The 144,179-nt window shown below is 40.4% G+C and overlaps 1 protein-coding gene across 1 annotated transcript; it reads right to left on the reverse strand.

Moving 5' to 3' along the window:
* Positions 1–1,051: 1,051 nt before the first annotated feature.
* RHOJ (ras homolog family member J) lies at positions 1,052–103,090 on the reverse strand. Its single transcript, XM_050795831.1, has 5 exons — positions 102,174–103,090; positions 25,046–25,104; positions 12,769–12,933; positions 10,720–10,815; positions 1,052–2,284 (listed from the first exon to the last, which is right to left on the reverse strand). The coding sequence occupies exons 1-5, from the start codon at positions 102,349–102,351 to the stop codon at positions 2,138–2,140; spliced, it is 645 nt and encodes a 214-aa protein (XP_050651788.1). The 5' UTR covers positions 102,352–103,090; the 3' UTR covers positions 1,052–2,137.
* Positions 103,091–144,179: the final 41,089 nt, after the last annotated feature.

The raw sequence follows: 144,179 nt of genomic DNA on the forward strand, positions 1-144,179 counted from the left end.
GATGAGTTCATCACCTCTGCAGAGTTATAGTTCATACACAGTTGATTTCCATTTATAAAGGCAGAAAGTCCTTGTTTTCTCTAAATGTCAAGCTTTGACTTAAAACTCCCGTTTTCTAGTCAGTGGAGTGTATGCATATGAAAGAAAATGTTTAGCAATTAGATGGGAGAGAAGGGAAATAGTACTTGAAATGTAGGGTTTTTTTTTTTTTTTTGAGACAGGTTCTTGCTCTGTCACCTAGGCTGGAGTGTAGTGGCATAGTCACAGCTCACTGCAGTCTTACCTTCTGGGCTCAAGTGATCCTTCTGCCTCAGCCTCCTGAGTAGCTAGGACTACAGGTGTGTGTCACTACAACTGGCTAATTTTTAATTTTTTATAGAGACACAGGGTCTCACTACATTACCCAGGCTGGTCTCGAACTCGTGAGTTCAAGTGGTCCACCCACCTCAGCCTCCCTAAGTGCTGGGATCACAGGCGTGAGCCACTGTGCCTGGCTATCACGCAATTCTTAAGGGCTTACTCCAGTAGCAGAAGAGATTAGAAAGGCTGTTTTTTTCCAACAGTGGGAGCTTGAATCTGGAAAGTCTTAAACTAAAATTGTTGTAATTTCATACTACTAAGAAGCACTTTGCTCATGCAATTGAAAAAAATTAAGCTCCTACCTGGATGATTCCAGGGCACTTATAAGCAAGTAAGACTAATTAGAAGCCCTGATAGGCGCTAATGAAAAGGCAGGAAGTAATTTGCTCTGTGATACAAACATTCCTGGAGGTTTGGAATTGTTGTACATGGTTTGGCACAGGATTCCTTACTGCGAGCTTTTGCTTTCCCAGGACCAAAGTCCGTGTTCTATGTCACACATCGTGGAGGGCAGGGGACAAATGGATACAGAGCTTGGTATCCACTGATATGGCTCCCACAAAGACATCTGGGAGGATGAGTAAGGAAAGAGAGATGCAATATCAGTACCAGTTGTAACTGGAAAATGTCATTTACATGGAATGAGAACTTACATGGGGCGAGCTTAGAAGCCTTTCAGTTGAAGTAAATAGAAAAATTAAGACACTTTCCTTTACCTTTAGGTATTTTTAAACATGTATTTTTATGCTCAGATCTTTCTTTTATAACTGGGTTATAACTGGGGAGAAAAAAGGATCTGGGCATGAGAGAAAGTGAAATCAAGGGAGGAAGAGGCATGCAATGGGGAAAGGGAAGAGCAGGAACGTCCACTTTACTGAATACACAATACTGTAAAAGATGGATCCTGCCATATTCTTCCCCCAATCAACTTGGATGAAAAACAGAAATACTATATTCTTAAACACAGTTCATTTTTAGTTTGTCATGGCAATATAATATGGAAAAAAATCAGGCCACTACTAAGCATTTGTAGAGTGCATCTTTGGCAAAAATGTGGACCTGCAACAATTCAGATGGTTTTCTTTCAATCAGGTTCAAAAATCATGGCTCTGTAAATTTCCAAAACTTTTAAGTCTTCTCATGTCTTCTTATAATCAGGCATTCAGAGGTACGTGTTGATTCTAATAGCTTTGGTAGAAACATGCTGAAAATAGAAATGAATATAAAATGCCTTGTCTTTAGGCTAATTTGGTATGGATTTGTAAGGCCTGAGTAAACTGGAAATTAGTACATTTCTTGAAATAATACAAATGAATGCGAGACACATGGGTAGAACAGCAGATTCAGAAAAAAAGGTTAGTATTGTAGTCCCAAGTTTTGTAAAACATCAAGTAAGGCCACCAAGAGAGGAACCAACTTTCTTTTTCGGGTTCCCTGGGGTGATTTCCTATCAGCTTCGCGTTCATGAGCTGGGGATTTGTAAAATGTAAGATGGCCTTTGACTTTGTTTTTGATCTGATCAGCAGCGGCACTGTCTGCAATCCAGGCCCAGCATTCTCAGAGAGTGTGCAGTACGGACGCTTCTGGCTGGCAGGGAGGTTGTGGCAGTGGGCTGACTAGTGTGCTGTGTTGGGAGGGCTCACAGGGTGGAGGGGCAAGCCTCCGTGCAAAGGGAATTCCTTTCTGGTCGTGCCCTCCTTTTTGGCTGGAGCTTGGCCGCAGACATTGGCTGCCATTCTCATGCCCTGGGTGGGGTGGAGGCAGGTCCCGGACAACCTCAGATAATTGAGCAGCAGCTGTGACCTTCAGAACAGCGTTTCTTCTTTTTCTTGGGGTGGAAAATGGTGAGGATTGCTTCATCAAAAACCGCTTTGAGACCTTTCTGAGTCAGAGCAGAGCATTCCAAGTAGCACTGCGCTCCGATCTTAAACGCAAAAGAGAGAAAGGCATGAGAGAGAAAAAAGAGAACAGCACAGTGGTATCAGCTCACTGCCCAGACAAACACTCACTTCTGCCTGTCCTACAAACAGCTTGTGGGGTGGTTTGGATTACGTTTGCCTTTTTTTTTTTGTTTTTTTTCATTTCAATTTGTATATGTTATCCTATTTTTTTGTATTTTTGTATTTCTTACATTCCTTTATTAGCAATAAATGGTTGTGGATCACTTCTGGAAAGCAGTACGTCCTGAAATTGATCCATAGCCATTTATTCCTAAGAATATAAAAAATATAAAGATCTAAAAAACTAGGAGACAATTCAAAACCAATGATATAATTTAAATACGTTTTGTGAAGAACAGGGGTGCATGATCTTGTTCTTCATATCCTCTCATTTGTAGGCAGAATGTGTAAATCATGTATAAGTGAAATGTATCTCCTTTGGTATGATAAAAGGCAAAGTGTCAGCTTGGTTGATAAAGCAGAGAGAAAGGGAGTGAGTGATACGGTTTTATAGGTCATTCTTGATTAAAATGTACCTCTTTTAAGGTACACCTCAACAAGGTAATATCCAACTGGCATTATTATTTAGTTTTAACATTTTATTTGTGTATTTGTTTATTTATTTATTTATTTTTGAGATGGAGTTTCGCTCTTGTTGCCCAGGCTGGAGTGCAGTGGCACTATCTTGGCTTGCCGCAACCTCCGCCTCCTGGGTTCAAGTGATTCTCCTGCCTCAGCTTCTTGAGTAGCTGGGACTACAGGCACGGGCCACCAAGCTGGGTTAGTTTTTGTATTTTTAGTAGAGATGGGGTTTTCCCATGTTGACCAGTCTGGTCTCTAACTCCTGACCTCATGTGATCTGTCCACCTCAGCCTCCCAAAATGCTGGGATTACAGGTGTGAGCCACTGCACCCAGCCTTAACATACTTTAAAAGGCATATTAAAAAAAAAAAAAAGGTTAAAAAACCCCCCACTAAAACATGTAACAATAATAATAAAACATGTAACAATAATCATAAAAGACATTTAATGCCAGAGACCTCCTCCTTGTCAGTGTACAGTCTGTATAAATGATAAGGTATTTCTGCATAGGGCTTCATTTTAAATATTCTGATGATTTCATACTACGGTGTGTTTGATAATCACAAACCCCTCATGAGAAATATAGAAATTCAGGCCAGAACTATAGATTCTCATTTAAAAATCACAGACCAGTGTAGACTGTATGTAGCGTCAGCTTCTTGTGAAGACCTGCGGTTTTAATTGTTCATAAGCTCAGGAAGAGTCAGTGATGTGATGCTGGCCTTTTACTATTAAGGACATCTAGAGAAATGGCTTTAGTTTTTGATTCACATTTTAAGAATCACTTTGTAAAATTAAAGCAGATTCAGAAGAGGTTGGCTAAATGGTGAGTTCCTGGAAACCACAGCAGACAAGTGGCTAAAACAAGGTAGCAAAATCATAGGCCTATTATGCCCAATAGCTTATGTAAATGATAAAGTGGGGCTGGCGCAAGACAGTAGGGAGAGGTGGGGACTATGCTGGGCGGTAAAGCACACGGCCCTCTAGAGTGGGCCGTTTTATCAGCTTCCAAGTGGTGATGTTGGTTTACTGGTGCCCATTTTTGTATTTTTCAAGAGGAGTTGGAAATTTGGAGTTTTTAATTTAATATTTACCAATTTATGAAATATTTACCATGGGCCAAGCAAGACACTGATGTGGGATATATGTGGCAGCAGCCAGCCACTTTGCAATATGTGGACTAAATGAACTTGTGGTTTAGCTTAGAAGAGAGCGGGAATAACCCCAGAGAGGTAAAATGAATGGCTTATGCGCACTCAACTAGCAAGTGAAAGAAATAGACCTAGAATCTGCGTCTCTTGATACATGTTCTTTTCCTTGCTCTGTGACAGTAACTGTGACCCCTATCACTCAGCTCTGTAAGAAGCTGGTCAAGTTGACAGTTAATGAAATGAGATTGCCCACTTATTTCAAAGTCCACAAATATGAAAACTAAGCATCAAATCAAGTGGTTTTAGTTGGGCCAGAGACTGTTTCCTAACTTCTCCGACAGAGGTGATGCACTTTACATTTTTTTCCTGACAAGAATGGTTACTGTATGAGCCAAAGGAAAATACCAAAAGAAAAAGATGTTGAATGTTGAAAATCTGTTTTATGGCTTTCATTTTAACCATGGTTTGGTTTTAATAACTTTTTAAAATAATTAAAAACAGTTAGATACAAGAGAGGAATAAAGGGCAGAGAAAATTTTCCTAATAACATGATGAAATGCCTTCTGTTGCATTTTGGGATTGTGTTCAAAGCTTGATTCAAACACATGTGAAAAGAACATTAATCTAACGGCAACGGTGTTGCCAACTGAACGACTGAATGACTTGACTGTAATGTGGTGGCACTTGTCTGGAAAAACACCTAGAAACTGCTGTGGCACCTTTCTATCTGGAACGCCTCTCCACTAAGGATCCCAAGCCTAGGATCGATTCTGCCTGGAATTCCAGGACAGCTGGGCTGAGCTCACTCACACCTGGAGTCCTGCAGGAGGGGCAGGGCACTCCAGCCTCCTCCTGCCCCCAGAGTGCGGCTGACAGCGTGTCAGGCTTTGCCTTTCGATGCAGTGGGAGGAGCCCAAACTTGTCTCTTCCAATTCAGACATTTCTGAAGATAATGAAATAGCAGATAAAGGCATTATTGTGTAACCGGGTTAATATAACATTATGTTGTACTGATAGAAAAAGTAGTCATCAGATGATGGGTGTGATTTGGCAAACACGTGTGAGAAACAGAACCCAGTTTTGAGGTAGGTATTGTTACCATGTGTCAAGTGCTCTCAGGGTTGGAGAATAATTCATTCTGGTTCAAGGAAAAAGCACAACCAGACTGCTAAAAAAATTATCTGTGTCCTCAAAGATGTGAAATGAAAAATTGTCTCAAGGAAATGTGGCCCTTCTTACGGCAGCGACTTCATCTGCTCCTTGGAGCAAAATGACCTACACAGTCAAGTATTTAGAAGCCGTCTGGGAGGGTTCAGGATTCGAGGCTCCTTGTTTAGATACACGTGCAAGCAATCTGGAGTGTGTTCTACCCAAATGACTTATTTTCAAGAAAAAAGTAGAGATTGAGGGTGTAAACTGAAAAAACACTTTTCTAATTGTTTTATAATAGCTAAAACCTATTATCTTAAAAGCAGGGACATTTATCAACGATGTACAGAAGATACAAGAGTCTGACAAGAAATAAAAAAGAAAACATAATGACTAATCAAGTAAAACAAAACCTAGTACTTCTTCCATGCTGTTGTAGTTGGGGCAGGACAAGTTATAGAATAAGATAGAAAGTAACTGGAAGGGATAAAGGCAAAGAGATCTTCCCAGCTGTAGACATATCTGAGAGGGCTCATGGATTTAACAACAGCTATAATTTGCTGAGCTGGACCTTGTGGTACATGAGCTAATTTCATTGTCACAAGAACTTTACAAGGAAAAGTCTGTCACCATCCTCATTTCACAGCTCAGGAAACTGATGCCCAGAGAGGCTAAGTAACCTCCCTTATGGCCACACAACTAAGAAAATGGCAGAGATTCGAATTTGTCTGCCTCCTGAGCCAAAGTCTTAACTACTCTTTTGGGCTGTCTCTAGCAAATGTAAAGAAATTGTAGCTGAAAGGGCAAAATTAATGAATAAATGGGCAAAGCTGTAATGGATACAGTAAGGGTGATGAGAGAAGAGAGGAAAAAGGAAGGCATTTGCTGTAAACGGAGAGAAAAGAAGAGAAGATGTTAGTGGAATAAAGAGGGTAAGCCCCTGTCTAAATAAATGGCTAGTAGCAGAGTAGTTCTTTATTCCTCATTTGAGAATTAGCAAAGGCACACAGAGAAGGCAAATAGAGAGCCAAGAAAAGCAAAAAGAACCAAACAGGTTGTAAGAGAAACGCCACCATCTCAACACGTTAGCATTATGATCTAATTGGTGAAAGAGGAAAAACATTTCTAGGCTGGATGGATTTGCTGCTGATCTTTGAAGACTCTAATGCAGAGATGCCAATTCAAGGGTGGATAATGTAAAGTGTGTTACTTGAGTATAGGATAATATGGAAGTGGTGGGGATTGTGGCAGACTGAAGGGTACATGTTTAATCTGAAAGAATGTTTAACAGTTTCCGTTGAACTGTTAGGAAATGCTGGCCTAGAGTTGCTCGAACTTCTGAATTTCTTTTAGAAGCTAGAAATGTGTTTCCAAACTGTTAAATGTTGGCCACTAAATTGCATTAAAAATATCTGTTTGGACTGATCAAAACATTTGTGGGTGAACTTTGCTCCCTATGTTTTAAAGGATGCCTTTGCGTGTCCTGGTCTCCCTGTCTGGAATTTTGTGCCCTCCCCAGACCCCTCTGCCCACCTGAAAAACTTTTCCTCATCCTTCAAACCTGGGTGAGATGTTAACTGGTTAAAGAAATCTCTGAAAGCTCCTTCCATGAATGTATTAGTCTCTCTCTCTTCTGTGCTACCTGGTACATTGCCCAGCTGTTTGTTACTGTGTTTATCCAGGTGGCATGCTTTTGTTTGCCTGTCTCCTTCCTCTTCTGGCCTTTGTAACCCAGACACCAGCAGTGAAATGACTTTCTTTTTATTTATTTATTTATTTTTTTTGAGACAGAGTCTTGCTATGTTGCCAGGCTGGAGTGCAGTGGCACCATCTCGGCTCACTGCAACCTCCACCTGCCGTGTTCAAGTGATTCTCTCCCCTCAGCCTCCCGAGTAGCTGCGACTACAGGCAAGCGCCACCACACCCAGCTAATTTTTGTATTTTTAGTAGAGATGGGGTTTCACCATGTTGGGTAGGATGGTCTCGATCTCCTGACCTCGTGATCCACCCGCCTTAGCCTCCCAAAGTGCTGGGATTACAGGCGTGAGCCACTGTGCCCAACTGGTGAAGTGACTTTCAATGCCCAGGGGAGAAAGGGAAAATGGCCAGCACAAGGCAGGTGGCAGTGACTCTTCCAGTCAGGAAGAGGGCATTAAAGACTCCAGTTGATTAACGTGACTGAACATTGATGACAGGATGTTTGCAGCAATTTTGCTGCTTTAAATCCCACCTGTGCATGTTAAAAGCCCGGTGGGAAACTTAGCAGGTACTAAATTAAAGAGTGACAACAACAAAAGGCACAGGGTGAAGAAGGTGGCAAGAGAGGGCAAAGAGAATGCAGAGATTAAAAAAGAAAAAATAGCAAATTCCTGTATCAAAAAATACCTTAGGAAGTCTGAACTTAGAAGATCACATTTAGACTGTATTAGATGGAACTGGGAAAGAGAACGCACAAAGAGCTCTCATCTTAGAGCTAAAAAGTGTAGCATCCAGCATAGCACCTGGCACATATCAGGTGCGCTTAATCAATTTAATAATTCTAGGCCGGGCGCGGTGGCTCAAGCCTGTAATCCCAGCACTTTGGGAGGCCGAGGCGGGTGGATCACGAGGTCAGGAGATCGAGACTATCCTGGCTAACATGGTGAAACCCCGTCTCTACTAAAAATACAAAAAACTAGCCGGGCGTGGTGGCGGGCGCCTGTAGTCTCAGCTACTTGGGAGGCTGAGGCAGGAGAATGGCGTGAACCCGGGAGGCGGAGCTTGCAGTGAGCCGAGATCACGCCACTGCACTCCAGCCTGGGAGACACAGCGAGACTCCGTCTCAATAAAAAAAAAAAAAAAAAAAAAAAAAATAATAATTCTAGCAGCAATAGGGACAGTTACAAATTTGTAAAAGACTGGGAAAAGTAGGCTGAGGATTAAAAACTACAGTAATAAGAAGAGGGAGGATAAAAGAAGTCAAAGAATAATGAATATTTCTGATAAATTAGTGCAAAATATGTAAATGTGGTTGACTTTGGAGTACAAAGAATTGAAAATATGTATGATATAAAAAATGTCCTTTAAAAATAAAACACCCTTTGAGACCAAAAAGAGATGTTAGATGGAAAATGCTTTGGAAATTGAAAAGTATTGAACAGAAAGAATCAGATATGAAAAATCTGAACTTGCAAAGCCTTTAAGTTGTGGGGGAGCTTTGCACATGAAAATAAGGGACTCCAGCATATAAAAAAGAGGCCCCAAACCTAAAGGTTTCTTTTCAGATTATATAGGAGGGAGGCAGAAGAGCGGGTGGTTAAAGCACAGTTTTCTATCCTCACTCTGCCACTTGCTAGCTGGGCGATCTTAACCTCTCTGAGCCTCAGTTTCCTGCAGGAAAGTGGAGATAATAATACACACACCTCAGGGGTTTGCTGTGAGGATTAATTAAGACAAAGGCTGTAAGGCGCCTGGCACCAAGCCTAGCACATTATAAACACTCCATACATGCTAGCTGTGATTAGAAACTACTTGACAGAAAAGTCAGAGAGTAGAGAAACTTAAAGCATCCCTGTAATTACATGAATTGTGATAAGACAAGTTAAAATCTTGCTAGGTTTTCTTCTAAATTGGATTTTGTAAGCTAAACGTGATTCCCTCTGTATCGGAGAGCAGTTGCTAGGAGAAACTAGCAAAAGGCAATATAAATGGTGAACTCAGCCATTGTTCCGAAAATAAGGATGAAATGAGATGGGAGGCTTTGGAACGACTTCTTTTCAGAGGGTGAAAAAAACACCTTCCCCAACCAGAAGTGAGGCTGGGAAAGCTGACGGCATGAGGGAACACAGAAAGTGAGTTCCTGCAGAAGCTGGTGCCGGCCAGTGGGGACCTCCTGACTGCGAAAAATGTGTAGAAAGGAACCACATACAATTATTTATTTATGGAGCTACCTATTTAGGTATTTTTTTTTTTTTTTTTGAGACGGAGTCTCTCTCTGTCGCCCAGGCTGGAGTGCAGTGGCACGATCTCAGCTCACTGCAAGCTCCGCCTCCCGGGTTCTGGCCATTCTCCTGCCTCAGCCTCCCAGCTATTTAAGTATCTTAATGAGAGCATTTGAGGTTGAATGTTTGAGGAGAAGGTAGAAGAACCCACAGGCATAAACCCATTTCACCCGAGGAAAGATACACAGTTGGAGGTTATTCACACAATGGTCAGGTACACGGGTGGTGATGTCCACAGAGCTGGATTGGAAGTTTTTTGACTTCGTTATTAGCTACGTGCTTGTCTTCTAAGACTGTTTCCTCATCTGTAAGCTGAGACCAACGCTATCTGCTTAAAAGGGTCATCATGAGGCTGAAGTGAGAGAGACTATAAAGTACTTAGGATCCTAAGAACTCCGTGAATGGCTGGCGCTAGTTAGTACTGACATTACTGTGCATAGAAGTAGGAAGGGTTCAGTATCTCGATCAGGTGTTCGCGAGATGTTCTCATGTAGTGTACTTGTAAAAACATGATTGTATTTAATTCATTTCTAGTTGAGTGTATCATGCTTAGTTTTAGGGCCTACAAGCAAGTTTTAATAAGATAAATGCATAGTTTTGTAAGTGAAGAATTTGTGGTTAATATTCTTGACTGGCTTGTAGAGGGTGACTTCTGACTCTGCCTGGGGTATGCATTTTACTAGGATAGTCACTTAGAAAGTAAGATTGAAAATTTTCAAACCTCTGACCTGGGTCAATAGATTTATGACTTGATGAGGAATCCGATTTAAGTTCTGGAGGTGTGATTTATCGCCCTCCTCTTGCATAAAGCACTTCCATCCTCTCGTATGTTTTTCAGTGGCTGCTTTGCTTACATCTCGGGATAATGGGGGAGGCAAAGACTTGGTGTCTGGCAAATACTTTCTAAAGCATTTTCCTAACTCTTCGTGTTAAGCTCTCAAGAAGGAAGAAAGGTCCCTGAAAACAGTTCCAGCTCTGAGCAAGTTGCTATTATCTGCCAAACAGCCACTTAGATCCCCAACTAGTCACTTTTTGGTATATGTTATCCTTCCAGATGCTGTTTGTGACACAATCCAGGCTCTCTAAGTGGCTATTCATTATATGGTGAGAAATACTGGACAAATATAACCCTGCCAGATGCTAACCCAAGTCTCTCCCAAGAAAATCACAAAATGCCTCTTATGGGGTTATTTAAATGAGTTACATCCATAATAAGCAGTGAGATTTACAAATATATATCTAACGACTCCCTTTATTCATACTAAATATGGCAAGTAGATGTTCTAGAGGTTGCTAAATCAAATGATAAGTGCTTCAGCTGTTTAAATTCACCAAATTGCTTTCTGAATGAAAAACAGACAATGCTGGCTGACAAGAAGGCTAACCAAATGGCTCCTTCCAGCCTGACTAGAACAGAGGGGGAGAATAGAAAGCTTAGAGAAGATTCTAAACACATTGCACTTTAAAGCAAAACCCAATGTTGCACACCCATTCCAAAGCATACAACACACTCTTCTCTCAGCATACATTTAAAATGAAATTCAAATCTGACTGTACCGCTTTTGCAAGCTTCACACCATGCTCATAAGTGAGAGGTTTCTCTTTCATATACAGCAAACGGGCCAAGGTTTTTGGGTCATCACGGAGATCAATCTGGCAAGAAAACACACATGATAAACTTATTTATTTTCTCAGGCCTTGCCAGATATTTTAAACTGTAACATCATAGAGTCTTTTTCCCTGTTAACATCTTTGAAGTTGCTAAATTTTCTTTAAGGAAGCAGATTCACATGCCCATGTTATGTCTAAAAAAGTAAAGCAATTTCTTTGTAAATGTACACAACAGACTTTCCTTATGTTTTCCCCTTCAAACAGTTACCCTGCGAGCTGAAGACTTACTCGGATGATTCTGTTGCTATCTTAGATGTTTTTTCAAAATTTTCTATTTATTTCTAGATTCTGCTTACAGGGCATGCAAGATAACCAGTCTCATGACCTTACAGTGAGGCCTTATTTGATCCCAAAGTATATTACTCATTATTTACTAGTTTGTTTCCTGGCTTTGAACACATTTTTTTTTTTTTTTTTTTTGCTTTTCCAAATAAAATCTTCATCCTCAAAGGAGGTATGAAGATTTGCTACTTGTGAGGATATTGTAACAAATGTTCTGCAAGCTCTGGAAGGCAAGTCCCTAAGAGAAATTTTCAAAGGATTTGCTCAAGATAAGCATTAATCTTTTCAAAGGTAGAACTTTGAAGACAGCATTTATATATCTGGATTAGATTTGATAATTTAATTAAATATTTTGGTTGCTTTAAAGCCTCACTGTGTATGTGAACCCATGTGTTCATGAATGGGTGTGAATATGGGAACACAAGGGCTTGTGTCTTAAAGACCAGTATATTAGGGTCCCTTTTATAAGCACATTACTCAGCTCTACTAACTGTGTGTGTGTATGTGTGTGTGTGAGAGAGAGAGAGAGAATTGCTCAATTTTGTGCCTATCTCTAATAAAATCAGCTTGAATCACAGAAAGGTGATTGAATATTCTGTCACATATTTGGCAGCAGGGATTCAGGTTCCATCAATATGGACAAACATTATTATCTAGAATTCAAGGCAAAAGACTTCATTTAAACAAACAGTTATCTTTCGGAGCAGAAGCGTTAACTATGATTACTCTGACTTACGAAGATGTGTATTCCTCTACTTTCTCTAAGTAAATACATATACTGTGTACCTGTCCATATCTTCTTTAGGAAATTTTTCTTTTCTTTATGTTAAAAAAATTCTCTTGTTCAAAATGAACATAAATGAATAATAGAAAGAAATAGCATATGAAATAGACAACAGTGAAGCCCTTCAGTATTAGTACATTCCTATGTCTTTGGGATAGTAATTTGGATTTTAAAATGCCAAAGAACAAAATCCATTTAAAACTATAAACGGTAACAATCTTTAATACATTTAATGTGATTGGCATACTACTGGAAACTCAAACCGGAAATGTATTAGCTTTCAGAACACTGTAAAGGCTTTCACAATCTTAGGTTTGTTTATCTGGTATATGTGTTTTAACTTCTTCTCTAAGATCTGGAAGACCAAGAGGTTTAAAAGGAATGGACAGTGGTGAATTTTTATCTTCCTTCTCCAGAAGTATAATTAAAGAATTCCTGTCATAGAATGCCTATTCTGATTGCTGTGGTCACCTTGACACTTCCACCTATTTTGTGGTTTTAAAACAACTGTGGATTTCAGATATAAAAAATACTAGATAATGTGTTCAATTGACACCCTCACCTCATTGCTCTGATTCAAGCCTGGCAAAGGGTGTCTGTTTTTAACATTACTTTGTTATTAAAAAAAAAATCAGAGAGATTAATTTTTGAAGGCCATATCAAAACTTTCTGCTCCATATTAAAGAGCTCTATTATCTTTTCCACTATGGGCTAAATCATCATGCACACCTTAAGAGCTTCTGTTCATAGGATTGACATGTCTGAGACACTCTTCCATAGCGTTTGGCAGAATAGGATGTTCACGAGGTACCGAAAGGGCCTTCCCATTTTTGCAGCTCCCCCCACCCTGCCATCGCCCGCATTTTAACCTGGGTCCCTATGAGGACATAAGGCACGTGAGGCATGCAGTCCTTGAGCTCGGGGACCCATTCCTCCTGGACGTTGTGGTAAGAGGCAGGGTTTACGACAGAGAAGCAGATCAAAAACACATCCGTGTTGGGGTAGGAGAGTGGCCTCAGCTGGTTGTAGTCCTCCTGTGGGAAGAGCAGACAAGGGTTTGTACAGCCCGTGTAAGGTGTGTCCCACGTGGTTCCAAGGTCAGATTGCAGGTAAGAGTCCACTACAGCGCACTGGGATCCCGTTTCTTCCTCAACCCTAGAATCGGTAGTTCTTTCTCTACTAGAACTAAAGGAGCCATCAATCAGAAAAATACCTTTTTGTTACGTACAGAGATTATGCATTGCCCCTCTTAAGATGAACTTAAAAAATATTTTTAGCATTTTTATTGAGATATATACCATAAGTTCACCCATTTATTTATTATTTGTTTTTAAATTGTATACATTTAAGGTGTACAACATGGTGTTTGATATACATATATATGCTATAGTGAAACAAATTAACATATTCATCTCCTTACAGCTTACCTTTAAAAAGATATTTTATGGCAAGAGGACCAGAAACCTACTCTTCTAGCATATTTCCAGTATGCAATATAGTATCATTAGCTATCGTTATCATGCTGTTCATTATAGCTGTAGACTTACTCACCCTAGCTAACTGCAGCTTTGTACCCTCGATCAAAACCTCCCCGTTTCCTGTCCTTACTTGCCTCTGGTAACAATAGTTCTACTCTCTGTTTCTATGTATTCAAAAGTTCACCTGACCAGGCAAGGTGCCTCATGCTTGTAATCCCAGCACTTTGGAGGCCAAGGCAGGAGGATCACTTGATTCCTTGAGCTTGAGACCAGCCTGGGTAATATAGTGAGACCCTATCTCTACAAAAAAATACTAAAATTAGCTGGGCATGGTGGCACATGCCTGTAGTCCCAGCTACTCAGGAGGCTGAAATGGGAGGATGGCTTGAGCCTGGGAGTTTGAAGCTGCAGTGAGCTGTGATCATACCACTGTACTCCAGCCTGGGCAACGCAGCAAGATCCTGTCTCAAAAAACAAACAAAATAAAAACAAAAAACCAAAGTTCACCCATTTAAAGTGTAACATTCAGTAAAGATTATTGTAATTCTTCCATCATGTTGGAATTGTGTTGTAATGAATATACTATATTTAAATTAGTGAGCTATTTGCCAGGGCAACAGGAATCCTCTCCTCACACAATTAAAAAAAATTGTATCCAAATTTAATTTAGAATAAATGAACTAACATGCAAAACAAGAGTTATTGCCAAATTTGACACCACAATATTTGAAGAAATATGTTGAGTGAGGGTTTAGAGCTAAGGATTTTGGATTTGTTTCAAAGATTACCTAAAGGCCAAATAAAAAAAATGCTAGCTTAATTATTTTCTTTCTAAAGATTTTTCAGATCAGAATACGCTCTGTGGAAGAGTTTCTGGTTACATAAGATATTTATGTATTTGCTATTTTAGTGGGAGTTGATAAATACAAAGTAAAACTTTGCATCATTTCAACTTTGGGAAAATGTTAGCAAGAACCTTTTACTGTATGTGACATGTTTGAGGAAGTTCCAAGGCAAAACCTGATATTTCAATAGCAAGTTTTTTATATTTTTATAGAATTTAGTAACACATAAGCCAACAGTAACTTTGTGTGTGAATGTGCATACACTTACCATATTTATATATACATCACATATCACAACATGACATTTGTCCATACATACCATAATTTGTATGTGTATACACACTATATATGATGTGTATACACTATATATGTGTGTATACTATATATGCAACTAAACTTATATGTTCATACCTATCATATATATGTATTCATAGAGAGGAGTTAATAAATAATTAACTCATTTATTAGGGCCATGACTACTCTTCATGAAACATTTCAGAAACTCATGAAACATGTATATGCTCATTGCAAAAATGCAAACATTATAGAAGTACATAGAGTAGAAGTGAAAGCTTGTTTTCATCCCTGGTATGATCTCTAATAGTTTTTCCTCTCCCCAGAGAGGGCTACTGCTTAAACATTGTCCTTCCAAACATTTTATTTTACTTTATTTTATTTTTTGAGACAGGATCTCAATCTATTGCCCAGGCTGGAGTGCAGTGGCGTGATCATGGCTCACTGCAGCTTCAGACTCCCGGGCTTAAGCAATCCTCCCACTTCAGCCTCCCAAGCAGCTTGGACTACAGGCACATGCCACCACACCCAGCCAATTTTTAATTTTTTTGTAGAGATGGGGTCTCACTATGTTGCCCAGGCTGGTCTTGAACTCCTGGGCTCAAGCAATCCTCCCACCTTGGCCCCCCCAAAGTGCTAGGATGATAGGCGTGAGTCACCACACCTGGCCCATTTTATGTTTATGTATGTATACAACATACACATGTTTAGTTTAAAAACAAATTGATTTAATAGTTCATATTGTTGTGCCACTTGTGTTTTTTAAAATGTAATATATCTTGGATATATTTTTAATATCAACCTTTCCATTGACTCTAATAATATATTTATTAATTAGATAACGGGTTGATGGGTGCAGCAAACCACCATGGCACGTGTATACCTATGTAACAAACCTGCACGTTCTGTACATGTATCCCAGAACTTAAAGTATAATAAAAAAAATTAAAAAAGACCAGAAAAGAAAGTACACACATGTGCACACGTACATACACATGAGATTGAAAGGAAGTACCTTAGAATATTAAGTATGGTCCACTCTGGTTGGTGGGCATGCATTGATCTATTGTTTAGCTACTCAGAGTATGCAGAACACGGGATTCAGTATATGTGGCCACTACTGCTACTACTATTAAAACTTAAGCAAAGGTTTTAGGTACCTAATGCAAAATGCAAAGCAAGATGGCAAGGATGCTGAAAAGTAAAATCCTAAAAAATAAACCCAAAACCAACAAAACCCCACTATTGTGGCTAATTTACCACATTTCTAGTCAAGCAAATAATTGGGAGTTTGGTGCACAGCTGAATAAACACTGGTCATACTGGGAAGTCAGGCCAGGTTGCGTCTCAGCCAAGTTGTGCCTATGTCGTGTGTGTGTGTGTGTGTGTGTGTGTGTGTGTGTGTAGCTGGGGACGCAGTGGAGAAAGGGATAGCTAATTTCTTGGCACTACCCTTCCTCTTTACACAACTAGCTCTGAAAAACAAATCTCCTCTCCCGTCGTCTCCCCACTTCTCTCTTTTCTCTCTGGAATGTTCCCTTAAAGAGCAGCTGTATGGCCCATGAGCCAAGAAGTCTCCTTCCCAGGCTATAATCTACAGCTGTTCACCACACCACCTGCCCTCTGCCACTGCATGCTCCCATCTGGATTGTCATAAATGGAGTAGGGACCGTGTTGATTTTTTTTCTCATCCCTACATGTACTCTTTTCACAGCAAATATTCAATAAATCTTATTGACGGACTGGACGAAATGACCTCTACAGTGACCTGCAGATGAACACATGGCATTTCTGCGGGCCATTTACTGCAGTGACTTTCATTACAATCACCTGGGGAGCCTTTAAACCATCCTGATGCTCTGCTAATCAACTCCCTGCCCCACCCCCTTTTCTACTCAGGAACCAGCTAAATTAGAATCTCTGGAGAGTGGGCCTGCGTATCTGGGAGTTCTGACTTAATTGGTTTGGGGTGGGCCTGGAGTAGAGAACATGGCTGTACTTCACTATCATCTCCACCATTAACGGAGGATGCGCCCGAGGGCTTATTACTAAAGGTCAGACATTGTTTCAAACTCTTACGTACGTTCTCATTGCATCCTCCTGATGGAACTGGAAGGATGGTACCATCAACATTCACATTTCATAGAAGAGGAAGTTAAGGTTTAGAGAAGTTCCATGATGGGCCAATGTTACAGAGTTCATAAATACCAGGATGGGGTATTTAGCCCCAATCCAGCTCTGGCTCTCAATTGTAACCACACTGTTTTCTGCCGCTCAGAATTTTAAGTGACAGATTAAGCATTTTCTTAACTCACTTGTCTAGGAATGTTGACTCATATGTTACCCAGCAATCAAAACGTTTGACCACAGGTTGTATCATCTATTTGATGGCCTGCATCTGCTTCAGATTACCACTGGATGGCAGCAACACTGTATATTTAAAACCTCAAAGCCAAAAACCAAAGCAAAACGCCATGAGGAGAAATGTCACAACTAGATCAGGTAGGAACAAATAACTGTTGTGCATAGTCGGAAAGGAGTATGTTTGTCTGCTTTTTTAACCCAGTGGCTATCAGGATTTCTATTCACATTATGGAAAAGCTGGAAGACCACGGGTTGCTGGGTTGACTGTAGGTGGGGCAGGTGAGAGAAGTCTGTTTCTGATCATTTACCCTCTGGCCCTCCAGCTGAGTCGTTTCTGATAGTGTCAGTCACTGGGCTCACTGTGCTCTGTACTCTGGATCTCTTCTGTGGAAACCTTAGTCCTGCTGTATCATGCCATTTAAAAAATTTCGTGCCTACTGAATGCATAGCACTGTTAAGGATGCTGTATGAACTATGTACGGGGGGAGTAAGAATTGGCAATTCAATTGGGGAAAGAAAATGAAAATACATGAAATAAGTCGACTTATGTGGAAATAAGACAAGTTAAGGTTCTCTTACTCTACTGGCTAATCTTAAAATGGAATGATGTAGAATATTTATCTGAGTGAATTGGGAAAATACCATTCCAAAAGGCCTTAAAGATTAGCTAATGCAGTGGTTTCCAAACTATGCTGTTCAGTCCAGCAACATTGGCGTCACCTGGGAGCTTGTTAGAACTACACATTCCCAGGTGCCACGCAGCCTGCCGCGGCTGGGGCGCTGGGGGAGAGGCTGCACCGTCAGTGCTAGAACAAACCCTCCAGGTGATTCTGATGCAGCTCAAGTTTCAGAACCACAGGTTCCTGTTCTTCCCTCTCCCCTGAGCCAGTATTATGGTTTAAGAAACAAGGTCTAGACAGATGGAGTAATTTAACCAGGACAACCGGGCAAAAATAGTTTTAAAGAAGGCTCGGCCGGGCCTGTAATCCCAGCACTTTGGGAGGCTGAGACGGGCGGATCACGAGGTCAGGAGATCGACACCATTCTGGCTAACAAGGTGAAACCCCGATGTCTACTAAAAATACAAAAAACTAGCCGGGAGTGGCGGCGGGCACCTGTAGTCCCAGCTACTCGGAAGGCTGAGGCAGGAGAATGGCGTGAACCCGGGAGGTGGAGCTTGCAGTGAGCCGAGATCGGGCCCCTGCACTCCAGCCTGGGCCACAGAGCGAGACTCTGTCTCAAAAAAAAAAAAAAAAAAAAAAAAAAAGGCTCACACCTGGGCTATTGGGGGCTAACCCTGGGCTGCAGCTATAAAATATGGCAGGAGGGGTCAGGATTAATAAAAGAAAGCGTCCCCTGGGGGCTGGGGGAGTTGAATTTGTGCCAGCTGGTAACTTAATGTTTTTTCACAAGGGAGCATGCTTTGGCCCTGGGTTCGATGGTAACATGTGGAGATGATGTTAGGGGCTATGAGAAGTGGATAAGTGGTTTGGTTGGTATTTGAGGCCCTTTCTAATGTTGAAATTCAGAATGGAAGACAGGTGCTTGTTTGCTTCGTGAGGAGACACGGTTTTAATCTAAAAGAGAGGCTCAAATGGAGCTTTGGGGGTAAAGTAGACAAACAGGCTAGGATTGGGGAGTGCAGGGAAGTATTTGGGGCAAAGTAGGCCTTTGAGTGCTTTTAGCCCAACTTCACCCTGATGGCAAGAACATGTTCAGTTTGAAGGCAGATCCGGTGCTCTGGGGTGACTATGGGTGATTATTAAACATGAACAGTTCAGAGAAAGTGTTAGCATCAGATGTGCCAAACACCTGGGTCCTAAATATTATAGGCTGCATCATGATGCAGGTAAGTGAAATCATTTTGTAGACCGCACTTCTTAGAATCCACATACATTTGCATCACCTGTGGACCTTGTTAAAATGTAATTTTGTGTTTTTTTTTTCTTTTTTGTTTTTGAGATTGGGTCTCGCTTTCTGCCCACACTGTAGTGCACTGATCATAAGTTCACTGGAGTCTTGAACTCCTGGGCTCAAGTGATCCTCTCTCCTCAGCCTCCCAAGTAGCTGGGACTACAGGTATGCACACCACGCCTGGGTAATTAAAAAATTTGTAGAGATAGGGTCTCGCTATGTTGCCCAGGCTAAAGTGCAAATTCTTATTCAGTAGCAGGACTGGAATGGAGCCCAAGAATGTGCATTTCTAACAAGTTTCCAGGTGATGCTAGTGCTACTGGGTCCAGGGGCCACACTTTGAGCAGCAAAGAGAGTTGCACTGAGCTCCTCCCACCCCCCATACCCACATTAAATTGGAAATAGAATTCTGCTTCCAAGTCTTGGGTTTAGTGACGTTTATCCCAGATTTTTTGGTACAAGTCTCATTTTCATATTCGCCCATAAATCAGGCTGAATTTGAAAGACATGGGCATCGTGTATAGGGTGGGTACATAGCATGGTGCTTAAGAGCATCGGTGGTGGGTAGAAATTCTCCGGCTTTGTGACTATGGTGTGATCTTGGGTAAGTTCTCCATGCCTCGCTTTCCTTATCTGCAGAATGAGGCTAATAGTGCTGGCCTTATGAGTTGTTATGAGAATAAAATACGTTAATATTTGTAGGCCACTTAGAACATTGTCTTGAACATAGTACGTACTTTAACGATCCAGTAAAAGAGTCCATCCTCCATCCCATATCAACAACAGCTGCTGGTCCTGGAAGCATTTCCCTACCCTTATTGGATGCCAGGGCTGATTCAGAAATTAACTTTTTCTGAACTGAGTAGTAGTAAGACCCAAATGTTTGAAAACTCCAACTGCAACTCTCAACGTTCCTGCAGCTCTCTTTTTCATAATCTGGGGAGAAGTAAGATTGTGTCCTAAGGTTACTTTTACTAAGCACCTGTTATGTGGGCAAACTTCTCCCTAATCTCCCAAATTGCCTACTCCTGAAAGTCCCACATGAAGATACACGTGAGCAAGAAAGTTGGAGTTGCTCATTGAGGGAAAACATTTGTTCTGAGGTTTTAGGCAAACTTTCCATAGAGGGTTGCTGCCAGATCCGGTGCTCCAGATGGCCCCCTTGGATCAGCCAATAGCAAAGGGGAAGGCTCCCCTCCTTCCAAGTGGAGCCCGGTTTGCCATTCGTAAACCCTAGCTGTGCTTGCTTCCTTGCCTGGTTGTGTGCTTCCTCAGCCCTTGGGGGAAAGCGGGACTTCAGAAATCAGGGTCTGGGGAAGATGTGCGACACATAGACCTGGGTGAGTGAGGGGCTCGGTTGATGGCCTTCCTTGCTTCTCTACTTCTGTGGTCACTGGTGACGGCTGAGCTACTGCGGGCTGTGGTTTCTCAGTGACAGACACCATTCTGTGCTTGCCCACATGCAGATGGTTCCTGGTTCTGTGGGGAACCTGGTGGTTCACCCTTCCACAGAACCAGGCGCCTGGCCAGGCTGCACGTGGCTGCTGACACCAGGAGATGGCCATGCCTCCCCGGCAGCGCTGCTCACTGCCATTTTCACAGGTGTTGTCTCTGAGATATGCCCATCCTGGAGTCTCGCCCGAGAGGCCACAATCCGAGTAGGACTTTCCCATATCATCCTTCTAGGTGAGGCCACATTAAGAGAAGGAGGCGAGCCCTTGTCTTAGTACTATGGCTGGTTCTACTGTAATGACCTGCAGTGAGGTGGGAGGCCATCTGGCTGCAAGCCGTAGCCTGGGAAACAGCCCTTTCCCAGTCTGAAGTTCCTCAGCTGGTGAATGCCCAGGGCTGGCTGCGGCATCCGCAACCCAACCAACAGCCTGCTGTCCAGTTGGTCTCTCCTGATGCATTGTAAACAAACTGGCCTGCAAGGACATCATGGGAAAGTCGGCTCGGGGACTCTTTCATAGCTGAGCCAAAGATCTGAGCTCCAGATATCCCTTTAGCATTCAGTAACACACTACTAGGGACATGTCTCGTACAGGATGAGTTGACACAACCTAAATAGATTTGGCTTACGGGGCTGGTTGGCCTTATTTCCTCCCTAGTGTGATCTGAGGAGTTACATGCACTCACCCTGAGAAAAATTCCTCAATTCATCGCCTCATCTAATGTTTGGAATTCTACCTAACAGAGAATTAAACAGTTGTGACGAATCTATCTTCAAAGGGCTCCACTCCAAGTCCAAATGTTAGTTTGTTTCAGGGTTTGGGGGAGGGAGCTAATGTTTAATAGCAGCCACCATGTGTTGACAGTGTATGCAAATGACTTCATCATAAACTCTCTTTTTTTTTTTTTTTTTGAGATGGGGTTTTGCTTTTGTTGCCGAGGCTGGAGTGCAATGCTGCGGTCTCGGCTCACTGCAACCTCTGCCTCCTGGGTTCAAGGGATTCTTCTGCCTCAGCCTCCCAAGTAGCTGGGATTACAGGCGCCCACCACCATGCCTGGCTAATTTTGTATTTTTTGTAGAGACGGTGTTTCACCATGTTGGCCAGGCTGGTCTTGAACTCCTGACACTGTGATCTATCTGCCTCGGCCTCCCGAAGTGCTGGGATTACAGGCGTGAGCCACTGCACCCAGCCCATTATAAACTATCTTTAGCACATGCTTGCCTGAATTGTGGAGGGGTAGGAGTGTCTCAGGCCATGGCTCATGGGGCTGTAGCCAGGTCTGAGGCAGAGAAGGTGCCTCAAAGTTAAGGGAAAGCAGGTCACATGATTTTGTTTAGCACTGACATTGAGGGTTAAGACAATGAGTTCCTATCACTTTACCTCTCAGAACATATTTGCTTCAGTTAGTTCAAGACAAAAATGTGGAGGATTGCTCCTTGGTTTATTCATGCACAAAAATCTAATTATTCAAGCGAGATGGACTCTATAGCTGGATTCAGAGACATTTCCTTTTTGTGGTTCAGGGATTAATCAGTTGGTTTTGAAATCATCTCTCTTCCATTGTAAGTAATTGGCCAAATGAGTATTTTTGAATTATACACATCCTTTAGCTATCCAGCACATTTACTAGAATAGAACTGAGAAGAGGCAGATTATTCTACCTAGGACTGGGAATGGAATTTTTGGGACACTTTCCAAATTAAATTTGTTACAAAGTCTTAATAGCTGAATTGTAGAACTATGGGAATACATTTCAGTAATGGTTATTTTTCATTGCATCCTCCTAACTTTCAGAACAATGCCTCAACCACCAGAAATGTTTAGAGTAGTGCTTCTTAAAATTTAATGTGCATTCTAATGATTTGGAGATCTTCTTAAAATGGATTTGCAAATTCAGTAGGCTGGGGATAGGCCTTAAGATTCTGCAGTTCTAACATGCTTCCTGGTGATGTTGATGCCACAGGTTGGTGGGCCACGCTTTGAGTGGCTCTCAAAGTATGCTGTAGGGACCAGCAGGAGCATTGCCAGAAAACCTGTTAGAAATGCAAACTCTTGGGCCAGATGCAGTAGTTCACATCTGTAATCCCAGCACTTTGGGAGGCTGAGATGGGCGGATCACCTGAGGTCGCGAGTTTGAGACCAGCCAGGGCAACATGGTGAAACCCCCATCTCTAGAAAAAAACACAAAAATATAGTTGGGTATGATGGCAGGTGCCTGTAATCCCAGTTACTTGGGAGGCTGAGGCAGGATAATTGCTTGAACTCGGGAGGCGGAGGTTGCAGTGAGCCAAGATTGCACCACAGCACTCCAGCCTGGGTGACGGCAACGAAACCCTGTCTCAAATAAATAAATAAATAAAAATATAAAAATAAAAAAAAAGAAATGCAAACTCTTGGGTCCCACCCTAGACCTGGAGAAGCAGAAATTCTTGGAGTGGGGCCCAGTAGCTGAGTTTTGACAAGCCCTACAGGTGATTGTGACACATACTCCTGTTTGAGAATCCCTGTTCTAGAAAATGAATGACAGGTTATCCTGTGGTGTACCACATTCCCATTATTCAGCAATCTTCTGCAGCTGAAAGGTCTCCCATGGGTCAAGCCTCAAGTCCTTCTGGCTAGTTACTCCAGTTCTATCAGGGTTTCTTGAGATTACATGTGAAAAGTCCTCATCATAGAATTTTTGGCCTAGAAGGAACCTTATGATACATTCTGATTCCTTTTCCCCATGCTTTATGGTTCATTTTGAGTCTTGCCTACCTCTGAATATAAAGCATTCAAGTGAGAGTTAGTTGAAAAAATATCTTATAATCTATTTGTTATATTTTATCAGTCTTCATCACTTTTGTGTCAGATGTTGAGACCATTCTGTTTGCTTTGATGTGGTGTTTAAAGATATTTTTACAACGTCTTACAGCTTCAACTCTTATATTAGTGTTATTTAAATTTTTTCTTAAAAGAACAGAACAGTGGGAAAAAATAATTAAACTCCACAAGAGCTTTTAAAGAGTTTTATTGGATTTAAAATTAAACAGAAGCCTGTGGAGGTTGTTCTTGGAGCAGTTAACGCACAGGAGGCAATACTTGTTGGATTGCTGCAGAGGGGGGAGAACTGACTGGGCAGCAGGGGACAGAGAGACTTTTTCCGAAGCCAGAGGGACCAGAGAGAGGTTTCAGAGTCATGAAATAATCATTGCCGTATTGAACTTTTCAAACCGGATTGTATTAGTACAATCTGACTATGGGGGAGGAGGGTATAAACTCCTCTCTCTTTCAGGCTATGAGTTCCTGATGAATGGGGACACCCCAATGATTGTGTGATTGAAATAGAGCAGGCAACTTCAGCCTCCAAAGTGGTGTACCCTTGTGGCTGGAATGCTTTCTGTTGGGGGCATGAGCTATCCTGAGGCCCTTGTATCTTAGATCAGAGAAGCAAACTGATTTTTTCATTTGAGCATGTAGGGGGCTTCCTTTCTTAGTCATATGGCTTGCTATTGACATGAGTGATCACTTCTCTCCCAGTTCCTGGCGGTAGCTTACCAAAACAGGCATCTGCCAATGAGGGGACCCTGGATGCTCTTAGAACCTTTGAGTCTGGTGTTAGATTTTCCAGGCTCCGCACCCTAGCCTGGCCAATACCAACCTTTGATGTTCCACATACATTTATACAGTGGTCCTTACAAATTTTCACAGAAATCCCCAAAGAGAATTCCATTTATTTATATTATTGTGAAGAGCTTTCAAGTTGAGCAAAATGATGTATATCCAAAACAATTGTGAAAAAAAAAGGCCTAGATGAATGCATCACTACAAACAACAATTCCCAGGAAACTCACACTGAGAAATAGCAGGGTAAAATCTTCACTCCAAAGGACTTAAGGTGTAAGAATGTGGACAGACTGAACAACCCGCTGATTTTGACCTAAATAAATGACCCAAGACATATGATAACAAAAGCTCTATCCAAGAAATTGGACTACAGCCATCAGTTCCTTAACCACTTCCCCTCCACCAATCCACGAACTGGATTAGAACATTAGAACCTGAGAAACTTCGTAGCGATGTGTGGGATGCTGGGAAAGACAGATTAAGTGCCATTTTCACCCAAAGAGAGCATGTGCCAACTGATTAAATGTTGAGGGTTTTAGCCCATTGTCTTACGTTATTGGTGGGCCAGTTTCTCCAACTTGAAGAAACAGTCCTGACAAAGTGAGAAGATTTCAAGAATCTGAGGGAATTTGGAGTCAACCCCCAGTTATTCAGGGTTGACTCTCACTTTTGGAAAACATCTAGGATCCTGACTTTTCTTCCTTCCAACACATAATCCATCTTCTCCCTCTCTCTTCCTCTCACCCCAGCCAATCTCTTTTTGGGCCTTTTCGCAGTTCATTAGGCAATTCAAATAAAGGGTGGGCAAAGAAAATAACCTGAAAAAAATGGGTGCAACTAAAATTTATGAAATTGATCTATGAATCTTGGATCTGGAATAGGTTTCCACAGAAAGAAATTGAAACTCTTGGTCACAAATCTGTTATTCTGGTTTTTGATGGTTATCAGTCAATGAATGAATCATTATTTACCTATCAATGCCTTGAATAATGTAACAATTTAGATTTTTGTAGTTATAAGTATTTTTAAAATATCGAGAATGTGCTTTTGGTTGTCATTTAGGCAGACAATAAATTAGCCCCAAATGATCAGAATGGGTAATATTTGTGCTATGAGTCCCATCTGCCTAAGCAAACGGATCTTTTTCTCCCCTATACCACCCCCCTCCAATGAATCGAGATAATAAAAATGTACCTGTCCCGCGGTGTCATACAGTCCGAGCAAGTGTTGCTTCCCTCCCACGGTCACAGTCACTAGGGGAGAAGAGAAGAGGAGAGTCCATAAACACAAGCTTCAATCAGGCACCTTCACATTTTTTCCATGCCAGCATCTCCTTGGGCAGCAAGGAGAAGCATATGCCTCACCCATGTACATTCTAAACCAAGTTGACAGCATAATTTCCAAATGAAAGGTAACCTTGGGCTGCAGTGATGGCAGATGGTCTTAGCCAAGTCCAGATTTCTCAACAGAGATGAATATTATTGGTGCCCCCAGGACACTCTGTGGGCTACCCACCCATCCTTATTCGTCTCTGGAACACCAAGCTTCTGATGAGAAAGAATGCTTGGCTCCTTTTTCATTAGTTATTGCCTTCTTTTCTTTGGTTTGGGACACCTTTCAGGGCGCAGAATTGTGTAAGTAGCTTGTCTATTAGAAATCTCTCTGCTTTGAAATATTTATAAAACCCTAAAAACAGAGAATATTATCATACCTATTAATACATATTTTTATAGTCTATAAAGCAAGCAAATAGTTAAATGAGAAGGGCTTAGCGTTCATTTTGAAAAGTTTTTTAAAATTAGATATTCCTGTGCTTTAGCACAATTGATTCATTATGATTTTGAACTTTAGTTGCAGAAGACATTGTATGGGTTCAGTCTTCCATACGTAAAGGGTGTTTAGAGGGTGACAAGTAGTGAGTTTGACTTAGTCAGTAGCTTACTGCTTTGCCAAGGAATTGTGCCCTGAAAATGAGAAGCAAAACAGGGACAGCAACCACTCTGTACATGTCTGGAAATGAAAGTCTCAACTTGAAACTAAACTGAGATTGAACAGATTGAATGCAGGAGTAATAGAATTCTTTTCGTGAATGGAAAGAGCAAATTTAAATTTCCAAAAAAAAAAAAAAAAAAAAAAACTGAATCGCTTTTTGGAAAAAGGAAATAAAATATGAAGAAAAGTATGAGTTTTTTCTCTTGTTAAAATGTGCAAATTCAATGTGAAGATGATTTTTGAGTCTTTCTATCATTAGCTGTGCAGGAAATGAAAGATAAACTGAAGAGCAATCTTTTATAACCGTATCTCTAACAGCCAAATTCTCTAGCCTGCTGCTTAGAGTTGCTGATTCGGTGTTGATTTTACTTTTATTTCTTTTCAGGTTCATGGGCTACATGTATACAAGGAACTTCTTAATGGCTCATTCTTTGAAAAGCAAAGCACTTGTTTAAAAGCACTATGTCCCCAGACACTGGGAACTATTTTTCTAATCTACTCAGATCGACATGTGTTCAGCTTGATAACATGGCTGCAACCACTCAGATGAGCTGTTAAATGTGTATTTTAAAATGGTGAACCCAGGTCCATCCCACCCCTGGTTACCATGCTGACGGAAGAAGGGCGTTTAAACGTTTTCACTTCCTTTCACAAGTCAGGCTAGCCACAGAAATGGAGGTGAGGCTGTGTGGCCCAGAGCTCTCATCCTGTTTAATTTTTCCTCTTCATGCCCGATGGCAGAAGAGAGCCCAGTCAGATGTTTCTGAAATCTGCCTAAATGGTTTCTTCAGTGACCAGTTCACTAACTTGTCATGGATTAGGCATGAAGGGAGACATCCAGCTATTACAGCATGGAACCTCGAGTGAGCCCAGTACGTGCAGGTCAGGGGCAGCTGGCTGTTCCAGAGACCCCTTAGACTGTCTCATGACATACAGGCCCGGGGCCATCTGTGGAGTGATTCCTAGAAGTCGAGTCATCCTCACTGCCCCACTGGGCACTGCAAATATTCCTAAGCAATGGCTCTGACTTATGTTACTGGAGCCCTGGAGCGCCTGCTCAGATATTCCTTGCTTTCTCAGTCATTCTCTTCAGTCTGTTTTTCCTCGGGCCTCACCCTTTTCTCCTGTGGCAGCTTTGATCCCTGGGAATTTCTCCAGGCCTGAAGTGAGCACAGGAAGCTGAGGTAGTGGGTGGAGGATCTGGGCAAAGCATTCTCTTTCCTCTGTTCTTTCCTTCTTCAAGAGTCTACTGGGTTCCTGGACTGAACTCAGTGGTGGGAGTAGAAAGACCAGATACAATTTTTCCTGCCATGCAGCATGGAGACAAGTGGTTTCCTGGCAAAGCATGGGCACTGTGCAGTGTGGCATGAGCTGTGTCAGGGCAGTGTGAGGGGTGTGGGGGCCTGCGGCAGGGGTGCTGCTGGCTGTGCACATGTCTGCACACACACACTGCTGGAGCTGGATCAGAAAAGGCTTTCTGAGACAGATACGAAAAGAGGAAGTCAAACTATCCTTCTTTGCTGACAATATGATTCTATACCTAGAAAACCATAAAGACTCTGCCAAAAGGCTCACAGAACTGATAAATGACTTCAGTAGAGGTTCAGGATACAAAAAATCAATGTACAAAAATCAGTAGTATTTCTATACACCAATAACATTCAGGCTGAGAGACAAATCAAGAACACAATCCCGTTTACAATAGCCACACAAAAATAAAATACCTACATCTCTACAAGGAGAACTATAAAACACTTCTGAAAGAAATTATAGATGACACAAACAAATGGAAAAACATTCCATGCTCATGGATTGGAAGAATCAATATTGTTAGAATGGCCATAGTGCCCAAAGCAATACAGATTCAACCGCCTTCCTGTCAAACTACTGTAAACCAAAAATAAAATTCTAAGCCCCCCAATTGACTGACTGGAACCCTCCTCTTGGTTAAGGGCATTCCAAAGTAAACCTGAAAAACTAGGTCAGGCCATGGTGGGAAGGGGGGCTGGGTGGAACATGCCTCATCATACTCTCCTCCCTTTGGAATTTAGGCACAGCTGACCAGCATTAACATGAAAACAGAGGTCTTGTGACTGACAAAACAGACTCTGTAGTAATAAGATACCAAATTGCAACCTGACTCTTGTATAGCATCACATGACAGAGAACAAGCCTTGAAAGAAACCAAAGTATTTTCCCCTAAAATATCTTTGAGATATTTTGAAATGGCCCTGAAAAATTGTCTCTTGTCTACAATCCATAGAAAATTCCTTTCCCTTTTCATGTCTTTTCCTGATCCAGGAGAGATTTAACTAAGAGTCTGGCACCTTTTAGGGTCTGATAAGAGACACTTACCATTTGTTGTCTCTGAAGCCCGCTACCCAGAGACTTCATCTAGATAACTATCTATCTATATATTATATAGATAGGTTGCAGAACCTTGGTTTCTGCAACTCTCCTTATCTTAACTACAAACATTTATTTCTGTTGACTTCAACTTTTCAGACAGAGCTTAACCCTTTCAACCAATTGCCGATCAGGAAATCTTTAAATCCACCTATGACTTGGAAGCCCTTGGGCTTTGAGACGTCATGCCTTTCCAGGCCTAATCAACATATACCTTATATGTACTGATTTATGTCTCTGTAACTTCTGTCCCCCCTAAAATGCATAAAATCAAGTTGTAACCAACCATCTTGGAGACATGTTCTCAGGACCTCCTGGGGCTGTGTCATGGGTCATGGTTTTTACATTTGGCTCAGAATAAATCTCTTCAAATATTCTACAAAGTTTGACTTTTTATCATTGACACTACCATTGTCATTTTTTACAGAATTAGAAAATACTATTCAAAATTTCATGTGGAATCAAAAAAGAACCTGAATAGTTAAAGCAATTCTAAGCAAAAAGAACAAAGCCAGAGGTATTACATTACGCTACTTCAAACTATACTATATGGCTACAGTAAACAAAACAGTGTGGTACTGGTGCAAAAACAGACACATAGACCAGTGGAACAAAACAGAGAATCCTGAAATAAAACTGCACACCCACAGCCATCTGATGTTTGATGAAGTTTACAAAAATAAGAAATGGAGAAAGGACACCCTACTCAATAAATGGTGCTGGGATAGCTGGCTAGCCATATGCAGAAGAATGAAACTGGACCCCTACCTTTCACCATATGCAAAAATTAACTCAAGATGAATTAAAGATTTAAATATAAGACCTCAAAATATCAGAATTCTAGAAGAAAACCCAGGAAACACCATTTTGAACATTGGCCTTGAGAAAGAAATTATGACTAGGTCCTCAAAAGCAATTGTAACCAAGACAAAAACGGACAAGTGGAACCTAATTAAACTCAAGATCTTCTGCACAGCAAAACAAAAACAAAACAAAATAAACTATCAACAGAGTAATCAGACAACCTATAGAATGGGAACAAATACTCATAAACCACACATCCGACAGAGGTATAATATTCAGAATCTATAAGTAACTTAAGCAAAAACAAAAAAGCTTTCTAATAACGACATGAACAGATACTTCTCAAAAGAAGACATACAGTGGCCAACAAACATGTTTATGAAAAAATGTTCCACATCACTAATCTTCAGAGAAATGCAAATCAAAACTATAGTATAATACCATCTCACACCAGTCAGAATGGCTACTACTAAAAAGTCAAAAAACAACTGATGCTGGTCAGACTGTGGAGAAAAGGGAAACTTTATACACTGTTGGTGGAAATGTAAATTAGTTCAGCCATTGTGGAAAGCAGTTTGGATATTTCTCAAAGCACTTGAAACTACCATTTGACCTAGCAATCCCATTGCTGGGTAGATATCCAAAAAAAAAAAAAAAAAAAAACCAAAACCAAAAAACAAAAAACTGTTCTCCCAGAAAGACATATGCACTTATATGTCCATTGTAGCACTATTCACAATAGCAAATACATGAAATCGATCTAGGTGTCCATCCAGGATGGACTGGAAAGAAAGCCTGGTGCATATACCTCATGGAATACTATGTAGCCATAGAAAGAATAAAATCATGTTCTTTGTAGCAACGTGGATGCAGCTGGAGGCCATTATCATAAGCTAATTAATGCAGAAACAGAAAACCAAGTACTGCATGTTCTCATAAGTGGGAGCTGAACATTGGGTACTCATGAACACAAAGATGGCAATGATAGACAGTGGGGACTACTAGAGCGGGGAGGGAAAAAGGGAGGGATGGATTGCAAAACTAACTATTGGGTACTATGCTTACTACCTGGGTATGTAGTAAACATAGTACCCAGGTGATGGGTGCTATCATACCCCTAACCTCAGCATCATGCATGATACCCATGGAACAAACCTCAGATGTACTCCCTGAATCTAAAATAAAAGTTGAAATTAAAAAAAGAAAAGGCTCTCTGGAGGAGAAGGTGTCTGAGCTGAGTTCCTGAGGATGTCCAAGAGCTACCCAGGGTGCACTGGGGCAGGAATAGCTGTGGTCCTGAGCTGCCCAGGGTGTACTGGGGAAGATGATACCAAGAAGGTGGGCACACAGGGCAGGGCTGCCCTAGCTCACTAACTGAGGCTTCATTCTGATGGCTTTGTTAAGCTCTGAAATCCTGAATTATTCTTTTCCTCAAAACAAGTAAAAGAGAAGGACTTAAAATAATTTCCTTGAGTTAAGGCAAAATGGTGGGGGAAGGGAGGATGCCATTTTGGGTGTGGAAGCCATGTTGGATGTTCAGCTTTGCTATGTAGTGGCTGTCTAGTCTGTCTGTGTGTGGGGTCACTCCTGCTGGAGGAATCCTAAAAGAGGTGGCAGAGCTTGTGCCCTTAACATTTCATTTCCTCTTTTCTGCCCTTTTATTCTCTCATTCTATCAGAAGGAAGATAAGTAGATCACAGAGTTTATGCCAGAGGATGTCAAGGGACAGCCAGAGATAGATCAAGTGTCAATCAAACATTGCGGGTTATACGGGTCATGGCTTTGTGAGTCCTTATCTTGGACTGGCAGTGGATGCCTTATTGCTTGCCAACCTGTGTCCTATGAGGCTTCTCCATTTGGAAATGAGTCAGTCACACCTGCGCAGAAGGAAGGTATTGTCATAAAATGCTAATGGTAAATGTAGTGAGGTCCAAAGAGCAGGATCTTTCAAGTCAGATAGTTCTGTATTTGAATCCTATAGCTGCTATTCATCACTGTAATGACCTTGAGAAAGTCACCTACGGTCTCTGAGCCCCTCTTTCCTTATCTATTAAAAATGGAGGATAACATCACCTACCAAAGAAAGTACTTGTGAGGAGGAAATTAAATGAGAAAATGCCCGGCACATAGTCTGACCTATGGTGGGTGCTCAACAACTGTTATTTTTCCTCTTTCAGCAAATGCTTATTGAACCCATTCTCAGGACAAGGACTAGCCTGTCTTGCTCTCCACTCAGTGCACATTAACTGGCACATGGTGTGATCTTAATGTTTGTGAATTACTAGTCATTTTCTACCCTATAATAGGTATTTAGATCTGTCTGATATTCCCCACTGGATAGGAAGATCCTTGAGGGCAGAGTCTGCATGCCCAGTATACCCCACAGTACACAGCCAGTTCCTGGCACACATAATAGATGCTGAATACACAGTACGGATATAGAGCACTGGGGGCAGAAGAAAGTTCTTCAAAATGTGCAGAGGGGCAGCTTGACGCTCCTGGCAAGATTGGAACTGCTGGGAAGGGCCTATAGCCAGCAAATCTGCCTGGCAGACAGTGGTCAGACTAAAATCTCAGATCACCTTCTATCCCTGGAGCTATTAGTGTTGTTTTCTGAGCTTAGAGAGGTTTTAAAGAGAGTAGGTCAAATGACCTGCTAATGGCTCAGATGGTTCTCTCAATAAAGGGTGAAAAGTTGTCAGTGACCTGGTAAGTATGTAAAATGAAGGTCCTTTTCCCCAAATCCATTAAACTCTTTGCTCTCTTGTCTGTCTTCTTTGAGTGAATTGGAGTGGTTAATTTTGTGACTTGGTGTGAGATGCTAATGAAGTCTAAGTCCTGGTCTTGCTGTCTTGAGTTTCACCCAGAGAGAAAATAGCTCAGGTAGAACTTAACATCTACTTCCCTCAGCATTTCAGTTATCTCACAAAACAATGTGTGTTCTTCAAATCTGGATGAGGAAGTGTCTGTCATGCCCAGTAAGCCATCAAAGCCCCTTCCTCATTGGGTTGGCTGTCTCAGCTGCCAAGAGCGGTCTTTTGAAGTCAATATTATGAATATAGGATGGCTTTCAAGAGAAATGTTGGAAATGTCAGGTCAGTTACAGGGATGCCTCCAAGTGCCGTTCAGTTGCTAGCACATAACCAGCTGTCTGCATTCTTATGTCTCGTGTACTGTATTTGCCAGGTAGAATGAGGCACACCTGACTATGTGGTGTATGTAGTACCACAAAGCTGCTATGTTGGAGGAAGAAACACTGGATTCTGGATATAGCAAGAAATATAATTTTAGGAAAGTTAAAAACACAGCTTTCATTTAAATATAGGATGAGCACATATCAAAGATTTATTAACTCGTTTGTGAGTGAACCTGCAAGATGGTAAATCTTGCTCAAAGAGCATTTTGAAGAACTAGGCATTTATAATATTTAAAAAGCAATGTTAGGCCAGGTGCAGTGGCTCATGCCTGTAACCTCAGCACTTTGGGAGGCTGAGGCAGGAGGATTGCTTAAGCTCAAGAGTTTGAGACCAGCCTGGGAAACAAAGTGAGACCCCATCTTTACAAAACATAAAAAAAAAATTAGCTGGCCGTGGTGATGTGCATCAGTAGCCCCAGCTACTTGGGTGGCTGAGGCGGGAGGATGCTTAATCCCAGGAGATCAAGGCTGCAGTGAGCCATGTTTTTGGCACTTCACTCCAGAGCTTGGGTAACAGAGTAAGCCACTGTCTGGAAAAAAAAAAAAAAAAAAAAAAAAAAAAAAAAAAAAAAAAAAAAAAAAAAACAAACAAACCAGGAAAAAAAGAAAAAAGGCAATGTTAGCATAGGTGGTTAGTTTCAATAGAAAACTGGCTATTGTCCTATAGAAAAGATAACTTGATGCCGTTTCCACTAAATTGGAATTGTTTGCATCTCTGCTCATCAAAATGTATAAGTTAACATGTAACTTCATAAAGTCTAAGCTTGTAGTTAATAGCAGAGAGAAACAAAAGTATTTGCCTTAGATAATTAATAATTAATTGATCCTTGAGGGTGAGGGTGCACAGCATGACACTGAAAGGACATGTTACATGCTTTTGGCCTTATATCCCAGTTTCAAAGCCTTTTTATAATGCCTGAATTTTAAAAAATGTAACTTTATTTTAGGTGCAGGGGTTCATGTACATGTTTGTGACATAGGTGTATTGCGTACTGATGGGGATTGGGCTTCTAGAGTGTACCCATTGCCCGAATTGTGAACACTGTGCTCATTAGGTAGTTTTTCAACCCTTGCCCTCTCCCAATGCCTGAATTTGAGTCCATGTTGCTACTCATTTTGTGAAATGATGGGAAGTAGTCACTGGGCCTCTGTCTTACCCGGAAAGTGAACAAACTGTGTGTACCCTAATGGGGCAGAAGAAACTATACGAAGTCAGGGGTAATCATCACAACTGGGCATCTATGCATAGAGGGCTGCACGAAATGGAGAATTTAGATGAGCATTTGTAATTCTGACCCTCATCAGGCTGACCGAGTATCTTCAGCAGCTTCCACTGCCCCTTTCTCATCTAACTGATCCTTATCTCCTGCTCCTCTTCCTTTTCTGTGGCCTGGACGATCCTGTCCGGGACAGTGACTCACTTAGTTCCAGCGTTTGCTCCTGCAGGCTGCTTGTGTGCTTTTTTGACCTGTTTTAAGGCTTACAGACATTCATGTACCTTTGATAAGGAACAAACTCATAAGCATCAGGGTTGAAATTCTCTTCAAATCAAAATAAGTTAGCAGTTAATATGAAACTAGAAACAAACAATGCATTTACATAAATATGAGTGGTGGTGAGTTCTTTCCTGGTAGAGCTTCATTCTTCTTAATGCTGCTGGAAATTCTTCTCCCCCGTGGACACCAGCTTGCCTCAGCCAGCTTCCTTGTTTCCCTTCTTTGCAAAGAGTGCCTCTTGTCACCTGAGCTGCAGGCTGTGTGTACATGTGAAATGAAAGTTGTTCAGGGAAGTCCCTTATTTGTTGTGCTGGCATGAGGTCCTGTTTTTGTAGAACAAAGATGGAACAGAAAACCAAAGAGGTTTCCTGAGAATATGTTAGGATTTTGAGCTGAGGGCCTTCTTTCCTTAGGTCCTGTATATTCATCCTGCAATAATGAGAGTCCCATTTGAATAGGGTAACATACAAGTGCCATGCACTTCCAGCCTTGGTCTTGTTTCTTTTCTCCTTTAGGTATGCCTATTGTGACTTGTGATTTGATTTAGAGTTGTGCCAGTTTGTTGTTGTTGTTGTTGTTGAGGCAGAGTCTTGCATTCCAGGCTGGAATGCAGTGGCATGATCTCAACTCACTGCAACCTCCGTGTCCCGGGTTTAAGCGATTCTCCTGCCTCAGCCTCCCAAATAGCTGGGACTATAGGCACAAACCACCACGCTCAGCTATTTTTTTTTTTTTTTTTTTTTTTGTAGAGATAGGGTTTTGCCACATTGGCTAGACTGGTCTCAAACTCCTGGCCTCAAGTGATCTGCCTGACGCAGCCTCCCAAAGTGCTGGGATTACAGGCATGAGCCACCACGCCTGTCCAGTTGTACCAATTTGTAACCTCCCTGGATTTTAAAGCAGGAGAACTGGTTGGAGACCCACTGAACAAACTCTTGAAACTTGAGCAAGCTGCAACTTCCCTAAGCCTTTATTTTCTTATTGGCAAAATGAGGTTCATTTCAGGGCAAAGGAGATTATAAATAAGAAAGTTTTTGTATGTCAAAACTTACACAAATGTAAGGTGGTATCACTGGGCAAATGGCTTCTGAATTAACAATACCTCTGGGAACAGCTTCCTGGAATAAAGTTGCCCTGGTTCTGGGGTGAGGTGGATATTTAGGGAAAGGTCTGCCCTTTTCAGCACCTGTTTGATGTTGGAGGAGGAGGAGGAGAAGGAGGAAGAGAAGGGAGAGGAATTTGCCTAGTTCCAGGACTCTGGGATGAAGCCAAACCAAAGACAGAGCCACAATTCCAAGACATCCACATCCTGGAATTTCAGTCTTGCTTGACCTCACTCTTCCTTCCTCAGCATTTATTTGATCTCCACATCCTGCCAATTCCACCTGCTATTTATCTTTAGAGTCCGACTCTTCCTTACCATCCTCTTAGCTGTCGCCATTAGCCCCCCGCCCAGCCCCATCTTGTCAATTGCAAAAGTTTTCTAGTCGGCATCCCATTTTCCAGGCTCATCTTCTGTCCTTCCTTTCCTCACTGCAATCAGAGTAACACAGCTGCAGCTCCCAATCGTCTCCGAGATAACATTCAAATACCATCTAAGAGCTTACAAAGTCTTTGCAATCTGGTCCCTGGCTTACCTTTCCAGCTCTCTTTTATGTTTTACCCTCCTACAACCCAAACTTCTTGCAATGTGTTGTATTCGTGATGCCTTTGCTTAAACTGTTCCCTCTGGAATTCTGGAAAAGAAATTCTGGAATGCTTTCTCCATACTTGTTAGCTTGGAACACTCCCACAACCTGGAAAACTCACTTCCATCATGCTTCTCTGATGCCCCCCGAATATCTTAAGGCTGTTTTGTGTTTACTCATCCATGTCATAAGAAGCAGTGTATTATTTATTCTCATGTCCCAGGGTCTAACACAGGCTGGGCATGTAGCTCCATAAATATTGGCTGAGTGAATGAAAGTACATTATACTCCAACCAAATTGAAGGTTTTCATGGAGGCATCTATTTTCTCTCCATGAGTCCTTGGCCTTTCCCAAAGGGTCATCCATTAGCTTTTCTGGACACTTAATGGCAGAATGGGTCACCAGCAACGACATTAGAACGGGCTCACCTGCTGTGAGGGGATGCCATGGACACGTGGCTCTGCTAGGTGGAATCTGTGTTTGGAACTCTCCTCCACTTCCTGGTCAATTTTCACCAGCTACAAAGCTACCTGACTCAAGGCCACTGGGGCAGGACCCCTGGCAAGATGTCTGAGGTTCCAACTGAAGCCAGGCCAGCCTGACATTAGCCACAGAGGACAGGGGAGTTGTTATTTAAAAGTAAGACTTTGGGAAGAAGTGACCGAGTTATAAGTTCTGATAAAAGTGGAATAGTACGTTCCTGTCAATAGTTTTCGAAAATTATTAGGCTTCTAAAAATTATATTAGATGCCAGCTATACCTAGTTGGAAAATGTGATGGAAAATATCTTTTTCACAATAACAATAAAAACTATAAAGTGTCCAGGAATGTGCAACACCTTCATGAAAAAAAAAAAGCACACCACTTTGCTGAGATACCCAAAAGAAAACAAATAGAAAAACAGCTTATGTTCTTGGGTGGAAAGCTTTATAGTATAAAAATGTCAGATGTTCCCAATTTAATAAGTTTCAAGTCATTTCAATAGGACTTTTTTCAGCTGGAAACATGACAAAGTGATTTTTTTTTTTTTTTTTTTTTTTTTTTTTGAGACGGAGTCTCGCTCTGTCGCCCAGGCTGGAGTGCAGTGGCCGGATCTCAGCTCACTGCAAGCTCCGCCTCCCGGGTTCACGCCATTCTCCTGCCTCAGCCTCCGCAGTAGCTGGGACTACAGGCACCCGCCACCTCGCCCGGCTAGTTTTTTTGTATTTTTTTAGTAGAGACGGGGTTTCACCGTGTTAGCCAGGATGGTCTCGATCTCCTGACCTCGTGATCCGCCCGTCTCGGCCTCCCAAAGTGCTGGGATTACAGGCTTGAGCCACTGCACCCGGCCGACAAAGTGATTATAGTGGCCTTATGAAAAATTAAACTGGTGAGAATAGCTAATAATGAAAAAGAATGGCAGGATGTATATGTTAACATATATGGCATACTGTATTGTTAATGTGTATTATAGTTTTACTAATTAAAGCAGTTTAGCTCCAGCACAATAATGATGGAAATAAACAGGATTTTCTGTCTGTCACAGTGCTATGTGACATATGTAAGGTTTTGGTGTATGATAAATAACATTTCAAATCAGCAGGAAAAGAAGAAGTAGTCAATATATCGTATTTATCCAATTGATTACTATTTGGAAATAAAGAAGACTTTGAAAATACAAAAGCAAATGATGAAAACTATAAAGAAAAATATGGATATATTTGAATTTAAAAAAAGAAAGGTAAAATAGGTCATTGGATGGGGTAAAAAAAAAGACAGGTAAATATACTGGGAAAATGGTTATAATATATCTTCATATATTATCAAAGAAGATTATATCTTTGATACATAAACAGGTTTTCTAATTAATAAGGATTAACCCAAAAGAAAATAAGAAAGAATACAGACAATTCACAAAGAAATAAATATAAAGGGCAAATTAACATTGGAGTGAAAACAATTTAAATTAAAGAGAGATACAACCTTGGGTCATTCAAACTGGCAATGCCGAAGAGAAGAAATACCCAGTGCGGGTGAGTGCATAAAGATATGGACACTTCACACTGCTGGAGAAAGTGCAAATTTATGGCTTACTTCTTTTGGAAAGCCATTTGGCAATATAGATCAAAAGCCTAAACAGGAAACATCTTTTTCACATTTGACTCGGCAATCTTATTCTGCAGTGTATCCCCCATGACAGAATAAAAGCTAATGTAGTATTGATATAAATAGAGGGCATTTGGTAATTATGGTAAAAAACATCTGTACATGTGTACAACAATGTGTATATGTAAGTCTATTCGTCATCAAAGTGTTTATAGTAGCTAACAGTTGGAAACCATTTACACACTCAACAATCAGGGACTGGTCCTCAGCAGTTACAGAGCAGCCTTAAGACCGAACCTTTTAAAAAATAATGGGGAATGTGGTAAAATATTCAGGATATAATGTGCTGATAGCAGGAGATAAAGTTCTACGTGTATATGTAAAATAACCACAGAAAACACTTTATTTTTTCCATTCTTTGCTATCATGAACCTGTACAACAGTTAGAAAAATTCGTATTTGGGTGTGGTTATTGTGCTGTTGTTAATGTATATACAGATTGGATTAAATGTCATTTAACTTACCTCCCATCACTTAAATTCTATCATTTCTCCTATATTGACTCTCAGAAGCTTTCATCTTAGGCTTATCCAGATTTATTTTAGGCTGTAAGACCAAGCTTATAATTTTACGAGTAGAATGTGTGATAAATAGGTCTGCTGCAGTGGAGGTTTATAAACTATGTATTGCAGAGCAACTCATCTTTTTCAGAAAACTATGATGAACCACTAATGCTCTACCTATACTTGCTTTCCAGAGGTACCAAGAAAACATTGTGCATTTGAGAATGTGGGAATCTGCCAAAATGTATTAGTTGTAAACTGAAAGAAATATATGAGCTGTACAGACAACAATAGTAAATTGGTTCTAAATATAGCCCTTTATTGACAATGTCTAGGCATAGTGAGATAAACTAGCCAAGTGAATATTTAGTGTGTGTTTCTGCTCTCAATAACTTCTTCTCCAGATGATTACAATATAATTTGGAGAACATTAAGCCATTTTTCTCTGTTTCCTACTTTGGTGCATGGTTGTCATCCTAAGAGTATATTTACTTGCCTGTCTCTTTGTTATTCAGTCCTAGAATTTTATGTATTGGTGTTTTTTCCCTTTATTTATTTCATTTATCTTTTTCTAATATCCCCAGCCAGAATATGGGTTCTTTTTAGGTAACAAACATAGGTTCTTTTCAAATAAAAATAAGGTAACCTTATTTTTTTATTTCTTAATATAGGTCAAGAAATATTCATATCTGCTGATTCACATTTGATGGTTAATTATGATTGGGGGAGGATTATATATATGATAATCTGAGATAAAACAGTGGTTGGATCCTTTCTGTAATACATATATGCAAGACCATCTTTCACTGTTACCTTTATTATTAAGTATGTTCTCAGAGTTTGTGTAAGGTAAGAAGTCTATCACTTCTCTGTCCTTGTTCACATATTTTTCCTAATTGTTTTCATTCAAAGCACCTACAAATAAAAATATAATTTTTGGGATGCTTATCAGCAACATAAAGTGCATGGCTAGCTAGTCCTCTTAAGGAAAGTTTCAAAGTTGGTGAAAGGATGCGCTTAACGTTGACTCCCTTCAGCACCTATGTTATGCGTTGTCACTGAAAGATAGAAAGATGCCTTGTGCAATATCTGGCTCCTGGGGTCAACAGGCTCACTAGATTAGCAGTTTGAGGATTCGAATTGTTATTCTTGGCTTTGCTGATGCTTTTCTGCCTGGTTTTAGGTACGGTACAATTGATTCACTAGAGTTTCTGTGCATTTAAAGGCATTTAAGGCCGAGGCAGGCGGATCACGAGGTCAGGAATTTGAGACCAGCCTGGCCAACATGGCAAAACCCAGTCTCTACTAAAAATACAAAAATTAGCCAGGCATGGTGGCGCATACCTGTAATCCCCAGCCACTCAGGAGGCTGAGGCAGGAGAATTGCTTGAATCCGGGAGGCGAAGGTTGCAGTGAGCAGAGATCATGCCACTGCACTCCAGCCTGGGGGACAGAGTGAGACTCCATCTCAACAAAACAAAGCATTTAAAAAATGCAACTCAAATATAAATGGGAACCATGTGGTACATTCTCATGGTGGCTTCACATACAAGGAAACACTCAGTACCTGCAGCCAAAAATACTTGTAAACCATTCTGATCTCATCTGAAAGATAAAGACACCAGAGGGGATTCAAATCCTGAAGCGTAGCACTGCTTCTTAAAACCACCTTCTTCTCAGTACTTTTCATGGCCTGCCATAGCCTTGAAGCTTTGCTTCTACACTCTTTAGCAGCATGCCTTTGTAAAGAGTTTAGTTTCCTTTCTGGCAACTCAGGAAAGCCCAGGGCATGACTGGTACCCTCATACTCTCCTTTGGGCTGTTGGGGAGAGGGAAGCTGGGTGGCCAAGGGTGCTTTCTCTCTTCAGCCAAAGAAGGGGAAAGCAGAAGGAGGGGAATGATGATAAACTTTTATAATTTAATACTTTTTCTTGTAATCCCAACATAGAACATTTATAATACTAAACATACACACAAACACACACACACACACACACATATATATAAACATATATATATATATATATATACAGGTCAAGGGGTTATTTGCTGAACTCTCTTATTATACTAACCTCATATCTTTCTCTTGGAACCTGTACTCAGCTGTGTAAAGTATGACACTGTCAAGGCTAGCATGGGTGGCTGAAACTGCAATTTCTATTAGACCAGAAGGTTAAAGGCTCCAGGGTAGGAAAGGGAATTAGAAATAAGATGATAGCCCTCTTTGTTTGTTTTTTTTTTGAGATGGAGTTTCGCTCTTGTTGCCCAGGCTGGAGTGCAATGGCGTAATCTTGGCTCACTGCAACCTCCACCTCCTGGGTTCAAGCAATTCTCCTGTCTCAGACTCCTGAGTAGCTGGGATTACAGGTGCCCGCCACTACGCCCAGCTTATTTTTGGTATTTTTAGTAGAGACTGGGTTTCACCATGTTGGCCAGGCTGGTCTCAAACTCCTGACCTCAGGTGATCTGCCCGCCTCTCAAAGTGCTGGGATTACAGGTGTGAGCCAGATGACAGCCCTCTTGGAGTCAGTCACTAATGGGTTACAGGCAAAATGAGGTTGTGCCAGGGAGCCCTGTGGATGCGGGGTTGGGACTTCCCCTGGATGGGGGGATGTGAAATCACCTGCCCTCCTCTGTCCTCGTGGAGTAAGGTATTCAGGACCTGGTGTGGGAGTAAGGCTGGGGAGGGGTGGTATTCAGTGGCTTTGCCAGTAACTACAGAGAAATGATAGCCTTGTAAAAAAAAATCAGAGGAGGGGAAAAAAGTCATATTTGCTGGGGAGAAGGATGGGGTAGGTGGGGAAGGAATATGGTGAGAAAGGAAGGAGGATGTAGGGAGCCATGGGCTACTGTAACCTGAATCCATCTTTGAAAGCACCTTCTAAGAAGAAGGGGCTGGTTCAGTGTGGTTTGCTAGGCTGTTCGGGCCTGGCTCAGAGCTTCCATGGTACCTTCATTGTTGCCCTAATCTGACCTGGTCACTCAGATAGCTCTCTGACCTGTGGCCTCTCTCTGTTTCCATCAGTCTTGACCTATGACCCTTCATCTGGAAAAACCCAAATGAATGCTGGAGGATTGTTAAACTTCTTGTCTGAGCTGGCTCTGCCTGGAAAGGCAACTCAGCTTGAGCTGGGCTTGGTTCTTGAGTGGACAGGGGTCAGGGATGCTGGCGACTGGGTCAGGGCGGGCTGATAAAGAGACTCTTTTTTTTTTTTGGAGACAATCTCACTGTGTCTCCCAGGCTGGAGTACAGTGGTGTGATCTCGGCTCACTACAACCTCCAGCTCCTGGGTTTAAACAATTCTCCTGCCTCAGCCTCCTTAGTAGCTGGGACTACAGGCATGTGCCACCATGCCTGGCTAATTTTCTTTTCTTTCTTTTTTTTTTTTTAAAGACAGAGTCTCGCTCCATCGCCCAGGCTGGAGTGCCGTGGTACAATGTTGGCTCACTGCAACTCCCACCTCCCGGGTTCAAGCGATTCTCCTGCCTCAGACTCCTGAGTAGCTGGGACTACAGGTGCGTGCCACCATGCCTGGCTAATTTTTGTATTTTTAGTAGAGACGAGTTTCATCATATTGGTCAGGCTGGCCTCAAACTTCTGACCTCATGATCCATCCGTCTTGGCCTCCCGAAGTGCTGGGACTACAGGTGTGAGCTACGGCACCTGGCCATTTTTTGATATTTTTAGTAGAGACGGGGTTTCACCATGTTGGCCAGGCTGGTCTTAAACTCCTGACCTCGTGATCCACCTGCTTCGGCCTCCCAAAGTGCTGCTATTACAGGCGTGAGCCACTGCACCCGGCCAAGAGACTCTTGTCACTTTGGTCCAGCCTGTTCTTTCCTGGGGGGACTGATACATTACTGAGCCCTGCCCTCCAGGAAGGGACTGGCCAAGAGACAAAGGATGTTACAGAAGAGCCACGTGTGGGTATGATTGGGGTGGGCTGCAGTAGCATACTGATTACCTTTGCTGTCGCTCTGGCATCCCTATCTTGTGAAGCTTGCACTTCTCCCTCCCCTCCAATCACAAATTTCTAATGAGGGCTATACAGTGGGACTGTGCACTCTGATCCACAAGCTCTTGCTTAAAGGACAAATGTCTAGCAGAATATTTGGCCCACTATAGGGATTCAACAGATGGACAATAAATAAAATAATATTTTTAGTCACGGAGATGCCAGTCCCCAGTTGGCATATAGTGCAGGGAGTAAGTGACACAGGGATGAGCTGTGGAAGCATGTGGTTGAGGAATAAAGGATAAACACGTGGCCAGGCACGATAGCTCACACCTGAAATCCTAGTGCTTCGGAAGGCCAAAGCAGGAGGATCGCTTCTTGAGCCCAGGAATTCAAGAAGAGCCTGGGCAACATAGCAAGACCTTGTCTCTACTAGAAAAAAAAAAAAAAAAAAAAAAAAAAAAAAAAGTTAGCCAGGTGGCATGCATCTGTACTCTTAGCGACTTGGGAGGCTAAGGCAGGAGTATTGCTTAAGCCCAGGAGTTGGAGGCTGCAGTGAGCTACGACTGGGTCACTGCACTCCATACACTCCATCCTGGGCAACAGAGCGAGACCCTGTCTCTTAAAAAAGGTAAAAAAAAAAAAAAAAAAAAGGATAAAGGTGCCATAATGATTTGCAAATGCCCCAGTGACACAGAATATCCTTCTGTTCACGGTAGAGTTGGCATTCTTGGTGAAGTCAAGGCAAGAGCCTCTTCCTAAGGCTGCAAGAAATGTGTGGCTCCAAAACAGATAGGAAAGCTCACACCTGGATTGGTGGCCCTTCAGTGGAGTGTGAGACAGGGCAGAAGGCAGGGCTGGAGATGTTTTCTCCTCCTGCTGCCATCACAAGTGCATTTGAATCAGGAGCTTGGAGTAGGGGAGGGTAAGGCTGCGGGGAGGTGGAGCTGGGTGGTGGTGGTGGTTCTTGTTAATGTGAAGGTTCTAACTCGGATGGTCTGGTGGGCCCTGAGAATCTATTTTTCTGATAAGCTTCTAGGTAGTGCCCTTGCTACTGGTCTGCAGACCCCACTTCAAGTGACAAGGCTCTCATCCTTCCCTTAAATGTAGCTTCTCTGAGCCCCTAAGGTGTTGACAGATACGTATAAAGGAAGCGGTGTATTCCACAAAGGAAATGCAGAAAGGAAACTGGGTCAGGACAGCAGCTGGAGTGCTCATCCTTGCCCCATCACTGGTCGCCAGACCTTAAGAGGGTGGGGACATGGTCCCAGATGAATTCCTGTAGAGAACTGCAGGGAACTGCTGTGGGAAGAACCTCCCGAGAGGGCTGATGGTCACCTCGGGGGATTTGAAGCATGGAAGGGACTATGGCCAAAAAGAGATGAAAGAGATGAAATTGTAACAAAGTAACCTTAGGTCTTGGAAAAATTTCTCTTGCTCCCCTGGGTCATTATTAAGGGGATGATGGCCTCAACATTTGAGAGTATGAGTTAAGGGAGGAAAGTGAGCAATGGGGGCCAAGAAGGCTGCGAAAAGGGCTGCTTTTCTGTTGTTTAGTGCAATATTTCAGTAGATTGTAGCCAGCATCTTGGATCGCTATAAAAACCCAATGTGCTTTCTTCTATATGGAGACTTCAAGAGTCCTTTTGAAGTTCTGTGACATAATTTTAAAGATGTGCTTCTGGACCTGTGGAAGGTACCCACTGTTGTTCTCTGCCCATCTGTCCATCTGTCTACCATGGCAGCCTGTGTGGGCATGGCTTTAGGAGCAGCTGGGGAAGTCACACAAGTTTATCTTCTTTGGGTGAGCTCCGCTCTCCCCGCTTTCTCCTCCCTGGCCTTAGAAACTGGTATCCTGCTTTTCTCTTCTCCTTGACTAAAATCTATCCAATTTTCTTTTTTTCCCGCACACTGAGCTACTGCAAATGCTTAATAACTGACTGGACTGTGAACTCCTTACAGACAAAGAGAATCCTCTAGGGCCCAGCACAGTGCCTTGCAAGTGATGAGTATTCAGTTAATGAGGTCTGCTGAATGAATGGATGGCTTAAATGCCCCCCGCCCCCAGGAGCGCATACATTTCACAGGGGAGCACATCAAATGGATAAAGCTCTGCTAGGGGTCTCAGGAGCATCTGGTGGACTAGAGGGGAGTTGTGGAGTCTTGTAGCTTTCCCAGCACCCAGAAAATCATAGCAGAAGGCCATGGTGATACTTTCTGGTATGCATGCCAGGAGACGCAGTTGTTGAATTGAAACTGATCAATTCTAGAAAACAAGGAAGCCTACTGAGCCCCTGGCTTGGGCTCACTCCAGGATAGACAGTGATGGACTGTTTGGCCAGTTCCCAGCACTGACAGCCGAGACAAGGGCTGATCCAGTCCTGCGTGACATAAGGCAGCCATTGCAGTTGTCAATTTCAGGACCTGGGGGATCGGCTCAAGACCTTGACCCCCAGTTCTGCAAGGGGCTGGCTCTACCACCACTCCAACCACTGTGCTGCCTGGGGGCACTATGGGGGACAGTTCTAGAGCTGAAGCGACTCTGCTTCCAAATCTGACTCCCAACCAAGAGACAGAGAGAAAAACAACACACCTGCTAGTTACATTCCAGACTTAGGAATTAGTGAAAATAGGCCGGGTGCGGTGGCTCAAGCCTGTAATCCCAGCACTTTGGGAGGCCGAGAGGGGTGGATCACGAGGTCAGGAGATCGAGACCATCCTGGCTAACCCGGTGAAACCCCGTGTCTACTAAAAAATACAAAAAACTAGCCGGGCGAGGTGGTGGGCGCCTGTAGTTCCAGCTACTTGGGAGGCTGAGGCAGGAGAATGGCGTGAACCCGGGAGGCGGAGTTTGCAGTGAGCAGAGATGGTGCCACTGCACTCCAGCCTGGGCGACAGAGCAAGACTCCGTCTCAAAAAAAAAAAAAAAAAAATAAAATAAAATAAAAGAATTAGTGAAAATAAACGGATATTAACTATACCTCCTGAGACAAACTCCAGCAGTGCGTGTGTGTTTTTAACTATCACATTGGTTGACCCTCTACCAGTCAGCAAAAAAACGTTCTCTTTTAGACTGTGCTGCAAGGCAAGGATCTTCTGCTCATTGACCGTGGGGTATGGCATTTGTAACTAGTTGTTTTTGTCATACCATCTTAGAAACAATAGGAAGGGAGTAGCCTTACAAATCAGTAAGTGCTGACCTACCTAAAGATAGAAATGGCTGGAAGAAAGCAGAGATAGGCAAGGAGGGGGAAGTGACCTAGATGAATACAGGAAAATAACTAAGCAAATGATTTCAAATTTTATCTAGGGGCCAGGCACAGTATCTCATGCCTGCAATCCCAGCACTTTGGGAGGCCAAGGTGGGAGGATCACTTGAGGCCAAGAGTTTGAGACAGTCTGGGCAATGTAGTGAGACCTCATCTCTAAGAAAAAACTAGCTACTTGGGAAGTTGAGGCAGGAGAATTATTGAACCCAGGAGTTTGAACTTACAGCGAGCTATGATTGCACCATTGCACTGCAGCCTGGGTGACAGAGTAAGACCCTGCCTCTAAAAAAATTATTTAAAACCTATGTGCTTTCAAAGCATTCAGGGAAGTGTACTTTTAGCAGATGGAGGAATTAGGAGTTGGCATGTCTAAATGACAGCCTTAGGCTCAGGACGGATAACAGACAAATTGAATGACCCCTTGCATGATCTTGAGAATGATAGAGGCCTTCATATTTGAGAGTTTATAAGAAAAGAAAGAATAGGCAAGTGATACAAACAATTTCTATACAGATCCAGAGCTAGAAGGAGAGCTAGAAAAATTGTCTAAAAATCCAGCCAAATCCCAACCTAAATAGTTACAGAGAATTTTGTAATTTGTCTGTTAGAAATTATCTCATATTCACGTTTCTATTCTTAAGAAGTGCTTCTATCAGGTGTGGTGGCTCATGCCTGTAGTCCCAGTTACTGGGAAGGCTGAGGTGGGAGGATTGCTTGAGGCCAGGAATTTGAGAACAGACTGGGCAACGTAATGATACCCTATCTCTTATTTCATTTTCATGTCCCTTTCCTGATGCTGTTTCCTTTTTGGGAAGGCATGGAGGAGCGAAGGGAGAAGATTAGGAGATGGCTAGGAGTGAGAGTCGGGGGCATGGGGGATTGGGGGACAAGAAAGACAGTAGTAAATTCTAAGCAGGAGGAATAACAAGAGCTTCTTTCATCACAGCTGCACACTAGAGGACTATTGATTAGGAAGGATGTTTTTCTCAGGGTTAAAACAAAGTTTTGAAAATATCCCTGGGCTACTTTTTCAGGATGAAAAGTATTTTATATCATGTCTTTGGGCTGAACTGTTTGAATTCATGAACTGGTCTGAATGGATGATACTGGATACTGAAGATAGTAGATAGTTCTTGGATATGGTTTTAATCAAATCCTAAATATATACCTTGGCCTATCCACAGACCTCTAATTATTTGACATAACCGTTGTAGGTGGAATAATGGTCCCCCAAAGATGCCCACATCCTAATTCCCGGAACCTGTTAGAGAAGATGATGTCAGAACAGAAGCAGGGGTGGAGGTGCTGTGGAAGGGCTCATGAGCCATGGAATGTAGGCAGCCTCTAGACACTGGGAAAGGCAAGGAATGAATTCTGCCCTGGAGCCTGTAGGAATGCAGCTCTGCTGGCTCCTTGATTTGAGTCTAGTGAAACACATTTTGGACTTTTTTTTTTTTTTTTTTTTGAGACAGATTCTTCCTCTGTTGCCCAGGCTGGAGTACAGTGGCGTGATCTCAGCTCACTGCAAACTCTGCCTCCCGGGTTTGGGTGATTCTCGTGCACCACCATGCCCAGCGAAGTTTTGCATTTTTAGTAGAGGTAGGGTTTCACCATGATGACCAGGCTGGTTTTGAACTCTAGGCCTCAAGTGATCAGCCCGCTTTGGCCTCCCAAAGTGCTGGGATTACAGGCGTGAGCCACTGTGACATTTTGGACTTTTGACCTCCAAAATTATAAGATAATAAGTTGTGGTAATTTGTTACAGAAGCGATAGAAAATGAAGAGAGACTTTATCTTATAAAATACTTACTAAATAAATGTTATTAAGTCAATGATGTTTGGCAGAGAGGACCTCCTTCCCCTTGACGTAATGTTTCCATGTGAAGGAAATCACTTAGGGTCAACACACTTGGCCTGAATGCCCCAGTGGAGTGAGAGAATCATCTGATTGGTAAATCTGGGAGCAGTAACTGGGTGTGCCTTGCTCAGCACCTTCCCCTTTCTCTTTGGGTTTGTCTACAGAGAGCTTGTTGAAGCTTAGGTTGGTGTTCCTCTTTCAGGAAAAACACACTGTTCCTAGAATTGAGACTGTGAATAATTCTTTTCTATGGGTTTTTGTAAAGAGAAGACTTACAATAATGTAGTGAACAAGGTCCTAAATGTGATTTTGAGTAATTATGGCTATATACTTCAGAAGCTATTTCTTACAATGTCCTTCAGTTTAAGGAAATGGTACAATAAAATGTACTTCTTTTCTTTACACTTAATAATTATTTATTGAGAATCTACTATGGACCAGGGGCAAAGCTGGGTGCGAGGGCTTGCATGGGTGAGGAAAACAGAATTATCCTTGCCAAGCTTGTAGTTTGGAAGGGGAGCCAGATACTGTACAAATAACCCCTTGCTAGGAAAATATCAAACAGGACTCTAAGGGAATGTAAAACAGGAGGCTCACTTGATTTTTTTAACTTTAATTTTTAAAATTAATTAATTAATTATTTATTTTTGAGATGGAGTTTCACTTTTTGCCCAGGCTGGAGTGCAATGGCAAAATCTTGGCTCGCTGCAGCCTCTCCCTCTCAGCTTTAAGTGATTTTTCTGCCTCAGCCTCCTGAGTAGCTGGGATTACAGGCACCTGCCACCACGCCCAGCTGATTTTTTGTAGTTTTAGTAGAGATGAGGTTTCTCCATGTTGGCCAGGCTGATCTTGAACTCCTGACCTCAAGTGATCCGCCTACCCCAGCCTCCCAAAGTGCTGGGATTACAGGCGTGAGCCACCACACCCGGCCTCTAGAGGCTCAGTTTAGACTAGGGGTCGGGGCAACCCCTTTGAAGACCTGACATTGAAACTGAGCCCTGAGCAATAAGTTGAGTGTGCAAGGCACAGTGTTTGTGTGCACAGTGGAAAAAAGTCCTTGTGTATTTGTGTGTGTGTGTGTGTGTGTGTGTGACATTCTAGGCAGAGGAAAAAACACAGACAGAGGTCCTGAGATGGGAGAGGTATGAGTCCAGGCGCGGTGGCTCACACTTACAATATTCTAGCACTTTGGGAGGCCGAGGTGGGCAGATTGCTTGAGCCCCAGAGTTTGAGACCAGCTTGGGCAACATGACAAAAGCCTATCTCTACAAAAATTACAAAGATTAGCAGGGCGTGGTGGCGTGTGCCTGTAGTCCCACCTGCTCGGGAGGTGGGAGGATCACTTGAGCCTGGGTGGTTAAGGCTGCAGTGATCCACGCTCGGGCCACTGTACTCCAGCCTGGATGATAGAGTGAGGCCCTGTCTCAAAGAAAAAAGAAAGGTCAATATGGCTGGAGTGCAGTGAATGAGGGGAGTAAGCAGACAATGGCCTGGAGAGCTTGTATATTTTATAGCTTGGGAGCATATTACAGTGGCCGGGGGAGAAGATGATGGTGGCTTAGACCAGGTGGTAGCAGTAGAGATGTGGGCGGTGTCTAGCTGCGGCAAAAGCTTCACGGATGGGTGGCCTGCCGTTCATGTGGAGAACATTTCCCCCTATTTCTGAATTTGATTTAATCCTGGGTCAACTTTAACTATTTCCTAACTGATCGGCTACAGCATTTAAATTGGTTGCTTATGCAAATTTGACACATTATCACATGTCTTCCTAGGAGACATTATCTTTGTCTCTAACATGGTTCTACTGAGAGCAGTGGTTCTTAACATTGGTTGCACCCTGGACCAATTACAACAGAATCTATCGATATCCAGGTATTGAATGATATTTTGGGGTTGAGACCTAGGTATTGATATTTCTTAAAGCTCCCGAAGTGGCCAAGGATGAGAACCACTGACTTAGAGCATTAGATTGATGAGGTATAACATGTGAGCTTAGAAATAAATCCAGTATTTAAGGTGGAAAACAAGATTGAGAAGGAATATTTCTACTCACATGAGGTTCAAATGGAGCTATTTTCAGTTTTCTCTAACTAGGTCCACTTGTTAATCAAAATTAAACTATGATTAAATGAGAAAACTAATATCCTTGCAAACACTTGAAGTTTTAGCAGCTCTTGTCAAATTTATCTGAGATCCTGAACTTTATAAATAAAGGTGAATTCTTAGGCACTGCATGAGTCAAGGTGTAGACTAATTGGACACGAAAAGTTTCACCTCTAAATCGCTGCCAGAGGCCAGCAGTGTTGAGCATATGCTGGCTGCTTGGTGGTAGTTTTTAACAGGACACTCGGCTTGCATCCTGTTGCTATGGGAAGATTCCCAAGACTATGCACTTGTTAGCCCTCATCTATCAGAAATGATTCATGTGTGTGCAGGGTTGGTGAGTTCCCATTATTCTGCCAACTCTTTAGAAGCTTTTAGCTCTGTAAGGACAGGGACTTTAGGGACGTGTCTTGTTTCTTCCAGCATCAATTTCATGCCTTCTTGTCTTTCCTAAAAGTGCCCTGAGCTTCTCAGTCATATGCAGTGGGCTCTGACTGTTTGCAAGAATGGGCTCTGATGAGCTTAAACCTGTTGTATATCCCACGTTGTTTATCACATTGATTGCTTAGGCACTGGTACATGACCCGAGCCAGACCAAATGGGACCAACAGGACTCAACTCTAGGTCCTTTCTTTGAGTGAGGATGGAGATGGGGCGAAGTGGGGAATGGTTCCTCTTTCTGACCAGTAGTGCATAAGTAAGGAGGTAGCTCCAGGAGCTGCTGGGAGCCATCTGGGAACTGTGAAAAGAAATTTATCTGAGAGCGGAAGCAACCCTGAGAAGGCAGGGCTGAAAGATGTGTGAGTAATGTTTAAAGCTTCATCTGAAGCTAGGACTACCCCTATAACTTGTAGTGATAAAGGGACTGTGTCTGCCTTGTTCATTCTGTGGCTCCACCATGCCAATAAATGTCTGTTAAATAAGTGAACGGTAAACAGAGGAAAGAGAGCAATGTTAGGAAATATAAATCAGCATTGAGTTTATATAATTGCAGAAGAAAAGACCATTCTATTAAGGGCCAAACTCCCATCATTTTTCCTGTCTCTGAAATCTACTCGAAATAGTAAAATATGGAATTCCCTTCTGGATACCTTAGAATGAGAAAGGGAGCTAAAAGGGAAAAGAGCTGCAATAAATAATAAATCTGGCACTGGAATGGATGGGAGGGAGCAAATTCTTTTTCCATAATACTAGTATCTAGGGAAGTCTGACTCAGATTTACGGCATGTAAGTCAAGGAGTTCCAAAACTTGAATATTTTATTATTTCCTTAGCTCTACAAATGTTCCACTTCTTTTAATTGCATTTACCTTGACATAAATTTTCAAAAACTTGCCCACATTTGAATTTATAGAATTACTGCATTATAAAAGAAAATATGTATATGTTTTGATACACTACTCAAGACTAACACACTTAGTCAAAGATCCATATCATAATTTATTAATATGATACTTGATATGGTTTGGCTGTGTCCCCACCAAATCTCATCTTGAATTGTAGCTCCCATAATTCCCATAATTCCCACATGAGAGGGACCTGGTGGGTGATAATTGATTTATGGGGGCAGTTTCCCCCATACTGTTTTCATGGTAGTGGATAAGTCTCATGAGATCTGATGGTTTTATGAGGCGTTTCCCTTTTCACTTGGCTCTTATTCTCTGTCTTGCCTGCTGCCTTGTAAAACGTGCCTTTCGCCTTCTGCCATGATTGTGAGGCCTCCCCAGTTAGTGGAACTGTGAGTCCATTAAATCTCTTTTTCTTTTTAAATTACCCAGTCTTGGGTATGTCTTTATTAGCAGCACGAGAACAGACTAATACAATACTTTATTAGGGGCTATACCTTATATGAGGAATTTATCTTATTTCACACATAACCAATAGGTGAGAAGGAGGCAAATAGATCCTACCAAAAGCCATGATGACGCCCCTATCATTATTCTACCCAAGGGCACATTCAGGTATGAGAAGGAGACAATTTACTTTCATAAGTGGGAATAAGGATAGTTTCATTTGCTAATAGAAACTTAGTAGTCTCTTACAAGAGAATTTACAATGAAAATGTCCATCATTTCTTCTAAGATTATAGTGTCTTTATTTTTTTTCTGTATATATTTTTTTCACCTACTCGCTAGAACACACTAGTTATAGGGCTACAGGAAAGAGAAAAGTAGAAACGGAAGAATGATGAAAAGAGGGTAGCCTGAAAAAAAGAAAGGTTTTAATTTCAAATTCCATGCTTTGAAAGCTCAGATACATTTGGTGAGCAGGGAAACACCACTGGAGATGTTGTTCTAGAAGGCTGTTCTTCCAAGTTCATTCCTTAAGGGACTTGTTGAGGGTCAAAAGAGCCCACATACTACTTACTGTTTGCATTGAGAAAACTTGTGTATTATTTCAACACACTTCTACCACCTTTTGCTTAGTCTTTGCTCTGGCTACTCCATTCTTCATTCTTCACCCAAGATCAAGGCCAAGATTCCTTTCACTCCTAGAAGCCTCCCAGCCTAGATCCATGTCTTTCTGATTCCAGACTTGTTCTGAATTCCCTTCCAATTCTGTCTCAAAATCTGTAAAATGGAGCTGGGTAAGAATGTAGGGAACAGTTAAAATGGATTAATGAATTAATGAATTAAAGCCCCATTTCCACTAAGGGCTGACTCTAAAGCCCTCTCTCATAAACCTGTAAACAGCTTGTGATCTAGTTTGTCCAGCTGAATTTGAAACCTGGAATATATTTATCTGCCCACCCTCCATTCCTTGCCACTTCTACGTTTAGATTCCTAGGCTAGCTCACAATAGTGCACAGTAAAGCTGACTTCTTATAAATATATAACAAAACAGAAGGTTTTCTTACTCCACATACTGTTACATTGAAAAAATTGTGAAAATTTTATTTTCGATCCTAGTGGTCAAAGAAAAACAAGGTGCAAGAGATAGGAGGAGAGAGAGCATCATATGAATAATAGCTAACACTCATGGCATGCTTACTGTGTAGGCACCGTACCAAGTGCTTTATGTGAATTAGCTCATTAATTTCTTACTTTAATAATACAAGAAAAAAAGAGTCTCAGGTTTTGTAACTTTTCCAAGAACACAGTAGTAGTAAGAGTTGGAGCTGGGAATAGAACACCAGTTTGTCTGGTTTCAAAGTCCAGGCTTTACCTACCATGTGGTTTTTGTAGAGATTCCAAAGAAAACCTCTGGATGCTTACAAGGCTCTTGATTGTCACTGGCTTATTATTAAGCCCAATTTCCCTGACACTCTAGACTTTTAATTTTTATCTTTGTTGTTGTTGTAGGTTGTGCTGTTTACTTACACATGAAATGGGAGGGAAAAGAAATGGCCTGAGATTAAAAGAGAAATATTTCCAATACTACAGTGAAAGGTAGTGGGTTAGAGATGAGTGGTGAGTAGAGAGGACGTGAGATAGAGGAGGGAGAAAGTGAGTAGTTAAGAAGGTGATGGGAACCAGACATGGGGTTGTGCCCTTCTCTGGAGCTTGGCCCAGCAACCTGGGTTGTTGCCAGGAGAGAGCTGGAGTGGAGGAGGGGAATCAGGAGACTCCTAAGCTGGGTCTTTGAAATACCAGGAATCGTTGCACTATGGAGTCTCCTTTGAGTTTATGAAAAGATCATAAATCATCTAATAATAACATTCATTACTTGGTTAATAGGTGACAGAGCCAGGATTAGAATTCAGGTCTGTGTGAATTCAAAGTTTGGGCTCTAATCACCCACTTCTTCTGATGAGTCTGATGGTCTGGGCCACTGTGCCTGTGAATGTCTTCTATTGAGTAGCGTCCATGGGTAGTTAAGGATTTTAGGAGTGTCCCAGATCCTTCAGTTTGTAAGCATTTACCAACAACGAGATCATAGTTCCAGATTTATACATTGGTCTAAGATCAGATTTGTACAGTTATAACCCTTTTTTTCTTTTTTGAGACAGGGTCTTGCTCTGTCATCCTGGAGTGCAGTGGCACAATCATAGCTCACTGTAGTCTCAAACTCCTGGGCTTAAATGATCCTCCTCAGCCCCATGCCAGGTAGCTAGGACTACAGTCATGTATCACTATGCCTGGCTAATTTTTAAATTTTTAATAGATATGGGGTCTTGCTATGTTGCATGGTGCCCAGAATGGTCTCAAACTCCTGGCCTCAAGTCATTCTCCTGCCTCATCAGCCTCCTAAAGTATAGGATTACAGGTGTGAGCCACTGCACCCAGCCAAGAAAAAGTTTTAAATAGTATACCGTGTGTATTGATGTAGCCAGTTGTGTTTTCTGCCTTTTCTTTTTAATGAAGCAAGACAATCTTGAACTTCTTTTCTATTATGAATTTGTATGTGATAACTAAAATGTAGTAATGCTCAGACACAACAGCACCAAAAGAGTTGAAGTTGCTTCAGTACCTGGATGCTTACAGAGTTTTTTAGAACAAGATGGAAGCACTTTGGGTTTAATATTTCCAAATATATGATGGAGGAGATGAGGGAATGTTTGGATTTTAGTTATTCAGCAGCTTCTACAGTTAAAGACTGATATGCAGTGAGGGTCATATAGCCAGTAAACCCTGGATACTGTGTGTAAATTCATGTTTGTTGAACTCCAAAGCTCATACAGTTTTCAATATGCTGTGCTGCTTTTGGAGTGTGTGAACACACGTGTATACACACAAATACCCATGCGTGAGTGGACATAATCAGAGACAAGAATAATGATATCAAAGCTAAGCCTTTGTTTACCTGATAACTCCTTTATTTATTTGTTGAAAATTAATTTTTAAGTGGATCTATGACCCTGGGCAAATTATTTAATGTATTTCAGTCTCAGTTTTCTTGTTTTTGAAATTGGTATCTTAATACTTCTGTGCTATTCTTCTAAGGATTAGAGATAATGTGTCTAAATATCACTAGTGTAATGCTTGAGATTTGATGGGTGTTCAGAAGTGGTAGCCATTATTAATTTCCAAAGATGATAATTTTCAACAGAACATTCCCTTTGTTGTTGTTTTGTTTTAGACAGAGCTTTGCTCTTGTTGCCCAGGCTAGAGTGCAATGGCGCAATCTTGGCTCACCATAACCTTTGCCTCCCGGGTTCAAGGGATTCTCCTGCCTCAGCCTTCCCAAGTAGCTGGGATTACAGGTATGCGCCACCACGCCTGGCTAATTTTTTTTTTTTTGTAGTTTTTGTATTTTTAGTAGAGATGGTGTTTTTCCATGTTGGTCAGGCTGGTCTCAAACTCCCGACCTCAGGTGATCCACCTGCCTCAGCCTCCCAAAGTGCTGGGATTACAGGCATTAGCCACTGCGGCCCAGCCAGAACATTACATTTTTTTTGATAATGTTCTCAATAGCTTCACAAACAACAATAATAGCAACAATAGCAGCTAAAATGTATTGCCTTCTTGCAATATGCCAACTCCCAAGAACTTTTTCTGAGTGTGTTGTATCTTACATCTTCCTCCCAACAAATCTATGAAGTCAGAGCTCTATCATCCCCATGCTGGAACTAATGAGACTGAAGATGAGAAGTAAATAGAATCATCGGTTTCAGAAATGAATGTTGTACATGTTCTGAGTAGGAATATGTACTGTTTAATCAACTGATGTTAGTCAGTTATAGAAGGCCATCTATAAAGTATGCTTTTCATGATGTCAATCTTTTGGCATCACATCAGAAAGAGTGCCTTTTGCACAATTATGCAAATGACTGCTGCTTGCCTTGGAAGAGAGTGTATGATCTCTCATAGCCCAATTAAAAAAAAAAGATCACCATTCCAGAGTAGTCACTGCTATTGTTGTGTTACTCATAACATGTTTAAAGGAGTCATGAGTTAAGCCTTCCTCACTCTCTGAGGAGTTGTTTCATGGCGATGCTTTTTAGGATGTCCTTACAATTTAGACTTAAAATATGGTGTTGGTCATGGGGTTAACTCCTCTTTGGTGCATTAGAAATGTCAAGTTTTGGCCAGGCGTGGTGGCTCATGCCTGTAATCCTAGCACTTCGGGAAGCTGAGGTAGGTGGATCACCTGAGGTCAGGAGTTTGAGACCAGCCTGGCCAACATGGGGAAACCCTGTCTCTAATAAAAGTACAAAAATTAGCCGGGCTTGGTGGTGGACGCCTGTAATCCCAGCTACTCAGGAGGCTGAGGCAGGAGAATCGCTTGAGCCCAGGAGGTGGAGGTTGCAGTGAACTGAGATCATGCCACTGTACTCCAGCCTGGGCAACAGAGCAAGAGTCTGTCTCAACAACAACAACAAAACAGAAATGTCAAGTTTTATATCCTTATGCCTTTCCAGAGAGCATGGGAATAGGAGCAGCTAGTTTTGGTTCTTCACTCCAGTTGAAACACCAGTTAATAATGACGCCAGCTGGGTCAGATGAGGAAAAATACTTGTTTTCCCTTTGGCTTTTAAAAGGGCTTGTTCAGATTGGGAATAGAGAGAGCCTGAAGGTATATTTTATCACTTTTTTCCCTTTGAAATTTTCTTCAATTTGTTTTTGATTTCAATTAAAAAAGTTACGAGATGGTGCAAGTACCACTTGGCCACTTTTCTATGCCTACAATATGCGTTGTCATGCCCCTTGGAATCCAGTGGGTTCCTTGTATTTGGGGATGTGGATGACACAATATATTGATTTGAACTGTAAAATTCAGTAGGAAATGGAACCTTCAATTTTTAATCATTTGCCAGAGTTTTTCATTTGTATAAAAATACTGCACGTAGCAAAACTTGTGGCCATTTTATTTGACATCTTTGAACTGCCATCCTTAAAATAACTGATTGTATAGGCCTGTTGACAGTGGCGTTTGGTTTGGATGAGAGCTTATGAGTTTTTTCTCACAGAATTGGAGTGGGGAATGGCTTAAAAAGAATCATGGCAAAGAAACCTATGGTGATTGTCAATGTGTGCCTTCCCATCCGAGCCAGGCTTCTCCAAGTGGGTTTGAGCAGTGAGGCACAGACAAGGAATGTGTCTTCCTGCACATCAACTCCCAACAAAACCCCCTGCCCCCTTTTTTCTTTTTTGAGACAGGGTCTTGCTCTGTCATCCTGGAGTGCAGTGGCACAATCATAGCTCACTGCAGTCTCAGACTCCTGGGCTTAAGGGATCCTCCCTCCTCAGTCCCTGCAAGTAGCTAGGACTACAGTCATGTACCACCACGCCTGGCTAATTTGTAAAATTTTTAAATAGAGATGCGGTCTTGCTATGTTGCATGGTGCCCAGGGTGGTCTCAAACTCCTGGTCTCGAGTCATTCTCCTGCCTCCTCAAGTGTGGGATTATCTTTGAACTATAAAACTGAATAGGAAATGGAACATTTAATTTTTAATCACTTGCCGGAGTTGTTCATTTATACAATAACACTGCATGTAGCAAAAAAATTGTGGCCATTTCATTTTACATCTTTGAGCTATCATTCTTTTCTTTCTTTTAGACACAACTACACTTAGGCTATTCCAGAAAGAAAGTATATGCACTTCACTTTCACTTTAAACAGGGTGATATTATGAGGTAGAATGCCAAATTCACAAGGATATTAAAACATGGACTTTCAAAGACATTTTGTGCTTTCTATTTTTGGCGACACTCCCATGCCATCTCCAAGTTTCTCAACTTCCTTTGGACTTACCACCAAAGCATTTACTTTGTAGTCATTTTCTGCCAAAGCACTACATTTGGTGAAAATTTTTGAGAGGCATTGATGATTTCACCAATGAACTTTTAATTCACTTGAGGGTAATGTAGCCATGAAAAATAGTGTCCTTATACTACTTACTCATTTTTCTTTAGTCCATAGAACCTCCTGGCCTGAATATAAATTAGTTTGACATTTTGCTACTGGATCAACCAGTGCCGACGGGGCTTTGCGCCTTCAGATACCCTGCAGGCCTTAGGCTGACTTCCCAGTTGGCTCTGGTGCCAGCCTGCACTTTTTTTTCTCGTAACCTCTTAACAACATAACTAACTGCTCTGCAAAGTTAACTGGATATTGATGTTCCTGTCATCTGCAAAGCTGCAGAAGGCACATAAAGGTAGTTAATGCGAGTGTCTTTTGCTTGTACTTACTTTCCTTTGTATTAATAAATCTTAAACCTTCCCTTGAAACCACCAGAAACTATTGGCAAGTCATGCTCCTGAATGTGTGCCCAGAGACAGGGGTAACAAGTATTCATTTAAAATATAAAAATAAAACCGGCCAGTTGTTGATGGGATTAGTAATCTCTTCCTCTCTCCCTGTCTCTGTGCCTCTGGAGTATTTATGGCTCTGTGGAAGACTTGGGAGGATGCAAATGATTTTTGGTCCTGCTTTCCCAGAAAACTTAGAGGACAGATGGTCAATACATTTAGGATGACACTGAATTTTTGACTCCCTGCTTAAAATCCACATTACAAAAATGTAAACTTCGATGACCATGGAATGAATGCGCATATGGTGTGGCCTCCACTGCACTGGACTTTTCCCTGAGCAGCATTTTGCAAGCCACTCTAGAACTGATGGTAACCTCAAAGGGAACTTTCTGGATGTCTTTGTTATCTGGTATTTATATATTATGTTAGTCACTGTTTCTCCTGAGCTCTCTGGGGAGAAAGCAAGTGAAATATTCAGAGAGGACTTGCCATGGGTTGGATTTGAAACCAAAAGCTTTAGCTACTTAGTCCACTGTTGAACACATTCTTAGTGAATTATAGTTGCTGTTTCATGGAACCATTGTCAAAAATGGGAAAAGCAATATAGTGGAATCCTATTATAAATGTCTTAGTTACATTAAATGAATTGAATAATTTTCCTTGAAAAACCTAATTTCGTGGGGGGAAATCCTGACATAACTTGATTTCATTATGTTTTGTTACTTGTTCTGTAAGGATAATAGGTATTTATGAAATATCTATCATGTGACTTAATAACAAGTTTATAAAACAAGTGACCCTATAGTTTGTGGGCTTGCTTTTTTTTGCATTTTGACAGCTTCTGCTGGGTATCAATCATCCACTCCTTCCCTTATTACTTTTACCACATATCCAATGTAAATATTCCACTCTCTCTCATTTATTCACATTTCTCTTCTCATGCCTGGAGCCCTACACATCTTCAGCTGTATCTTTTTTCTTTTCCCTTCTCTGAGATCAATCAACCAGCAAGCATTTGTTATACTGTGCTACAGCAGCCTCTGCAGGAATGAGTCTATAATTCCTAAAGAAATGTGGGATTTCGGTCCAAATTGCTCTGCATAGCAACTAATATAGTAGTATCCCATGCCAAAAAACACTTAATGGTTTTGATGACAATAATAAATGTGCATCTTTGAAAAGGATGAGATTTTTTACTTTCTTTCTTGTAGATACAACTACACTTAGGCTATTACAGAAAGAAAGTGTATTTACATACTCTTATTATTAAAACTTTTAATATTTTTGTTTCATCACGAATTACCTCTCAGCCTTTGCTTCTTCCTATTAAACAAATCCAGCCTTTTAAGGGTTTTCTCAAAGGCTCTATTTTCAATGTTTTAAATTATTCATTTTCTCATTCTACCATATTTACAGAGTATTTACCATTCTTTGGCACTTTATAAAGGAAATGCAAGTCAGGGCCATTACTCCTGGGGATTAGAAATAGTGGGATTCAAACATCCACACAAGTTTTTATTTCGGTTCTTCAGAATTTCATCTCTAGTCTTTTAACCTGGCCCTGACTTACTTCACAAGCTTCCCTTTTCTCTGCCCTTAATTCCAGAAAATATCACACGTCGATTGGTAAAGAACCTTCTCTTTCTCTTTCTCTAACCATCTTAAGAGAAGTCTGCTTCCTTGTATGTCTGTCCTGCAAGTGGATAGCAGTGGCCATCACAACAATGGCAGCCAAGGCACCCTGATATGATTGTCTTAGCCCCTGAAGCAGAGAAGCAGCCCAGGTCGGGTGCAGTAGGTCAGTCAAGTCAGGTTCTGATAACTAAGTTAGTGGTTATCTAAGTTACTAAGCAACTTTCAGAAACAATTTGAAGCCACTGTAATTTCTCAAAGGAGTCCATGTATGTGGATTCTTGTCTTCAAGTGTTCTTAGAATGACAGGGGAATCACAGAAAATCTATGGGCTCCCCAGAGTTTCTCTGTAACATGGGCCAAATTTGTTGCCTGAACACTCATTTCAATTCCTACTTTAAAATGAGTTGTTGGGGCCTGGTGCAGTGGCTCACGCCTGTAATTCCAGCACTTTGGGAGGCTGAGGCGGGTGGATCACTTGAGGTCAGGAGTTCCAGACCACCCTGGCCAATATGGCGAAACCCTGTCTCTATTAAAAATACAAAAATTAGCCAGGCGTGGTGGTGGGCATCTGTAGTTCCAGCTACTTGGGAGGCTGAGGCAGGAGAATCGCTTGAACCTGGGAGATGGAGGTTGCAGTGAGTTGAGATCGTGCCACTGCACTCCAGCCTGGGCGACAGAGTAGACTCCCTTTCAAATAAATAAATAAATAAATAAATAAATAAATAAATAAATAAAACATGAGTTGTTATTCACTCAAATAGGTCCCAGCAGTGTCTAATGACCTGGAGAGACTGCATGCTAAGTTGGGCCTCCACTTTCCAGCCTAGGGTGTGATATAGCAGAGTGGTTTAAGGTTATGAGCATGGGATGTGGTTCCAACTCTGCTGTCCACTCAAGCATGACGTGACCATGGGCATGTTTCTTAATTAGCCTGCATCATCCTCATTTCCAGCATTGCACAAATCACAGTTACCTCCCAGGATCCCTAGGAATATGTGCGGATATATATGAAAATCCCCTTCGTAGTTCCTGAGGCACGAACAGGACTCCATAAGCTCCATGCTGACTGTGTTTACCATCCTGTGCACTACCGAAAGTACATAGGCCAGGTGCGGTGGCTCATGCCTATAATCCCAGCACTTTGGGAGGCCAAGGTGGGCAGGTGGCTTGAGCTCAGGAGTTCGAGACCAGCCTGGACAACAAAGTGAGACCCTATCTCTAAAAAGAATACAAAAATTATCTGGGCATGGTGGTGTATGCCTATAGTCCCAGCTACTCGGGAGGTTGAACTGAGGTGGAAGGATGGCTTGAGCCTGGGAGGCAGAAGTTGCAGTGAGCTGAGATGGCACCACTGCACTCTAGCTTGGGCGATGGAACCAGACCCTGTCTAAAAAAAAAAAAATAATAATGAAATGCATAGCTCAAGACTTCTGACCCTGATTTTTGAAAAGCTAGTTTTATACCATGCTGATGATGACTGTTGCTTCAATAGTTTACATGGCTTCCTAAAAGTGGTCTGGTCTGAACTACATTTTTCACTTTGGCCCAGGAAAGGAAGCAAGCAAACAAATAAACAAGCTAACAAAACACAGTAGCTACCTCTATGAGTACTTCTAAAATGAATCTGATTTCAGCTTTCTAAATATACCTGAACTGTACAATTTTTTGTTCTCATCTCTCACAAATTATCAAGAAAGATTTTTTCCCTACATGAAAGATTTGCCATGTTAAGCCATGATCTACTGCTGGTGGAAATCAAGGCCAAGAGACGAACTCATTAGAGTGACTCTAGAGTGTGGTGAATATGGTCTGAAGCTTGCCAATGCTTGGCAGCTGAAGAACCAGCAGGACAGAGCAGGGTGGGAGAACAGCCAGGCTTAAGTGGCAAGAAAAATTTCTTTCACACCTAAGTTGTACTTGCTAAAGAATGAGAAGCGTGTGAAAAATCCCTTTGTCTGGCTGTGCTGTGATAACAAGACCAGGTGTGATGGAGATAGTCTGACGATCGACACCAAAGTCTGACGATCGACACCAATTAATTCAGTCAAACCTTCAAATCCAGTAGAAATTAATAAAAAATCAAACTTTAAACAAATGTGTAGCTAAATTTTCATCAAAATTTCTCAGCTATTTCTGTTGTTTCTGCCATATTTGGATACTATTTGGAAAACCAGAAGAGGAAATTGCCCTTCGAAACCATGAAATTTTAAGTTAAACTGAAACTTAACAAGTGTGTGTTAGAGTTTTTGAATCACGGCTAACAGGATGCATGCCACATACTAGTCTCCTGCTTTGGCCTAAGAGGGAAGCTAGGAGGATTTTAGAAATGATAAAGACTTTCAAGAACAGACACTTCTTAATGTTTAAAATTAAAAATTTTCTGGGGACTGCAATTGATCTGACATTTATACTGTTTCAAGTGTTGTGCAGAGTACTTTGGAAACTAAAGAAAATTATTCTTGTTAAGTTTTAAAGTTTTTTTTTTCTCATGAAATAAACTGAACTGGTTAATATTTTGTCAGATCATGCTTTCTAGGTTATGTCATCTTATTTCATACGGGTCCAAGCTCCTTCTTAAAAAATAAGAAATTGTTTTTTATTCTCTTGCTCATATTTTCTCTTATTTCTATAGGCAAGCTGTGTATCATGAAACATCTTCTTTTGTCTATTCAAATTCCTTTGAAATAAAGTTCTGCACAGTAGAAAGTCAGCCCTCCAGATCTTTCGGTTCTGCATCCATGGATTCAACCAACCAAGGATCAAAAATATTCAGGAAAAACAGGGACGATTGCCGCTGTACTGAACATATTTTTTTCTTGTCATTATTCCCTAAACAATACAGTATAACAACTATTTGCAAAGAATTTATACTGTATGAAGTATTATAAGTAATCTACAGATGATTTAAAGTATACAGGAGGATGTGTGTAGGTTATATGCAAATATTACACCATGAGCATCCATGGAGTTTGGTATCTATGGAGGGTCCTGGAACCAATCCTCTTACAAAGATTGAGAGACAACTCTGTGTGTGTGTGCGTGTGTGTGTGTGTTTCAAGCCTCTTCCCATGAAGAGAGAATTCTGGACACTTGACTACTTGTCAGTAACTAGAAAGCATTTCATGCCACATACAGACTGGTATGGTTTAACTGTGTCCCCACCTAAATCTCATTTTGAATTTCCACGTGTTGTGGGAGGGACCCAGTGGGAGGTGGTTGAATCACGGGGGCAGGTTTTTCCCGTGCTGTTCTTGTGGTGTTTAATGAGTCTCACGAGAGCTGATGGTTTTGAAAAGGGGACTTTTCCCTGCACAAGCTCGCTCTTTCTCTCTTTGCCTAACACCATCCACGTAGGATGTGACTTGCTCCTCCTCAGCTTTGGCCGTGATTGTGAGGCCTCCCCAGCCATGTGGATCTCTGAGTCCATTAAGGCTCTTTTGTAAATTGCCTGGTCTCGAGTATGTCTTTATCAGCAGCGTGAAAATGTACTAATACACAGACACTGAAAAAAATATTCCAGAAGGCATTCAGCTGGGTAATCTAGCACCATAGCTGTCTTACACAGCAGGCTTCACTGAAGAGACCTTATTCCAAGAAAAGGTACTTTGTCAGGTGACGCATGAAACAGAGCCTGTAGCCTCTCTTGGAACTTGTTGGCCATAAAAGAGAATTCTGTAGTGTCAGAGCAAGAGGAGAGGATGTAGAAAGGAAGGTTTGTTATATGTGGAAAAATATAAAACAATAAAACCTGTTCATGATTGCTTTTAAAACATTGAAATAATTAGGAAATGTATTTAAGGAAGGAGAATTTCTTCCACGTGTTTCCACACGCACATTTTTCTCCTGGGGAACACGTGCTCAAGCAAAAAAGCATTTATTACAGAAAGTCATAAACTTACATTTTGAGATTTCTTCTCTAGGAGAAAATAATTATAACCTCAAGTCTTTTGATAAGTTCTATAGTAGGATTAGCGAATTCGATTTTGTGATATAAACACAGTTCTGGAGTTAATAATGAATGACCAATAGATTTATCTCTAATACTAAATGGCATTATCAATTTGAAATAGTGTGTGTTACACTATTTCAATAATAAGGGACAGCTATTATTTAAAAAAAATTTTCTTCAAAGAGGATTTTATTCCAGTTTTTTGTTTTGAAAATTTTGAAACATACTGAAAAGTTGAAAGAATTATAGGAACACCTTATGACCCCCATCTACATCCAATGATGTTGACAATTTACCACAAATACTTTCTCTTTGCATATATATGCACATATCTTGCCCCCTGAACCATTTGAAAGTAAATTGTAGACATGGTGACATTTTACCCATAAATACTTTAGCAGCATCTCCTAAGAATAAGAGCACTCTCTTATATAACCACAGCAGCATGATCATAACCAAGAAAATTCACATTCATTTCTTAATGTAATCTAAATCACGGCATATTAAAATGTCCTTAATTGCCTACAAAATGACTTTAATAGCTTTTTTCTTTTTAAAATCAGAATCCAATCAGCTTAAAACACAGCATTTAATCTATAGCTGTTTCTTCACCTGTTTTTCCTCCCTGTGATAGTGTCTTTTTTTTTTTTTTTTGAGTCCAGGAGAGTTTTCTTGTGGAATGTATCACATTCTGGAGCCAGTAATAGTTCTGATATGCCTTTTGATAATTTAGAGTCCCGAACGAAGAACCCCGAGAACTTAGTCTGGCATATTAGTAAAGAGATAGTCACCAAAATGCTTTCGTCTTAGCATAGAAACCCGAGGAGATTTAGATTAGACAGAAGAAACTTGGCAGGAAACATAATAGTATTTTGGGATCACAATGTTTCTGAGTTTACTGGTTCATAGATATTTTAAAATTAAAAGGAAGGGAACTAATTTCTTTAACAGGGCACCATGCCTCAGTGGATATGTTTAGCAAACGATTGGAATGTTTGTTCAGGGCTTACCAAAGAAATTGTGGTTAAAGAAAACAGTTATCTGCATAATAGTGTGGATGGAGCTCTATGGGGACAGAGAATTTCACCTTTCTTTTCTTAAGTACAAATTCATATATATTTTTTTGGAAAAAAATATATGTGAAAAGTCAAAAGTGAGAAAAATTATGTTAATGGTTTATTTTATCTGTTTTAAATCCTTTCATGTTCAAATATGAAAAACTATATGATTACATTTGTCTATATGCATATATGTGTGTGTACATGTGTGGGTTACATATCCAAAGGCTTTAGATCTGAACAACCACAAAATGGCATTACTATTACTAATACCAATAAAACATATCTCTTTTATATCAGGTCTTTTATATTAAAGTGAAAGGATGATTTGTAGGTAATGTTGAGCATATTCAAATAATCTCTTTAGTGCCTTTTTTTCACTTATCCAAGGCATTGTTATGTACCTATAATATATCAGGCAGTATATTAGGAGCAGGGATGCAAAGATGAACAATAGAACATGATATCTGTCCTTGAGGGATCATAGTTTAGTGGGAGGAGCAGAGATGTACAAAGTTCTATCAGTGTGAACCCTGCTGTAATAAAGGCACAGACAAGGTACTATATGCTTGACCTACAAAAGCCACTCGATAAATATTTGTAGAACACATGGATGAATTAAGGAATCATAGACTAGGAATCACCCAGTAGAACATCTGGGGAAATAACGAAGCTTGCAAGAAGGAGGTAAAGTTTGAGCTGTGTATTAAAGCTTTTCAGGGACAGTGACGGTTGTACACACCAGGTGGCTTGCACAAATATGGAAATGAGAGTGTGGGACTGACACGCAGTGCAGTGTGGTCCAGTCCCAGGGTTCACCTGGGTGTGGGTGGGGATATGGTTGAAAAGAGGAGTCAGAACACAGAAAATGGAGGCATTTTAAGCCTGTTTAGAGATTCCTAACTCTATTCTGGGAAGGGTTGGGAGCTGCTGAATGCTATTGATCAGAGGATTGATGTGCTTGGATTTGTTGTTATGTTGTTTGGAAGACCTCTCCAGTGGTAACATGGAGAATGAGTCCCAAGGGAGAAGCCAGGCTGGTTAAAGGGCTGTTACTCTATAATGGTCCAGGGAAGAGAGGAGGACTAAATCAGTGACAGTAGGAATGGAGATGACAGATTCAAGAGTTATTTGTCCTGGTAGCCAGGTGTTATTGTAGCTATTAAATAAAATCTAGTTTGTGATTTCAGGAACTAAGGACTTTGATGAATTTATCTAAGAATTTGAAATAAAATTTTCTCTCCCATTATTTCAGTTGTTAGCTACTATCTAGTTTGAGGTTAACTTTCGTAAGCAAAGGCATCATATTACTATCTTTACTTTTCCCTCTTTCAGTTATTTTTTTCAGCATTTTCATTGGGATATAATTTGCATACCACACAATTCATCCATTTAAAGTGCAATTCAATAGTTTTTTGGGTAGAATCCCAGAGTTGTGCAACCGCCACCATAATACATTTCAGCATATTCTAATCACTCTAAAAAGAAACCTTGTACCCATGAGCAGTTACTCCCCGTTCAGCCCCTTCACAGTCCCTGAAAACCACTAATATACTATTTGTCTCTCAGGATTTGGCAGGAAGTTACTTATTTCATGAGCTCAAAGGCCATGCTCTTGAGCACTGTTTGAGAATACAAAGCCCTCTCTTTTTTTTCCTTCCCAACTAACTTTTCCATTTTTTTTACATACCACTTCCCATGATCCTCACATTCTCCTCAATTTATATTGCCTCACCTATCCTTTGGCTACTCACCTCAACTTTGAAGAATTAAGAATACTCATGAAAATATGTCTTTATTGAATGATGGAGGCTGGGTATGGTGGCTCATGCCTGTAATGTCAGCACTCTGGGAGGCCGAGACAGGTGGATTGCTTGAATCCAGGAGTTTGATACCAGCCTGGGCAACATGGTGAAACCCCGTCTCTGCAAAAACACAAAAATTAGCCCAGCATGGTGGTGCATGCCTCTGGTCCCAGCTACTCGGGAGGCTGAGTTGGGAGGACAGCTTGAGCCTGGGAGATGGAGGTTGCAGTGAGCTGAGATTGCACCATTGCACCCTAGCGTGGGTGACAGAGTGAGACCCTGTCCCAAAAAAGAAAAAAAAAAAAAAAAAAAGAAAGAAAGACAAAAAAAGACTTTAATGGATGAATTGTATGGTATAATTATTATGATTGCATAAATCATATTTATTATTGCCTCTCAATCTTATATGGGAAACATGATAATGTGACTTAATTTTAAACCAACTATGGCTTATTGAGTTTTGATATAGACTGTGTGGTCAAGAGCTGCCTGCAAGGGACCCGTGTGCGTTGGCTTTAGATTCTGGCAAACTTCCTAAACAGCTATTCAGGGAAGTGGCTCTGAGACACAGACTGTGCTTGTTTTCCTTGTTGCCCATTTCCCAGGTACCCTAGCATACCTTTCTCCCTTCTGCTACCATCTGAATCCTCTTTTGGATTATCTTCGATCAGCAAAATGTAGTTTTTAGACAGCTTTCTTATTCTAAATTTAAAGTTAAGGACTTGTGAAAAAGTAATCTTTTCACGTATCAGAAAGGAAGAAAGTAGGCCTGAATTCCCAAGAATGTAAGACTTCACTTGAGGATGGCAGGCGTGATTCTCTAGTTGAAAATGATTTGATGAAACTCATAGTGTATGGAGCTTTTACCAAGAAAAATAAAATGTAGGTCTGGAAGAGACCCCAGGAAGTCATGTTGCATCATCCCCTGTCTCAGGCATGCCAGTGTCCTAAGCACTCAACTCTCATGACTGTCTGTTCTTCTTATGAAGAGACCATCACACATGTGTGCCCCATCACTTCCAACCTCATTTCAGTGTTTTAGGAGCCAAACCAACCGATATTAATCCACACTGGTTTTGTTTATGGGCATTTTGTATTATTTACTCTTCCCTGAATATAGGAAACTGAGCATAGCCAAAGAAAATATAGTCTATGAGATGAGATATTACAAAAGGACAATGAAGTTGTATCAAGTATCTTTCCCACATGAACAAAAATAACAATAGCAGAAGCCACTGATGTTTGTTCAACACTGCTACATATACTGATACATTGGCTTATGTAATCCTCATAAGTTTTAGGTGAAATAAGTCCTATTATTATCCTCATTTCATACATGAAGAAACAATAGCTTAGAGAGTTTAAGTGACTTGTCTAAAATCAAGTCACCACTGTAATACTGAGCTGAGTATTTAATTTGTGCATATTTGATTTAAAATCACATCTTTTGACCACTGTACATGTGTGTGCATCCATTCCTAGCATGGCTATAAAACGTTATTGTAATGTGAAGTTTTGCAAAAGCATGACTAGTTCTTTGCCCATGGAACCAGGAAAAACAATGGTTGAAGCAGAGCATGTTATAAAGAAAGTGATTTCACTTTATTTGAGTAGTTGTTAATATCACCGAGCAAGGTAGTTGTGTTCACTAGTGAATTATGGAACTGGTAAAAGTTTCTGTGCTTATTCATAAGTACTCTCTTATGTCCACTATAAAGGGCTTATAAAATCTGAGGAAAAAGGTAGGGATGGATACAAATCATTGTTGGAATTGAGGAAGAACTAACATATAAAAATAATTAAAAGTGAAAGTCTTGGCCAGGCGTGGTGGCTCACACCTGTAATCCCAGCACTTTGGGAGGCCGAGGCAGGCAGATCACCTGAGGTCAGGAGTTTGAGACCAGCCTGGCCAACATGGTGAAACCTCATCTCTATTAAAAGTACAAAAATTAGCCAGGCATGGTGGAGGGCACCTGTAGTCCCAGCTACCTGAGAGGCTGAGGCGAGAGAATTGCTTGAACTTGGGCGGTGGAGGTTGCAGTGAGCTGCACTCCAGCCTGGGTGACAGAGTGAGACTCCATCTCAAAAAACAAACAAACAAACAAACAAACAAAAGTGAAAGCCTTGTACCCTTGTAAACTTCCATTCATTCACTCAAAAAATATTTATTGAGTGCAGGAATTCTTCTAAATGCTAGAGATATGGCCCCCTTTTCTTAATAGACAGATAATAAAGAAGTGTGTGTGTGTGTGTGTTTGTGTTTGTGTGTATGTACATATGTGTGTGCAATGTATTAGATAGTGATAAATTCTACTGAAAAATAAGGCAAGATGAGTGGAGAGTAGCTCCTTTTTACCCAACTTGATTAGGGAAGACCTTGCTGCTAACGTGACATTTGAGCAGGGTTCTGAAGAAGGTGTGAAGGACAGTCATGTGAGTACTGGGGGCATAAATGCTGGGCAGTGGGAACTACTGCTAGTTCTGATGGTACTGTTATATAGAAGAACAATGTCAAATCAAAGGGAAATAGAGAATAGACAGTGGGAACTACTGCTAGTTCTGATGGTACTGTTACATAGAAGAACAATGTCAAATCAAAGGGAAATAGAGAATAGACATGTCAAATAATGCCAGATAATAAGAAAGGAAGGAAAGCATTTAAACATAGTTATAGGGAGAAAAACTAGAAAACACCAAAGTCAGTGGACTTGATGGCAACTTCAAAGGCTTTATGTGAGGGACAACATTTCTGTTTTCAGTAGGACTCCACTTGGGTCTGGGGAATTTCCTTCTAAATCTTGGTCAGTCTTAGATACCTATAGAAATTGTACTTATCAGGTTTTTTTTTTTTTAATAAAAACGTTTTTTGTTGTTCAGTTTCCTGTGACTATTTTTAGGATTGTCCATGCACATACCTTTGCTTCCATCACCACCACCACCCCACTTTGCCCTCCCACACACTGTTTTTCTGTCATGGTGGTTGAGGCAATCTTTAGACACACCAGCTGGTGTTCTCAGGTCATTAAATCCCAGAAATTGAAAGGAGAGAGAAATATGTGGAGAAGGGAGAAAATTCTTTGCTGCCTAAATTTGGGTAACTATTCCTTAGGGATAATTAGTGTTGACATGTTAAGAGTCAACATGGTATGGTGGAAATGGTTCTAAAATAACCCCAGTGATCCTTGACCCCTGGTATTACTCCCATGTTTATGTTACTGTTACCTGGCAAAGGAGATTTTGCAGATGCAATGAAATTACCAATCAGCTGCCCTTAAGATAAGGAGATTATCTGGATGAACCTGACCTAGTCACATGTTCCCTTTAAAAGCAGAGAGTTTTCTCTAGCTGGTAGCATAAGGGAAAATTAGCGATTTAAAACAGGAGAATCTGTTGTGAAGGCAGTGCTTCATTGATAGCTTTGCAGATGGAGGGGGCCATGTGTCAAAGACTGTGAGTGACCTCTAGAAACTGAGAACAGTGCTTGGCTGATGGCCAGCAAGGAAATAGGAACCTCAGCTCTACAATCCCAAGGATACAAATTCTGCAAAAAGAATAAGCTTAGAAGCAGATTCTTCTCCAGAGACTCCTGATAAGACCAGCCTGGCCACAATTTGATTTTGACCTTACTATATCCTAAGCAGAGAATCTATTCATGCCTGCTGGACTTCTGACCTACAGAACTGGGAGCTAATAAATGAGCATTGTTTCAAGTCACTAAGATTGTGGTAGTTTGCCATACAGCAATAGAAAATCAATACATAATACTAACATGCTTAAATTCAAACTAACGTTCCTCCTTCTCTTTTTTGCTTTAAAGCAGTTATTTGGACCCAAATAATTTGGACTCACTTCGTAGATATACTGTCTAAGCAAATAGTGTTGAGCATTTTACTTCTAAAAGGAAATAACTTATTTCCTATTGACTTTTTCTTGACAAGCATTTTGTACACCTTGTATGAAGCAGGTACCGTGCCAGATGCTTAGAGATTTGGTTCCTCTTATGAAACTTGTATTTTAGTGAAAGAGACACCTCAGTAAATAGGCCATCACAATACAGTGTGATAGGTGCTATGACAGGTCAGAAGAAAGAGCTGTGAGAGCATGTAGGGAAAGCAGGCAATCCTCACGGCGGGCTCTGGAAGGCTTCTGGAAGAAACTCGGAAGGTAATGCTGCCATGAGTTCCTTAAAAAATTACTTAATTGTGAATGCATAATAACATTCATGAGTTAAAACATAAAAAATATATAAATGCATGCAGTGAATAGTCCAATTCCCACTCATGTTTCTCATTTATCCAGTTTACAACCTCCAATAGATGACTGGTGTGTTAGTGTTTTGTTTATTCTTCAGATTTTTAAAGTGTGTGTGCATTGCAATTGTGTTTCTATTCTGTTTTAGTCTTTTTTACACACATGGAAGCACACTATACACATTTTTCTGTAGTTTGACTTTTTTCACATAAAACTTTATCATGAGATATTTATTGATCAATTCTTTAAGTGCTTCCTTTTTATTTTTAACAATTGCATGGTTTTCCATCTTATGAGTGTGTCATCCTTTACTGAATCAGTCCCCTGTTCTTAGATAGCTGGATTATTTCCAATTGTTTGCTATTACAAGCAATGCTGCCAAGAACAAGTCTGTAAGTCACTCTGCACATGTATGAGAACAGCTGTAGGACAAAATTTCAGAAGGAAGGATTGTTGGGTCAAAAGAATATGTGTTTGAAATTCTGATAAATTTGCTCTCCAGTTTACATTCCCACCATCAATCAATGGATGAGTTTTCTTTAAGAAAGATAATCCAACAACAGAAATACAAAGTTAGTGTAAAAGTATACACATATTTTATTTAGAATGAGAAACATATCAAGCCTTTTATCACCTCTGCAACTTATCCTTCCAGTGCTGGGTGCCTGGACATGCTCATAGGACAATGGAATCTATGGCCCTTAACCTCTGTCCTACAGCACGAGGGGAGTTGGTAGGCAGGCCACAGGAATATTCTTGGAAGCCATTCTTATCCTAGGGAGGCTAGCAATAACTTAACTGGGCATAAAAGCAGCAAAACCCTATACCGATGTGACTAAATTCAAATTAATTAATCCATGACCATGTGAGCACCTTTTTACAGCCATTCCAGAACCTTGGAAAGTGCCCCTGCAAATGAGGGGCTCTGAATTGTAATCTTCATTAGCTTCTTGTAAATCCGTCTTTGGTGTTTATTTTTCTACATCTTTGCCAGTCAAGTGTGTTATTAAGCTAGAATCATTGTCAAATCCAGCAGTCTCAAAGTATTTGTTGAATAATTTGCTTTTCTTCTGCCAAAGTCCCCTTTGTATTTTCTGTGTTTTCGGCTTTCTATACAGTACTGTTTTGGACTGTTGGTACATTTATTTGTCAGTCCCACACTGCTGTAATTAGAGATTTTATTATCTGTTTTAATGACTTGTAGGGTATTGCTTCTTTTTGTGTCCTTTAGATTTTTCTTCATTCAATTTCTCTGCATTCTTTTGGTTAAGACGCTTATAGGACCAGCTCAGATTCAAGAGTTGAGGAATAAACTCCTTTTATTGCTATATAGAGGAGGGAGATGTATAGATGCCTTGATGTATAGAGGGAGGGACATGTTATATATAGAGGGAGGGAAGGAACTGACAGTGGTCAACATTGAGGCTATCATACCATCATTTCCCTATTTTGTTGTTTAAATTAAATTTTAGTAATTCATTTTTCTAATGCCTTAAATATCTTCCATGAAGATGATCATATCATCTTTCTCCTCAGGCCTACTAAAATGATACATTTTATTAACAGATTTTCTGATGTTGCACCATCCTTAAAACACTTTGGATAACTCCTGCACCTGGCTGCTGAATTCTGTTTGGCAGTATTTTATATATGACTTTTGTATTGATATTTCTACTGCTTAATAATTTTTTTCTTTTTTTTATCAGCCATATGGTAGTCATGTATTGATATTTCTAAAATGAGATTATTCTATAGATTTCTTTAGTTAAATCTTTGTTGGGCTTTGGTATTAGTGTTATACTTATTTCACAAAAGTAATTTGTAACTTTTCCTTCTTTTTTGATGCTCTCGAATAGTTCTAATATCACGTAAATGGTTTGGTAGGATTTTCCTACAAAATCATCTGGTTCTGGTACTTTCATTTGTAGGTTGTCCTACAGAACCCTTGGAGATTGGTAATTTTTTTTTGCCGGGGGGCGGTGGTTAGCCCTTTAACAACTTTCTCTATTTCTTCTCTGGAAATATTTCTTTTGAGATTTTTTGTCTACATCCACTTGATCTACCATAGACTGAGAGAAGTGAACTAAAGATTACTTTTACCAATGTGTTCCTATTTCTCTTCTATATTTTCTAGATTTTACTTTCAGACTATTGATACTATGTTATATCATGCATTGATAGTTATACGTTATATTCTCACTTTGTTTTGAGCTCTTTAGCATTATAAACTGCCCTCTTCTCTTTTGGTACATTTTGATCTGAATTTTACTGTGTTTGATAATACAGTCAAGACCTTGCTTCCTTTTATGCATTTATCTTATGAACTTTTGACTATCTTTTAACAAATATTTTTCTGAATCATTTAGTTTTGGGTATGTCTTCTGTATACAGCATAAAACCGGGTTTTGCTTTGCAATTCATTCAGAAATACTCTTTTTTAAAAAAGGTTAATTTTGGCCATTTACAGTTATTGATATGACAGTTATGATTGGTCTTAATTCTTTCATATTACATATTCTATATTTAGAATAAATATTCTGGTATGTATAGCACTGATATTTAAGAATGCTCACATTTTTGTACTAGGTATTAATTCATCATTGTTAATTTCATATAATGGCCTTTTTCTTCCATTTTTTAGAGTATTTATTATTTCCTTACTATGAACAACGATAAATACATATTTTCTTTCTCTCCTCTTCACTCCCTTTTTGCCATTATCCAATTTCAGTGAATAGTATTATCTTTCTTAGGATTTATCACATGTATACGTCTATTATTAAACTTGTTAGCTTTAAGTGTTCTTTTGATTTCCAAGTTTCTACAGAAGAAGCAATTGGTGTATGTGCCCATTGTTCCCCACCCCCTTTCTTATTTCCGTTCCCAATTGTTGTTGATGGTATTATTATTATTGTTTGAGATAGGGTCTCACTTTGTTGCCCAGGCTGGAGTGCAATGGTGCGATCTCGGCTCACTGCAACCTCTGCCTCCTGGGTTCAAGCAATTCTCCTGCTTCAGCCTCCCGAGTACCTGGGACTACAGGCACCTGCCACTGTGCTTGGCTAATGTTTTTTGTATTTTTAGTAGAGATGAGGTTTTGCCATGTTGGCCAGGCTGGTCTTGAACTCTTGACCTCAAGTGATCCACCCGCCTAGGCCTTTCAAAGTGCTGGGATTACATGCATGAGCCACCGTGCCCAGCCATATTATTTTTATACTGGAAAGGCTTCTTATACTTACATTTTGTTCTGTCAGTTTAATACCTACATTTGTTGTGTCTTAGTTCTACTGCTAAATACATTTACTGTTAACTCCTAGTGCTATTACTATAGGTTCCTCAATCTTTGCTGCTTGAAATTTGTCTTATATTAGTTTATTTCTCCAAGAAAGCCTCATGAGACCAGTATTCCTAGAGTCCTTGCATATTCAAAACAGTTTGTTTGTAGCCATTACTTGAAGTATTATTTGCTGAATGTAAGAATACTTAGCTCAGCTGGGCGTGGAGGCTCACGCCTGTAATCCCAGCACTTTGGGAGGCCGAGGCAGGTGGATCACCTGAGGCCAGGAGTTCGAGACCAGCCTGGCCAACATGGTGAAACCCCGTCTCTACTAAAAATACAAAAATCAGCTGGGTGTGGTGGCAGGCGCCTGTAATCCCAGCTACTCGGCAGGCTGAGGTGGGAGAATTGATGGAACCCAGGAGGTTGCAGCGAGCCAAGATCGCACCACTGCACTCCAACCTGGGCAACAAGAATGAAACTCTGTATATTAAAAAAATAAAATAAAATAAAATAAAAAAGAATAGTTAGCTCACACTTCGTTTCTTTGGATTATCATTAGGTATTGCCCCATCATCTTCTAGTATTAGGAATAGGTCTTACTACCATCTAATACACTCCCTTCATCTCATTAAGTGATGTGATCTTTTTTGCCTGTCTCTTTAAAGCTAGCATTCTTTAACTTTTCTAGGAGTTGTATTTGCATTGATTGTGCCAAGTTAATTATCCTAGCAAAAATTTTTCAAGGTGTAGATTCATGTCTTTCACTCCAGGATATTTTTTTTCTTGAGCATTATTCAAATCTGGTCTATGATGTTACTATGCTTTTATTCTTTTATCCTTTGGGAACTCCAGTTATACATATGCTGAGTTTCCCTTGTTTATTCTTTTATATGTAATTTTATATATTATATTCATATTTTATTATTCTATTTGTATATTGTTTTATACATAGTTTTCTCTCTAATTCTTTTAAGCTATTTATGTTACATCTGGCTTACTTTTCATATCTCTATTCTCATACCCCTTGATGTGTTTTCTACAGGGTCTGTTTCCAATTTTATCTGCATTTCTCTGATGGCTTTATTTTTCCTTCTAGTGCTTTCCTGAGTTTTGCTAGCCCACATTCCACTTTCTCCACATGTCTTGCCATCTCTCCTTGATTTCTTGCATTTTTGCCTTGTGTTCTTTCTTAATAGAGGTAATTGTTTCATTATGTTTTTCTCAGTTATAGCAAAATATTTGTTCACAATATTTACCTATCATATGGCATTATTTTTCCTGAGGGCGAGTCTCATCTGCTAATAAATTTTGCTGATTTTTTTCCTCCTTTATTTCTTCTGGCACCTTTAAGTGCAATACTAGTTTCTTTCAAAAATTGATTATTATATGAAGAGGTGAATTTTTCTGTATAAGCTATTGTGAATGGTCATGAGAAGGGGTCAAAGGGGTATTCCCGATTGGGCAGGTTTTTTTACATGAAAAGGCTGATACTTTCAATTGTTACAGAGACTATGTCTTCAGATAAATATGGCTCGATCTACATTATTCTTCCTGAAGCCCTTAGCTTCTGTGATGTGAACCGGGTCTATTGAAGGCTTCTGATACCTGCAAGATTCATCTCTTTTCTGAACCTCTTTTATATACATGGGTTGTAGTCCTTTTCCCCTCCAGGCATGTCCCTCGCCTTCAAAAAAAGTATATTTTTATGGGACATTTCTGAGACCTGACACCACTGGTCCTTCTTTCTACTTCCCACTGTTGTCTCTTCTGTGAATTCTGTTGTTTTTTTGGCATCCTTTTCAAAATACTTTAGAGTCTGTGTCCTCGTTTTACTGAAAATACAATTTGTGTTTTTGTTTCTCATTTTTCTTTTGGATAGTTTTCAGGAATAGAAGAAAACTGGATTTATACAATCATGGTCATATCAGAAGTCTCAATGAGATATTGTTATTTTTACAGAAGTAAAGATGAAAACATCAAATAGGTTTTCAGAAACTCTCAGTATGCATTTTAGAGTTGAAATTGCTTGAGAAATGAAAGATTTTCAATGTTTATGGGAATAGGGATGAGATTGTTTATAAATGGCTTTCTTTTCTTTTTTCTTTGATAGCAAATATAACCCTCTGCTGGAAAGCTGGAGGCAATTTATGTTGCTCCAAGGGAAAATTTTTCTCCTGCATCAACTTCCAACCTTTATTGTTTAAAAATGTATAAATGAGGCCAGGTGTGGTGGCTCACGCCTGTAATCCCAGCACTTTGGGAGGCCGAGGCAGACGGATCACGAGGTCAGGAAATGGAAACCATCCTGGCTAACACCGAGAAACCCCGTCTCTACTGAAAATACAAAAAATGAGACGGGTGTGGTGGCGGGCGCCTGTAGACCCAGCTACTCAGGAGGCTGAGGCAGGAGAATGGCGTAAACCCGGGAGGCGGAGCTTGCAGTGAACCGAGATCCAGCCACTGCACTCCAGCCTGGGCGACAGAGCAAGACTCCGTCTCAAAAAAAAAAAAAAAAAAAAAAAAAAAAAGTATAAATGATAGTTTATTTAAGTGATAGTTGGATACATCTGAGGACACTGGCTTTCCTTGAAGATTGACCTCAAACACTTCCAAAATTGAGATGGGGTCGAGGGGCTGGGCTCAGGGCTCCCAAACTGGGAGTGTGGGGTAAGAGTGAGCATTAACTTCCAAAGTCAGAATGCTAGGGGAATCAGGAAAGAAACAAACAAAATCTTCCAAATAACTAAATTCTAGATCTATCCTAGTAGGGACTCATTGTGCTTATTAACTATTCTGTTTAAAGCAGGCCTGGATTTTTCACTAGATAATACATTGTTTTAGGTATAGTATCAACAGTAAACAGTACAATTACAATGATGTCTTTTAGAATAGAGTGTTTTAATATCCAAACGTTCTTATTGGGAGTCTTTCTAAGGTCATACAAATGGATTTACATGCTTGATTAGAAACGATTCTTCTGGTACTGTGGCTGAGGGATGTGGACTGTGCAGATCCCCCCTCCCCCAACTGCTGCTGAGATAATGCAAACAGCTCGGAGGCATTTCTACCCATAAAAGGAACAAGACCGTGCGCATGAGTTACAGTACATGAAGCAGAGACCTCCAGTTCTGAGCCCTATTTCTGGCACTCATGTATTCATATTGCTTATGTATGTGTGAAGGAACAAATAAAGATTAACTACATTCTTAGAGATGCAGTGTTGGGGAAAGAGGATGTCTTTGGTTTTAGGATTTTGCTGTGCCTTGTGGCTAATTACACCTTATGTCATTCTACACTCCTGGCACACTTAATACATTAAGTGATTTTTTATTAATAAGAAACAATAACATTTTATAGTGCTTTCCAGCACACAAACGCTTTCATGTGCATTATATAATGTGTGATTTCTTGGGAGTATTTGGCTAGCAAAGATTAGTTGCCTGGGGACTCCTGGAGCACTGTGCTATCAAGAAGACAGGATATTTCCTAAGTACCTGGTTTCAATGTAAAATGACATAGTAGAGAGAGATTGTGAGCTGTGGCAATAAATTTGCTCAACAAGCTATTTTTAGAGGCTCTCAGGATTGAGTGAAATTGGACTATGAAATGAGACTATAAAAACCTTTAAAGAACTTTCATGGATAATACTATCATTTCTTTAAAAAAATTAAAACATGTTGACATCATCTTTTTAGGATGAGGTTGAACCCTAATCTGAAAAAGCAGAGTTTGTGTAGGGGTATTGGAGAACAATACTCGAGGAATATATTAGTATATCTCCCTCCTTCTTGTACCACCAAGAGAGAGGAAGTCTTTGTGTCTCTGTCTCTGCCTTTCTCTGTCTTTTCTTCCAGTGGTGCCCTTGAAATTCAAGGTTGGGATATTCATATTTAAAACATCCTTCCCAGCACTGAACTAATGCGATAGGTATGAAAGTTAGCCTCTATGAATATTTCATAACTTTTCCATGAAACTCTGCAGATAATAATTACCTCCCAGTAAGAGGAGCACTGATATAGGGGAATGAGAGAATGGGGTTTTGGGCAATACTCAACTTGTAGATCCTGAGATGATGGGAGAGTAGGGTAATTGTTAAACATGTCAGATGTAAATGTAAACTTGGATGAAGAGGAGAGAAAAGTGATCTGCAACACTAAGGGAGAGTCATCTGTCAAGGGTGGGGGCTCAACACAGAGAAGCCGGGTGGGGCCTTGGAGGCAGAGGAAAATAGGACCTCTTTCCTAGACCAATAGGTCCACCAGAACCAATAGTCCAGATGGCTGACCATCATTTCCTGCTTCTCAACTATACCCAGCAGAGTGCATAAAACTTGGAGAAAGTGCCTCCAGGACGGAACATCTTCACACATGACTTGCATCTCTAAATTCTGTGAAAAACAAACTCAAGGTCCACTGATTTGCTCATGAGCCCAAACTCTGCTCTGACTCCTTCTTGTCCTTTGTCATTCAACAATGATAGGTGAGATGAGAGCAGGAGGAGCTATGTCCTTCCTTCCCTAGCTCCTTTGTGTTATCCAGAAACACAGAGGTGAGGAGGGCAATAAATAAGATGCTTTTTAAAAAGTTGCATTCCCCAGCATTTTGGGAGGCCGAGGCGGGCAGATCACAAGGTCAAGAGATCGAGACCACGGTGAAACCCCGTCTCTACTAAAAATACAAAAAATTAGCCGGGCGCGGTGGCGGGCGCCTGTAGTCCCAGCTACTCAGGAGGCTGAGGCAGGAGAATGGCGTGAACCTGGGAGGCGGAGTTTGCAGTGAGCCGATTGTGCCACTGCACTCCAGCCTGGAGGACAGAGCGAGACTCCATCTCAGAAAAAAAAAAAAAAAAAAAAAAAAAAAAAGAAAAAAAAAGTTGCATTCTTCTGCCTTTGTTCTCTTGACATTCAGTTCCACCATAACACCAGGCTGTGCCCATTATGTAGTGAATCCACTCACACCGAAGTTTCTCAGAGCCTCTGCAGGGGGATGCCACGACCACTTTGGAAATTGCATGGCAACGTCATATTCAAACCTGTCTAGTTTAAATTTCTCATTTTGCAGTTTAAAATGAACTCCTTGGGCTTATCCATGAGAGATGCATAACACAGTTCTCATCACTGGGAAATGTGTTTCTGACACTGGAAAAAGTGCTGTATCCTTTCATATATAATGCTGATTTTATTTCTAATGTCAGAGAATGCTATCACCATTCTCCAGTGCTAGCAATACAATCAGCATTTATTACCAAGTACCTACTATAAGCCCATGTGTGACAGGAAGAAAGAGGCTTACCTTGTGAGAAGGAAGAGCCTGGCAGAGGGATTAGGAGTATATATATATATATATATTTTTTTTTTTTTTTTTGAGACAGAATCTCACTCTTTTGCCCAAGCTCAGATCAGTGGCTCGATCATGGCTCATTGCAGCCTTGATCTGGGCTCAAGTGATCCTCCCACCTCAGCCTCCTAAGTAGCTAGGACCACAACCATGCACCACCACGTCCGGCTCATTTTAAATTTTTTTTGTAGAGATGGGGTCTCCTCATGTTGCCCAGGCTGGTCTCGAACTCCTGGACTCACACAATCTCCCTGTCTTGGACTCCCAAAGTGCTGGGATTACAGGTGTGAGCTACTGTGCCCAGCCTGAGCAGCTGTTTTAGAGAGGGTCTCATGTAGCTGAGAGACAACAGAGGAGAAGTAGGAAAGTTTGTGGGGTCTTACTGCCTCAAGAGACCAAGCACAACATAGATATTTAGAAATAGAACAGAGTGTCAGATTCTTTAGTAAAAAATTCCATTCTGCTTTTTGAATTTCTGTATCATTAGCCATTGAAGGATAGTGTGTATGAGGGAGGAAGGAGTTTGGGAAGTCAAGTTAAAATGCAGTCTTTTGTATTCCAGGGAACACTTTGATCTTTTCTGAGAATATCCAGCTCCCTTAAGTTAGGTGCCTACTCTGATGTAACGGAACAGGATTCCAGGCAGATCCTTCTCTCGAAAGCACATCTCCTGGCCAATGAGATGGAGCTGCCCAGCCAGGATTTCTGGCACTGGGTAGTTCCTCAGCTTGTCTTCCTCTCTAGATTACATGGATTACATGGAATCTTCTTGTTTCTGAGACCTGAATTTTGTTTGGTTGGTTGGTTTTTGTTTTTGTTTTTTCTATTTAATGTAACCAACCAGATTTTTTTTTCTTTTAACTTTTAAGTTCAGAGGTACATGTGCAGGTTCGTTACATAGGTAAATTTGTGTCATGGGGTTTATTGTACAGATTTTTTTTTAATCACCCAGGTATTAAGAGACTTGATATTATAATGAGAAAAGAGCAGAAGTTTGGGGAGTAATAGAGGAGGATCACTGTCTGCACCAAAGAGGATACTAACGAATCCTAGCGGAACAAAGAATGGGGATTAAAAAAACCTTGTCCTTGAAGAATCACAGAGAAAAATGTTATTTAATTTTATCTTTCTATAGATTTGATAGACATTGCTTGGGGATAGACTTGCATTATTTCTTCAGAATCTCTGATTAATTCACCAAAGAAGAAATATGCTAGTCCTTGCATCGCAGCATAATTTCCATAACTGAATTTCTATGATTCTCATATATACCATTAAAATATTTTAAGTCATTTTATTTCTTAATAAAGGATGAAATTTAAATAGTACTATCATGAAATTTGGCTCGTCAGAAGCTGCTCATCAAGTTAATGTACTGCTGCTTTTCTCTTAGAGAGATGTGCATTCTCCTTCATGTAGAAATTCACCAGGCAGAGCTACTGCAGAGGGGGAGGAAAAGAGAACTTTTTTTTTTTTTTTCGAGATGCAGTCTCGCACTATCATCAGGACTGGAGTGCAGTGGTGTGATCTTGGCTCACTGCAACCTCCGCTTCCTGGGTTCAAGTGATTCTTGTGCCTCAGCCTCCCAAGTAGCTGGGACTACAGGCATACACCAGCACACACAGCTAATTTTTGTATTTTTAGTAGAGACAGGGTTTCACCATGTTGACCAGGATGGTCTTGATCTCCTGACCTTGTGATCCTCCCGCCTCGGCCTCCCAAAGTGCTGGGATTACAGGTGTGAGCCACCATGCCCAGCCAGAAAAGAGAACTCTTAATGCACATACCAAAGAAAGTTTAGAAACCTTTAAAAAAGAAGTAGAAGAAGGCAAAAAGACTAAATAAGAAAAAACAATATTTCTTGATATAGTAGATTCTTGATTTCAACAACCATGAAATGAAAAAAAAAAGTGCATTAAATCCTCTGAAGTCACCATTATCAGATACTTTCTTTAAAGGTTGCCGGTCCCCGTTTTCAAAGAAGTGGAAAAATGCTAACATTTTTTACTGAACAAATGGATCCTTCTGTGGGCTGACCCTTTTCACCCTCAAAATGCTCTGCGTGGTGCTCTTTTCTGGGCTCTGAGTTAATTGCAGGGTTTATGGGAATAACTAGATACTGGCTGTAAAAGTGGAGCTAAGTGTCTGCCAATAAAATATAATTCTTTTCCTCATTTCACAGGGAACAGTCTTCTAAATTGCTCAGGAGATGGTGAAAGATGGGAAAGCTGAGTCGGTAGGGATATCACAAAGGAAAACTATGGTAAGTTTACTAGCTGCTTGTGACACTGAAGCTATATATCTATCTATATCCTAACCCTCTTCTACTCTTCATCTCCTACCATAAGTACAGCGCTTGGACATCAGTTAGAGTTTCGGAAATTACTTGAGGAACCACATATAGAAACTTTTATGATGACACAAAGCCATTTCTTCTGCCGTGTATATGACTACACTTAAGGTTAGTTGATGAAGTAGTAGGCTCCAAGATAACTTGTGGTCAATTGTAGTTGTCTCAGGGATTGTTTATAGCTTAGAGCCTAAGATTTTTTCCTGTATCCAGAAAAATCTGCTGAGTTCTAGATTACCGTGGTATAGAGTATCTTTTCCAGTGAAACTGGAATTGGATCTGTAGCAGTTGGTGACATTGCTAAATAGGATGTTTGGCTGACGTGCACTACCCTTAAGAAACTTTTAATGTGTTAACTGGTAGGAAATGAATGAAGCAAAAGAGTAACTCAAGATGAGGTGTAATGTACTGCATACTAAATCTTAGTAAAACTAGACTATCTATTAAAATGATACCATATTCCTTACTCTAAAACACAGTGATCTATGGTAGTCACAGGGACAAAAATGCCTCCTAAACTACCAAAAACTGTTGAGCCAAGGTTAAGCATGCTCTTCAAGTGCCATGACATACCTATATTTGCCAGACTTGCCTGGTCATAAGAAAAGTTTACTTGTTAAAAACGCAGATTTTTGTGTCCATATAAGGGCTTCGAAACCAGACCCATTTAGAGACAGAACTGTGAATATGAATTTCAATAAGCTTCATAGGCATTTCTAATTAGGTGCCATGTGGTCTCTTGAACTTATATGAAGATTCCACAATGGTATTAATTCTTAGATCTAAAGAAATCCTGTCTTTTGAAAGCTTTAACATGATATTATAATGTAGATAAACCTGGGATAATTGAATGGAGATTTATTAAAATGCCAGAAGAGAAATGTAGTACTCTCATGTTGGTGACTTCAGTTGTCTACATTTAATTAGGTTGACCTATATTAACTTGCATACCCAGGGGAAAAAAGAAAAAGAGGTAATCTAAAAGACCGTTTAGAGTTTACCTCCTGCAGGACTGCACCTAGCCATGTTGACAAGATACCTATTCCTACCAAAAAGTGCAAGAGTGACTGTGTGCTTGCTGTAGATTTGAAATACAAGTCATTTGTGATTGACTTGTAGTGAATTCACGAAAAGTTGTCCATTAAAAGGGGGAAAGAATAGGTCAAATAGCTATAGGGGAGTGAGAAGGATCTGGGTGTATCATCTGAGGATGACAGAGATGAGAATTTTCTAGGTCTTGAAATACATGAAGAGTAATTATTCTGAGGATAATAATGAGGCATTCTTCATCTTGGCTAGACTTGAGGGAAAGAAAATGGCTCTGACCAGCCTGACAGATTTAGTTTATCCAAAAGAAAGAACATGGTATGGAGACTTATTAAGAGGATAAATGAATGAAATGAATAGAGTAGAATCTCTACAGCAAAGTTGATGCCTAATATTGACACTTAAGATTTAGCATCAACTCTTTGTCTCTTTTGAAAAGTTTGGTTAAAAGTGTGTGTACTATGGAAAACTCTTAAGGCTCTTATTTACCACCTTGAACTATTGTAAATGTCATAAGAAATTCATTTTAGTTGAGATAAAAAAGCATTTAGCGCTTCCAGTGCAAGCTAATTCAATATGAGCAGAGAGGAGGACTCCTGAGGAGAGAGAGCATAGCCTTTTTTTCCTCCTAATAATTCTTACTTTGACAAGTATAAAGTGCCCCATTATTAATGAATGTGAACATAGTCATTGAATCTCTTGCAAGCATACCAGTTGAAAATTGGTGTATTTTCTAAGAGATGAACTGTTACATTTTATGAACATTCTTCATAATTCTTAGGAGGTTTGTATCTGGCATATATTAAGGAGATTACTTGCTTATTATTTTTCCTCTTAATTAATCTCATTATTTGAAAAAATGTATGCGGCACATACTTTAAGTAATTAAGTTTTTCCCTTTGCCTCTCAGATATAGCATCAGAATATAATAGAAGTAGAACAGAAATCCTGAGTATAATTAGGAAAACAACTTTGTGCCTAGCTAAATCATTCAGAACTCATAAGCTTAAAATTTGACTGGAAGCAAAACCTTTTGGTGTTTTCTTTTCCAGAGAAAACAATTTTTTTTACAAGTTTTAAATAAGGTCAATATAATCTATTTTAAAGTATGCTCATGGTGCTTACATTATATCCTTTCAGCATGTGGGAGGATAAAATAATTTCAACATAGAAAATTATCCTGAGTGTCCACACAGGATGCTAACTTCAGTGTAGTGCACTGGTTAAGACTGAGACTCTTGGATGTCATTCATCATTCAATCATTCAATAAACAGTTCTGGGTGGCTACTATGTTGTAGGCTCATTCTCAGGTATGGAGGACATAAAAGTAAACAAGACAGAAAGAGCCTTGCCTTCAGGAGTTGTATATTGTAGGGGGAGACAAGCCATGGAAAATTAAGTAAATGAAGAAAATAATAATGATAGAGGAGATAAACAGGTTTTGAAAGGGGGCCCAACTTAATCAGAGTGGGCCCCCTTTGCGGAGCTGATAGATTTGAATCCCAATTCTGCCATTTCTTTGTTGAGTGATGTTGGACATGTCACTTCTCTGAGCTTTGGTTTTCTTGTCTGTGGAATGAGGATACTTACTACCTAGAGATAATGTGAGGCTCAAGCAAGATAGCAAAGGCAACACAGGGCTGGACACCCAGTAAATACTCAGCTACTTAATGTTAGCTAATTAAGTAACTTGCTGCAAAAAGATCAGGAATCATTTTGTTCATTGTGGTGCATTCTGCTCAGGCCATGCAGAGTGTTGTTTCTCTCTTGTTGGTAATCTGTAGTCAGTTGATTTACCAGTTTGTATTAAAACAGCTGGAGAGACTAAAGGAAGGCTTGGTCCTTGTCAGCAACAGTGATTGTAAACTGGCTGTCCAGATAAGGGTGGCTGAGTTCCGGTTACAAAATATCTGCCTTTCCCCAAATTTATGCATTTCTCTTTCAGGAAGACCTAAGTAGAGGTCTTTTTGGACTCAGAGAACTTGTACTGTAAGAAGTTTTCTGTTTTTGTTTTCTTTCCTTTTCCCCAAATGTTAGGTCAAAGCATGAAGAAGAACAGAAGGATTTGCAGAGGGGAAACAGATGTTTACTGTTCATTTCATAATCACAAGGCTGGATGGATATGGAACAACAAATCACAGCTTCAAAACACAACTACATTAAAACCATCCCAAAGATCCCAGGCTCTTTCCTGTTTTTTTTTTTTTTTTTTTTAAGATTCCTTTGTTTATTCCCATGAGGGCAGGTGCTCTCTAATTTTCCTCAGTGAACCCTCTGAAGGTCTTATGGTCATGTTGATTATTTATTTCATAGGCAGAGTGATTCACATGTATGTAGCTTTGCAGATTATGCCCAAGCTCAAGGCTTTTCCCCAGCAGCTGGTACTTGGCTACCCATGGCTGCCCTTGAGTAGGTAAGGTTAGTCTCCTTACTGCTACACATCACAATTCCCACTTGCCTCTAGTCTGACTCCCTGAGGCTTCTCCTCCTACCCTGCACCAGCCCTCTCCCAATACTTTCTGTTCTCAGCCTTCTGTATTCTCCTTCTTCCAGGGGCTCTCTATGTCCCCACCATGGGTACAGATCTTTTTAGAGAGCACCCTGGTTCCTTACTTAGGAATTTGATAGCTGTTTCCAAGAGGCTATAAAGGCCTTTTCTGTTTGATGCAATCTGCTGGAAACTCCCAAGTCAAGAAATTTTACATGCATAAGTGTTTTTAAGTTGCTTTTTACTGATAGATGGTTGACTATAGAATTGATCCTTTTGGCTTGATTCATAGGCACCTTTACAGCATAAAGAAGGGTTTTCTGAACCTACTAAGTCACATTAGCTTAAACTATATACATTTGTGATATCTAAATGGGTTTGAACTCTAAAACGGCAGTGTCACAAGTTCTACCTAATTAGAAATGCCTATGAAACTTATTGAAACTCATATTCAGAGGTTCCAAGATGGCCAAATAGGAACAGCTCCAGTCTACAGCTCCCAGTGTGAGCGATGCAGAAGATGGGTGATTTCTGCATTTCCAACTGAGGTACCAGGTTCATCTCACTGGGGCTTGTCATACGGTGGGTGCCGGACAGCGGGTGCAGCCCACCGAGCGAGAGCCGAAGCAGGGCGAGGCATTGCCTCACCCAGGTAGTGCAAGGGGTCAGGGAATTCCCTTTCCTAGCCAAGGGAAGCTGTGACAGATGGCACCTGGAAAATCAGGTCACTCCTACCCTAATACTACACTTTTCCAATGGTCTTAGCAAACAGCACACCAGGAGATTATATCACGCACCTGGCTTGGTGGGTCCCATGCCCACGGAGCCTCACTCATTGCTAGCACAGCAGTCTGAGATTGAACTGCAAGGAGGCAGTGAGGCTTGGGGAGGGGCGCCCGCCATTGCTGACACTTGAATAGGTAAACAAAGCGGCCAGGAAGCTCAAGCTAGGTGGAATCCACCCCACTTTGGTGAATCTGACAATTATGTGCCTTGGAGTTGCTTTTCTCGAGGAGTATCTCTGTGGCGTTCTCTGTATTTCCTGAATTTGAATGTTGGCCTGCCTTGCTAGGTTGGGGAAGTTCCCCTGGATGATATCCTGAAGAGTGTTTTCCAACTTGGTCCCATTCTCCCTGTCACTTTGGAGCTCCCGTCACTAGGAGCTATAGCTGAACAAAAGGCAGCAGAAACTTCTGCAGACTTAAATGTCCCTGTCTGACAGCTTTGAAGAGAGTAGTGGTTCTCCCGGCATGGAGTTTGAGATCTGAGAACGGGCAGACTGCCTCTTCAAGTGGGTCCCTGACCCCTAAGTAGCCTAACTGGGAGGCACCTCCCAGTAGGGGCTGACTGACACCTCACACGGCCAGGTGCCTCTCTGAGACAAAGCTTCCAGAGGAAGGATCAGGCAGCAACATCTGCCGTTCTGCAATATTTGCTGTTCTGCAGCCTCCACTGGTGATACCCAGGCAAACAGGGTCTGGAGTGGACCTCCGGCAAACTCCAACAGACCTGCAACTGAGGGTCCTGACTGTTAGAAGGAAAACTAACAAACAGAAAGGACATCCACACCAAAACCCCATCTGAATGTCACTGTCATCAAAGACCAAAGGTAGATAAAACCACAAAGATGGGGAGAAACCAGAGAAGGAAAGCTGAAAATTCTAAAAATCAGAGCACATCTTCTCCTCCAAAGGAATGCAGCTCCTCGCCAGCAACAGAACAAAGCTGGGTGGAGAATGACTGTGACAAGTTGAGAGAAGACTTCAGGTGATCAAACTTCTCCAAGCTAAAGGAGGATGTTTGAACCCATTGCAAAGAAGCTAAAAACCTTGAAACAAGATTACACTAATGGCTAACTAGAATAACCAGTGTAGAGAAGTCCTTAAATGACCTGATGGAGCTGAAAACTATGGCACAAGGACTATGTGACATATGCACAAGCTTCAGTAGCCTATTCGATCAACTGGAAGAAAAGGTGTCAGTGATTGGAGATCAAATGAATGAAATGAAGCGAGAAGAGAAGTTTAGAGAAAAAAGAGTAAAAAGAAATGAACAAAGCCTCCAAGAAATATGTGACTATGTGAAAAGACCAAATCTACGTCTGATTGGTGTGCCTGAAAGTGATGGGGAGAATGGGACCAAGTTGGAAAACACTCTGCAGGATATTATGCAGGAGAACTTTCCCAAAATAGCAAGGCAGGCCAACATTCAAATTCAGGAAATACAGAGAATGCCACAAAGATACTCCTTGAGAAAAGCAACTCCAAGACACATAATTGTCAGATTCACCAAAGTTGAAATGAAGGAAAAATTGTTAAGGACAGCCAGAGAGAAAGGTCTGGTTACCCACAAAGGGAAGCCCATCAGACTAACAGCAGATCTCTTGGCAGAAACTCTCCAAGCCAGAAGAGAGTGGGGGCCAATATTCAACATTCTTAAAGAAAAGAATTTTCAACCCAGAATTTCATATCCAGCCAAACTAAGCTTCATAAGTGAAGGAGAAATAAAATCCTTTACAGCCAAGCAAATGCTGAGAGATTTTGTCACCACCAGGCCTGCCTTACAAGAGCTCCTGAAGGAAGCACTAAACATGGAACAACCAGTACCAGTCACTGCAAAAACATGCCAAATTGTAAAGATCATCGATGCTAGGAAGAAACTGCATCAACTAATGAGCAAAATAACCAGCTAATATCATAATGACAGGATCAAGTTCACACATAACAATATTAACCTTAAATGTAAATGGGCTAAATGCTCCAATTAAAAGACACAGACTGGCAAATTGGATAAAGAATCAAGACCCATCGGTTTGCTGTATTCAGGAGACCCATCTCACATGCAGAGACACACATAGGCTCAAAATAAAGGGATGGAGGAAGATCTACCAAGCAAATGGAAAATAAAAAAAAGCAGGGGTTGCAATCCTAGTCTCTGATAAAACAGACTTTAAAACAACAAAGATCAGAAGAGACAAAGAAGGCCATTACATAATGGTAAAGGGATCAATTCAACAAGAAGAGCTAATTATCGTAAATATATATGCACCCAATACAGGAGCACCCAGATTCATAAAGAAAGTCCATAGACACTTAAAAAAGACTTAGACTCCCACACAATAATAATGGGAGACTTTAACACCCCACTGTCAACATTAGACAGATCAACGAGAGAGAAAGTTAACAAGGATATCCAGGAATTGAACTCAGCTCTGCACCAAACATACCTAATAGACATCTACAGAACTTTCCACCCAAAATCAACAGAATATACATTCTTTTCAGCACCACATCACACTTATTCCAAAATTGACCACATAATTGGAAGTCAATTACTTCTCAGCAAATGTAAAAGAAGAGAAATTATAACAAACTGTCTCTCAGACCACAGTGCAATCAAACTAGAACTCAGGATTAAGAAACTCACTCAAAACCGCTCAACTACATGGAAACTGAACAATCTGCTCCTGAATGACTACTGCATACATAACGAAATGAAGGCAGAAATAAAGATGTTCTTTGAAACCAATGAGAACAAAGACACAACATACCAGACTCTGAAATACTTTTAAAGCAGTGTGTAGAGGGAAATTTATAGCACTAAATACCCACCAGAGAAAGCAGGAAAGATCTAAAATTGATACCCTAACATCACAATTAAAATAACTAGAAAAGTAAGAGCAAACACATTCAAAAGCTAGCAGAAGGCAAGAAATAACTAAGATCAGAGCAGAACTGAAGGAGATAGGGACAGAAAAAACCCTTCAAAAAAATCAATGAATCCAGGAGCTGGTTTTTTGAAAAGATCAACAAAATTGATAGACTGCTAGCAAGACTAATAAAGAAGAAAAGAGAGAAGAATCAAATAGACGCAATAAAAAATGATAAAGGGGTTATCACCACCGATCCCACAGAAATACAAACTACCATCAGAGAATACTATAAACACCTCTATGCAAATAAACTAGAAAATCTAGAAGAAATGGATAAATTCCTGGACACATACACCCTCCCAAGACTAAACTAGGAAGAAGTTGAATCACTGAATAGATGAATAACAGGCTCTGAAATTGAGGCAATAATTAATAGCCTACCAACCAAAAAAAGTCCAGAACCAGACGGATTCACAGCCAAATTCTACCAGAGGTAAAGGAGGAGCTGGTACCGTTCCTTCTGAAACCATTCCAATTGATAGAATTAGAGGGAATCCTCCCTAACTCATGAGGCCAGCATCATTCTGATACCAAAGCCTGGCAGAGACAAAACAAAAAAAGAATTTTAGACCAATATCCCTGATGAACATCGATGCAAAAATCCTCAAAAAAATACTGGCAAACCGAACCCGGCAGCACATCAAAAAGCTTATCCACCATGGTCAAGTGGGCTTCATCCCTGGGATGCAAGGCTGGTTCAATATATGCAAATCAATAAACGTAATCCATTATATAAATGGAACCAAAGACAAAAACCACATGATTATTTCAATAGATGCAGAAAAGGCCTTCGAAAAAATTCCACAGCCCTTCACGCTAAAACTCTCAATAAATTAGATATTGATGGGATGTATCTCAAAATAATAAGAGCTATTTATGACAGACCCATGGCCAATATCATACTGAATGGGCAAAAACTGGAAGCATTCCCTTTGAAAACTGGCACAAGACAGGGATGCACTCTCTCACCACTCCTATTTAACATAGTGTTGGAAGTTCTGGCCAGGGCAATCAGTCAGGAGAAAGAAATAAAGGGTATTCAAATAGGAAGAGAGGAAGTCAAATTGTCCCTGTTTGCAGATGACATGATTGTATATTTAGAAAACCCCATAGTCTCAGCCCAAAATCTCCTTAAGCTGATAAGCAGCTTCAGCGAAGTCTCAGGATACAAAATCAATGTGCAAAAATCATAAGCATTCTTATACACCAATAACAGACAGAGAGCCAAATCATGAGTGAACTCCCATTCACAATTGCTTCAAACAGAATAAAATACCTAGGAATACAACTTACAAGGGATATGAAGGACCTCTTCAAGGAGAACTACAAACCACTGCTCAACGAAATAAAAGAAGACACAAATGGAAGAACAAATGTTCTTCCACAAATGGAAGAACATTCCATGCTCATGGATAGGAAGAATCAATATCATGAAAATGGCCATACTGCCCAAGGTAATTTATAGATTCAATGCCATCCCCATCGAGCTACCAATGACTTTCTTCACAGAATTGGAAAAAACTACTTTAAAGTTCATATGGAACCAAAAAAGAGCCCACATTGCTAAGACAATCCTAAGCCAAAAGAACAAAGCTGGAGGCATCACGCTACCTGACTTCAAACTATATAAGGCTACAGTAACCAAAACAGCATGATACTGGTACCAAAACAGAGATATAGACCAATGGAACAGAACAGAGGCCTCAGAAATAATAACATACATCTACAGCCATCTGATCTTTGACAAACCTGACAAAAACAAGAAATGGGGAAAGGATTCCCTATTTAATAAGTGGTGCTGGGAAAACTGGCTAGCCATATGTAGAAAGCTGAAACTGGATCCCTTCCTTACACCTTATACAAAAATTAATTCAAGATGGATTAAAGACTTAAATGTTAGACCTAAAACTGTAAAAATCCTAGAAGAAAACCTAGGCAATACCATTTAGGACATAGGCATGGGCAAGGACTTCATGACTAAAACACCAAAAGCAATTTCAGCAAAAGCCAAAATTGACAAATGGGATCTAATTAAACTAAAGAGCTTCTGCACGGCAAAAGAAACTACCACCAGAGTGAACAGGCAACCTACAAAATGGGAGAAAATTTTTGCAATCTACCCATCTGACAAAGGGCTAATATCCAGAATCTACAAAGAACTTAAACAAATTTACAAGAAAAACTCAACCCCATCAAAAAGTGGGCGAAGGATATGAACAGACACTTCTCAAAAGAAGACATTTATGCAGCCAACAGACACATGAAAAAATGCTCATCATCACTGGCCATCAGAGAAATGCAAATCAAAACCACAATGAGATACCAGCTCACACCAGTTAGAATGGCGATCATTAAAAAGTCAGGAAACAACAGGTGCTGGAGAGGATGTGGAGAAATAGGAACACTTTTACACTGTTGGTGGGACTGTAAACTAGTTCAGCCATTGTGGAAAACAGTGTGGCGGTTCTTCAAGGATCTAGAACTAGAAATACCATTTGACCCAGCCATCCCATTACTGGGTATATACCCAAAGGATTATAAGTCATGCTGCTATAAAGACACATGCACACATATGTTTATTGCAGCATTATTCACAATAGCAAAGACTTGGAACCAACCCAAATGCCCATCAATGATAGACTGGATTAAGAAAATGTGGCACATATACACTATGGAATACTATGCAGCCATAAAAAATGATGAGTTCATGTGCTTTGTAGGGACATGGATGAAGCTGGAAACCATCATTCTCAGCAAACTATCGCAAGGACAGAAAACCAAACACTGCATGTTCTCACTCATAGGTGGGAATTGAACAATGAGAACACTTGGACACAGGAAGGGGAACATCACACACCAGGGCCTGTAGTGGGGTTGGGGGAGGGGGGAGGGATAGCATTAGGAGATATACCTAATGTAAATGATGAGTTAATGGGTGCAGCACACCAACATGGCACATGCATACATATGTAACAAACCTGCATGCACGTTGTGCACATGTACCCTAGAACTTAAAGTATAATAATAAAAAATAAATAAATAAATAAAAAGAAATTCATATTCACAGCTGTCTCTAAATGGGTCTGGTGTAGAAGCCCTTATATGGACCCAAGAATCTGCATTTTTAACAAGTAAGCTTTTCTTATGACCAGGCAAGTTTGGGAAATATAGGTGTGTCATATGTAGTACAATAAATAGGAAGTTAAATATGGTGCTAAGGCAGTTGATATGTTTATTTGTACCTATTGTATTTGGTATAAGCAATTTCAACTTAATGACTGTGGTGAAGATGACTAAGTGTCTATTACAGTCTGTTTGTCCCTTCTTTGGGCACATAGCTCACCTTCCTTGTGATTATGTGTGGCCTACAGTTTAAGTTCTCTCTATTGAAATGTGAACAGAAGTGATACATGCCACCTGTGAGTCTGGCCCATACCACCACTCCCTAGTCTTACTCCTCCATAGTCTGTCATCTTCCAGTGTTTAGATACAGAGCACCACAACGCCCTAGATGATGGCAGAGTAACAAGATGGAAAAAAGGAGATCCCTGAATGACCACATGGAACAGAACTATCTCACCAACCTGAAGACCTGCCAAGGTCTCTTATATGACCAAAAGCAGGATTCTACCCAGCAATCCTATTATTGGGCATATATCCAAAAGAAAATAAATCATTATGCCAAAAAGACACATGAACTTACATGTTCATTTCAGCATTATTCACAATGGCAAAGACATGGAATCAACATAGGTGCCCATCAGTGGTGGATTGGATAAAGAAAATGTGGTACATATACAACCAGAATCCTACGTAGCCATAAAAAAGAATGAAATCATGTCTTTTGCAGCAACATGGATGTAGCTGGAGGCCATTATCCTAAGCAAAGCAACATAGAAACAGAAAACCAAATACTACATGTTCTCACTTGTAAGTGGGATGTAAACACTAGGTACACATGGACAGGAAGACGGCAACAATAGATACTGGGTACCACTGGTGGGGGAGGGAAGGAAGAGGGCAAGGGTCGAAAAACTAACTATTGGGTATTGTGCTCACCACCTGGGTGATGAGATCATTCATATCATAAACGTCAGCATCATGCAATATACCCAGCCAGCAAATCTGCACATGTACCCTCTAAATCTAACATACATGTTGCAATTATGTAAGAAAATAGGATTGTAATAGTTTGAACCCTTATATATTTTGGCCTATTTGTTACAGCATCTTAGCTTACCTAGTAGTGTGGTGCCATCATTACAAAAACCTAAAAATACATGTACTGTTGGCTTGGCTGTTAGGTGGCAGATGGTGACAAAACAGAGCAGGTTGGAAAGATGATCTATGTTATACTGTAGCAAAACATTTTGTAAAACTATTGTCTGTGAAACCTGGAAGGTAAAGCTACTCCCTACTGAGTCCACAGCACTCTATGAAGAGACAGGAAAATGACAGAATGTTAGTATGTATTAATTGTTACTTTACGTATTTAGCAAGGTGTTATAAGAAAGGGAAGAGATGAATTGGTTGTTTTTAAAGCTGAGATTGATAGAATACAGATCTTCATGGTTTCACAGAGTTAGAAAACGATTGTTTCTGGATTCCATTAATAGATGATACTATCAGGATTGTCATCAGAATTCTATTATTACAACGTGTCTCCCATTCTTCCCTTTCTGAAAGGGAGTTTGAGTGTTTTGATTATCCCACTCCTGTTCTACCATTGCACGGGGGCAAATGGTGCATATGGGTAGATAATTTGTCTTTTATTGGATCACAAGGAGTCATATTTAGATCAAATGAAAAGAATCATGCATCACTTAACAGTTGCTGGTCTTTGACACAGTTGCAGTGCCAGAACGCAACTCTAGGTGGTCCCTCCAGGGAAAAGGGTGAGTTTGTTTTACATGTGGGAAAAAATGTGCAAGGATATTTGGTGGCCACAGAGTGTGATGCAGGCAGAGATTGCTAGTTTCCATTAAAATCCATTCTTCCCTCTTTTGGGCACATAGGCAGGTTTTCCCCCCAACCGCCTTTACAGTGAGGTGTGGCCTTGTGACTAAATAAACTCCTATGCAGTGTGATTGAAAATGATGTTTGTCACTTCCAGGCCTGGCCCATAAAACTTTCCATTCAAGTTTCTCCATGCTCTTTCTCATTAGGCTGGGTGGACGCAGATAACTGAAATCCTAGAGGATGTCACAGTTACCAGATGTGAGAAGCCTGGGACCTTAAATGACCATATGGAAGAAAGCAGCCCTACTGACTTGAATACCTGCTTAGGAGCATCACATGAGCAAGGAATACTTTGCCATTGAGTTAATCCCTTACATGTTTGGGTTTACTTGTTAATGGCAGGTCCTAACTCGCAGTGGCTCTTTTATTGTTATTACCTATACACTGCTTATATTGTTTACTATTCCATGGCCTCCACTTAACCCCATTACAAGCAATTTAACCTTGAGGGAAATAGAGTAATATCTTTGTGCTGGGAGTTGTTCATCAGCAAAGTTGAGAAAATAATAGCATCTTATGATAAAGGAGGGTTGGCTATTTGGTACAAGGTACAAAAATATAGTTAGATGGAATAAAATCTAGTATTCAGTAGCACAACAGGGTGACTATAGTTAACAATAATTTATTGTATATTTCACAATAACTAGACGAGTAGGTTTAGAACGTAATGAACAAAGTAATGATAGATGTTTGAGGTTATAGATATACCTGTTACCTAGATTTGATCATTACCCATTATATGCCTGTATCAAAACATCACATATATTCCATAAGTGAATATGAACAACTATTAATGTATCCACAATTTTTTTGTCTTAGAGACGAAGTCTTGCTCTGTTGCCCAGGTTAGAGTGCAGTGGCACAATTACGGCTCACTGTAACTTTGAACTTCTAGGCTCAAGAGATCCTTGTGCGTTGGCTTTCCAAAGCACTGGGATTACAGATATGAGCCACCACACCTGGCCTGTATCCATAAAAATTTAAAAAATGAAAAGTGAAAAAAATAGCATCTTATAGGATCATTGTGAGGAGGCAATGAATTGATATATAAAAATACTTTAAATATGCCTGACTCATAGCAAGAACTATATAAGTGTATAGCTATTCTTATTGTAGTTAACATATATTCTAGTGGTGTCCTAGTGTCATAATTAATACCACCATACTGCTTGTAGGATCACACACACGTGGCCAAAGTGAAATTCATGCTGAGGCTGGGAGTGAAGAACACCATAGATGAAAGCTGTACCATGAACCAAGACACAGTGCTAAGTGAATAGACATGAATCAAGTCCTTTTGTTGTGTGAAAACTGGGCACATCCAAAATGTTTAGGGACTTTGGAGCATTCAGGAACAACGCCAGGCCACTCTGTGACTCAGAGCTGACCCATATTGAATTTATGATGGGATTGATCCTGACTGTGGTATCTCCAGAACATTAACTCTTTGGATTCTGCCAACTAACCCAAGATATGTCATAGATTTTTATTTGCCGGGAAGTAAACCTTCAGCCAAATCAGAACCTGTGTTACACAGATGGTAGGGCCTCCATAGATCCTTGTGGTTTTTGTGCTCAGGGTTAATGAGGGAGATAGTTTCTGCTGTATTTTCTTCCTGTCCTTTCCTGAGCCACCTTATGTTTGTGCCCACCTCCATGCTGACGCAGAACAGGGCCACTCTATCCAAAAACACAGATATCCTATGTACGGAGTCATTTGAGCCAAATTTGTTATTTGTCCCACAAGAAGGAGAAGGGATGGAAAAGTTTGAAAAAAGCTAGTCTAGGAATAAAATACTGTTTACCTGAAGCTCAACTTCAGTGGGCAAATAGGTAGTAAAATTTATGAAGAATTTCTGGACCTGGATGGTGCAGGGTGCAGAGCTATGTGGAACTAAAAGTCTTGCAAAGTCTTGCTCAGAGGGAGACTGTCCAATGAGGCCTGAATTGGTCACAGTCCTTGGTTTGTTGCCAGCTGAAGCTGGAATGCAAGAGGGTCACAGGGGCAGATGCAGCTTCTACCCCTGGGAACATGGCTTTTCTCATGCTCCTTTGGTCACAGATACTTTTCTTTGTCCCTCTTCTATTTTTTCTTCTTTCTTACTCCTAAGAGAAGCAGCTCACAATTTACCACCTCTACAGTACATTTCAGCTTTCTGAGTGCAATTTCCATCCCTAAAGCCTCTGAGGGAGCTTGCTCTTATTAAGTATCACAGTGTACACTGTGGAGGAATGTGTGCACCTGATTCCTGTCACTGTATCTTTAGTGTGGCCTTCTAGAATCTAGAAAGATCATCAGCTACACATCACACTGCCTCAAAAAGAAACATCAGGGGACTAGATACCTATGAGACTTTAGGGTTTTGAGTATCATTTCATTTAGAAGGAACAGAGTGAGTGATTCACCTGGCCCATTCTTGTCTCCTCTTTCACAAACTTCTTTTATATTTGTGTTTCAGAACCTGGTGATTTATTTTATAGTCTCATGCAAATTGCTTTAGCTTTCCTTGGGCTTACAAAAAAAGAATCTCATCCATTCTTCAGAGACTCTCAGGTGTCTTCAGAAAGAGCAAAAGAGAAACTTCTGAATAAATTTTCCCAAATGAGCAGAACTATGTCACAACCCTTTATAAACCCGGGACTTTATTGTTACTCACTCTTTATTATGATTATGTTATTTTCTTCCCCCTGTGGGTTGGACCTGTTTCCCACCCCCTGCTCTGGCCATTAAGGTTGCGACTGTCTACCTTGGGTTGATCACCATTTAACTAAGTGGAAAAAGTTAGAACTGACTTTCAGCTTTCTGTAAAAACAACTTCCTTTTACATCTCAATCAGCTGATAGAATAACTGGATTTCTCTCCTTTCCATGAATTGTGTTAATTTCCTGCATAGGCAGCCTGGGTTTGCAAATAGTGGCTTCATGTGGTATTCCAAATTTGATGGCTTTCAACAAACAAGCTCTGGAGGGGTGGGTGACAGAAGAAATATTCACAGACAAAATAATACAGAGGATGACGGAAATGGTGAACATCATAAAGACGTTTCATCTGGAATGAGCTTATTTTACACACCTATGTACCTGGACATATAAACCATGTACAATTCTAACTCAACATACAATCTAAATTCAAAATGGAGCTCTTATGCTTATGCCATATGTCACGTGAAACATTAATCGGTAAGAATATTTCACCAGTGAGGGGTCTGCTACAAAACTCAAAACTAAAGATAGGATGTGGGAAGAAATGCACTTCTTCCATGGTAAGCTGTGAAAGCTCTAAAGGTTGTTAGGACACATTGAGTCATCCCTGGAAGGGAGTAAGGAGCAGAGCCCAGGGCTGTTTCTTAGGCACACTTGTAATAAACAAGAGTGACTTTTCCCACCTTCATCCCCCTGCTCCTACCCTTTAGACCTAGCCGTCAGCCAAACTTAGGGTTACTCTGAAATATGCTCTGTATATTAGAACTAGAAGAGTTTGAGTGAGGCACCCAAAATGTATGTCAGCTTTTGAATATAATGTAAATGAAGGAATCCCAAGTGCTATTTACACATTATATAGTTACACTATTCAGTAGATGTGACACAGGCCACTTAGGTCAAGAAAATTCAATACTGGCTGTGTGTGGCGGCTCATGCCTGTAATCCCAGCACTTTGGGAGGCTGAGGTGGGTGGATCATGAGGTCAAGACATCAAGACCATCCTGGCCAACATGGTGAAACCCCGTCTCTACTAAAAATAGAAAAAAATTAGCTGGACGTGGTGGCACGTGCCTGTAGTCCCAGCTGCTTGGGAGGCTAAGGCAGAAGAATTGCTTGAACCTGGGAGGCAGAGGTTACAGTGAGCCGAGATCGTGCCACTGCACTCCAGCCTGGCGACAGAGTGAGACTCCGTCTTAAAAAAAAAAAAAAGAAAAGAAAATTCAATGTTATATTACAATTACAATGGGGATAAAATGATTATTTAAAATATGAACAAAATAGTTCAGAAATATAATAAATGTAATAAACATTTTTGTATGTTCATTCCTAAAGAGATATCTATTGGACAAGCAATTTGTTCATTTAGTCATCAAAGTTTCAATGGACCAGAAACTAAGTGTTGGAAGGACTAAGACTGTGAAGACATAGTAATTCATTTATTCAGCTGAGAATAATCTGAGAGTTGAGAGTCTGCTGAGAGTCTATAATATGTGGGACTTTGTTTTTTGAAACTAGAGATAGCAAATACATACATAATATCAGGTAGTATTAACTATTATAATGAAAGCTGTGGCAAGATAGGTTAAAGAGAGAAAGAGAGTGTGTGTGTGGTGTGAGTGTGTGCATGCACACATGCATTAAATAATCTGGTCAATTGAAGCTATGGGAGATCTAGCGGAATAGTATGAGGCTGGGGAAAAAGCAAGTACAAACTCTTCAAGGGAAGGAGTTTGGTGTGCTTGAGGAATAGCAAGATGGTGAGTGTGGCTACAGCAAAAACACTGATGAGGACAGTGTTAAGAGATGAGATTGGAGAGATAACAGGGACTGAGTCATGGAGTGCATCATATACAAGATAATACAGGGTTGGGTCTGAGTGTTAAGGGAAGTGATTGGAGAAGTTGGGGTTTTGGACAGTCCCTCTGCCAGCTATGTGGAGAATTGATGATAGGGGGCAAGATTGGAAGTAGGGAATTGGGAATTGATTATAATAGTTTGAATGAGAGGTGATGGTGGCTTGAAAAAGAGTGAAGGCAATGAAGATGGTGATAAGTGATCAGGTTTTGGATGTATTTTGAATGTTGAGCTGATCGGTAGGAGGAAGGGATGATAACTATTGGTTTGAATGGAAAGGGAGGGGAATGTTGTCAAAGGACGAAAGGAGTCAATACCAAAGTTTTTGTTTTCAGAAACTGGATGGATAATAGTGGTCATGTACTTACATGGGGAAACCTAGGGGAAGAGTAGATTGGGGAAGTTAAACAATTCGGTTTGGACAGGTTAAGAATGAGATGCCTATTAGATATTCAAACAGTTGGATATATGAGTCTGAGTCTCAAGGGGTTTTGGTGGTAGAGCTACAAGTTTTGGAGTTATCAGGATATGAATGATGTTTAAAGTTACAAAACTAGATACAATCAAGCATACCCTAAGTGTAAATAAAGAAGAGGACCCAGGGACTGAACACTGCGGTTTCAGTGTTTCCCAACATTTGGTGGTTGGGAAGAGAGAGGGGAGGTGGCATTGGAGATGGAGAAAGATTTGCTGGTGAGTGGAAACAAAACCAGGAGAATGTGGCATCCCAGAAACCAAGCCAAGAAAATGCTTTAGGAAGGGGGGTAATGAACCATAAAAAAAGCTTCCAAGAGATCAAGAGGAGGACCTAGAACTGACTGTTGGATTTCACAGGACGTGAAAGACACAGCTCCTTTCCCTTAAGGAATTTCCAGCACAGCAGAGATGGGAAAATAAGGAAGCATATAAGTTGCTATACAGTAGTGGAAGATCCTAGAGATGTAAACAAATTTGTGAAATTGGGATTGAAGATGGAACAGGGAATTATTCTTGGGGAATCAAGGAAAGCTACATGGAGCAGATGTGCTTTTGGATTTTGGTAGGTAGGAGGTAGGGATACATCAGAATTCATAAAACTTTAAAAATTGTTTTTTGTAGCTGGTTGTTGATTTTTCCTGTAAAAATAAACTCATTCAAAACAATTTTGCATATTTTTACTCATGCAAAACTGATATTTCCCCTCCTAATTTAATATCCCACTACTATTACTTCATATAGACACATTTGTTAATTATCAGTAAACATGGTAACCATTTTATAAAGAAAATACATACAATCCATTCTACCTTAGTCTTCTAAAGGATACTCTTGTAATTACATTTTTCCTCCTCGTAGTCTTTATCTTTTAATTACATTTTCATTCCTTTTCCTGGCTGTATGCAAGTATCAAGACCATATTCTTAATAGCTACCATGTACCTAACTCTTATCACACAGGAGGCACTGTTCTAAGATATATTTAATCATTTTGTTCTCACACACAATTTTGTTCTCACACACAATTCTAATACCTTCATTGTCCCTGTTTCTCATTTGTGATAACCGAGGCACAGAGAGGTTAAGTAACTTGCTCAAGGCCACAGAGTAAATGACAGAGCCAGTATTAGAACTGGGCTGCCTGGCTTCAGAGATCACCATCTTGCACAGTAGGTTGTATTTCCATCCTTACTATTTTATCCCTACTTTTCTGGGTTGGGCAGTTACTAGTAAAAAGTCTACTAGTAAAAATGGATAGGCTCTCTATGACTTGAACTATAACTTCTAAAGTCTCAGCACTCAACTGCAGGTTGTCATTTTAGAGTAGGCCGGTAGGACCCAGGAACTAGACACTGGATCCAAATGGAGAAGAGGGCATTTAGTTCTTTTGCAATTGATTGTAGATGCTCACATGTCTGCTTAAGGATTTATATTCAACCAGATCATATATCAGGACAGTGGTGGTAAAAGGAACTCAAGTCTTTGTGGTGGAGAAGATCCTTCTGCTTACAGAAATGACCACTTCTGGTTTGGTGTGGTGGCTCACGCCTGTAATCCCAGCACGTTAGGAGACTGAGGCAGGTGGAACACGAGATCAGGAGTTTGAGACCAGGCTGGTTAGCATGGTGAAACCCCATCTCTACTAAAAATACAAAAATTAGCCAGGCATGGTGGTGCGCGCCTGCAATCCCAGCTACTCGGGAGGCTGAGGCAGGAGAATCGCTTGAACCTGGAAGGTGGAAGTTGCAGTGAGCCAAGATCACGTCACTGTACTCCAGCCTGGGTGACAGAGCAAGACTCTGTCTCAAAAAAAAAAAAAAAAAAAAAAAAAAAAAAAAAGACGACTTCATTACAGTCCTAGATGTATGTGGCTCATGTCTTCATTCTCTTTTTAACCTTACTGAAAGCACATGAGATGATTATACACTTAAGGAGGTACAAAGGGTACATCAAAGTAACCATGTTTAGGAATGCTTACTATGTGCAAAGTATTGCTCTGAGTATAGTGGCTGTGATTTCTTGGGAGCTAAAATAATAGACTAGCCAAAATCTTTAAGATTCTTTAATGCTCAACAATAGTAAGTATGTACATAATTAAAATATAAAATTATTGGAGCCTAGTGGAATCTAGCTGTGGTTCAGCCTTTGTTTGATTTCTAGTGTGGTTTTTTTTATAGCTGACTTGATTCTCCTTTTTCCTGATACCATACTGTAACTGGCTCCCCGAATACATGGGGATTTGGATACATAATTTTCATAAGCATTTGAAGCCTCTCCCTTTAGATTTTGAGTTCTACCTTTGATTTAAAAGTTTCTGAAATAAGGTAGCCACTTTCCCTTTTTTGGCAGAAAGAAGGTGTAGAATAAATAACTTTTGCTAAGATGCTTTCAGGACAAGAATCTGAGGAACTTTCTCAAGGCGCAGACCCTCAAATTTTATAATTAGTTTTTTTCTCAAGATGAAAGTCAACCTGTTCTTCTCTTTATTCTGTTCTCATTAAAATGTTCTTCTCTGGGCAGAGTCATTATATTTTCAGAAAGGCTTAAGTGAGCCAGCATTAAAATTTGCTCTTAATTTCTACAAATATAGAAAAACCTGCTGGGAGATGGATACTGTATTCACTGTGGTTCTCTCCCTGTCTGCTGTGTAATATTTTCATACATCATGTAAGTGTTGGGGGAAGCAGTGACTTAGGTGATGGCTTAGTTCTGGAAAAGAAGCTACTTTCTATAGAAGGAGGATTTCAAATGGCCACATTGCCAAGCAGACACTCACGCTGGTTTCCTGTGGGCCATTTCCCCTTTGCTGAACCTGACCCAAAGCCAAAATGAAGGAGGAGAAATTTTCCATTCACAAGGTCTCAGATCTCTGATAAAGATCGTTATGATTAAAAAGTTATAAAATGTAAGCTACTATAAGCTTGAAAAATTTCATTAACTTGCTTTTGATAAACTTAATAAAATTTGTTTTGGAAATTAAGAGAAAAAGTCAGAATCAAAATGGAAAAATTTAGATAATACTATCACCCAGACAAGTACACCTACAAACTTTAGAACACTCAAAAAATAAAAAGTCCCCAGCAAGTTGTGACTACAGTGTCTTAACTGCCATGCTTTAAAATATTTTATGTGCATTTTGTCCTTTCAGGACATACTTTAAAATAATTCAGATTTTATTTGTATTTTTACTTTTAAAAACATGTTAATTAAACATTTTTCTTTTAAGATACAGATTGCCTAATACATATTTAAAACCTTTTAAAAACTCTCCCCCAATCTACAACCCCAGGAAAATAAAACTATAGTATTACAGCACCAACTGTTTTAGAAAAAATGAATGTTTTCTTAATCTTAGCATTTTCATTTGTAAATGGCATGAGGTGAATACGCAAAGAGCGGCAAGAACAATCCTTTTACCATTTGTGTGTCTAGTGGTGGTTCTTTTTTTGGCAGAAAAGAATTGTGATGCAATTACACTGCATTTAAAAATGTTCATAGTAAAACTTTAATGAATCTTAAGGCAAATGTTGAGTAAAATCTCTGTCCCCCAAATCTAGAAGGCACGTCAGAGTATTTTCCTGCCGTTACCCATTCGCTTTAAGGGAGAAAAAGTGTTACCATACAAATTGATGCACAAATTGTTCTACCAACAGTCAAGTCCTGGGTTGTACACTATGCTAAACTCCCTGGTTACTGCCAGGCCCGCACCCAATACTGACATTAGAAATGAGCCAGGCCCCTCTGAACTTAAGGTATCGCCTCCTGCATCGTTTATCTGGATGCAGAGAGTTTCCCACTTTTTCTTACCTGCATAGTGGTCAAACACAGTGGGCACGTATTCCTCTGGGAAGGCATCGTTGGCGTAGCTCATCAGCAGGCAGGTTTTCCCCACGGCACCGTCCCCCACCACTACACACTTCAACATCTTCTTCTCGTCGTTGCCCCTGCAGCCGCAGCTGCCGTCAGTTCCCTCTTTGCAGTTCATTCTTGCGGCTCCAGCTGCTGGGGACTCCTGCTGCTGTTGCTTCTCCTGCTTCTTCCAAAGCACATGAAGCGGCGGAAAGCCAGTGCCAGGCTTGAATTTACTCTGTCTGACTTTGGGTACCTTGGATCATACAGACATGTCCGAGGCTGGGATATGCCCTGTTGCTTACCATGCTGGTAAAGAAAGGTAACACACACTTGGGGGAGTTATGAAAAGGGTCTGCCCCTTTCCGTTCTCAGTGTGAGTTAAGAAACCCTTATTTTCACAGAATTTGAGGGGCTTCCTCACAGCCTAGAAATTTCAGCAGCCTGAGGGTTTTACTCTGCTCTCCCTGTCTCCAGCCTGGCAAAAGACACGGTGGAATTTTGCTAAATCTTTCTCATTTTCCAAGTCACATCTAACATGGAGGAAAGCTGGGCTTTTTAATGGAGTTTTTTCCCCTTGCTTCCTCCAGCTTGCCGAGTGTCAGGAAATCATGGGTTTCCTGCTGCATTCCATATTAGGATCAGTGGGCTGAGGAAGGCTGCAACAATGGGAGCTCTGTGTGTGTGTGTGTTTGTACTTCTGGGGAACGATGCCAGGACATGGAGTGGGAAAACACTAGGGGTCCCACTGCAGACTCAAGCTGTCAGACTTCCTGTTTCATCCGCTGCTTGTGAGGCTGTTCGCTTATGGCTGGCTGGGAAGAAGCCGACTAGAGGATGGAAACCGGGGATTACTGCCTGCCACAGAAACAGGGGGAATGGTTAGAATGAGCAGAGAGAACCACACCAGCAGTCCTAGGATAACATATGACATCACTCTTCACTGAGTCACTAGTTAAAAGCTCTTCAAACTAAAAACGAGCAGTTCTTTACTTACTTAAATGAGAAACTTGAAGCGATTCTTCCCAGAAATAAAGAAGAAAACCTTCTAGAGTCACATCATTTCAAAGAGAAAAATGTTTGTAAGTTGTAGGTGTAACATGCATGATCAGGTTTATAAACTGCCACATGTCTGGAATATGTATTCCAGACACAAACTTATTTTTATGATGGTAGCACATAAGAAATCAATCACATGTGGGATGTTTGCATTCTCTTATATAGTGGATGAACACACACGTGCTTGGCTCATACATAACACCCTTGGACACGAGAGGATATAGGATGGCTTTTTGGTTTGTTTAAGGCCCTCGATGCTGTTTTTACTTGGATGTTTTGCTTTTTGATTTAGTCTTCTCCCCTTGGGTCAGACTGGTCCTCTTCAATTACAAAAGAGCCATGGGCAGCTAATTTATTTGTCTGTTCCGTCACTCAAAATGAAGCCCCTTTGAAGCTCTGTATTTGATTAATGTGCTTGGTCTTAGAAAAGAAGTGGAAGTCTGCAAATGATTTTTGACAAATGGGTCAAAATGAGGGAACTCTGTTTTTTTCACTTTCAGTTTTCGAACATTGATTTTGAAGAATTCAGATTATCCAATTGTTTGAGAAGTTTTTTGTCTTTGTTTTTTTTGGTGAGGGGTGAGATGGGAGAAAAGTCTGTTATAGATATACCCACATATCATCTATATGCTGCCATATAGTAGGTATAGTCTTAAGTTTCTTCTGTTTTGGATTATAGTAGCATTTATCATAGTGCTTAGTGTCCAAGCCTTTCTTTCCTATAAACAGATGGTGTTTCAGTCAGGTTATGGTGTATCAGTCAGGTTATGTTGCAGTAACAAACAATCCCTGAAGCTAAATGAGTTAACATATATGTATTTATTGCTCACATTGTGTCTCTATTGTATATTGTTATCATCTTTATTCAGGGATCTAGGCCGATAGAGCAGTCATATTGAGAATATTGATGATCATCATGGCAGAGGAAGAAATGAATATGACAAAGAGGTACTACCCCCACGACAAATTGAATATTTATGGAGAAAAAATTTTGAGACATCCTGTTGACTCTTAAGGCTTCCTCCTGGAAGTGACACTTGTGCTTATATTTGTTGATCAAAGCCAATTACATGCCCATGCTGGGCTCAACAGGAGGGTCAGAAGCATAATCCTACCATGTATCAGAAAGGAGAGGACCAAATATTGGTGGACAGCCTGTGTGGCAACCACAGATCATTTAGCTGAGGTTTTATTTGCAATATGGAAGTTGAATTGTTTATGTTTAGTGCCATTCTGAAGTATTTGAAGACATCTATGACTTAATTTGATTTATATAATTTTATTCTCATTTAGCCTACTTGGAACACCTAGAATATGTGATAACAAAATTAGAATGTGAAAATTTGTGTTTTGCTTCTAGAAAAGAGGCTTGAGTCTGAAAGTGGCAGCCTAACAAATCTGTGCAGATGAAAGAGTGATTGGCAGTGATAAGACTTCATCCTGAAGATGAGCACAATCACTTTGAGCACAATGAGCACAATGATGATACGTATTTGGCAGGACTTTGAGAAGGTTCTTCCTTTGACTTTGTCCCTGAGATTGGGCAGTGAATGTGGCACGGTACTCCATTCATGGAGTTATAAAACATGCCCGTCCACCCTGGTCAACTAAAAGCTTTTATCCCAACACTACAAACATGCCCCAACTCAGTGAGTCCTTGGCCTAGGAAAAAATTGTGAAATTGGATTGAGGTGAAATTTTGCTATATCTACGTATAGCCTAAATCTTATGCCATCAGACACAGACATTTAAGTCCATTGTGATTTCTATGTGAATGGAGACATCTGGGAGACTTGAAGTATCTAGTTTTAGATCCTTTACCTCTAACTCAAAGGATTGGTACATCTGCCAGACTGGATTATATGCAAAGATGGGTTATGACCATTAAGAATGTTGGCTATATTTCTCAAAACAAACATGGTTTATCACTGTTTACTCCCCCTGCACCAAATTGAATATTTATGGAGAAAAGATTTTGAGACATCCTATTAAAAGGGGCAAAAAGTTAAAATTCTTAACATCTCAGCCTTCTGATTATGTGGATCTTGTTGTCCATGTGAGACTAAATCTTTTTAAATTTTAAAAAATGGAACTGAACCAGAATAACAGAATCTTAAAATAAAAAAGTAAAGACAATTCATCGTCATTTTTATAGGTCCATGAGTCCACAGAACTCTGATTGCTTGCCCGGGTAGCATGGTCAAGAATGTCCTTCAATTCCAAAGGTTGACAGGTATGCATTTAGAAGTGGCATGAAGACCATTTGCTAAAATACTCTTTACCAGATGCCTGTGCTTTTGAATCTTGGGCCATGAAAATGGTTGAGTGGTGGTTATGTAGCCATTAATTATTTGGTTTACCTCAAGCACCAAGCTTACACAACTTACCAGAATGTGGTGAAATCTTTTTGGGTGATATTTTCTGCTTTTTCCGAGAGATCTTAATTCCTTGGCTCTTTCTTGTCCTCTGAGCTTTGGCTTCACACAAATTTCCCCAAATGCCAACAGGGCATTTTTTGTGTAAAATTCTGACTCTTCTTATTGCTTTCAGTTTTATTATGACCTTAATAAGACAGCCAAGTCTTCACTGCCCACCTTTTTTTTTTTGTGCTTGAAGCTAGAAGTTACATAGGGAAGTAATGCAATGAGATCAGATACTCTGATTCTGGATTAGCCTCTATGGAGGATATTGTTTTGACTCCAGTCTTAGGAACATGAGATGTGCTGTGATTCTGATAATTCTAGGATGCCCAGCCTCGTCATGAGTTTCCACTCCAGAGAAAGCCCTTTCTGGGGCTAATGTGAGAGTCCGGCCTTTACTGGTAATTGTTATGAATCAGGATGGGTTATGTAGTTTTAGGGGTTCTGACCTAAATCTCCCACTGACCTAAACCTCAGCATCAGTAGGGGCACTGCTAAAACTGAACAGGCCATCCTAGGACTGGTCTGGACTGGAACCACCCCTCCCCCAAGGGAAGTGAGTCATTGCTGTCAGGGATGCCCATGTATCTGCATTTTTCTTCTGTGAGGCCACCTGCACCCAGCCTCTGGCTATTGTCCATGTCATATCATGCTATATATCACACATCACATCACATCAGCTACATTTTCTTGGACATGATCTTTTTATAATTCCAGAAATGACTTTCTTTTTCTTATTTGGAAGATTTCTGTTTTTTTCCCCAAATCTCTTAATTCTGAGAGATGTAGGTGACTTGCAAGCCACAGGCAGATGGGACGTCTTTTTCCTTCCTAGGAAAGAAGAGGCTGATTTGGCCACTAATGGTAAAGGTGTATGTGTGTGTTTCTTCTGCATTTCATTATTACGTCCCTTAACTCTGAATACAAAGCCCTGTCTCTGAGGAAGAGAGTCCTGTGGTTTATCTGACTTTTTTTGTCTCTTTCTATGGGAATCAGGAAATTAGAGACTTTTAAGTTCCCTTAATGCAGAAAATCTGAAGCTAGGTAACAGTTTAGAAATAACTTTCCCATTGATTCCTGATCTTCTGATTGGAGGGGTATGCTTTAGAAGGGAGAAAAGTTTGGTATTGAGGTAGTCTGGGTTGTTCCTCCACCAAGGCCACAGAGCAGGAATAGCTTGCAGAAATAGCCATCTTAAAGTCAAACAAAGATCTTTGGTGGTGACTTCCTCTACTTAGTGATACGGGTCCAAAAAGGCTAAAGTCATTGGGTTGGTCATCGTCTGGGTGGGCAAGCATCATGTGTCTGCCACAGGCTGAACTTCCGTGGATTGGAAGTCACAACCTCTTGTCCTTTTTTGTATGAGGGATCTCTTGGGAGAGTAAGAAAGATTGGTGGAAATTTTCCACTTCTGCTAGGAAAACAACTAAAAACTTGCCTTCTACTTACAATGCTCTGGTAGCATCAATGTCATTAAAAATTAATATATAGATGGAGGACTTGAAGGCCTCTCAACAGCAGCTGGGGGCATTGTGCTCTGCTGTATTCAAGGAGGCATTTTGGTTATTGGACTGGATTACACAAATACAAGTTTCCCTGAGAGCCTGCTGGTTGCTGACCAACCCGTTGTTGGTGAAGCACGAAATGTGGAAAGAAATGTAACTCTACCGACTGAAGATGTCTGCTCAGGTTTCATTAACAGCTCATTTGCTAATTACTTTGTATCTAGAAATCATCTGTATCAGAAAAAAGAGAGTCACGAAAACTACCAGGGCTTGAATGAGACCACAGCTCAAGTCTCAGATTTGATAGAGACTGGGAGAAAAGATTTAGGGACCAACCCTCAATGGGATAAGTGGAAGAAACAGTCGTTGGCTGGGGAGGAGGAGGGGGTGAAAAACACCTTCAAACAAACCTTTGAAAATCCCCAGGACAAAAGAAAAAAGGGAATTAAATTCTTCCATGTTTATAACCCCAGTAGCCATAGACAGAAGGTGGATGGAGCCACACATGGCCTTCAGGTTAAGTGCCCCAAAGACTCCTACCTTATTATTAAGATGCAAAATTCTTGCAAGGTGTTTATTTCCAGACACACATTTTATGAAATCTCCTTTTATTGTTTTCCACTTCATGATTGTGCTGATTTACAAAAAGCACTGTGGCACTTCAACAAGGTGAAATAGTGGCTTTTAATTTGTTTCTGGTTTTGGCCATATTATATATGGAGATTATTTTGTATCTTTCCTCACTTTTCAGAAAATTTGAAAAATTATAACTGATTTCATGAAATGTGTATCTCTTTTATCTACTCTGGAAGTGGAAAGGTAACTTATTTTCACTTTAATTTTATGTGATAAAATATCATTTTTACTGACTTTCATGGGAAAGTAGACAATACGGTTAAAATGATTTGGCCTTTGTAAACTTCACATATGCCCTTTGATCCAGTCTTTAGGTCACCCTTCCATATCAAGGGGAAGATGATCCTTCTTCAAAGCTATCCATTTCCATAAAGCATTCATGGCTAATTCCAGTGACAGCAAACCTCGGGTACTGCCGTTTGTTTGTTATCTGGAATGAGGAGCCATCACAGTAATATCTGCCCACTCTGTAGATACCCAAAGGCTTATTTCTGTTGTATTTTCATTTTTTAAATTATGTCTCAAGATCTTTCTAAACCTCAATTTCATTGAATCTGGAGAGGACTTCTACAATGATCAAATCTAACTTCCCAAATAATAAAGAAAATTTTCTTAAAACATGGCTTACAGGCTGTGTCCTTCTCATGAATACTATTGTTCACTGTGTAAAACAGCAACAACTATTATTTACCATTTTACTATTCAGGATGTAGTTGGCTCTGTAGTGAACATTAATTGTTTTTGTCTATGATCTATTTCCTATTTTGGTAATAGCACTCCAATTTCCCTTTGAGGAACCCCTCTCTTCTACCTTTAGTCCAAATTGCTCAGCAGGGGCTGGCCCCACTCTCTGATCTAGGGCTGGATATGTAATTCAGGTTTGGCCAATGTGAATTATTGCTGGAGCTTTTGCTGAAGCTCTCTAGAAAGAGATGCTCTGTTCCCCTGGAATTCCTCTCCCTAAGGATGACATAAGCTGTTGTTGGGGCCATCTTTGCCACCAGGTAGAAAGAGATTGCCTGATGCCGATAATGACGATAATAGAAGAGTTTATATTTTTGAACTCATTTTACCCAAAACCTAGGATGTAAACATTATTCTTCTTCTCATTTTTGTAATTAAAAAAACTGAAAGCAAAGTGAAGTCAATGATAAGGTTAGTGTAAAACAGCTAACAAGTTCTAGACCCAGGATTCTAAATCCGGCAACGTACCGCTAGAGCTCATGCTTTTCACTGCTACACCACAGAAAAACAGCTGAAAGACAGAGAAAAAAGATACCCAATCACACAATTTGAGCCCTGGGACTTGGATTTCCCTTTCGAATGAGGCAATTCATTCCTTTTTTGATCTAAATTCATTTAGGTTAGATACTCATTACGTGCACTTGAAAGAGCCCTGACTGATACATGAACAAAAAATGAGGAAGTCCTGGGAACTGTGTTTGGTCATGTGCTATTTGACACAATGCATATAGAGATGATTTGCTTAACAACTCGATGCTTGCTTATCAAAACTATGAAAGGCTGGAGGAAAATTCTGGGCATATGTGATTATAATTTGAGTTGATTTTTCTCTTCGAATCTATTGTTTGTATTTACATGATTAAGACCTGGATCCAAGTCACTTAAGCCCTCACTTGTGTAGACTTTTGAGAGATCTTTATCAAATAATGACTTTTTGTCTTTTAAATAAAATATATATATATTTATCCCACATGTCATAAAACATAGTTATGAATACATAATAGATTTAAGGAACAAAATTGGACCCCAACTAGCTTAAGCTAAAAGAGATTGTTGTAGTGCACTTGGGCTGCTATAACAGAATGTCTTAGATTGAGCAATTTACAAGCAATAGAAATTTATTGCTCACCTGGACCCTGGGAAATCCAAGAACAAGACGCCAGCAGATTCAGAGTGAGGTGAACTGAAAGAGACTGGGAGGAAAGATCTGGGGACCAACACTCAGTGGGATAAGTGGGAGAAACAGTCGGTGCTGGGGGCTGTTATGAAAAACACCTTCAAACAAATCTATGAAAACCTCTAGGACAAAAGGAAGAAAGGAATTAAATTCTTCCATGTTTATAACCCCAGTAGCCATGGACAGAAGTAGGTGAGGGCCTATATTTTTTTTGTTTTGTTTTGTTTTGTTTTTGAGACAGAGTCTCATTCTGTCACCCAGGCTGGAGTGCAATGGTGCCATCTTGGCTCACTGCAAACCTCTGCCTCACAGGTTCAAGTGATTCTCCTGCCTCAGCCTCCCAAGTAGCTGGAACTACAGGCATGCACCACTACACCTGGCTAATTTTGTATTTTTTTAGTAGAGATGGGGTTTCCCCATCCTGGCCAGGCTGGTCTTGAAATCCTGACCTCAGGTGATCCACCTGCCTTGGCCTCCCAAAGTGTTAGGATTACAGGCGTGAGTCGCCACACCTGGCTGAGGGCCCGTGTTTTTGTTTTTTTTTTTTTTGAGATGGAGTCTGGCTCTGTCACCCAGGCTGGAGTGCAGTGGCGTGATCTCTGCTCACTGCAAGCTCTGCCTCCTGGGTTCACGCCATTCTCCTGCCTCAGCCTCCTGAGTAGCTGGGACTACAGGCACCCGCCACCACACCCGGCTAATTTTTTTTGTATTTTAGTAGAGACGGGGTTTCACCGTGTTAGCCAGGATGGTCTCGATCTCCTGACCTCGTGATCCGCCTGTCTCGGCCTCCCAAAGTGCTGGGATTACAGGCGTGAGTCACCGAGCCCGGCCTGAGGGCCCGTTTTTATAAGATGATGCCTTCTGTGTGTCCTCACATGATAGAAGGAATGAACAAGCTCCCTTAGACATCTTTATAAGGGCACTAATCCCATTTGTAAGGATATGACTTCATGGGGATGCTCTCATGACTTAATCACCTTCAAATGTCCCTACCACTTAATACAGTTGCACTGGTGATAAGGTTACAACATATGAATTTTGGGGGGACATAACATTCAGACCATAGCAGTGATTTACAGTCCTGTAAGTGAACATTCCAGGGAAGCTGGCTTTTGGGTTTGGCTGATCTAGGATTTGATTTTGCCACTAGGATTTTTTCTTGGCTCTCACTTCTGGGTTGGCTCCATCCTCAAGCTCTACAAGTGCGCCTTTGGCATACCAGTCACTCCTCCCACAATGGAGGTAAGCTTCTCATCTTCAGCAACCCAGCTCTGTAAGGAGGAGAATGAGCATCTCTACATTTCCTGAACAAGTGCTAGGTTTCTCTCTGCCTTGCTTGGGTTAGGGGAGATGTGTCGATGGGTTTCAGTCAGTCAGGCCCCACTTCTAGTGCCCACTGAACCACAGAAAGGGCACCCGAGGTGGGACCTGATTGACTGAAATCCATCAGCATATCTCCCCTATGCTAAAAAGGAGGGATGTGGGTGAGAGAGGAGACTCCAGATATTCACGTTAGGAGGAGAGTGAAAAATATTAGTAGTAGTAGTAATAATGATGATCATGATAATAATGGCTAACATTCTAGTACTATGTGTCAGCATATATTAACATATTTAATCCTTACCAAAACTCTGAGATAGGTATAATTAAGGTGTCATTTTACAGATGAGGTAACCAAGACACAGAGGTATTAAATTCATACAGCTAGGAAGTGGCAGAGCCAGGATTCACACAAGCCCTCTGGCTATAGAATCCATATTATTTACTTGGTGTATTTGTCCCTTCTCAAGCTGCTAATAAAGACATACCTGAAGCTGGATAATTTATAGAGGAAAGAGGTTTAATTGGCTCACAGTTCAGTCTGGCTGGGGAGGCCTCAGGATACTTACAATCATGGTGGAAGGGGAAGCAAACACATCCTTCTTCACCTGGCAGCAGAAAGGAGAATTGCTGAGCAAAGGGGGGAAAGCCTCTTAAAAAATCATAAGTTCTTGTGAGAACTCACTATCACAAGAACAACAGCATGGGGGTAACCACCCCCATGATTCAATTACCTCCCACTGGGTTCCTCCCACGACATATGGGGATTATGGGAACTATAATTCAAGATGAGATTTGGGTGGGGACACAGCCAAACCATATCATTCTGCCCCTGGCCCCTTGCACATCTCATATCCTCACATTTCAAAACACAATCATGCCTTCCCAACAGTCCCCCAAAATCCTAACTCATTCCAGCATTAACCCGAAAGTCTAAGTCCAAAGTCTCATCTGAGACAAGGCAAGTCCCTTCCACCTATGAGCCTGTAAAATCAAAAGCAAGTAAGTTACTTCCTAAATACAATGGGGGTACAGGCATTGGGTAAATATACCCATTCCAAGTGGGATAAATTGGCCAAAACAGAGGGGCTACAGGCCCCATGCAAGTCTGAAATCCAGCAGGGCAATCAAATCATAAAGCTCCAAAATGATGTCCTTTGATTCTTTGTCTCACATCCAGGTCACGCTGATGCAAGAGGTGGACTCCCACCAGCCTTGGGCAGCTCCATCCCTGTGCCTTTGCAGGGTATAGACCCACTCCTGACTGCTTTCATGGACTGGCATTGAGCATCTGTGGCTTCTCTAAGTTCACAGTGCAAGACGTCAGTGGGTCTACCATTCTGGGGTCTGAAGGACAGTGGGCCTCTTCTCAAAGCTCCACAAGGCAGTGCCCCAGTGAGGACTCTGTGTGGGGGCTCCGGCCACACATTTCCTATCTGCACTGCCCTAGCAGAGGTTTTCTATGAGGGCTCCGTCCCTACAGCAAACTTCTACCTGGACATCCAGGTGTTTCCATACATCTGCTAAAATCTAGGTGGAGGTTCCCAAACCTTAATTCTTGACTTCTGCACATCTGCAGGCCAACACCACATGGAAGCTGCCAAGGCTTGGGGCTTCCACCCTCTGAAGCAATGGCCTGAGCTGTACATTGGCCCTTTTTAGCCACAGCTAGAGTGGCTGAGATACAGGGCACCAAGACCCAAGACCGCACACAGCAAGGGGTGCCTTGGGCCCAGGCCATGAAACCATTTTCCCTCCTAGGCCTCCAGGCCTGTGATGGGAAGGGCTACCATGAAGGTCTCTGGCATGCCCTGGAGACATTTTCCCTATGTCTTGGTGTCTTGGTGTCTTTGGCTCCTTGTTGCTTATACAAATTTCTGCAGCTGGCTTGAATTTCTCCCCAGAAAATGCGTTTTTCTTTTCCACTGCATTGTCAGCCTGCAAATTTTCCAAACTTTTATGCTCTGTCACCTCTTGAATGCTTTGCTGCTTAGACATTTCTTTTACCAGATACCCTAAATCATTCTCTCAAGTTTAAAGTTCCACGGATCTCTAGGGCAGGGGCAAAATACCGCCAATTACTTTGCATAGCAAGAGTGACCTTTACTCCAGTTCCCAACAAGTTCCTCATCTCCATCTGAGACCACCTCAGCCTGGACTTCATTGTCCATATCACTATCAGCATTTTGGTCAAAGCTACTCAACAAATCTCTAGGAAGTTCCAAACTTTCCCACATTTTCCTGTCTTCTTCTGAGCCCTCCAAACTGTTCCAACCTCTGTCTGTTACCCAGTTCCAAAGTCACTTCCACATTTGCAGATATCTTTACAGCAGCGCCCCACTACCTGGTACCAATTTACTGTATTAGTCCATTCTCATGCTGCTAATAAAGACATAGCTGAGACTGGGTAATTTATAAAGGAAAGAGGTTTAATTGACTCACAGTTCAGCACGGCTGCGGAGGCTTCAGGAAACTTACAATCATGGCAGAAGGGGAAGCAAACACATCCTTCTTCACATAGTGGCAGCAAGAAGTACCCTGAAAAAAGGGGGAAAAGACCCTTATAAAACCTTACAGTAAGAGAGCTCACTTACTATCATGAAAACAGCACGAGAGTAACCACCCCAGTGATTCAACTACCTCCCACTGGGTCCCTCCCGTGACATGTGGGGATTATGGGAACTATAATTCAGAATGAAACTTGGGTTGGGAGACAGCCAAACCGTATCACTTGGCTGTATTAAGAATAGATGGTGGGTCACAAACAATGGGTGGTTCTGTGCTGAGTTTTCACCCTCTGGTTTTAATCTTTGGCTATTTATTTAGGAGCCAATACATGTAGCAGTGTTTAGTGATATGTTCTACAATCCATGTCTCCTGTAGGTTTTTTGCTGTATCAGTTTCTACTTTGTACTTTAGGTTACTATTGACATGCCTTAGTTATTACTGAAGGTGTTGATAACACAAAGTACTTCTTAACTGTGTCATCTCTGCCGCTGATTGTAACTATTTCTTAATCAAGGACAACTGCTTAATATCTTTACCCCCATTTTCATGACTACCTTTTGCATAATCAAAACAGTATTGGGACTGTGAGTAAGTGTGAAACTTCATTACTTGGATATAATGACTATATCTGTAGCTACAGATTTCTTGATTTAATATGAACAGAAGCCAACTAATCTTTTGTTTTGTTTTATTTATTTACTTTTTTTCTGGTAGGTAAATTTGGTGCTAATGGGAAATGTGTATTTCCTTCTACTTTGGTTACAAAAGCTTATAGTTAGACAAGTTAACTGCCTTTGGTACAACTAAAAGAAAAGAACTAAATATCATTTTCAGTCTCTTCCTTCCTCTGAAATACATGTTGGACATAATACATACTTAAAAAATTAAGCTATCACATTCTGTACACCATGAGGACATAAGAGATATTGTTACAGGACTAGTCAACTTGATGAATACTTAGGAGAATAATTATATCCATTTCTAAAACTCTTTTCTTCAGTTAACATCTGTCTCATGCACTTATTCTTAGTATTTTTTAAACCACTGGGATCAATACAATGCTTAATCCAAAGTTATTCTGGACTGAAGATCTTTTACAGAAATGTTGACATTTTCTTTGTCATTGGGAGAAGGTTCCTTCTAGTAAATGTGCGTTGTCAAAATCCTGTTGAGGACATAGGATTTGTGAAGCCTGATTAGCTAAACCTCCGTGGTCTTAAACCCAGACCTGAATATACTGAAAGCAGCAGACTTCATAAAATGAAGTGACAGCTCAATTGGTTTGACAAGCCTTTGTAGAAATATAGATTTTCCACCGTCTTTCCTTAAACCTTCCTTAACCTCAGAAATAATTCTACAATTGATGCTTGTGTAACAGAGCTCCTCTCACAGTTACGCTCAAAAAATCAAATGAGTATTCTGAGGGGTAGAGGGTCCTTTTATGAGGCAGTTGGGTAAGTCTGTAAATCCAGGATGGTAGATTCTGCTCAGGTGCTGCCATTCTCCCCTCCAATACCAGGGTGGATATCGTGGGGCTGATTTGCTGAATCTGGACATGGCTGCCAAATTCTTCTTGGCCTAGTGTTCCAGGCAGTGAACACATACTGATTGACATGCAAAATAAAATCCTGTGCCAGCCCTGCTCAGCCTTTGTCAGACAGAGGAAGTAACTTTGAGAGTAATCACAAAGGAAAGAGAAAAGGGAAATGGAGCTTACTAACATTTAATGAACGACTATTATGTGTTAGTCATTGTGCTGAGAAATTGTGCACACTTATCACATTCAATCCTTTCCATAATTACAGAGGTAGGTGTCATGATTTCCATTGTTTTGAAATGGAAATGGAGGCTCAGGCTCAAAGTCACAAAGTGAGTAAGTTAAGTGATGGAGCAGGAATTCAAGTCTAAGTCTGAATCTTTAAGACCATATCACACTTGCTCTTCAATGAAAACCATTGTTACTTATCAATTTTTATATGATTTTAAAATCTATAGTACAGAGTTGGGAAAATGATCAGTCATTTACCATAGATCTATTGATTTCTGTAACAGATATTCATTGAGCAGCTACTAGGTGCTGAGGATATTGTGGTGAACAAGTCAGATAAAAGGCATCAATGCCTTTGTGTAGCATACATTCTAGGGGAGGAGATAAAAAATAAACCATACGCATAATAAATACAAACAAGTTTTTGCAATGAGGAAATAATTTAAACATATTTCTCTCTTTTTTTTTTTTTGAAATGGAGTCTCACTCTGTCACCCAGGCTGGAGTACAGTGGCACAATCTTGGCTCACTGCAACCTCTGCCTCCTGGGTTCAAGTGATTCTCCTGCCTCAGCCTCCTGAGTAGCTGGGATTACAGGTGTACACCACCATGCCTGGCTAATTTTTGTATTTTTAGTGGAGACAGGGTTTTACCATGTTGTCCAGGCTGGTCTTGAACTCCTGACCTCAAGTGACCCACCTGCCTTGCCTCCCAAAGTGCTGGGATTACAGGTGTGAGCAACTGTGCCCTGCCAACATTTCTTCATGATGATCTGATAACGACAGTGTTATATCACTGAAATACCTTTTTAAGTGGTTTGCTCAAGTGGTATATCTTAGTCATCTCAGAATCTCAAACAGCCTGATTGATTGTTTAAAAGCTAGTGTATGGTGATTTTTAATGTTGAAGGTAAGATGACAGCATATCATTTTGCAAAGACTGCCCTACAATGAAAAGGGCTCTGTTGCTATGAGTTTTGTTTTGTTTTTTTTTCCTAGCACATGATGATGTGCTAGGTCCCAGACAAATTGACTATATATTATTGAGGGTTAGTCGAAAACCATATGTAAATGCTACCATAGAACCAGAAGAAATGCTGCCAGGATTGAATGTTATCAGACTGGATTGGGAATTGGTTCAAATCACTAACATTTCTGTTTTGTGTGATTTGCTCCTTTCTTAGCATCTGACAGAACTTTGAAAGTGATCTTCAGTGAGAAATCACCCTGTACTTTTTGGGTCCTCTGCTTAATTCAGTTATGAACTCTCTGACAGATTCACCCTAGATTGTCATTGCTGATGGCCCGTAATTGTTATTTATGATTTTACAGTTTATTAGAAATAAATATAAGAAAATAAACCATCTCTGTATAGATGGAAACTAAACTAAGTTTATGTGGAGCTGGATGCTTTGGTGAAAATTATAAACAATATTCTTCTTCTTACTTATATATAACCATTATCATTTTTACTTTTAAGTGACAGTTTATTACTTCATATTAGGATCAGTCTTTGGTTCTTTTTTTTTAACCTGAAATTAGTAGCACTGTGTCAACTGACTACCCATCACGTGGTCTTCAGCTGTCAAAAGTTGGAGAAACACTAGGCTAGGTCATGCGGGGACATGTGGTCTTTGAAAAAAAGTTTGGATTTTATTCAAGGGTAAAGGGAAGCCACTGAAAGGCATTAAGCAGGGGAATTACATGCTTCCAGCAGTGTTTTGTAAAGATCCTCTAGTTGTCATGTAGGTTAGAGAGGCACAAATGCAGAATTAGAGAGATCAGTAAAAGACTGGTCTAGTTGAGAGATAATGGTTGGACTGAAGTGGTGGCAAAGGAGACAGTGATATTGAACACTTATTGAGTACTCATAATAAGAATGCTATAATATGGATACCATTATTGGGCCCAGTTTTACAGATGAAGACACTAATGCACAGTGAGGCACAGTAACTTGTCCAAGGTCACACAGTTAGGAGGTTGCAGCTTGGATTTCAATTCAGTAATCTGATTCCAGAATTCATATTTTTCGCCACTAAGCTTACTTTCCTGTCTTCGATGGAAATGAAAAAATAAAGATATATTTATGGCTGGTCATGGTGGCTCATGCCTGTAATCCTAGCACTTTGGGAGGCCAAGGCAGGAGGATCGTTTGAGGTCAGAGGTTTGAGACCAGCCTGGACAACAGAGCAAGACTCCATTTCTACCCCCCACCCCCACAAAATTAGCCATGTGTGGTGGTGCATGCCTGTAGTCCCAGCTACTCAGGAGGCTGAGAGGGGAGGATCACTTGAGCCCAGTAGGTTGAGGCTGCAATAAGCCATGATTATGCCACTGCACTCCAGCCTGGGTGACAGAGCAAGACTCTGACTCAAAAACAAAAACAAAACAAAACAAGGCCAGGTGTGGTGGCTCACGCCTGTAATCCCAGCACGTTGGGAGGCCAAGGTGGGGCAGATCACATGAGGTCAGGAGTTCCACACCAGCCTGGCCAACATGGTGAAACCACGTCTCTACTAAAAATACAAAAATTAGCTGAGCGTGGTGGCAGGCACCTATAATCCCAGCTGCCTGGGAGGCTGAGGCAGGAGAAAAGCTTGAACTCAGGAGGCAGAGGTTACAGTGTGCCAAGATCGTGCCACTGCACTCCAGCCTGGGCAACAGAGGGAGACTCCATCTCAAAAAATAAAATGCTATATTTAGAGATAGGATAGGATTGGTAGGACTTGGCAACTCATTGAATGTGAATAAGAGGGAGATGGAGGATGCAGAGGTGACTCCTATGTTTCTCCCTGAATCAACTAAAAAGATTCAATATTTGTTGAAATAGGAGAAGATGGAAGGATATGCAGATTCAAAGGGGAAGATGAAAGTTTAGTTTGGCAGGTACAGGTGAAGATGCCTGGGAGACATCTAAGTGAAGCTTCACAGTAGGCTGTGGCCCATGTGACTCTGCAGCTCTGGACAGAGGCGTGACCTAGAGGCACCTGTCTGGGAACTGACAGTTTACTGGAAATGATGGATGTGGTTTAAGATGGTCTGCAAATGACTTAGTGCCTGACACATAACGGGGACCCAGTAATACAGAGGGAATGAATTTGTAGGGGAGCCATGGATCTTTGGATTTAGAGTGCACCTTATAATAAACGTTCATGATATTCAAAGTTTAGCTTTCTGGATGTTAAGTGGTTGACAATGTCCACTGAAAACATTCTCACTACTCAGATATTTCCAATGGAACTACTGTGAAAGAAAAGCACTCTGAAAAATATCCATTTCAAACATGTGTAGGAGTAGTTAAAACTATCTGTTTAATGAATAGCTCTAATCATCTGTGTTATTAGGTTACCAAGAGATAAACATTATTTTTTTTTAAAGTTCTGGAGCTCACCAACATTATTTACCAAGATAATGTGTACTGAAAGCAATGATGACTTTTCTTATCTTTCAAGTTTTAATAACCTCATGTGTTTAGAGGTAAGTTTAAATACTTCTAAATTTAACTTTAAATTGAAAGAAGACTGTGTAGTATTCCATAGTGTCTATGTACCACATTTTCTTTATCCAATACACTATTGATGAGCACCTGTGTTGATTCTGTCTTTGCGATTGGGAATAATGCCGTAATGAACATAACGTGTGCATGTGTCTCTTTGTCACGTCCACTGCAGCAACACACATGCAACTGGAGGCTGTTATCCTAAGAAAATTAATGCAAGAACAGAAAATGAAATACCACATGTTCCCACTTAGAAGTGGGAGCTAAACATTGTGTACTCATCACATAAAGACGGCAACAATGGACACTGGGACTACTGTGGGGGAGGGTAGGTGCGGAGCAAGGGTTAAAGAACTGACTACTGGGTACTATGCTTATTACCTAGGTGATGGGTTCACTCTATCCAAACCTCAGCATCCCACAATATACTCATGTAATAAACCTGCACATGTACCCCCTGAATCTAAAATAGAAGTTGAAATTATTAAACAGAAGAACAATTCTAATAAAATATTTACTGGAATTACAATCTAAAAAAAATTTAAAGAAGAGTTGAAACAGTAGCATAAATAACTCCTATAAATTCTTTATCCAGATTCACTAATTATTAACATTTTATCATATTTGATGTATCGTAACTTCCCTCTTTATATCTACATAATATTTTCTGAACCTGTTGTGAATAGGTTGCAGTCATTGCGTTCCTTGGCTTAAGCCTGTATTTTACTTAAAGCATGTACTTCCTAAGTATGGAGACATTCTTTTATATAGCCATGGTGTAATTATCAAATTCGGGAAACATAGCATTTTAATGATGCCCTTTTATGAAATGCAATCCATATTTCAAGTTTTTCATAGCAATTTACTCCCTATAGAGGATCTAGCCTAGGATCACGCATGGCATTTAGTCCTAATGTCTCCTCAAAGCTCCTTGACTTTGGATAGTTTCTCTACCCTTGTGTTTCAAGACATTGTCATTTTTTTTTTTTTTTTTTTGAGACGGAGTCTCGCTCTGTCACCCAGGCTGGAGTGCAGTGGCCGGATCTCAGCTCACTGCAAGCTCCGCCTCCCGGGTTTACGCCGTTCTCCTGCCTCAGCCTCCCGAGTAGCTGGGACTACAGGCGCCCGCCACCTCGCCCGGCTAATTTTTTGTATTTTTTAGTAGAGACGGGGTTTCACCGTGTTAGCCAGGATGGTCTCGATCTCCTGACCTCGTGATCCGCCCACCTCGGCCTCCCAAAGTGCTGGGATTACAGGCTTGAGCCACCGCGCCCGGCCGTCATTTTTGAGGAGTATAGACCGGTGTTTTGTAAAAAGTCCTTTATTTTATTTGATGTTCCCTCCTGATGCATAACACGATTAGATTCAGGCTATTCATTTTGGGTAGTCATACTAAAAAAAGTTCGGGTTCTGTGTTTTCAGTATACAATGTCAATGGGCAAATATGTCAGTTTGCCTATTGGTGACATTAACTTTGGTCACTCATTTAAAGTAATATTTGCCAGATTTCCTCACTATAAAGTCATAATTAGTTCCTTTATAAATATTAAGTAATCTGAAAGAGTTAAAGTTGGAGATAAAACCTTTCCCTTAAAAGCAACATCTACAACTCAAAACCTGGTTTGCTAATTGCCAGACTTCTAGTAGAAATATGTATTAGGAATCTAGGTGCAAGCTAACTGAATTTGGTGGGGTGACCAGTGTTAATTTGTTCAGCTAGTAGTATATATTTGTTTGCATCTCTCAATCAAACCATAGGTCTAAATTGGAAGGGTGATGGTACCAGATCATATTCCTGATGAGGTTCCAGCCCATTCTTGTAGACAGAAGAAAATATATTGTCTTTGTACCATCCCTACTGTCCCTCATAACCTCATTCTAAAGAGAGTTTGCCTGATTATTATTCAATGTATCAAATTATTTTACGTAAACTACCATTGACTTCTCCCCTCACAGGGATTCTAATATTCCTAATATATTGGAATTGAGTATTGGCTTTTGTTCCTTGTCTTTTACTTCCCATACTGATTAATCTTAGACTGCTGAAACAGGCCTTAACACATCAAGAATATACTCATATGTGTAGATACATGAAGAAATGTACAACTAAGCTTATTTTCATTTTATTCTTGAATTAAATGGTTTTTCACTCAGGGACGTTAGCATCAATTTTAAAACAAATTCTGTAACAGCCACGAAAACATGAAAAAGCAATAAGGCTTTATGCATATTGTGTGTAAGGCTTTATGCATATTTTATCTATTTTTATTTTATAAACTTCTAATGAGTCACTCAATATGAATTTTGGCAGACTACTGTAAAATAGCACAGTTCTGTGACTTTTTCAGACTGTTAACATTGGGTCACATTTTGCTTTGTTTCACATCTGCTCAAAGCTTGCAACAAGTTTAGCAAAATTCCTGCTGTATAAGAATTACTCTAAATATGAGAGATTTCAGAAAGAATTCTTTTTTAAGCATGAATATTTAAATAAGGTATTCGTGCTTAATCCTTTCACATGAAATTTGTCTACATTTCCTATGTTTCTAGTTGTCCGATACTCAAATGAGCACCATTGCTTTAAAAACAGTAAGGATAAATTTATTTCACTCAATCATGTTGTCGTCATGATTGACCATCAAGGTAAAGGAGTAGACCACACAATAGAAAGTATGTCTTTATGCTCTTCAATAGTATATCAAATCTGGCAAAGAAAAAATCAATTTGCCTCATTTAATCTTAGTAAATTAAAAGTTGTGAAAAGCCAAATTAAAACAAGGACTTCATCTCATTTGGTCAAGCGTTGAGATTGGATACTTCAAAAATATACATTGCTAACATGAACAACTAATCTTAGCCCAATAGTGGGTTGAATACTTTGAGTGCTGCTCTTAGAACACTTTTCTAAGTTTCTCTTAGAACACTTAAAGTCAAAATGAGAGAAACTTTTTAAAGCCTTGACTATATTGTGGTATATACTGAATTATAAGAAATTTTCTTGGACATTGGTAGACTATCTTGTTATATTCAATTACAACAAGACATGTTTCCTGTATGGGGGTATTGACAGACTCTAATGACCTTATAATGCTCCTATTACTTCCACTTCATGAAGAGAACATCAACCAATTTCAAATTGACCTCAAGCATTATTTTAAAGTAAAGCATAGAGAGTATATTAGTTACGATAAAGGGAAAGGTACTATAACAAAGAAACAGAAAAATACTGTGGCTTAAAGAGTAGAGAAGCTTCTGGTAGTCTGGGGAGCCTAGCCTGTTGCTCAGCTCTGCTCCATGTAGTCGTAAAGGAAACCATGTTTCTTACATCTTGTTTCTCCATCATTTTCTAGGACATTGTCTTTGTCTTTGCATGATTAAAACTAGATTGTGAGCACATCTATGTCTCAGTCTTTTAGAAAGGGAAGCAGGTATGAAGAAACCCATGCCCAATATCTTAAAGTCCAGACTAAGAAATGGCACATTTTGATTCAGCTCATGTTCTTTAGTCATTTGGTTAATAAGTGTGAGAGAGGCTGGGAAATGTAATCTAGCTGGATAGTCATGTACTCAGTGAAAATTGTGGATGAGGAAGAAGGGTTGGACATCTAACTCCACAGAGAGGCTGAATACCTTGCCTATGGTCACGTAGCTGGTAAGTGAAAGAGCTGAGATTCTAAACCAGGCACTCTTGTTCCAGAGAATATGAGATTAAATACCTTGTTAGTTTTCATTGCTGCACAATAACCAATTCAAAATGCAGTAATTTGTTCTGATTCTATGGACTGGCTAGGTGGTTCTCCTGTTGCCTGAGCATACTTGTGTGGCTACATTGAGCTGGCAGATTGGTTTAAAACAAATTCTACTCCTGGGTATTTACCCAAGAGAATGAAAATATATGTCACAAAAGACTTAAGAATGTTCATATCAGGCCGGGCATGGTAGCTCACACCTGTAATCCCAGCACTTTGGGAGGCTGAGGCGGGTAGATCATAAAGTCAGGAGATCGAGATCATCCTGGCTAACACGGTGAAACCCCGTCTCTACTAAAAATACAAAACATTAGCCGGGCATGCTGGCGGATGCCTGTAGTCCCAGCTACTCGGGAGGCTGAGGCAGGAGAATGGCGTGAACCTCGGAGGTGGAGCTGGCAGTGAGTCGAGATCGCGCCACTGCACTCCAGCCTGGGCGACAGAGCGAGACTCCATCTCAAAAAAAAAAAAAAAAAGTTCAGCTTTATTTGTAATAGCCCCAAAAGCCTGAGAATAAACCACATATACATCAACAGAAAAATAGAAAAATAAAATAGAAAAATATTTATACAGTGGAACACTACACAATGAGAATAAATAATTATGACTAAATGTAACAATATGGGTATAGAGGTATAATGTTGAGGGAAAGTAGCCAGCCTTCCTGCCCCCAAAAGCATACCATTGTATTATTTCTTTTATATGAAGTTTAAGAGCAGGATGAACTAATCTAGGTGCTAGAAATCAGAATAATTTTTGCCTCTGTGGAGAGGAATAGGAGGGGCAAAGTACACTTTCTGGAGCAACTGAAGTGCTCTGTATCTTGATTGGGATGTGGGTTAAGAGGGTTTGTAATTGTCAAAATTTATGAAAGTATACATTTAAGATCTGTGCATTTAATGTAAATCATAATTCGATTAAAAAAAGAAAAAAGTACATAAGGAATTGAATGTTACAAAAAATTTTTAAAAAACCATTTTATAATAATTGTCCTATAATGCTACAGATGAAGTTTCTTCAAAATTAACCTGTACTGATAATTATATAACAAAAATGTATTGAGGGCCTCCTGTATGTGAGACATGTTCTAGGAATTAAACAGGGCAAAAACTAGCCTTGCTTTCATGTTTTACATTTTAGGAGGGTAAAGGTGGTAGTGGTGGTGGGTGGGTGGCGGGAGAAGCAAATGATACATGAGCAAACAAGGTAATAAATAAGATAATTTCAGATGTGTGTCATGAAGAAAACTGACTGGGAGAAGGGGTAGGAGAAGCATTTTCAACCAGATGGTGAGGAAAGACTTCTTTGAGAAGATGACATTTGAGTTGAGTCTTATGTAATAAGAGGGAGCCAGCTCTGTGAAGATCTGTGGGAAGAGTTTTCCAAGCACAGGGAAGAGCCAATGTATCGGCCCTACATTGGCAATAAGTGTGGCACACTGAAAAAGCTGCAGTCGGCCTCTGAGACAAGAGCATCACAGGAAACAGGAGAAGGGAGATCTTGTTTCTGCTACTTAAGCTGTGTAGATTTTCACTGATTGTTTTGAGTATAAATATTCCTTGTTAGTGTCTAAATCACTTTATGGGGATACAAAGTTTGCATGAGAATATGGTTTTCAAACTCCTAATAACTAAATGCATTCCAGTTACTATTGCTATTATTAAAAATTTTTAATTATTCACGTGTTTTCATCAGTAAATCCTACTTTGCTTTTTTATGGCTTAGTAATGTAAATTATAGTGGCGTAATTAGAAAACTATAGCCAAAAGAAGAAGAAGAAAAAAAACTCCCTGTGGTTGTTTATAACTGGGTATAATCTTAGTAATACAACTGGGTGTAATATATATTAATCAACCATGTTGTATAGTTCTGAAAATTGATGTCACTACTCTATTTCATGTCACTTAATACATACCACGATATTCATTTTAAAGGCTACATGGTGACCCTCTGCACAGGATATGTAGTAATTCATGAAATTGATTCTGTAATCCTGAACATTTAGGTTGTTCTCTGCTGTTCATCATTAACATTTGTGCATCTTCATGCCCATCCCTAATTATTTTTTTAGGATAGATTTCAGAATTGAATGTGCTTTGGATATATACTTCCTAATTGACCTTCTCATTGTCTATATCAATATAATGAACCATTTCAATGTAACTTTTTCCTTTATAAAAGTTACCTGGAAAAAATGATAGCCTCCTATTGTTTTGTAGGCACATTCTGAACCAGGAAATGTGATGTTTTGATTTTTAGAAAATCAGATCCAAGACAATAGCTTTGTTTGAAAAAAACAAAACAACAAAAAGAATGGTTATGCTCCACTGGAAAAGTCATGGCTCAGGGATTGACCCATTATGCTTCCTTCTTCCTGTTTGGCTGATGTGTTACTGGAACCATTATATGGTTTTATTACGAGGGGAAAGAATGAGAAGGACACAGTGGGTAATAGGATGAAGGGAATATATTGAGACACAGCCTAGGAACAGGGCACGGGAGAAAAAAGGAACATACTGTAGTAGGCAGAATAGTGGCCCCAAAGAAGGCCACATCCTATCTTCTGGACCTGAGAATGAGAATGTGTTACTATGCATGTCAAAAGTGACTTTGAAGCTGTGATTGCATTAAGGATCTTGAGATAGAGAGTATTATCCTGGATTATCCCAGTAGAATTAATGTAATCAAAGGAGTCCTTATAAGCAAAAGAGAGAGGCTTGAGAATCAGAGTCAGAGAAGAAGCTGTGATGACAGAAGTAGAGATTGAAGTAATGAAATTGCCAGTAGAAGGAGGCTACGAGCCAAAGAATGAGGGCAGCCTCTAGAACCTGGAAAAGCTGAGGAAGCCTGTTCTCCCCTAGAGCCTCCAAAAGGAAACTAGCCCTACTGATACCTTGATTTTAGCCCAGGAGTGTCCATTTGGACTTCTTATCTTCAGAATTCTAAGTTAATAAATTTTTTTTTTTTTTTTGAGATGGAGTCTCGCTCTGTCACCCAGGCTGGAGTGCAGTGGCATGATCTCGGCTCACTGCAACCTCCACCTCCCAGGTTCACCCCATTCTCCTGCCTCAGCCTCCCGAGTAGCTGGGACTACAGGCGTCCGCCGCCACGCCTGGCTAATTTTTTGCATTTTTAGTAGAGATGGAGTTTCACCGTGTTAGCCAGGATGGTCTTGATCTCCTGACCTCATGATCCGCCTGCCTCGGCCTCCCAAAGTGCTGGGATTACAGGCGTGACCCACTGCACCCGGCCAGTTTGTTTTGTTTTAAGCCACTAAACTTGTGGTAATTTGTTACAGCAGCAGGAGGAAACTAGTAGAGATACTGCATTTGATGGGAGGAGTTAGGGAACGATGCAATTTTGGAAGAATGTGAATATTTGCAAAATGAGTTTGATATTTAGGTGAAGAAACAATGATGGAAGAAGGTCAACTATGTGTGAAACTGCAGGGATGGGTAGCGAACAGTGAGACTGACTTCAAGGCAAGGTTACCACCCCCTGCTGTCTTTTCTCAGCTATGTAGTTTTCTTTCACAGCCCAGCTTGAAGTTAAATGTATATTTGTGCAATTATTCATTTAATATTGTATTTCCCTTTAGCAAATTGTATGAGGATAGGGACTGTCTGCTTTGATCATCACAACCTCTTGAGCAGTCGCGTAATAACTAATAATGAACAAATAGGTATAATAAAGATTGAAATGAATGAATGAATTGGGAGAAGATACCCATAGGTAAACAAAAATAATAGTCCAATAAAGGGAAGCCTAACATATAGCCAATTTATTGGAGATATAAAACTCCTTACATTGTCCTATAGTGATTTTCAGCCATTAAGGCTAACCCTAGCATACTGTTTTCTTCTGCAGTTTTGGTGTAGTGACTGTTTAAGAGCAGGTGAGGGCTTTGGAATTAGACTTCTTTGGTTCAAATTCATATAGCTATGCATACTGTCCCAAACATACTTAAGTATATCCCTAACATACTTAAATATATACTTGTCAGTTTAGCTGGGCTAAAGTACAGCAAAGTGGCCCATTGTCCACCTACCCATTCGTTCGTCCATCCATCCATCCACCCATCCATTCATCCATCCATCCATCCCATCCATCCATCCATCCATCCATCCACCCATCCATTCATCCATCATCCAGTTTAGTTTGGTGGTTAGGAGTATAAGCTGTGAAGACAGATACCCAGGGTTCAATCTCAGTTCTGCCAGTTAATATGGGACCTTGGGCAAGTTACTTGAAACTCAGTTTTTTTTTTTTAAATCATAAAAAGGGATGCTAACATGGTTGTTGTAAGCATTAAATATAAAGCAATTAGAATCATTCCTGGCACTTATTGATAAATATTATTTTGTATTATTACTAGAGGTTGACCAGATCTCCAGTATTTAGCTGTGTGACTGCAGCCAGACTTTACATCTCTGTTTGGGGAAAGGGATTGTATTGAGCCAGTGATTCTTGATCTTTGTTGAGCATATCAACTGTCTGAAGGTCCTTTTAAGATGCAGGTTCTGACTCAGTAGGTCTGAGGTGGAGGATAAGATTCTGCACCTCTAACAAGCTCCCTGATGATGCTGATGTTGGTGATTCATGGACTACACTTTGAGTAGCCAGGAAATAGGCAACCTCTCAAGCTCTTTCTTGCTTCAATATTTCTGCTATTGATATCACCATCCTGCTAGTCTCCAGGCTATATAAATAAAACTTGGAGTTTATTTTTTCTTTCTTCTTATTACCTAAATCCAGGTTTTCTTTTTACTGATTTTGTTTGCTTCTTTGAAATGTCTCTTTAGTGCCTATTAAAACAATTATAATAGATTTAGAAAATTGTCATAACTGCTCAATTATGCCACCCTTAAAAGTTGTTACAAAGAACATTAATTACATGACAAAACTTGTATAATTTAATATTGTACATATATAAACATATATCATGTATGACTAAATCTAGGGGTAAGCCCAACTCTCCAGAATTCTATATACAAGAAAAAAAGGGAAAGAAGGCAATGCCCCAAATGGTCTGAGTTTGGATGGAAGAAGTATGATTCTCTCTAGGTATATATATATTTCTTTCTCTTTCTATATTTTCTTTAATGAGTATGTATCACTTAGAAAATGAAAATGTTGTTTTCAAAGAATTACCAGAACTGAAATCCTTCCAATTCACAGGTATTTCTGGATCCTTAGGGACTGTTGCTCTCCATTCTTTCGTAAGTATCTTTATAGGCTCTTCTCTTCATTTTTAATCTTCGGCCTCACTGACAGAAAAGGCCCCACTCTCCAAAAAGATTTTTCTTTTCATCTCCCTTGTGAATAGAAACTCATGTTTCCCCCCAGGTCTTGCCTGACCAAAGAGTTTAACCTCTTCCTCAAACCATTAACATGGTGACAGAACACTGGTCCCTACAAGGTGTGGTTTTACTTCTAATAGCTACCAAGGGCCAGGGACCAGAGTGCTGACACCATCCCATGTTTTTCAGAGTTTTGCCTGGATTTCTTGGGGGTCTGCCTCAAGTAAAAGGACAAGGGGGGCGGGGGGACGTGGAAGGATGAAGTCAGATGTTGCACAGCTGCAGTTTATGCCGGAGGAACTTGGGATGCGGCCCCACAGCTGTGAAGCAAGCCAAGCAGCCAGCCACGTCCACAGCCGCTGAGTCTCCAAGGGGGAAAAAGACATAGAGCCAGATGTTACTGCTAGAAAAAAAAAAACTGCTGTGTGGAACTTGGCCTCTGAATGGTGCATCTGTCCAACTTATCTTCTACTTGGTCAGAGATAGCAAAAACTCTGCTAAGAAGGCCTGGGGAAAAAAAAAAAAAAAAAAAAAGAAGGAACATAACTTGACTATGAAAAGAAAGTTATGGAATACGCATGTTTTTGCCAAGGCATTTATTCTGGAGTTTCTCAGTTTTCTTAGCTTGAATTGATATTTAAATGCCCTTTCTAGGAGGGAAAAATCTCTGTTGATTAGTTACTGATGCAGGTTCCTCTTGATTCTACTTTTTATATACCATAGGGTTTGAGTAGGAAGCTTGGTTATACATTAGAGGGGAGAAAGAAAACCCTTCCATTGCCCTCAATTCTAGGCCTTTCCAGAACAAACTTCTCTCTGTGAAGTCACTGTGCCTTCCAGGTCTGCTGGGTATTATTTGACAGGTTGTTTACTGCCCAGGGTACCTGTATTAGTCAGCGTTCTCCAGAGATAGAATCAGTAGGATATATGGAAGGAGATTTATTAGAGGAATTGACTCACAGGGTCTCAGATATGAAGTCCCACAATAGGCCAAGTGCAGGCTGGAGAATCTTAGAAGCTGGTAGTATGGCTCCAAGCTGGTAGTGTGGCTCAGTTTCTGTCCAAAGCCTTAGAACCAGGGAAGCTGAGAGTGCAGGCCTCAGGTCCAAGAGCCCCCCTGGGAGGCTGCTGGTGCAAGTCCCAGAGTCTGCAAGCTGAAGAACCTAGAGTCTGATGTCCAAAGGCAGGAGGAGAAAAAGGTCCTGCTCTGGAGGGGAGAGAGACAGTGGGGAAGGCGAATCTTCCTTCTCCTGCCAGTTTTGTCCCAGATGGGCCTGTAGCTGACTGGAAGGTGCTGCCTGCGTTGAGGGCAGGTCTTCCTCTGTCAACCCACTGACTCACATGTCAGTCTCTTCCTGAAACATCCTTACGGACACACCCAGAAACAATGCTTTACCAGCCATCTAGACATCGCTTGATCCAGTCAAGCTGACACCTAACATTACCATCACAGTGTCTGACTGAGGAACAAGGAGGAGGCCAGAATCTAGTCTGTTTCCCACACATCAGGCTGTGCCTGTGCAGGCCTAGGTCCAATTGGGAGAGGCATCTTTCCAAATAACACAAAAATGCGGTACACTTGCCAAGCACTGTGTCCACAGGTTTACTGCAGTCTGCATGGGATGCCTTTTCCTAGTTAGCATAAAGTGTTACATGGGCCCTCCCTAACCCCATCTCATACCTCCAACCTGGAGTCATTGCTCTTTCAGCTACTGGGCCAGTTGTCTCTGCATCTCAAGGATGGATCTACCCTGACTACAATCCAGTGAGTTTGAAGGACTCTGTCTAGGGGCCAGAGCACCAAGTCTAGCCTTGAACTTGAATCTCCATTATGATGAGGGAGGTTTTGCCCTGGGATGCAGGCCTTGCACTTATACTCAAGAGATAGATTCTTGTCTTATTTCCTGAGTCAAATTCATATCTCTGCTAACTGCCTGGTATCTTGGTCCCTTTAGAATCAGGGACCTGTGTTAGTGTGACCCTAGGCATGCCAGAGATCCACGCAGTGCTCCTTCCCCACAGCCTGGCTGCTGAGCCCTGTCTCCCCGGTGGTTCTTTTCTCTACACATCTCTGAATGTGACTGCTTTGGGGTGAATCTCCTCCTCCTTGTTCCACTCACCTGCCAATTTGTGTTATGCTCCTGACGTTGACAGCTCACCTGGACCACTTCCTTTCTCTGTTGCCTTGAATCCTCTAGATACTGGATTCTGCCTCTTGGGCTGAACTTTTTCTTGAGATTTCTCCATTGGGTGGCTCTGTCTTTCCTAGGCTTCCTCATCTTGATGCAAGGAAGAAGGTACACACTTGGCCATGCATGGTCTGAGCTGTAACAATTAGTTTTAGGAAGTGCCTACTTCTGTGGGCAAATAATCACTTACCTGTCATAGCAGCCCCTCTTTCCTGAAACTGCCTTCCTACCAGGTGTGCAGAGTCTGAAATTCTACCAATGGCTTTACTTCCTCCAGGTGTCTTCTGGAGGAGTAAGGAACAGTGACCACACAGACACAAACACATATGGCCATTAGCAATATCATTACCAACCTAACTACAGGAATTCAGGGCAGCATGCAGGCATAAGAGGTCCAGGAAGAGCAGAACAGAAGATATTTGTATGGAGAGCAAGTGAAGAGAGGCACTGAAGACAAACTCTCCCATCCTTCTGACTTTACCTGGTCCCAGTCCTGGGTGAGCAGCTCACATAACCTTAGGCATTGAGGTGGTTTGGCATATCATGGGCCCTGAGAGAATATTGGACAAAAATATTGTCCTTTAGAGTTTATGGAGAAGAAAACAGAAACAGAATTTGGTTATTATTTTGAAGTGGGCAGAAAAACAGAGGAACAACCCATAACTGCACCATTCAATAGATTACAATGTAAAACAAGGACCAGAAATGGCTAGTGACAGTAGTGAGTTAGAAACAAAGCCTGGGGAAAGGATGTAGGATCACAGGTAAGTCAAACAGCAGTTAGTCCTCATGCCACTGACATTCAGCTTTCAGTATAATGTAGACCCTCCCACAAACACTCACCTCTCTAGGACAAGCTGTAGCATTTCACGTCCTCTATGTTATTAAGTTATGGACAGTACCAGCTGAGGGGAAGAACTTAATATGTGATTGACAGTTCCCTAAGTGGGAGGTGAGGACCTCCTGATGATTTTCTTGAAGCATTAGGATTGCTTCCTAAAAATTAACCCACCCTGGGAGGTGATCCGGCAAGGCTGGAACATGGCTTTGGTGTCAGCCACTAGTGGGTTCTTTCTAGTTGTGGCTTAACTGCTTACTAATTGCATGTATAACCTAAGCCCCAGTTTCCTCATCTGTGAATTGGCTGTGATAATAGTACCTAGGTCATAGGGTATTGTGAAGATTGCATAGAACCATGTATTATTTCATGGTATGGTATTACAAAGCTCCAAATAGAATGTCTAGGCAGCCTTGAGCCCTCATCAGATATTTTGCATGTAGTCTTTACTTCATTCAGTTCCACTGAGTTTCCTTTTCGGCTTTTATTATTCACCTCTCTGTGCATCCATTATTCCACTTTTTTGTTTTAATTTTTTAATTTTTATAATGCAAGGTTTAAAAAGACAGATGCTGGAATATTCTTGGGCAAGAAGATAATGAAGTCTGTGAAACAATTATGTCTGTTCTTGTTTTTCCTCTCTGCCAACACTGATCAATTGGAAAGTAGGAAAGTATTTTTCAGCAAATAACTCACATATTTGGACATGCCTAACTGTTTAAATAAGGGATGAGAAAATAATAAGTGTATAACTATTTGAAGAGATAGTTAAAAGTCTATTTTTAAGGTCTTCTGTAAAAGTGATTAATGCATTAAAAATAGGAGAGATATGTAATCAGAGGAAAAGATTAGAAAGAAAAAAAACACAAGATTATGCTCTGATTTTAAAAGTTTGAGAAATAAATCATGTACAAAAAGTTTTATAAGCAATTAAATTCTTTAATTTGTTTGAATAAAAATGTCTTTTGGCTAGAGAAACAAACTTCTTTATAAAATATCATTCGCATTAGTTATTCAAAGATAATGGGAAATTTACTATAATTCTAGATCAAGGCAGGTCCTAGGATGGCTTATGACTGTGCCAGTTGTGGTTCTAAAACTTAACCCTTAAGAGTTTTATTCCTTTAGGTCCTGAAGACCTTTTGTCCTTCTGAAGTTTCCAGTAAAAATGTAATAATTTCTGGATAATATGGTTTACGTGTTTTAAGGGCAAACGTGGTATCTCAGGGTGGCACCATGGCTGGAGAGAGGATGGAGGAGAATAATTCTTTCTATTTCACAGATGTAGCTAGTGCTGTGTTCCCTGGGGCTGTGCAGAGGCTCGAGGCTGAGAGACAGAACAATAAGACTCATTAATTCAAATTCTGAGGGTTATCTTCATCAGAAGGGCAGGGACTCATTCTTGGGTAGTGAAAGCATAGATTCCAGGGAAAAGAGTAATGACCCCTAAGTGCCTGGAATACTTGCCATCACCATTCATAGAGATTTCTTTTGTTCGCAACTGAATTCAACCTGCTGTCTAGAGCCTTACTAAGTCAATCTAGGGAGGTAAAAATTCAGTTCATGTCTTTGCCTAGGGGGTCACTGGGTATCTTTCTCCACCTAGTGGCCAATGCCTCCTCATCAAGCTAAAAGACAATTGGTTATTACGGCAATGAAACAAGTGAGGTTTCTTGTTTTCCAATACTAGGCTATCAAATCACAGAATGAAGAGGACATTTAAGCATATGTTTGGAAAAGCCAGTGGGTGTATTAATAATTAGGTTGGCTTGCATAGCTTCCATTGTTGAGATGACATGCTTTGCATTCTAGTGGAGAAAAAGCAGTTAGGAATGCTTGCTGATCAAGTCATGCACACGAATAGAGTTAAAGCTTGCAGCCAATTCCGTAATATGAACTTTTCATACCATAAAACCTGCTTTTCAAGAAGAGAAACAGATGAGAAGGATTAAAGAATTTTTAATTATTAGTTTTGCATGAGTTTTGGATAATCTATGTCTACACTATAGGTGCTCAAAAAGTGTATCACATTGAATTGAATTTGATAGAGTTTCCTGTGCTTCAGTTTCTATTCGTTACTCTTACTGTTTCTACTTTTCCAAACTAAAATCATATTCCACTAAAAACAAATATCTTAAAGAAAGCATGTAATGGACTATTTTAGTTGTTTTCATGTTAGTCTCCGCAGCATTTGACACTGTTTTACACACTCTCCTTCTGGAAACTTTCCTCTTTCTCTCTGCTCTGGTTTTCATGGCACCACTCTCTCCTGCTTGCCTCCTACTTCCTTGGCAGGATTATTCTACAGAGTTTGCTTTCCAGCATCACTCTCCTTTCATGTTCCCTTAGATACCGTTGTTGCCTGAGGTTCTAGTCTTAGCCCTCTTATTTTCTTCAATGAATTTTTCTTCCTCTAGGATCACACATCCATCAATATTTGAACTTTAATGCAGATACTAATGGTTCCCAAGTCTCCACCTCCAGCTCTCACTCATTCTCCCTTGAGTTCCATACAAAAATTTCTTCTATTTGTTAGATCTCTCTGCCACAATATCCTGTGGGCACCTAGAACCCTGTGGAATCCTAGTTGAGCTCATTATTTTATGCTCTTCTGTGACTTGCACTATTGCCTAAATCTTCTATCTGGGTATGTGTCAACATTATTTAGTCTTCAGGACCCAAAAGATGAATGGTGTTTACCCTCCTTACATTTCAGCATTGATTCTGATACTACTGCTACTACTAATTAGAATTTTTAAGCAGATGCTATTTTTCATACCTTGTGCTTAGCATTTCATGCATCACACCAGATAATTTCTTTTTTTCTTTTCTTTTTCTTTTTTTTTGAAACGGAGTCTCCCTCTTGTCACCCAGGCTGGAGTGCAGTGGCATGATGTCGGCTCACCGCAACCTCCACCTCCCGGGTTCAAGCGATTCTTCTGCTTCAGCCTCCTGAGTAGCTGGGATTACAGGTGGGCACCACCCTGCCCAGCTCATTTTTGTATTTTTAGTAGAGATGGGGTTTCACTATGTTGGTCAGGCTGGTCTCGAACTCCTCACCCTGTGATGCCCCCTGACTCGGCCTCCCAAAGTACTGGGATTACAGGCGTGAGCCACCACGCCCATCCCCACACCAGATAATTTCTGAACCCCAAGCTGCACTGCGTAGGTCATCTTGGTTTTAGTGTGGCTGCAGTGGAAATCTCTTTGTTAGTTGCCATCATTCCCCCTCAAGTACATGCCTTAGCTTTCCTGCCTCAGGGCTTCTTCTGAAGCTGGAGAAGGCTGCCCAGTCAGTGAACAAGCCAGCCAGTTTGTGCAGGGAAGTTAAAGCTCCCAGGAGTGAATCTCAACAAATGCAGATTGAAAGTTAATGTATAAACGCCTCAGCTTCTCATCCTTAAGAGAGACAGTTTTGAGCACCATTCTGTAAGGTTCCTCAGAAATTCCCCTGGAGGATTGAGCTGCAAGTGCTCCGCATGGTAACCAGCCCACCAGTTCATCCTTAGTTGGCATGGCATTTCTCCCTCCCTGACCCACTCTTCCAAGTCCTCCCTCCATGCTTTCACCTCCTCAACAAGCTACCTGATGCGAAGACCCACCTCAGGATCTTCTTTCAGGAGAACCCAAATTCAGACACACTATGTAATCCTTACAACTGACCTTCCTCTGAGATAATACTCTCCTGTCCTGAGGGAACTGAGGCACAGCGGTTATGAAACTTGCCTAGGGTTATTCAACCTACTAGTTGAAGAGCTGGGATTTGAGCACAGGCAGTCTGACTCCTGAACCTGCTGTCTGCCAAAACAGTGATCTGAAGAGTACATGAAAAAATAGCTGTGCACTTCTAACTGATTGGCTTTGATATCCATGTATCATTGTCCCTTCTATATTAAGAGAGATTTTATCTCAGCTTTTTCCAGTTTTGAGAATTCTCAGCAGATTTTTCATTTGATACCACGTAGAATGGAAAGATTCACAGTGTAAAAAACCTGTACAACTGAAAAGAAAACAAAGTAGACATATTTTAAAAATTTAAATTATATACTGTCAAATTACGGTTATATATGTTTTCAGGGTACAAAGTGATGATTGATGAATACAATATGTAATGATTAAATCAAGTAAATTAATGTATCCATCACCTCAAATATTTAATATTTTTTGTGATGAGAACATTTGAAATTTATTCTCTTAGTGATATTGAAATGTATAGTACTCAATTATTTGTTATATTCCCTGTGCTGTGCGTTAGGTCCAAAAAAATCAAACGTATTCCTTTTATCAAACTCAGGCTTTGTACCCTTTGACTATTGTCTCCCCATTCCGCCCATGTCCTCCAGCCTCTGGTAACCACCATTCTACTCTCTGCTTCTATGAGCTCAGTTGTTTTAGGCTCCCCATATTAGGTGAGAACATGTCTATTTGTCTTTCTGGCTTATTTATCTTAGCATAATGTTCTCCAGTACCATCCATGTTGTCACAAATGATAGAATTTCTTCCTTTTTCATTGTGTATATATACCTCATTTTCTTTCTTTGTTGATGGATATTTAGGTTGATTCTTTAATTTGGCTATTGTGAATAGTGCTGCAGTGAACATGGGAGTTCAGACATTTCTTTGACACAATTAATGGTTTCAAACCTTCAGCTAAATAATAGATAAGTGGGATTGCTGGATCATATGGTGGATCTATTTTCAGTTCATTGAGAAACCTCCATACCGTTTTCCATAATGGTTGTATTAATTTACATTCCCACCAACAGTATAAAAGTGTTCTCTTTTCTCCACATCTTTGCCAACACTTATTTTTTGTCTTTTTGAAAATAGCCAATTCTAACAAGTGTGAGATGCTATCTCATTGTGGTCTTAATTTGCATCTCCCTAATAATTAGTGATATTGAGCATTTTTTCATTAATTTGTTAGCCATTCATATGTCTTCTTTTGAGAAATGTTTATTCAGAACTCTTGCCCATTTCTTAATTGGATTACTATTATTTTCTTTCTATAGAGTTGTTCGAGTTCCTTATGTATTTTGGATATCCCCTATCATATACATGATTTGTAAATATTTTCTCTGAATCCACAGGTTGTCAAAATTGTTGTCCAGACCAATGTCATGTAGTTTTCCCTGCTATGTTTTCTTCTAGTAACTTTAAAGTTTCTGATCTTATGGTTAAGAGTTGAGTTTATTTTTGCATGTATTGTGAAATAAGGGTCTAAGTTCATTCTTTTGCATGTAGATATCCAGTTTTCTCAACACTATTGAAGAGGATGTCCTTTTCCCATTGTATATGTGTTCAAAATCTATTGATTGCAGATGTATGGGTTCATTTCTGGGCTCTCTCTTCTGATCCAGTGATTTATGTGTCTATTTTTATGCCAGCACCATGGTGTTTTAGTACTATTGCTGTGTAGTATAGTTTGAAATAGGTAGCTTGATGCTTCTAGCTTTGTTCTTTTTGCTTGTTATTGACTTAGCTATTCAATATTTTTGTGGTTCCATAGAAATTTTAGGAGTATTTTTAATATATTTATAAAAATTACATTGGAATTTTGATAGGGATTGCACTGACTCTGTATATTTCTTTGGGTAGTATGGACATTTTAACAATATTAAGTCATCTTATCCACAAACATGGGGTATCTTTCCATTTATTTGTGTCTTCTTCAATTTCCTTCATTAATGTTTTATAGTTTTCAGTGTACAGGTCTTTCACCTCCTTGGTTAAATTTATTTCTAAGTAATGTGTTTCATTTTTGTATCAATTGTAAATGGGATTGTTCTTTTGATTTCTTTTTGGAAAGTTTGTTGTTAGTGTAGTGCAACGCTGCTGATTTTCGAATGTTGATTTTTTAAAATCCTACGTCTTTACTGAATTTGTCAGTTCTAACAGTGTGTTGGTGGACTCTCTATGATTTTCTATATATAAGATCATGTTGTCAGCATATAGTGACAGTTTCATTTCTTCCTTTCCTATTTGGATGTCTTTCATTTCTTTTTCTTGACGTATAGCTCCGGCAAGAACTTCCAATACTATGTTGAATAGAAGTGTCAAGAATGGGCATCCTTGCCTTCTTTTGAATCTTGTAGGAAAGGGTTCCAATTTTTCACTGTTGAGTATAATGTTATCTATGGGCTTATTATATATGGGCTTTATCATGTTGAAGTACATTTCTTTTTTATATAATTCATTGAATTTTTTTATCATGAAAGGTTGTTGAATTTGTCAGTACTTTTTCTGCATCTAATTAGGTGATCATATTATTTTTGTTCCTTAGTCTGTTAATGTGATGTACATGTTTGTTGATTTGCATATGTTGAAACATCTTTGCATCCCAGGCATAAATTCAATTTCATCATGGTGAATGATCCTTTTAATGTGTTGTTGAGTTTGATTTGGTATTATTTTGCTGAGGATTTTTACATTTATGTTAATCAAGGATATTGGCCTGTAGTTTTATTTTCTTGTGATGTCCTTATCTGGCTTTGGTATAAGGGTAATGCTGGCCTTGTAGAATGAGTTTGAAAGGGTTCTCTCCTCTAATTTTTTGGAGTATTTTGAGAAGGGTTGACATTAATTTGTCTTTAAATGTTTGGTAGAGTTAAGCAGTGAAACCATCAGATTTTGGGTTTTTCTTTGATGGGAGACTTTTTATTACTGATTCAATCTCCTTCCTTGTTATTGGTTTGTTTAGATTTTCTATTTCTTTGTGATTCAGTCTTGGTAAGTTGTATGTGTCTAGGAATTTATCCATTTCTTCTAGGTTATCCAATTTTTTAGCATATAATTGTTCACAGTAGTCTCTGATAATCCTTTGTTTTTCTGTGTTGTCAGTTGTAACGTCTCTTCTTTCATTTCTGACTTTATTTGAGGGCTTTTTCTTGGTTATTCTACCTTACTTGTTGCTTTTGCTTATTTTTTTCAAAAACCAACTCTCAGTTTCATTGACGCTTTGTTTCATTGACCTTCATTGTTTTTCTAGTCTCTATTTTACTTATTTGTGCTCTAATTGTTAATATTTATTTTCATATGCTGATGTTGAGCTTAGTTTTTTTAAATTTTCCTGAGGCATAACATTAAGTGGTTTATTTGTGGTCTCTCTGCTTTTTGATGTAGGGGTTTATTGCTATAAACTTCCCTCTCGGAACTGCTTTTTCTGCATCCTGTAAATTTTAGTGTGTTGTGTTTCCATTTTCATTTGTCTCAAGATATTTTTAAATTTCCCTTCAAATTTTTAAAACTGATTTATTGGTTGTTCAGGAGCATGTTGTTTAATATCCATATATTAATACATTTTCCTAAATTCCTCCATTTTTTTTTTTTTTTTTTTTTTTTTTTTTTTTTTTTTTTTTTTTTTGAGACGGAGTCTCGCTCTGTCGCCCAGGCTGGAGTGCAGTGGCCTGATCTCACCTCACTGCAAGCTCCGCCTCCCGGGTTCACGCCACTCTCCTGCCTCAGCCTCCCGAGTAGCTGGGACCACAGGCGCCCGCCAGCTCGCCCGGCTAGTTTTTTGTATTTTTTAGTAGAGACGGGGTTTCACTGTGTTAGCCAGGATGGTCTCGATCTCCTGACCTTGTGATCCACCCGTCTCGGCCTCCCAAAGTGCTGGGATTACAGGCTTGAGCCACCGCGCCCGGCCCAATTCCTCCATTTTTTGATTTCTAGTTTCATATCACTGTGCTTGAGAAGGTACTTGATATAATTTTAATCATCTTAAATTTGCCAAGACTTTTCTTGTGGGCTAATATATGATCTATCCTGGAGAATGTTCCATGTGCACTTGAGGAAAATGGGTATTCTGTCCACGCTGGATGGAACTTTTATATATGCCTGTTAGGTCCACTTGCTCCAAAGTGTTCTTCAAGTCCAGTGGTTCCCTATTAATTTTCTGTTTGGGTGATCTTCCCATTATTGAAATTGGTGTATTAAAGTCTCCTACTATTATTGTATTGCAACCTATCTCTCCCTTCAAATCTTTTAATACTTGCTTTAGATATGTAGGTGCTCCACTGTTGGTTTCATATATATTTACTAATGGTATATCCTCTTGATGAAGCAATTCTTTATAATGTCTTTCTTTTTCTCCTTTTACAGTTTTTGACTTAAGTCTGTTTTGTCTGATGTAAGTATTGTCATCCCTGCTTGCTTTTGGTTTCTATTTGCATGAAAAATCTTTCTCCATCTCTTCACTTTTAGTTTATGTGTGTCCTTAAAAGCACATAAAAGGTGAGTTTATTGTAGGAAGCATATAGTTGGGTCTTGTTTTTTAAAATTCGTTTATTCACTCTACAATGATTTTTGGAGAATTTAATCTATTTACATTAAAGATAATTATTGCCAGGTAAAGACTTACTATTGCCATTTAAAAGATTGTTTTCTGGTTGTTTTTATATATTTGTTTCTTTTTTCCTCTCTTGTTGTGTTGCTTTGTGGTTCGATGGTTTTCTGTAGTAGTATTTTTTGCATCTGTGTTTTTGTGTGTGTGTGTCTGTGTGTGTATGTGTGCTTTTAGGTTACCATGAGGCTTACAGAGAACATCTTACACTTGTAACAGTCTATTTGAAGCTGATAGCAATGAGACTTTGATGCATACAACTCTATGCTTTGACTTTTTCCTATTTTATGTTTCTGATGTCTGAATTTATATTTTTATGTAAATGTGTATTATCATTTTGCAGTGTGTATCCCTTTCCAATTCATTTTAGCTATAGTTGTTATTAATAATTTCATTCTTTAACTCTCCTACTAAGGATAAAATTACTTTATATACCACAATTACAGTCCTAGAGCATTCTGAATATTGCTCTGTATTATTTATATCATTGAATTTTTTGCTTTTGTAAGTTTTATGTTATTAATAAACGGTTTTTTGTTTAAAGTTTAAAGAATTTTTTTAGCAATTCTTGTAATGCATGCCTAGTGGAGGATGAACCTCTTTAACTTTTGTTTGTCCAGGAAAGTTTTCATTTATGCCTCATTTATGAAAAGCAGTTTTTCTGGATGAAGTGTTCTTTGTTTGTGATTATTTTCCTTCAGCATGTTCAGCACATTGACTCTATCATCCCATTCTCTCTTGGCCTGCAAGGTTTGTGCTGAGAAGTCCACAGATAGTCATATTGTGACTTCTTTGTATGTGATGTATTCCTGATCTCTTGATGCTCTCAGAATTTTTTCTTTGTCTTTGATTTTTGGTAGTTTGATTATTATGTGTCTTGGTGAACTCCTCTTTGAGTTGAATTTGATCAGAGACCTTTTAACTTCTTGTACTTGGATGCTGGCTTCCCTCCTCAGATTTGGGAAGTTTTCATCCATTATTCCTTTTAATATGTTTTCTGGCTCTTTTTCTCTTTCTTCTTCTTATATTACTATTACACATAAATAAGGTCTCTAAAAGGTGTCCCACAATTCCTGTTGGCCTTTTTTATTACTTTCTCTTGTTGCTCCTCTGATAGGGTAATTTCAGATGTTCTGTTTGAAAGCTCAGTGATTATTTCTTTCTTTTTTTTTTTTTTTTTTGAGACACAGTCTTGCTGTCTTGCTCAGGCTGGAGTGCAGTGGCGTGATCTCAGCTCACTGCAAGCTCCACCTCCAGGGTTCATGCCATTCTCCTGCCTCAACCTCCTGAGTAGCTGGGACTACAGGTGCCCGCCACCATGCCTGACTAATTTTTTTTTGTATTTTTAGTAGAGACAAGGTTTCACTGTGTTACCTAGGATGGTCTCAATCTCCTGACCTCATGATCTGCCTACCTCAGCCTCCCAAAGTGCTGGGATTACAGGCGTGAGCCACCGCGCCCGACCTGATTGTTTCTTTAGCTTGATTGAGCTGGATGTTGAAGCTCTCTATTGAATTTTTAATTTTAGTTATTATATTCTTCATTTCTAGGATTTCTCTTTGATTTAAAAAATGTTTCTATTTCTTTGTCAAACTCCTTGTTTTGTTTGTGTATTATTTTTCAAGTTTCATTTAGTTTTTTATTTGTATATTCTTGAAATTCTTCTTCTTCTTCTTCTTTTTTTTTTTTTAAAGAGGATCATTATGAATTCTTTTTCTGACATGTCATAAATCTCCTTTTCTTTAGGGTGTATTGTTGAAGACTTGTTAGTTTCTTTTGGAGGTATCATGATTTCCTGAGTCTTTGTAATTCTTGCATTCTTGCATTGGTGTCTGTGCATTTGCAGAGACAACTACCTTTTCTGGCTTTTATAGGTGTCCCTTACCAGGAATAGACCCTCACTATTTAATTTAGCTCATGCTTCTAGATGGGTCAGCTGTTAATGACCCTGGAAAGGCAGAGCTTGCTTTAGGTTCTCTAGATGACTGGGCTGCTGCTTTTGCACTGAATTTGGGTGGGGCAGCTAGCTGGGCTCTGCTCTCTGGCAAGACCACTGGCTGAGCTCTGCAATGAGGCTGAGTTACTGGATAGGCATTTCATTCGCCTCTGATCAAGATGGGCCACAGTGTGTATTCTGTGGCCAGAAGGTACTACTATTTCAGCAGTTGGACAGGGTTGCAGGAGAGTTCCTGAGGTTAAGAATATCAGGATGAATGGACCAACTGCGATACTCAGTGGAAAGGTCCTGTTGAGATTTGTTGCCCTCCCTGGGAGGGATCTGGGGTTGTGTTCTGTGGCAGCAAGGAATGCTGATTAAACTCCTGGGTGTGGCAGAACTAGTCCTTACTTTTTTTGTTGAAATTCACTGTGTCAGGGGGTCTTCTCCCTTCATGGGTGAGGGGGGATAATCTGGCCAAGTCTGAGGCTGGGCCTGGCAGCTAGCCATCTAGGGATTCAAAACAGGTAGTATTTCCCACCTCTTCTGGGAGTGACAAGTCCAGCTTTGTGGGGCGGGGGCTGTGCTATTATCTGGTATCTCTGATCTAGCGCCACTGCTGGGAGATACACTGAGCTTTCATAAATTTCACAAAATTTGTGCACTGGTCTCTGTGGGCTTTGCAACTCTTGCTTTGTTTCTACCTGACCCCGGGTAGTCTAGCCATGCAGTTTTTCCCTACCTTTACTGTGAGGTGAGAAGAGAGTGGGCTTTCTGGGAAGTGTCTCTGAATTCTAGGGAAGTTGGATGTCCACCATTCAGGTTGTCTTTTCTCACTGTTGGCCCTGGGGAATCCTCTCTGTATAGCACTGTGCTGACTTGGGGAAAGGAGATAGACCATTTCTCCTACCCTTTCAGTGTGGATTTTTATTCACTTCTATGGAACATGCAGTTGACTTAGGCTTATTTCTATGTTTCAGGATTTTCACCAAGGTGTTCTTATCTGTGCATAGTTGCTAGTTGATCTCTTAGTGGAGGCATAGGGAAGTAGGGTGGTGGGTGAATCCTGAGAACTGCTATTCTGCTGATGCCACCCCTAGACTTGAATTTTCCTGAGAAACATTAAATTAATATTTTACATGGAAAAATATTCATGATTTAAAAACCTTTTGACACTTTGCACACTGAGGTTAATGCTTAGATGTTCTTGTGAATGTCTTTGCATTAGAAAACAGATGTATCTAGAATGTTTCAATAAAATGAGTGCTCAGCTTTATTGTTAGAAGGCATTTTAAATGCAGATAGATGTGATCATGAATGCTAATATGTGATAAGAATTTTATTTTATTTGTTTTTTTGAGACAGGATCTTGCTATGTCACCAAGGCTGGAGTGCAGTGGTGCGATCTTGGCTCACTGCAACCTCCGCCCACTCCCCACCCTACCCCATTTAAGCAATCCTCCCACTGCAGCCTCCTCAGTAGCTGGGACCGCAGGTGTACACCACCACAGCTGGCTATTTTTTTGTGTTTTTGGTAGAAATGGGGTCTCACCACGTTGCCCAGGCTGGTCTTGTACACATGAGCTAAAGCAATCTGCCCACCAGCCTCCAAAATTGCTGGGATTACAGGTGTGAGCAAGAATTTTAGAATTATTACTGGTTCCTCATATGATTACACTGAATGCAGAAAAAAAAAAATGAGAAGTAGAAGATGGAAATTTGCCTTGCTTTAGAGTAACATGGGTTTTGAAACATATTTTTGAAATTGGAACTAGAGTGAGGGAGAAGAACCATGTGTTGCCCTGAGTGTTTTACCTATGTGACCTCCTTTCACTTTCCAAAAACCATGCACATATTCTTATTCTTTTTCTCATTTTACAAATGAGGAATTAAGCTTAAAGGATTTGACAAGCTCCCTTTAAATCACAGTTTTTTTTTTTTTTTTTTTTTTTTTTTGAGATGGAGTCTCGCTCTGTCACCCAGGCTGGAGTGCAGTGGCATGATCTTGGCTTACTGCAATCTCCGTCTCTCGGGTTCAAGCAATTCCCTGCCTCAGCTTTCTGAGTAGCTGGGGTTACAGGCACCCGCCACCATGACCAGCTAATTTTTTTTTTTCTCATATATATATATATATATATATATATATATATATATTTTTTTTTTTTTTTTTGAGACAGAGTCTTGCTCTGTCGCCCAGGCTGGAGTGCACTGGCACAATCTCGACTCACTGCGAGCTCCACCTCCCGAGTTCACGCCATTCTCCTGCCTCAGCCTACCGAGTAGCTGGGACTACAGGCGCCTGCCACCATGCCCAGCTAATTTTTTGTATTTTTAGTAGAGATGGGGTTTCACCGTGTTAGCCAGGATGGCCTTGATCTCCTGACCTCATGATCCGCCCACCTCAGCCTCCCAACGTGCTGGGATTACTGGCATGAGCCACCGCGCCTGGCCTTTTTTTTTTTTTTTTTTTTTTTTTTTTTTTTTTGCATTTTTAGTAGAGATGGGGTTTCACCATCTTGGCCAGGGTGGTCTTGAACTCCTGACCTTGTGATCCACCCGCCTCAGCCTCCCAAAGTGCTGGGATTACTGGCATGAGCCACCGTGCCTGGCTTTTTTTTTCTTTGTATTTTTAGTAGAGATGGGGTTTCACCATCTTGGCCAGGGTGGTCTTGAACTCCTGACCTTGTGATCCACCCGCCTCAGCCTCCCAAAGTGCTGGGATTACTGGCATGAGCCACCGTGCCTGGCCTTTTTTTTCTTTGTATTTTTAGTAGAGATGGGGTTTCACCATCTTGGCCAGGGTGGTCTTGAACTCCTGACCTCGTGATCCACCAGCCTCAGCCTCCCAAAGTGCTGGGAAATCACATAGTTATTAAGCGGGAAAGCTGAGATTTAACACCTGTCTTAGTTTGTTTGGGCTGCTATAACAAAATACCAAACTTTGGGTAGCTTTTAAATAACAGAAATGTATTTTCC

Source organism: Macaca thibetana, chromosome 7 (genome assembly GCF_024542745.1).
Source record: "Macaca thibetana thibetana isolate TM-01 chromosome 7, ASM2454274v1, whole genome shotgun sequence".
Classification (NCBI taxonomy): Eukaryota; Metazoa; Chordata; class Mammalia; order Primates; family Cercopithecidae; genus Macaca; species Macaca thibetana.

Excerpts from the sequence above, each read along its gene's own strand:
- RHOJ (XM_050795831.1), bottom strand. The coding sequence starts at position 102,351 with ATGAACTGCAAAGAGGGAACTGACGGCAGCTGCGGCTGCAGGGGCAAC. Across the intron at positions 25,105-102,173 it reads TGTGTTTGACCACTATGCAG|TGACTGTGACCGTGGGAGGG; the intron begins GTAAGAAAAAGT and ends CTTCTCCCCTAG. Across the intron at positions 10,816-12,768 it reads ATGTCCTCATAGGGACCCAG|ATTGATCTCCGTGATGACCC; the intron begins GTTAAAATGCGG and ends TTTTCTTGCCAG.